At 43.9% G+C, this 119,568-nt stretch overlaps 8 protein-coding genes across 16 annotated transcripts in view; 6 read left to right on the forward strand and 2 right to left on the reverse strand.

Moving 5' to 3' along the window:
- LOC106588110 (regulatory-associated protein of mTOR) overlaps positions 1 to 16,708 on the forward strand; it is a 218,903-nt gene extending 202,195 nt beyond the window's left edge. For 3 of the 7 annotated variants that reach the window (XM_014176787.2, XM_014176801.2, XM_014176823.2), the window contains 8 exons: positions 378 to 503; positions 3,511 to 3,561; positions 9,437 to 9,543; positions 10,995 to 11,122; positions 13,040 to 13,126; positions 13,354 to 13,470; positions 13,749 to 13,878; positions 14,159 to 16,708. In XM_014176787.2, the coding sequence (XP_014032262.1) occupies positions 378 to 503; positions 3,511 to 3,561; positions 9,437 to 9,543; positions 10,995 to 11,122; positions 13,040 to 13,126; positions 13,354 to 13,470; positions 13,749 to 13,878; positions 14,159 to 14,227 (815 nt within the window). In that variant the 3' untranslated portion in view covers positions 14,228 to 16,708. The remainder of the gene's footprint in view (positions 1 to 377; positions 504 to 3,510; positions 3,562 to 9,436; positions 9,544 to 10,994; positions 11,123 to 13,039; positions 13,127 to 13,353; positions 13,471 to 13,748; positions 13,879 to 14,158) is intronic. The other 4 variants (XM_014176794.2, XM_014176806.2, XM_014176814.2 and 1 more) reach the window with 2 other exon arrangements.
- Positions 16,709 to 18,538: 1,830 nt separating this feature from the next.
- On the forward strand, positions 18,539 to 35,468 carry pecam1b (platelet and endothelial cell adhesion molecule 1b). The gene is made up of 17 exons (XM_014176777.2): positions 18,539 to 18,872; positions 18,997 to 19,020; positions 20,351 to 20,638; positions 20,847 to 21,004; positions 21,161 to 21,281; positions 21,577 to 21,849; positions 22,245 to 22,526; positions 23,084 to 23,365; positions 23,511 to 23,786; positions 24,677 to 24,778; positions 24,881 to 24,911; positions 25,353 to 25,435; positions 28,175 to 28,225; positions 28,358 to 28,450; positions 33,240 to 33,296; positions 34,087 to 34,112; positions 35,142 to 35,468. The coding sequence occupies exons 1-17, from the start codon at positions 18,797 to 18,799 to the stop codon at positions 35,247 to 35,249; spliced, it is 2,331 nt and encodes a 776-aa protein (XP_014032252.1). The 5' UTR covers positions 18,539 to 18,796; the 3' UTR covers positions 35,250 to 35,468.
- A 14,220-nt stretch (positions 35,469 to 49,688) lies between these two features.
- Positions 49,689 to 64,873, forward strand: p4hb (prolyl 4-hydroxylase, beta polypeptide). The gene is made up of 11 exons (XM_014176765.2): positions 49,689 to 50,014; positions 52,301 to 52,507; positions 54,354 to 54,487; positions 54,809 to 54,946; positions 56,801 to 56,905; positions 57,177 to 57,302; positions 57,570 to 57,770; positions 58,398 to 58,518; positions 59,391 to 59,572; positions 61,291 to 61,407; positions 63,241 to 64,873. Exons 1-11 carry the CDS (start codon positions 49,876 to 49,878, stop codon positions 63,307 to 63,309), a joined length of 1,539 nt encoding a protein of 512 aa, XP_014032240.1. The 5' UTR covers positions 49,689 to 49,875; the 3' UTR covers positions 63,310 to 64,873.
- A 268-nt stretch (positions 64,874 to 65,141) lies between these two features.
- LOC106588094 (protein phosphatase 1 regulatory subunit 27) lies at positions 65,142 to 68,052 on the forward strand. Its single transcript, XM_014176769.2, has 3 exons — positions 65,142 to 66,147; positions 66,437 to 66,587; positions 67,088 to 68,052. The coding sequence occupies exons 1-3, from the start codon at positions 65,916 to 65,918 to the stop codon at positions 67,215 to 67,217; spliced, it is 513 nt and encodes a 170-aa protein (XP_014032244.1). The 5' UTR covers positions 65,142 to 65,915; the 3' UTR covers positions 67,218 to 68,052.
- A 2,845-nt stretch (positions 68,053 to 70,897) lies between these two features.
- LOC106588092 (anaphase-promoting complex subunit 11) lies at positions 70,898 to 73,536 on the reverse strand. 2 transcript variants are annotated; one of them, XM_014176764.2, is made up of 3 exons: positions 73,256 to 73,536; positions 73,039 to 73,158; positions 70,898 to 71,252 (listed from the first exon to the last, which is right to left on the reverse strand). In XM_014176764.2, the coding sequence occupies exons 2-3, from the start codon at positions 73,145 to 73,147 to the stop codon at positions 71,107 to 71,109; spliced, it is 255 nt and encodes an 84-aa protein (XP_014032239.1). In that variant the 5' UTR covers positions 73,148 to 73,158; positions 73,256 to 73,536; the 3' UTR covers positions 70,898 to 71,106. The 2 variants fall into 2 exon arrangements, with proteins under 2 accessions (XP_014032239.1, XP_014032238.1); XM_014176763.2 differs by having other exon boundaries at positions 73,039 to 73,384.
- Positions 73,470 to 76,287, forward strand: LOC106588091 (THO complex subunit 4). Its single transcript, XM_014176762.2, has 6 exons — positions 73,470 to 73,759; positions 74,955 to 75,116; positions 75,228 to 75,375; positions 75,496 to 75,565; positions 75,668 to 75,863; positions 75,964 to 76,287. Exons 1-6 carry the CDS (start codon positions 73,526 to 73,528, stop codon positions 75,976 to 75,978), a joined length of 825 nt encoding a protein of 274 aa, XP_014032237.1. The 5' UTR covers positions 73,470 to 73,525; the 3' UTR covers positions 75,979 to 76,287.
- Positions 76,288 to 77,220: 933 nt separating this feature from the next.
- Positions 77,221 to 103,722, forward strand: LOC106588090 (rho GDP-dissociation inhibitor 1). The gene is made up of 6 exons (XM_014176761.2): positions 77,221 to 77,364; positions 94,203 to 94,394; positions 97,637 to 97,720; positions 98,542 to 98,618; positions 99,580 to 99,643; positions 100,847 to 103,722. Exons 1-6 carry the CDS (start codon positions 77,268 to 77,270, stop codon positions 101,044 to 101,046), a joined length of 714 nt encoding a protein of 237 aa, XP_014032236.1. The 5' UTR covers positions 77,221 to 77,267; the 3' UTR covers positions 101,047 to 103,722.
- A 3,269-nt stretch (positions 103,723 to 106,991) lies between these two features.
- pp12c (phosphatase 1 regulatory subunit 12C) lies at positions 106,992 to 118,230 on the reverse strand. Of its 2 annotated transcripts, none has more exons than XM_014173647.2 (20): positions 117,846 to 118,230; positions 117,108 to 117,282; positions 116,867 to 116,997; positions 116,462 to 116,580; positions 116,014 to 116,173; positions 115,660 to 115,804; positions 115,218 to 115,292; positions 114,818 to 114,897; positions 113,892 to 114,001; positions 113,646 to 113,710; positions 113,263 to 113,393; positions 112,094 to 112,181; positions 111,850 to 111,967; positions 110,314 to 110,423; positions 109,846 to 109,910; positions 109,717 to 109,756; positions 109,347 to 109,451; positions 108,861 to 108,911; positions 108,621 to 108,671; positions 106,992 to 108,110 (listed from the first exon to the last, which is right to left on the reverse strand). In XM_014173647.2, the coding sequence occupies exons 1-20, from the start codon at positions 118,067 to 118,069 to the stop codon at positions 108,024 to 108,026; spliced, it is 2,130 nt and encodes a 709-aa protein (XP_014029122.1). In that variant the 5' UTR covers positions 118,070 to 118,230; the 3' UTR covers positions 106,992 to 108,023.
- Between the last annotated feature and the right edge of the window lie 1,338 nt (positions 118,231 to 119,568).

A 119,568-nucleotide genomic window follows, 5' to 3' on the forward strand; every position in this document is an offset into this window, starting at 1 on the left:
CAAAAGTAGTGCACGATCTAGGGAATAGGGTGCCATTTGGAATACAGCCGTAGACTGTGCTTCTGTTGTGTTCTTTCGGCACTCTTAGGTCACGTACGCGCTCGAGGCCATAGTGGTTAATGCAAATCCATGTGCACATGCTTCGTCTCTCATGGGCACAAAGGGAGGAAGTGTTTGTGCAAGTGTAAATATGGAAGTTGTTAGCGACTTCTAACCTTGTATGATAATATCGAACATGTTTTTTTTTCTCTTTACTTTTCCTTCTCTGTCACCCCCTTTCCTTTCTCCAAACATCCTCTCTCTCTCTTGCTCTCTCTCTCTTTCTCTCGCTCTCTTTTTTTTCTATTTTTCTCTCTCTCTCCCCCCTCCTCCTCTAGATGACGGGGCGTTGCGTATCTGGAAGAACTTTGCGGACCAGCGGAACCCCGAGATGGTGACGGCGTGGCAGGGCCTGTCCGACATGCTCCCCACCACCCGAGGTCAGCCCTCCTCCAGCGCCCACAGTAAAGACCACGCTATTTACCCCCCCTAGACCCTCAGTGTACCTCCACATCGACCTCAGTTTTTCCCCCCCGTCCCACCACCACCGCCACACAATACAACCTTTACCCCCATTCCCATCCACCCCACTGCCCCAAACCCTCAATCCACCTAGTCCTCGTGTCCACAATCATTCAACTCAGAATTCAGACCCGCATCTCCCCACATCCCCTTTCCACTAATTCTCCAGCCCCCTCATATTTCCCACTCTACATCTGCCAATCGCTTGTCTATGTTCCTCTCTGTATTTCTCTGACATGTTGCCATTCAGAGAATTCTAGGCTATGCTTATGGATGGCAGGTGCGGGAAATTGGCTACTTCATTCTGCATTCATTCATTCATTCATTCATTCATTCATTCATTCATTCATTCGTCAGGGACAATGTGCAATGTTTCATACAAATATTTTTGAATTTATCTTGATGCAGATCACCAGTTTTGGTGCAGTATAGGCTTGAGTTCGAATTGCGTCAAATCAAAACAACGTTTATTGGTCACGTACACAGTTTAGCAGATGTTGCTGTGAAATGCTTATGTTACTTGCTCCTAACGATGCAGTAAAATGTAAAGCAATAAAGACACGTCGGTATGAATCTAATTAACAACCCAAAAAGCGCTGTAACAGGAATCCAAATGCAATCTATACATATGTTCACCGGATGAATTTCCTCTTGATATACTAAGAATGCTATGTACTGCAGTAGATATATTAAGAGTTGAGCTATGTCAGGAATCCAGTATATGAATAAGTATGCGGTGAGTATAAACAGTGTAACTAAAATGTACGGTAGTAGAAGAAGTGTGTGAGTACATACAGGTCAAGGATGAGCTGTTGTATGACATTCAATACATAGCTGAATCACATTCAATTATTATCTGCGGTGGGTGTGTAGGAGGAGGGCAGGCGAGCGCGCTAGCTGGTAGGACGTTAGCTCTGACAGCTCTGTGTTGAATCATAGAATGAGACACACTCTGGGGCAGCAGGGTAGCGTAGTGGTTAGAGCGTTGGACTAGTAACCGAAAGGTTGCAAGATCAAATCCCCGAGCTGACATGGTGAAAATCTGTCGTTCTGCCCCTGAACAAGGCAGTTAACCCACTGTTCCTAGGCCGTCATTGAAAATAAGAATTTGTTCTTAACTGACTTACCTAGTTAAAGGTAAAATAATTTACTTTATTATATTCTAATGAGTATGTGTGTTCTGTGTGTCCCCCTTAACAAAGATGAGCAGCGTCCCTGCTGAGAGGCGACACACTTAACTAGCGTCACAGGGAGAGCTGTCAGGTATTCCGCAATCAGGATTTAGCAGGGTAACCACCACTTCACCTTGGAGGTAGAGAGCGGTAGGGAGGGTCTGCACAGCTCAATCTTGCGTTGATACAGCTAGCGCCGTTCAAATGAACAGATGCCATGGTGAGATCGTTGGCACCGAGTTGTAACCGCTTCAGAAGCACAAACGCACCCATTCCAAATCTCCCCCATCTCCATAACACAGGCTCTCCCCTCCATCCAGTAACTTGTCGGGTGCTATTCCTCGTCATTTTGCCACCTTTCATTGAGATCTTCTAACTCTGGTTTGCTACTTTCCTGCTACGTTGACTTTGGTTTGTTTTATGTTTCATCTTCCTCTAGCAGAACAAGGCTGCTCGCTCCCCCACAATGTAATAGTTGTATTGGTGTTAATTGTCACTATGCTATATGCAGTTAGTCCTGTTGTATTGCAGTACACCCACGGACACACACACACACACACACACACACACACGAGTTAAAGAAGGTTATTTAAGCCTTGACACAATTGAGACATGGGTTGTGCATGCGTGCCATTTAGAGGGTGAATAATGGGCAAGACAAAAGATTTAAGTACCTTTGAACGGGGTATGGTAGAAGGTGCTAGGTGCACCGGTTTGAGTGTGTCAAGAACTGCAACGCTGCTGGGTTTTTCACGCTCAACTGTTTCCCGTGTGTCTCAAGAAGGGTCCACCACCCAAAGGACATCAAGCCAACTTGACACAACTGTGGGAAGAATTGGAGTCAACATGGGCCAGCATCCCTGTGGAATGCTTTCGACACCTTGTAGAGTCCATGCCCCGACGAATTCAGTCGGTTCTGAGGGCAAAAGGGAGGGAAACTCAATACTATGAAGCTGTTCTTAATGTTTTGTACACTCAGTGTACATACATACACACTCATTCACACTCACATACTTGAACACCAACCACACGTGCACTCAACAAGGTGCACACACACACACACACACACACACACACACACACACACACACACACACACACACACACACACACACATCGTCTTCCCTGTGGTACAGGGGATTTAGACCCCTCTGCCCGCCAGGCTTTTAGATGAGATATAGGGTGCATCCCAAATGGCACCCTATTCCCTATATAGTGCACTACTTTTGGCCAAGGCCGTAGGGTGCATATATGATTTAAGATGGAGTGTAGCTATCTGCAGCCTGTTTTAAATGCACAGCCAGTAGTTGAGTAGTGGAATATCTCTCTGTTGTTGATCCAGGCGTGTCAGCGGTATTCATTTGGAAGATGTCATGCTACCGTGGCCTTGTTCTTCCGCTGCTCATTGTCTGTCTGTCTCTGTCTGTCTGTCTGTCTGTCTGTCTGTCTGTCTGTCTGTCTGTCTGTCTGTCTGTCTGTCTGTCTGTCTGTCTGTCTGTCTGTCTGTCTGTCTGTCTGTCTGTCTGTCTGTCTGTCTGTCTGTCTGTCTGTCTGTCTGTCTGTCTGTCTGTCTGTCTGTCTGTCTGTCTGTCTTGCACAAACTAATACACAGAGAGAGTGTGTGTGCGAGGCTGCATGTATGCGTCAGAGTGAGTGAGTGTGTGTGGGTGTCCTTGCTAACGGTGTGACGTGCTGGGGCTGATGTGCTTCTGACTCTCCTTCCCCCCTCCCCGGCGCCTCCCCATCTCCCTCCTCCTTTCTGCTCCTCCCCTTGCAGGTCTGGCCAGGCGGGTCTCCATCTACCTTGACAGGAGTAAGGGACAGGGAGGTGAGTGCTGCCGTCGTCTTTCCCTCTCGCCTGACTCAGTGTGCTGCACAAACTCCAGCAGTCTGCCCCTGCACTACTACTTCCTCCTGTTACCTGACCCGTCCATCCCTCCATTCGACGATCCTTCCTCACCCCCACTCCCCCAGGCCTCCCTTTCTTCAGTATCCCTCTCTCCACTGGGCAAAGCTGGTATCGTGTATTCCTACCAGTGGTCATGTACAAAACAAAACATGAAGGGTGACAAACTCTGTCCAGACAACTGTCTAGTTTGAACTGTAATCTTTCACACACAGATATAGCGTGATTGTCATTTTAGTTTTCAGGAAGTGTTTACATTGTTTTACCCTTATGAATAAATGATCATAAAAACAGTTTGTGTAGACGTAGTTAGAGCAATGCTTCAACTCCAGCGTGAACGCCCCGTTTCTGGTTCTATCGGCCCAGTATCGTTGCAGGGTTGGAATTACAGGAGATCCAGTGGGAGTAGTGTACTAATCAGGGAACCCCCATTAGTCTTACAACTGTCAACACGACACCCCCATATGGGTTATAAACATATTATTTTTAGGGCATCCTCAATCATCTAATTAGAGGATAATGTGTATAATTAGAGGCCTGCTGGTAATGTGGGATGTTGATAGTAGAACTAATGGACCTCCTTCCTCTAACCCTGAGGCCAGTACCCATGATTAGTTCCCTCCACAGCCAAGCAAGGGGCCTTAAAACTGTCTTCATCCAGACTTGGGTTTTCCCCCTGCAGCTGAATTGGCATGCGAAGTGTGTTGGAGAGAAGACTATAGAGATTGGGAAGGAGGGTAGAGAGATGGATGGGATAGGGAGAGAAAGTGAGGGGTTGACCCGAGAGAGGAGGAAAGTGAGAGAGGGGGAGAGAGCGATGGGTGAGAGAGGGAGAGCCTGCCTGCCTGTTTGGGTGCTGTTTATTTTCTGTTGTGGAGCAGCGCCGTCTCCCTCTCAGCCCTCATTACACCCTATGGAGTTATCATTAGTGTTTGTTTAGCATTCCGGAGAGGGAGACCCACATCGACTTCCCGTCCACACAGACAGAGCGCAGACCTAATTAAGTTCTCATGCAGATGTCGTTTATAACATCTTGCGCTCTCCCCCCTCTCTCATTCTCTCTCTCCTCATTCTACTGCAGCAGCTTGAGGAAGTTTTTCATTTCTTTTCTTTTTTTCTGACGAGACTGGGGAAGTTTGAGTGAAAGTAGGGCAGTCCTACTCCACATACACTGGATGGCTGGAGGCTTGTTAAAAAGGCCTCTGGGAGGTAGTGGCTGGGAGATGCAGGACTAAAAGAGGATAAGTACACAGAGTGGAACAGAGGGGGGCGGACAGACAGACAGACAAAGAGAGGGGCTAGGAGAGGAACAGACGGAGGGACAAACAGAAACTAAAACAGAGACTGAATATGAGAGAAGGCTCAGATGTCTCAGCGACTCTGGACCCAACCCAAATAACCGTGCCAAAGTTTTTAGTAATCACTGATCTAACACTCAGACTCCCTTAGCCTGTAATACAGGTTAAATACACGCACCTCTCCACTCTGGGGCTTTTCTCTCTCGTCAGCTCACAGGTTAACTAGCCTAACGCCAAAAGCGTCATAAATTACCGGTGTCAGTGTCCATCAAATCAACCCCATCCATGGTGACGGCCTCATCGTTAGTTACAGGCTTGTGCAGCGTAGTCCTAGTTAATTCCATCACCTGGGTCCTGGAGGACACTTTCAAAGCAAACACGATTAAGGGAATGAAAGAGAGAGAGGAGGGAAGTGTGAAGTCGGCGCGCAGTCTTTAATAACCTGCGGCGTGTGAGAGCCAGTCCATCAACAGGTGATTAATGGTGTGGAAAGAGAATGCAGAGGCAGTGTTAGTCCCCTAGAGAGAAAGGACAAGTGATGGAAATATAACGTGACACTGAGGGATATATAAGGAGAGCTATAGAGAGAAGGGGATTAGGGAAGAGAGCCAGGGGCAGAGGTGAGTAGTGGAATGGGGCCATCGTAGCCACTGGAGACCGCTAACGCTAGCTTATGCAAACGCTAGCTATAGGGCTAACCTCAGCTAGCACATATACGCACCAGCAACACCCACGCACAGGCAGCCCCGAATATCCATTCAATTATACATTATGCTAATGCTAACTAAATCATTAGCCGCTTTTGTAGTCGTTAAGGAGAACAATTGGCCTCCAGTTGGGAGGGAATATCAGATGGAGGGAGAGACAATCCAAAGTTAAATCTAGAATTGGTTTCCTATTTCGCAACAAAGCATCCTTCACTCATGCTGCCAAACATACCCTCGTTAAAACTGACCATCTTACCGATCCTCGACTTTGGCGATGTCATTTACAAAATAGCCTCCAACACTCTACTCAACAAATTGGATGCAGTCTATCACAATGCCATCCGTTTTGTCACCAAAGCCCCATATACTACCCACCACTGCGACCTGTATGCTCTCGTTGGCTGGCCCTCGCTTCATATTCGTCGCCAAACACATTGGCTCCAGGTCATCTACAAGACCCTGCTAGGTAAAGTCCCGCCTTATCTCTGCTCACTGGTCACCATAGCAGCACCCACCTGTAGCACGCGCTCCAGCAGGTATATCACTCTGGTCACCCCCAAAGGCAATTCCTCCTTCGGCCGCCTCTCATCCAATTCTCTGCTGCCAATGACTGGAACGAACTACAAAAATCTCAAAAACTGGAAACACTTATCTCCCTCACTAGCTTTAAGCACCAGCTGTCAGAGCAGCTCACAGATCACTGCACCTGTACATAGCCCATCTATCAATAGCCCAAACAACTACCTCTTCCCCTACTGTATTTATTTATTTATTTATTTTGCTCATTTGCACCCCAGTATTTCTACTTTGCACACTCATCTACTGTCAAATCTACCATTAGTGTTTTAATTGCTATATTGTATTTACTTCGCCACCATGTCCTATTTATTGCCTTTACCTCCCTTATCTCACCTCATTTGCTCACATTGTATATAGACTTATTTTTATTATTGACTGTATGTTTGTTTTACTCCATGTGTAACTCAGTGTTATGTGTCGAACTGCTTTGCTTTATCTTGGCCAGGTCGCAATTGTAAATGAGAACTTGTTCTCAACTTGCCTACCTGGTTAAATAAAGGTGAAATAAAATAAAAGAGGGATAGTGTGAGAATGAGGGAGAGAGGTAGAGTATATATTCGAGGAGGTATTCCCCTGTGTATAAGAAGAACCCTGAGAATCCGATTGGGATGAGGCAGCAATGCCTTAGGCTGCACTCCCTCATCCACTCCCTCAGTCCCACATCTCCATACATAATGTCGCTATTGATTTCTGTGTGGACTTCTCAAATCCCTGCCTCACTGGTTAGGCTGCCATAGGGAACTGGATTGATTCTCTCATTTTAGGGAAGTTGACTAGTAGCATATAGAGTCTGTGTATGAACTCAATGCGTTGACCCTGATGTGACCTAAAGCAAGGGAAATCTTTCAACGCCTGAGAAATGTTTTTGAGTTGAGTTGGTTACGGTTGAACTGTATGGAGGGAGTGAAGAAAAAAAGAGAGGTGATGGAGTGAGTGGAGGAAAACCTGAGGTGGTGGTGGAGTGGGAGTATAAAAAAAGATGGATGGAAAGAGAGAAAGCAAGCGAGATGGGGTGGACCGTTTTGTTCTCTTCTTCTCCTGGCATTGGGTTCAGTCAGTGTGTTGACTTGTAAGCAGGGGTTGGAACCGGTTCAGAGAACAAAACCAAAAACTGGAAAGAATTAAGTTTTTTTGAGGAACGGAAACAGAACCGGGAATGAAAGTGATCTCTATTGTTCAGGGACATAACTATTATTTTAAAAGCATGGGAACCGGTTATTAACGTTCTCTTTTTTTGTCCCTCAAAAAGCGCCATCAAAGCCACTGTTCAAAGCACTCACTCTGTCACACAGACACTTCTCCTTCCAGTGTCTGCCTGCCAGCTAGTTTTCTAGGTTAGGTTGTGAGGCCGGTTGGATGTACTGCAAAATTCTCTGAAATTACGCTTGGAAGTGGCTTATGGTAGCGGAATTAACATTAAATTCTCTGGAAACAGCTCTGGTGGACATTCCTGCAATCAGCATGCCAATTGCACGCTCCCTCAAAACTTGACACATTTGTGTGACAAAACTGCACATTTTAAAGTGGCCTTTTATTGTCCCCAGGACAAGGTTCGCCGGTGTAATGATCATGGTGTTTAATCAGCTTCTTGATATGCCACACCTGTCAGGTAGATGGATGGATTATCTTGGCAAAGGAGAAATGCTCATTAACAGGGAGGTAAATCAATTTGTGCACAAAATTTGAGAGAAATAAGCTTTTTGTGCATATGGAAAATGAATGGGATCGTTTATTTCAGCTCATGAAACATGGGACCAACACTACATGTTGAGTTTATATTTTTATTCAGTGTATATATAAACTGGTACTTCTGGTTCGAACCGGTTCAGAACTTTATTATGCTGGTCAGAACATTGGAATGGAGCTAAAAAAAAGATTGTGCTTCTGTTCAGAACAAGATTATTGGAAATGTTTGGGGTTTCCAACCCTTGCTTGTATTCATTGACTTTAGTACTATCTGCCTGGAATAGGAAGAATAAGCAAGGTTAGGGTTTCTCTGCTGTACTCTCTCCCTCTCTCCTCATCAACCAGAGATGGGAATTTCTCACTAACACAGAGCTCCGGACTTCAAAGGAATGCCTCCTCTTTTCCCTCAGTCTCTGAATGGGGCCAGTCTTTCTGTGTGTGTGCTTGTGTGTGCACGTGTGTGGTGTTCTTGTGTGTGTGTGTGCGCGCACACGTGTGTTTAACGGGGGAATCACAGAAGTTTGTGTGTGTGAGGGTCCCAGCTCTGTGGGTGGCTGAGTACACTCTGTGAAGTGTTCCCCCACGCGTCTGCATGTGAGCCTGAGCTAGCTAACAGCCCGCGTAGCTGTGACGCCAGAGCTAGCCACACCGGGGCTTTGAAACAGACTGATAGAACAGGGTTGGTATTGTTGATGATGGGGAAGAGGAAGGAGATCATGATATGTAGGAGGAGGAAAAGTAGGAAGAGAAGCTGTGTGCGATTCACTTAGAGAAAGTGTGTGTGTTTACAGTGTGTTGCAAAGCCCATAGCCGCTTTGAGTTATCCCCTGTTCCTCTCCACACCTGTCTATCACACAGCACAGGTCTCGCTCTGCCAGTCTTTGCCTGTTTGTCAAGGTTAGGCTACGCCCCCGGCCCTCTGCCGGGTGTCACACACTCAGTAGCAGCATATGGAGGTGCTGAGGGCTCCTCTCGTTCTCCTCTCTCTCTCTCTGGGTGTGAGAACCTGTCACTGCTGCCTGCCAGTAGTAACATCTGGTGGAGGAGTTGGTCTTTACTTATTAGATTTTTTTTGACCCCCTTTATTTCCCCCTACCCAATTTCCATCTCGTCTCATCACTGCAACTCCCCAACGGGCTCGGGAGGCGAAGGTGGAGTCACGTATCCTCCGAAACCTGACCCACCAAACCGCACTTCTTAACACCCGCCTGCTTGACCCGAAAGCCAGCCGCACCAGTGTGTCGGAGGAAACACCGTTCACCTGATGACCGAGGTCAGCCTGCAGGCGCCCGGCCCGCCACAAAGAGACAGAGTGCGATGAGCCAAGTAAAGTTTCCTGTTTACATCCGCCAGTCTGAGTGTGTCTGAGAACTCTTGGCAGATGCCATCAGAACCCGTGCTCAGCTGGTAGATCATGCGTCAAACTCCCAGGCATTGACAGCTGGGTCGTTGTCATTGGTTTCCGCCTTTGTGTGCTCCCTTGTATCTTTCTGTCTGTGTGTGTTACTAACCAGCGTCCTCTCTTAGGTGCAGGCATGGTGGTGGACTGGGAGCAGGAGACGGGGCTGCTGATGACGTCTGGAGACGTGAGGGTCATCAGGATCTGGGACACGGAGAGGGAGATGAAGGTCCAGGTAAAGAGAAACACAGGGATCATAACTAACCTGTTTATCAATGACAATGTTTTGAAATGTCACAGTTGCCTATTGCACATCCATGATTTCTCAGGTGACGAATCTCAAATCCAATAGGTCCATTGGGAGCGTTATGACAATCTGGAACTGTGGATACTTCCCCCTGCTTTCTTACATTTCGGTTTACAGTGGCTTCGGAAAGTATTCACACCCTTAGAATCTTTCCACATTTTGTTGTGTTACAGCCTGAATTTAAAATGGATTACATTTAGATTTTGTGTCACTGGCCTGTGAGTGATTTCACAAAGTGGAATTATGTTTTTAGAATGTTTTACATATGTATAAATAATGAAAAGTTGAAATGTCTTGAGTAATTATTTAACCCCGTTGTTATGGCAAGCCTAAATCCGCTCAGGAGGAAAAATGTGCTTAACAAATCACATAATAAGTTGCATGGACTCTGTGCGCAATGATAGTGTTTTACATGATTTTTGAATGACTACCTTATCTCTGTACCCCACAAATATAATTATCAGTCTAGCAGTGAATTTCAAACACAGATTCATCCACAACGACCAGGGAAGTTTTCCAATGCCTCGCAAAGAAGGGCACCTATTGGTAGATGGGTAAAAAAAAAAACGAAGCCAACCTTGAATATCCATTTGAGTATGGTGAAATGATTTATTACAGTTTGGATGGTGTATCAATACACCCAGTCATTACAAAGATACAGCCTTTCTTCCTAACGCAGTTGCTGGAGAGGAAGGAAACCGCTCAGGGATTTCACCATGAGGTCAATGGGGACTTTAAAACAGTTAGAGTTTAATGGCTGTGACAGGAGAAAACTGAGGATGGATCTACAACACTGTAGTTCCTCCACAATACTAACCTAAGTGACAGAGTGGAAAGAAGGAAGCCTGTACAGAATAATGGGTGAGGAAAAAAATCAATTTAATCCATTTTGAATTCAGGCTGTAACATAACAAAATGTGATATAATTCCAGGGGTATGAATACTTTCTGAAGGCACTGTATGCATCCTGGTATTCAGCACCTGGCTCAACATTATCGGTTGTATTTCCATTCAACCTGTTAACCCTTTATTTGACAGACAGTAGTATGGGAAGTATGCGAGCCCTACCCTGTCTCTGGCCGTATTGACGGCAGAACCCAGACGACATTCTCCATCAGTCAGCTGTAGACGTGATTGATCGAGTTGTTAGCCGGTTACTCAAAGTTTAATGAGCGCCGTGACAACCACAACGTTTGTTATGTCACGGCAACGACTATGTAATTATTATTATTATAATTTTTTTTAAATATTTTTTTTTTAACATTGCTTGAACTAATTGTGTGTGTGTGTGTGTGTGTGTGTGTGTGTGTGTGTGTGTGTGTGTGTGTGTGTGTGTGTGTGTGTGTGTGTGTGTGTGTGTGTGTGTGTGTCTCTACCAGGACATCCCAACGGGGGCAGACAGCTGTGTGACTAGTCTATCATGTGACTCACAGCGGTCCCTCATCGCAGCGGGGCTGGGCGACGGCTCGGTCCGCCTCTATGACAGGAGGATGGGCGCCAACGAGTGGTGAGTGGTCGCGCGCGCACACACACACACACGCTTGTGCGCTCACACTAACACAGACACAAACTTTTAATGCTTCCTCCACACCTTGACCTTCATAAGGCTTCAACAATGAGAATCATCCCTGCACGCACATGTTCCTCATCACATTATTCTGTCTAAAATGTGACTGGAGGTAAACGTGAATGGGCTTCTAATCTTCCTAATTCATTACTAATCATAGGGTTGCTTATTCCCAGTAGCACAAAGAGAAGCTGTGTGTCTTAATGTTTTATGAAGCGCTCATTAGCATCGGATATATTTTATGCAGGAGTGCTTTTTTTAATTCCCTTAGTTATCAGACACACTAAAATCGTATGAGCAAAGCAAAATAGGTAAAGTTGTTAATTTTTTTCTTAGTCATCTCATATACACTTACTGGACAATTTTAGGTACATCGATATAGTACCGTGTCGGACTCCACTTTGCCTCCAAAATAACCTAAATTCTTCGGGGCATTCTCCAAGGTGTCGGAAACGCTCCACACGCAGATTGAGTTGTGCATTCCGAGATGTCGTTCTGCACGTCACTGCTGTACTGCGGCGTTATTTGTCTTTGCGGTCCGCCTGTTAGCTTGTCATTCTCCTTCGACCCTTCTCATCAACGAGCTGTTTTCGCCCACAGGACAGCAGCGGATTGGATGTTTTTTGTTTGTCGCACCATTGTCGATAAACCCTAGACACTGTCGTGTGTGCAAAACCCCGGAGGGTGGCCGTTCTGAGATACTGAATCCGGCGCGCCTGGCACCATGATCATACCACGCTCAAAGTTGCTTAGGTCACTCGTTTTGCCCATTCGAACTTTCAACCGAACAGTAACTGAATGTCTCGATGTCTGCCTGCTTTATATAGCAAGCCAAGGCCACGTGACTGACTGTCTGTAGGAGCGATCCATTTTCGTGAACGGGGTGGTGTACCTAATAAACTGGCTGTTTATTTTATGACTCATATCACTGTACATCATTTCATTGATGAGTTGTTCATAAAGTGAGTTTTGCTGTATTCTCACCTGTGGGGCTCCCAGCTCTCCTGCCACATCCCCCCACAGCCAAACATTATTTTAGTTCCCCCCCCAAAAAAGAAAACAGGGCAATTAAGCCATAGTGTCCCATAAATCTTGAACTAATGTTAATTTAAGTGCTTCCCCTCAGGCACTGAGACTGTAGCACCTGTTCCCTATGTGCTGTCCTTTAAAACCAGTAGGGGGCTAAGCAAACACGCGCATTGCATACACATTCAGGCACACACACACAATCATGCACACTCTTACACAGAGTTTGTTACTATTTTCGCCAAGGGAACAGGGATAGGCTTTGGTCCTCACTTTGGAGTTCTGTTTGCTTCTTACTGCTGGCCCAGGGTCAGATTTTGTTTTCTACTTCTCAAAGCTAGGATTTGGGGTTAGGTCATCTAGAGCATAGATCTGTGCTTAGGGGCAACTTTCCTCCTCAATCTTCAATCACAGTGCCTCAGTCACTCAAGGATACTGTTACCATGGAGATGGACTGTCCAATAGTGCTTATACCCATGTACTTAGGGCGACACCCAATGGCCATATACACACACTACAGCCTTGCTTACTGTTTGGGGTCTTAGGCTGGGTTTCTGTATAGTACTTTGTGACATCTGATGTAAAAAGGGCTTCATAAATATATTTGATTGATTGATAACATAGACTCCGTTCAACATCACGACACTGCTTTAAATTCTCAAACACCGGTTACTTTTACACTGTGTGGCGTCTTGCATGTTGATAACTGCGTGGGAGTCCATCCACCCACGCTGCATACTTTTCACATCTCCCTCTGTCTCTCCCGTGAACAGCAACATGGTTGTAGGTGGACTAAAGTTGATGAAGCTTTTCCTCTCTGTCTCCCCGCAGTCGTGTGATGACGTACCGGGAACACTCGTCCTGGGTGGTCAAGGCCCACCTGCAGAAGCAGACGGACGGCAAAATCATTAGTGTCAGGTAGTGCTTGTTGATGAGTGATTTGAACGGTTGATTGATTGATTGGATTATTTCTGTGACGGTCAGGTGTCCAGATATGGTGGTACTACTATTCTTGACTCTCTCACGCGCTCTAGTTCTCTCGCCGTCTGTGGCCCGGTCCAAGACCAGCGGCCTACTTCCTGTAGATCTAAATGGATGTGATGACATTTCATGTTCTGTTTGGACTCCTTCATCCTCCTCCCCAGTGTCGATGGAGACGTGCGGTTCTTCGAGCTGCGGTCGCCGGACTCTGTGAACGTGCTGCAGACGGTGAAGGGGTTAACGGCGCTGGACATCCATCCGCAGGCCAACCTGTTCGCCTGGTGAGTTCACAGGTTTACGGCACGCTGCAGGAAGGGCCTTTATAATTGGTCTAAACCATAGAGTTCGATAGAGGACTGTAGGTGGATGTAACCCGTTTTAGCCCTCTATCAAACTCTTTGGTCTAAACTCACTTTGAGGAATTAAATGTGGTCAATACTATATCAACGGGTGAAAGGTGGGGGACGGTCTGAGGATTTCAACGTTTTCTACATTTGGTATAGCAGCTATGAAACTAATTTCTTCCCTTCATTCTCTCGTTCTCTCCATCCTCTCCCAGTGGATCGATGAACCAGTTCATAGCAGTGTACAACTCCAACGGTGACGTGATCAGCAACATCAAGTATTATGACGGTTTCATGGGCCAAAGGATCGGGGCTATCAGCTGTTTGGCCTTCCATCCCTACTGGGTACTATGGCATTCTTACTCTCTTCATTCATAGTCTGAATCCCAACTAGATAACGTAACATGGGAACTACGATTTGGGTGAATAATACATTAAAGTGAATAAGTTGGAATTGCGTGGGTTCAAGGAGTTATCCCTATGTCTCTTAAAATATACTCTGCAAAACCTACTAAACTGTACATGTCGTTTCATCACACCTAATTACACAAAATGATTTGGAAATGAATGTTTTTACACCTGTCTTTATGAGTCTGTTATATTCTTTCTCTTTATCTCCCAACAGCCCCACCTTGCGGTGGGCAGCAACGACTACTACATGTCCATCTACTCAGCGGAGAAGAGGCTCAGATAACCCCCCCCCCCCCCCTCGAACTTTACCTTTGACCCCTGACCTCTCTCCCCTCTGAGCCAGGATGTAAATGACTTCTAATGTACATATGCAATTGTTACCACCCCTGAATGTCCTATAGTGATGGCTGCTGACAAACTCGTGTTATGATGTTGACTTATATTATTATTCTTGATCGTTTTATTCAAATTCTTTATTATGAAACTGTTGATTGTAGACTTGGCAGTGCTGAGGAGCGTGTATATTTAATTGCGTGTATACAGAGATGAATAATAGGTCTATTTTAAAGGTTCCAGCCTTGGCTGGGGGAGACGGGCGGTGTCGCTACCTGAATGAACTCGGAATGACCTCTACATTTACCTTTCTATGACCTCTATGCATTGGGGTCAAGAGGTTATCGAGAGATGGACAATTCCCTCTCTCACACACGACTCTGGACCTGAAGGCATGGCTCACGGACACCCGCACGACCCTTATTGAAGCCCCAAACACCATGCCCTTCCCCCCTGCTGTAGCTAGTAGACTTGCTCTCACTGTTCGCTCACAAGATGGTGGACTACGGGGCGCATCTGGTGTGTGAGAAAGTGAAATGTAAAACAGAGCACAGATGAGGCCAAACTTGGCCCACAGCCTTGGACTCTAACCGATACCCATACAGATGTCCACTACCATGCTATACTGTAGGGCTAACCAGACCTCCTTGCATCCATGCGCCCTCACCCAATTGTGCTAAACTCACCAACCTTTGCCATTCATCTCCGTTGTCCTATGCCCACAGGCTTACCCCATGTCCTTAATGCAATGGGTGACTACTGCTCAGCTCTAATCCCAAGACTGATGCTACCTGTCTTCCCTACCTGCAAAGCAATAATGAATTAGCTTGGAGCTCTCTACAGCCTCCAAGCTTCTGCTGCTCCAGCCCCCCCCCCCACACACACACTCATCAGCTGAACCATACCTGCCTGAGGAGCCCCAGCACTGGGAGACATGGAGCAGTTTGCTGGGGTCCTAAAGTATCAGTTCCAGAGTTCTGGCTGAGGCCCGCTTGGCCCATGCCCATCCCCAGTCTTTCCTACAGACCCCAGCCAGAAGCACTCTGAGGCTGGACAAGAAGAAACACAGTGCCCACTGCATCCCCGGGGGTGGGGTTCTGCTGCTACTTTTCTGCATCCTCGCACACAGGCTTATGAGGACTGTATGAACTGTGTATGGACTGTCCCCAGAATCACACACACCAGCCCTAGGCAGCCCTTTCCCCTGTGTGCCAACTACCAACCTCCACCCTGCTATCCGCTAACACTTTTTAGAGAAAAGTCTGGCAATTTTTTTCTATCTTTGTTTTTTTTATTTTGTTTATATAATCTTGATTTTATTTGCTAGCCGTGTTTGGTTTCTTTAGCAGAAAGGGAGTTTCAAGAATATTGGGATAGAAAAGTTGTGTTCGAAAAACAGGAGTGACTTCAGAACTTACTTTGTGTAATACAGTGCACTGGTAAATACACAGTAATGCTCCATAGCACTTCTTCAGTTCAGTGTCCTTGTTGTCAAAAGCCACAGCTCTCCTGTCAACCTCCAACGCTAGCTCAGGTACCTCATGAGCCACGATATACCACATAATACCACGACGTCTCTGCATGGCAGACTCACAGAGGTCTGACTGCCACAAGGTCTGGTGTTACTCTTGATGTGACGAACTAAGATGGTCAAAATCAGTTCAGTGAGTCCTGAGGTGCCTTTTTTTTAACAAGGGTTACCCCTCTGGTCAACACTCGCTCCAAGTGCGGTATCGCCATTAATGTGCCTCTATTAGGGGTCACTTTTTTGGTTTGCTCTGTATTACCTTCCTGTTTTTCTTTGAAAAATAATTTCTTTTTGCCCACTTTTGTAATTTTATATTTTTTAATTTGCTGGTGTTTGTTTGCCTTGGACCTCAGTGGGATGGAGAGATGGGAGAGGACTGTTTCTCCCCCTTTCACAGACACTCTTGCCCACACGGTGTCTCTCCTCATACAGTACTCCCCCATGGACGCTACCCTCACCTTTTTGCCTCTAAAGTCCTCAGCTTGGCTATCACTCTAGAAAGGAATGGACAATAATGCTTTGCCTGTGGACTGAACCGGTCACGGTAACCGGTAACACATGCCATGCATTCAGTATAAGCAGCTGCACTCACTGTCATAACTAAGCCCCACTTTGCTCAGTAGCTCCCCCTCTAGGGTACGGAGGAGGTACTGCAGCCTTCACTGCTATCACTGACACCTACAGCAAAACCCCACCACGCTGTCTGTCAGCCATGCTCAGAATCACATCTCTAGTTATCCTGCTTTGAGTTTTAACATTTTAGATATGGAAACAAAATAAACTTTGAAGATGTAGAAGGAGAAATGAAAGCAATCAGGTGTTTCTCTATGACGGTAGACTGCTTTGCTGACTGGTTTATAAGACAGGAGATGAAGTCAGTAAAATAAACCAAATACACAACAACACTTGTTTTCCTGGTGATTTTTTTATTTATTTTCTGGTTTGTGTTGTCATGTTTGTGTTCATGCTCTCATTGTGAAGTTCTACATGTATTGTGTAAAACAAATGTGTCTGCTATTGCGTCACAATATTCATGTCGTCATTACCATATCGGTTGATCTGGAATGCTTCATTTAAATAAATATAACACTTTATCAGGCATATTATCCTTCTTACCAGACCGCTTCAAAAACATCCCCTGAGGAGTGTCTGTGTGATGTGAAAATCAGTCCTGATATCAATTTCATTGCAAAGAGATGATTCAAAGCTTTTTCATTGACTTAATTAAGCCTGGGATTTAAGGTGCTGCTTGCTACATTTTGTTTTAGGTTTTCATTCTGAAACCTTGTATTTTTTTCTTTGAATCCTTGTATTTCATGAATATTCTGGATAAAATCAGATCCAGGGCTGTATTCAATCCGAATCGCGGAAGTTCAGCGTTACAGTGTGATTGAAATTATATGGCAGTGTTTCTACTTTAGCGGACACTGCGTTCACCATAAATGCTGCATATCTCGGCTCAATGGGAAATTACCTTTTACATTTCTATTGTGCAATCTGTAACACTTCAGCGAGACAGATTGAATAGAGGTCTTAACTTTGTTAACTGTTTCTCTGTTTGCCGTGACATTGGTTTGTCTATGGCTAAAGGTCAAGAAAGCCTCAGTATAAAGATAGACCGTTTCATTGATAACAACCAATGATACTTGCCAACTAGCAGTCCAGTCCCTTATCGGAGTTTAGACATGGAATAGAATCCTACTCGTCTGGAAGCACAGATAAGTGTGCCTTAGCTCCTACCCTGGCTCCAGTTAAGATAAGTCCAGTCTCTCACTGTCTTGTGCAATTGGATCTCAGGCAAAAAAAATTAAGTGAATTTAAAAGTAATCCAAGAAGAAATCTAGTTTTTCAAAAGTATCTGTAATCTGATTACAATATTTTTGCTGGTGGTGTAACAGGTTAGTTTGTTTTGTAATCAGATTAAATGTAAGTGATTACATGTAATCAGTTAGTCCCCAACCCTGCTTAAGGGGGTATAAAGAGGTTGCTGGTTCTTGAGCGAATAAATACATGGACACCTTTCTGTTTTCTCACTGACATTCAAGTCAGCATTGAAAAGAGTTTGAGTCTGACTACAAGTCAGAGACCACTATGATGACACCAAATGCGTTTGATGTATCCTTTTTGTCTTCTAATGCCTCTTAAGGGGAAATGAATCCAATGTAATCAGATTACATTACTGAGTTAGAGTAGTCCAAAAGTTAAGTTGCTTTTTACAATTTTGGACAGGTAACTCGTAACATAACAGATTACATTTAGAAAGTAACTTACCCTGCTCTTAAGAAATTTACATTTTTGTCATTTAGCAGATGCTCTTAACCAGAGTGACTTAGTAGTGAGTGCATACATTTTCATATTTCTAATTTTTTATTTCATATTGGTACAAAGGTAAGAGTGGTATATCATAGTAAAACGGTTTTATTTTGTTCTAATAAGTTCATCCAATAAGGTATATGTCCGGCGGTAGGTAGCTCAGTAGTAGTTAAAACAAACAAAATTGTAACTAGGAGCTTAAGTTAACACTAGTTTGACCGCTTTGAAGGGCATGCTGTGATTTACGACGGTGTAAACCCTCAAGAAACAGGGTCTCCTGAGCACAGAAGCAAGGGTGCCCCTCTCCATGTTGCCCCATAGTACCTGCAGAGGCCCAGACACTGGGGGGGGGCAAAGGTTAGCTCCTGCTTACTGCACCCTAAGCATGCTGAACAGTGTCTATGACTACGCACACGGCCCAGAAAGAGAACATTCCAAAACAGCAAAACGCCAGCAGCTCACATCCTGAGGAAACAACAGTCACTTCCTGCCAAATTAAGCCAAGTCGAGGGCTCTGCTCGCTGTGATAACCAGCGGCCAGGCGTCCCACTCTGTGGCCGAGGTAGAGCACCTCCCCTGTCCTCTCCCTCCTCCCCTCTCACCACTGCCCCCCAGTCAGTCCTCAGCCTCCTAACCTCCAGTCACTCCAGTCGCATCAGCCCAGGACAGCCACCACCAATGTGGGAGCCTCAGCAGCCCTCAGTCAGGATGGTCACCCGACTACTACTGCTAACCTCCGTACTCTTCTCCACCTGTAAGGAAGCTTGATAATAATCTACCTCTGGGAGGGTTTTGGGTTGGGTGGGGAAATAAGGAAGTATGGATTTTCTTTACATTGATGTACTGTTTTTTTTTTCCCCCCCTCCTGTTCCGTCCAGGCCAGGTGGCGGAATCACACGCATGTAAGTATTAAAGTGTTCTTGAGGAGATTCTTAAAACAGGATAGTCAAGAGTGCAGTGAATGCAGATTTTAAAACAGGGGAACTCTTGAGTGTGTTTCAGATTTTTCTTTTGGAGTGGTATGTATTCAGCTATTGTTTTGTTTCTCCTTCCAGTGAAAATGTGTGTATTCGTAGATAGTGTGCTTTGGGACTGGACGTTCTTGCTTATCTACTGCTTTCTAACGCTATGGACCTGTTTTACTAAGACATATCTTATACTGAGAGGTGACTGATATACCCTAATCGTAGTATTAACACAGGTAAAACTCTATTGACACACTGGAAATACCATAACTGGGGATCCTATGAGAATGGTGCCTGGATCTTGTCTTATCAGTGTTTTCACTCTTTTAGAGTCCGAGGTTGTGGAAGGCTTTGGGAACTCACTTGTTAGCAGTGTCACACGCCTCCTCCTGTTAGGATAAGGGAAAAAGCCAAGCACTGGGCAGAGAAATTAGTTCAGCTAGCCAATGGTAGAGATGGACGCCTTATCCTGACCATGCCGAGATTAGCAATTCTGTGCTTGGAATAGCAGAATACCTCTATTCTAAGCAGGAAAGTTGACTCATTGGCTTTGCCAAGACTAGTCAGTGGTCACACAGCCTTTCCATGGGGTTCCGCTATGGCTCGTGCCCTGGTTGGCACTGCCCACTACCCTCTGCCCTCCTATCAGTGGTTTTCCCCTCGGTCGCGCCGGGCCCTGCTGAGTGACATTGGGTGGGGACGGCGGTGTCTAAAATAAAGATGGGTCCCCTGAGAGGGTGTCTGTTTGCCTGTTTGTTTAACAAAATGCCTTTCCTTCCTCTGGTTGGTGGGGGCCTGTTTACTGGGACGTCCCCCTCGGGACAGGAGCCACCCGGACTGTGGGTCTCAACCTGACAGACTGTCTGCACTAGACCCCACTGGGAGGCCCCTTATCTAGAGAAGCACTCTGTGGAGGACAAATGTGGGAAAACAGTTCGCTATCAGCATGCGCTGAATTAAAAGACTTCTTGTGGTGTTTTTGTTGAGGGTCTGTGTTTATGTCCAATTCATTGGTGTGGGTGATTTCATCTCCTGAGTATCTTGGAGCTGGAAGAGTGCTATATAGCTAGTCATGTGATTTATTGCACTGTTCTCTGACTATGGAGATGTATTTCTTTGCCTTAGTGAACAGATTCATGCCACTACAAGGTTGTGAATTCACTAAATAATGTGCTTTGGTACAAGATCACACAGGCTTGTTTTCTAGGACTTTTGTTACACAGAACATTTGATCAGTCAGAGCATTGACCTTGAGTTCTTTCTCCAGTGTTCACAGGTGTCACCCTGACTCTCGAGCCCAGCAACGCCGTCTCCCAGGGTACCAACGTGACGGTACGCTGCCAGGCCTTGGTCAGCAGCGCTGGGTTCCTGAACAGTAAATACACCATCTACAAGGACAACACCGAGGTGCACACGGAGAGCATCACCACCGCCGCAGACAACCTAATCTACTCTCTGCGCATGGCCAGAGTGGCCAACACTGGGAAGTACAAATGCAAGGTGAACATAAATGACAAGGAGCTAAGCAGCAAGTCTGAGAAACTGACTGTGACAGGTTAGTACTCTGTCAACTCCTCTCTGTTGTGGACTGAAAACGCTTGCAAGTTTAGCATTTTACTGCACTGTTTTACACCTGCCGCATGTGACAATAAAAATACTTTGTATCCTGCATGAATGTAGTCTCTTGTAACTCTGTGTCTATGGCATGTGATTTTTGTCTGTGTGTGTCCTGCGTGCTTTGACTCATACTCGTGTCCATCCAGGCCTGCAGACGCCAGTCCTCAGCGTCAACAAGCATGTGTTCAGCGAGGGAGAGGAGGTGACCGTTTGGTGTAAGGCCCCTGAGGAGTCCGGCACTATCGTCTTCTACTTCTACGATGATTCCAAAGAACTCTATGAGGAGAGGGTCAACGCCAACCATGTGTGTTAATATTGAGTGTGCTTGCTTAGTTGTTTTTTTTACCCCTTTTATACAACTTATTTCACAAACATCAATACTTCAAGTAGCAAGCACACACGTTTACTTTAGGAAATGTCCTTTTCTAGTTAACATTGTTGTATTATTATGACCAACCAGGTAGAGACGAGGCTGCGATTCAACGCTGGAGACCACAGGCTGCACTGTGACTACAGGGTCATACTGCTGCCAGACTCGGTCCCGTCCAATGCCAGCAACAATGTGGTGGTCACTGTAAAAGGTGAGTGGAACCCAAAAACAGAACATGGCGGTGAACATCTCGAGCTGGTTTCCAAGACACAGGTTAGACCTAGTCTTGGACTGAAACACACATTCTGTGGAGATTCTCAGTTGAAGAGATTCTCAGTTGAAATATCTTTTTAGTCAAGGACCCTAATGTTATTCTCAATCTGTTATTCTCAATTCATCTCTAATCATTTTAAACATGTCCGAAACTTAATAGAATGTGTCTGTGGAAAAATCTCCTTGTTTCAACCTTCAGCTTCCAGACCAATTTTCCTTGTTTTGTTCTCCAGGGCTGTTCATCACACCTATAATCTCTGTCCGACCACACGGATCAATGATCATCGAAGGGGACAATCTGGACATCTCCTGCAGTGTCAGTGGTAACCTCCAGAACAGCTCTGGGCTCAAAGTCTACCTGACCAAGGGATCGAATCTGCTGAGTACTGGTCAAAGTAAAGCCAACCACAGCATTAGAGCCCTGGCCAACCACTCTGGGGTGTTTCAGTGCACTTTGGAGATGGGAAATGTAATCAAGCAAGCGACGGAAAACGTGATGATTACAGGTGAGTGAATGGATTTACAAGGAATCTGAAATGTAGAATGTGATGTTAGCTGTTGAAAAAAGCTGATCAAAAAAAGCTTTTATCTGTTCTATCAGTTTATAACCAAGTCGCATCTAGGGTTGAACATTTCTGGTGAATTTTCCTTAAATTCCTAGGTTTTCCAGAAATCCTGGTTGGAAGACTCCTGGAATCAGGAGCGAATAAACAGGAAATCCAGAATCCTCTAACCAGGATTTTTGAAAAACCTGGGCAACCCTATTCACAGCTATAACTTTTTTTTTATCAACCTATGACGCTTATCAATGTTCATCACAACATTTCTCGTGAATGTTCTTACATGTACTCTGCCTCCAAGAGTGTTGAGTAATCAATGGGTTTTTTTATCCATCCAACAGAACTGTTTTCCCAGCCAGTTCTGACCATGTATCCGACAGAGGTCTTTGAAAGGGAGAAAATCACGTTAACCTGCAAGAGTACCAACTACTCCTCTGACAGAATCAGCGCTTCGGATGTGAAATACTCCATTTACAAGGACAATTACACACTAACGCCGGGCAGCTTCAATGGGATATATGTTGTCCCCGTGGCGGTACGGAACTCGAGTGGGATTTATTCATGTAAAGCAGATGCCAGGATGATCTCCAAGTACAGTGCAGAGCTGCCTGTCCAAGCAAAAGGTACTACTACAACCCATAAGGCTTTTATGTGTGACCCAAAGTAAGTCAATCTAACTTGTCTTTGGTCGGTCCCTGGATGGGAGACCAGATGCTGCTGGAAGTGGTGTTGGAAGGCCAGTAGGAAGCACCCTTTCCTCTGGTCTAAAAAAAATATATCTCAATGCCCCAGGGCACTGCCCTGTGTAGGCTGCCATCTTTTGGATGTGGGATGTTAAACGGGTGTCCTGACTCTCTGAGGTCATTAAAGATCCCATGGCACTTATCATAAGAGTAGGGGTGTTAACCCTGGTGTCCTGGCTAAATTCCCAATCTGGCCCTCATACCATCATGGACACCTAATCATCCCCAGGATATACTGATAACATGTATGGATGCAGTATATGTCACAACAATATGATATTAAAAGGGAACTCCAATCAGATACAACCTTTGAGTCGAAGTTTAGTCATGCGTGTAGCAGCTCAGTGATGTTGGTGATGTCATTGGAAGGTAACCGCTCCACATTAACAGTCCATTTTGTAATTTCCGTCACTTTCCTTGTTCTATTCATTCCCCAGTTCCTGTCAGTAAACCGGAGATAACAGCCATTAGCAGAGTGATCGTGGGAAAGCCCTTCAAGGTGAGATGTCACTCAGACCGAGGCAGCCTACCCATCGAGTACACCTTGTGGAAGAAGTATTCTAAGGTTAACTCGACTACCGTGCAGCAGCCACACCATCAGGCCATCTTCCCTATCACCATCCAGCACTACAGCGACACGCAGGACTATAAATGCGAGGCGCGGAACAACCCCAAAATCGACGTGGTGGTCAGCAACAAACTCAACACCACAGTCACAGGTGAGCCTGTTGAAGTGTGGAATGGTATACAACATGATGCACGTCCACGATTGGATTGTAGCATCATTGGACCCTTATTATTTAATCATCAGAAATACCTTGAAGTGTCGTTGCACCACCTAACACTATTCACTCCCTCTCCCAGTGCCTCTGTCCAATCCAGGACTCAGCGTCGTCCCAGACCTGTTGGAGGTCACAGAGGGAAATGAGATGTACCTGATCTGTGGGGTGGAAGGTTCCCCGCCCGTCACCTTTAAGTGGTACCGACGTGGGAACGTCCAGCCGCTGTTCACCACCACCTCAACCCAATCCAGCGCGTCCCACCAGATCAAGCAAGTGGGGAACGAGCACAGTGGCACCTACTACTGCGAGGCTATCAACTACGCTAACACGGTCCAGAGTCAGCCAGTCACCGTAGATGGTGAGAGTTATGCGCACACACACACACACACACACACACACACACACATCTCTCTGAGAAGATAGACGCGCGTAAGCACGCACCCATGTACAGTGATGTGCAAGGCCCTGCTGTACTTATCACAATAGGTTGAGAGACAGACAAACACCACACTCCACCATAGAGACACACATTTATTTACTGCTCTTACTGGATGCACCAGTCTAGATTCATTTGCGTTCACAGTACCAGCTCTTTGGACCAGCAGCGACAGTTTTGCTCTTCTCACAACACTGTTCAGGGGCTGCTTCAGAGACAGCTGACAAGTTTACTTCCATCTGATCTGATCCCTCCATCCCAGTGCCTGCCAGCAAGGTTCTGACCCCACTATTAACGAACCCCAACGAGCTCCTCTGCTGTGGCTGTTGATGATCATGAGCCACGCTAAATACCCCGCCGCTAAGCTAACCTTAGCTAGCCACTCTGCCGTCTATGTCCTGTGGTGTGGTTAGCGCCGACGGCTAACGCCAGAGCACAGTCAATCCGGATGCTAGTGGCGACGCGCTAGGCTCCCATGAGCACTCATTAGCCAGAGCAATTAGACCCGGCCTGCTACAGTGGCAAGGCAGAGGATGGGGAGGGGAGGAGAAATGAAGGGAACACTTAAGTTCAGACCCCAAGAGGAGGAAGCAGATGACTCTGAACTTTAAGATTGACTTTTTCTCTCTCTTTCAACCATCCTTCTCTGTCCCCTCCACTCTGTCCTCATCGCCACCCACCCTAACTTTCTTTTAACCTTTACCCTTTTCCTCTCACAAACACCCTGCCTACCTCCCCCCTCTCCCTGCATCTCTCTCCTACCTCTCCCACTCTTGCTCCCTTCCTCTCTGTCCCTCTCTCTCTCTCTACAGTGAAGATGGCAATGTGGAAGAAAGGTTTGATCGTGGCCTGCTGTCTGCTAGTGGTGGCTGTCCTAGTCCTCGCCTGCGTGCTGCGCTACAATTCCAAGAGAGGTAGAGAGACCTACAGTCCCCCAGCAACACAGGCCTTTGCTGGTGTCTGACTATGTATGAACAGCCTCTTCTCTCTCTCATCCCCTTCTCTTTATTGCATAGGTAAAAGAGAGAACGCAGCTGAACTGTCAGTGTGAGTTGGCTTGCCTATTTCCTAAGTCGTTTTCTGTGATAGTGGCTATCTAGGATGATAGCATTAGCTGGCGCCAATGGTTTTTGGTCAGTGCTTAGCACCATGCTGCCACGTACGGCACGGCCAATGGGCCTTAAAGGGATAGTTCACTCTAAAATGAAAAGTTTGTCAGATGTTTTCAGATCTTGAAAGTGGTCTATTGACAAGATGCATTCATGTCCCGTGGTATCTGTTATGGAGATCCGGCCATATGCCTCAATCCCAAATAAATGTGAACGATAAGCACCATTTCATTTTAGGTGTGATCTGAAAACATTTAACAACCTTTGATTTCATAATGAATTAACTGTCCCTTTTAATAAGCTTTAAGGGTCCTAGAATTATGAAATGATCTCTTGTTGTGTCACTGCCAACGTTGACTTTATGTTCACCATTTCTCAGAAAGCCTTCGAGCCCTAAATCAGATGACTCTCTAACAGTGAGTCTTACCCACAGCACTATGGAGGTTTATAACCCGCCCGAAGGTAGCCCGTTTTCCTACTCTCTCCTGTGTGTTTCCGTCTTGACCTATCGTCATGCTTCGGACCATAACCGACATTCAACTGCCCACGTCCATCTCACCCCCCCATTTGTGTGTTCCATTTCATGCTAGCCGTTAGCATGCTAGCTGCTTGTAGCATGTTGGTGTCAGAAGTTGTCACCCTAACGTCAGTCTATACCATGACACCCATACTGTGTGCATGTAAGGGTCTCTGAGGGGACCTTGGGTGACTTCTTAACTCTCTGCATCTCCTCTCCTCGTATTTTCCTGTTAGAGGAACAAAAATGCATCGTCTTACCGCCCAGCTGTAGACATCCTGTGCAAGAATGCATGAGAGAGGACATGGCAGAGAACTTGCTGTGTGTGTGTTTAGACAGGAAAAGTAGCTTAGTTCCTTATACAAATCGATGCAGGTCTTAACAATTTATGTTTTACTTCAGCAAACATGCCTCATTAGATTCTGCAGTGGTTTGCAGGATGTAGCTAGCTACAGGGCAGCTGTGTTCAGTAGTGATTGTGTCAGGTGTTGAGTGTTTGTTGAGAGTGGCCATATCATCTTATTACAGACGCAGCGCCACCCTTTGACGGCATGGAGGGGAGAGCGACCAATGGGACGCGAGATAGTGTGGCATCACTTCCTGCTGGCATCAGCAACAGGAGCAGCTACAGTCTCCCAGCAACAGTGTAGAGAAACCCCACAGAGGGAGGGACTTTATTGGTTTGAAGCAAAAAATAACAAACATTTTGCACCACTTGGTTGAATAAAGGGATATATGGGATGAAAACGAAGGATAACAACAATTGGAACAATGGCTCAAACAAACAAAATCCCCACAGACATTTTAGAGAGGGAAGAATGACCAAAAATGTCTTCCTTTGAGAAAATATGACTTATTTGTTATGTGTTGTAGATGTAATATCAGAGGGTACAGGTGTAGTGGACACAAGATGGCTGACACCAAGGGGCTTGTTGCCAACATCAGTCCCAGTGACAGACAGTTGAACTGGCCCTATTGCTCCCTCTCCTCTCCTGCTGCTGTCTGGAAGAGCTGTACTTTCCTGCCATTATCAACATACAGTCTTTGTCCTGTGTTCTCACCTCACTGTGTCTGTCTGCCTGTCTGACTGCATGTCTATCGAATGATGGAACTAGCCCATTTGTCTAATAGTCTGTCCAAAAACAATGTGCGCATGTCTAAATGCATAGAACTGATGCTGTGTATATATAGTACACTAGACAATCATCAATAGAAATGTGTGTATATATTTTTGGTTTGGTTAATTGATTGATTTTGAAGAAGCACTTCTAGAATAAAACATTTTTTTTTTAGCAATGTGTCAGTACCGTGCATTTTGTTTTCAGAGATATACCATGAGCTACCAATGAATGTCTATAATGTGTAGCTACACTGAGTATACCAAATATTACCACCTGCTCTTTCCATGACATAGACTGACTAGGTGAATCATGGTGAAAGCTGTGATCCACTTCAAATCAGTGTAGATGAAGGGTTAAAGAAGGATGCCTAAGTCTTGAGACAATGGAGACATGGGTTGTGCATGCGTGCCATTCAGAGGGTGAATAATGGGCAAGACAAAAGATTGAAGCGCCTTTGAACGGGGTATGGTAGTAGGTGCCAAGTGCACCGGTTTGAGTCAAGAACTGCAGCGCTGCTGGGTTTATCACGCTCAACAGTTTCCTGTGTATATCAAGAATGTTCCACCTTCCCGAAGGACATCCAACCAACTTGACACAACTGTGGGAAGTATTGGAGTCAACATGGGCCGCACATCCCTGTGGAACGCATTCGACACCTTGTAGAGTTAATGCCCGGATGAATTGAGGCGGTTCTGAGGGCAAAAGGGGGGAATGCAACTCAATATTAGGAAGCTGTTCTTAACGTTTTGTGCACTCAGCCACTTAGCCAGTAGGCCATATTTGGTGCTTTATCAAACATCTTAATATGTTGGCTAAAGTACTTTAAGACGCAACAGCCTTAAAGGAGTTTACTAGCTAAGGCTGCCTTGAAGGAATACTGAAACAATAGCGTCTGTGTGGAATTTCCTATGTTGGCACCAACCATTTATAAAACGGTGTTTGTTAAATAGTGGACTTGGGGGCAGACTGTTTGTTTCAGGCCAGTGGAGTTTGAATGCAGGCAGCAGGTGGAGGAAATGAATCTCTTCGGCCCACTCTGAGGTTCAATAGAATCTGCGATTGCATTAACGAATGGGAAGTTGTAATGGGCTGTTGTTTTTGCAGGGAGCTATTGTGTTCCTGTTGTTTACCAAACAGTAGCCAGTGTGCGTAAGGTACCGGAACAGCTCTGTGGAAATCAAAATGGAGGCCTGATATCCACTCCTCGTTTGTCACAGAATGTTCTCTTGCGGTGTTCTAATCGCTCAGCAGCCTGTTAAAGGCTCCAATCAATTCTAGAAAACATTTGTGGGGAATTCTAATTCATTCAAGCGTTGGAATAATATTCAACTTGTGAAGCAATAGACATAACTGTCTACTAAATGTTTTACCTCGCCTCAGAACTTTCCGGTTGGCGGTTTTAATTTAATAGCACCCTAAGTCTCAATTTCCTGTTACACCTAACAGTCATTTTACTTCGCTGGGCAGTAACTTCACTGGGAATCTTGTATCATTAGATCTCCTAGCTTGTGTCAGGGAGCATTGCTTTATGTCTGTGTGTATCTATGTGTTTGTGTCTTGTAGTTGGAGTGGATGCTGCTGTAAGTGTCTGGAGCGAGAGGCCGGTAGACCCAGGTGAGACCAACAGAGTACCTGGGTTATAACCTAAGTTGCATATAGAGTTCAAGCTGTGTTGTCTAAAGTCTGCCTCTGTCTTCTTGGGTTGTTTTGTGTGCTGGAATTTATTTGTGTCTTGTCCTGGTGCAGGCAGTGACGGGGAGAGCAGTGCAGCGTCTAATAATGAGCCTGATGTGGAGTACACTGAAGTGGTACACCGTCAACCTGTGGACCCTGCCAGAGGTGACCACATACACTCTCTCTCAAACACTCACACACACCAGTTTTTCCACTCCGGCTACCTCTCCCCCTTATTCCCTTTATCTTGCTCTCCTTTTCTACAACAGCTCTCCCTCTCATAGCTCTTTCTCTACCTCTTCCCGCTCTCATTCTGTCCCTTTACTCATATCGAATCATCACAAGAGGGCTTGCTTTGCCGTCATTATTTCAGCTTATAGGACTCAGCGCCACTTCCTGTGGGGGTGGGGGGCTAATTGGCCACAATTAAGTCATCTCCACAGTAACCTGTGTGATAACCATGGTGACCAGGCTTCCAGAAACATCTTCTGGTGAATAAACAGGAAGGGCTGAACTAATTGCCAGGCTACTCTCTATGGTACCAACCCCCCCCCGATTAGTATACTCTGTTGGCCCCCATGGGTTTGTGATGGCAGTTGGTTGGGCTTATCCTTAAGCAGGGGCGCGATTTTGGTTTTAGAAGTGGGGGGGACATAATATTTATTTTATTATTATCCAGTTGGATAAACACTCCAAACAGCCTACCCGACTGCTCGGAGGCGTCCACATGGCCCTAAAGCACACCGTTGCCTCATTTTGTATCACATACCAATAATGCAATTTCAGAATGTGGATGGGGTCATGCCCCCATCCCCCGTCCCCAGTGAAAGTTGCGCCCATTACATTTACATTTACGTCATTTAGCAGACGCTCTTATCCAGAGCGACTTACAAATTGGTGCATTCACCTTATGATATCCAGTGGAACAACCACTTTACAATAGTACATCTATATATTTTGGGGGGGAGGGTGGGGGGGGGGGTTAAAAGTATTACTTAATCCTATCCCAGGTATTCCTTAAAGAGGTGGGGTTTCAGGTGTCTCCAGAAGGTGGTGATTGACTCCGCTGTCCTGACGTCGTGAGGGAGCTTGTTCCACCATTGGGGTGCCAGAGCAGCAAACAGATTTGACTGGGCTGAGCGGGAACTGTGCTTCCGCAGAGGTAGGGAGGCGAGCAGGCCAGAGGCGGATGAACGCAGTCGCCCTTGTTTGGGTGTAGTGCCTGATCAGAGCCTGAAGGTACGGAGGTGCCGTTCCCCTCACAGCTCCGTAGGCAAGCACCATGGTCTTGTAGCAGATGCGAGCTTCAACTGGAAGCCAGTGGAGTGTGCGGAGAAGCGGGGTGACGTGAGAAAACTTGGGAAGGTTGAACACCAGACGGGCTGCGGCGTTCTGGATGAGTTGTAGGGGTTTAATGGCACAGACAGGGAGCCCCGCCAACAGGGAGTTGCAGTAATCCAGACGGGAGATGACAAGTGCCTGGATTAGGACCTGCGCCACTTCCTGTGTGAGGCAGGGTCGTACTCTGCGTACTCTGCATGAACCTACAGGATCGGGTCACCGCCTTGATGTTAGCGGAGAACGACAGGGTGTTGTCCAGGGTCATACCAAGGCTCTTAGCACTCTGGGAGGAGGACACAATGGAGTTGTCAACCGTGATGGCGAGATCATGGAATGGGCAGTCCTTCCCTGGGAGGAAGAGCAGCTCCGTCTTGCCGAGGTTCAGCTTGAGGTGGTGATCCGTCATCCACACTGATATGTCTGCGATTCGCCACCTGGTTATCAGAAGGAGGAAAGGAGAAGATTAATTGTGTGTCGTCTGCGTAGCAATGATAGGAGAGACCATGTGAGGATATGACAGAGCCAAGTGACTTGGTGTATAGCGAGAATAGGAGAGGGCCTAGAACTGAGCCCTGGGGGACACCAGTGGTGAGAGCACGTGGTGCGGAGACGGATTCTCGCCATGCCACCTGGTAGGAGCGACCTGTCAGGTAGGACGCAATCCAAGAGTGAGCCGCGCCGGAGATGCCCAACTCGGAGAGGGTGGAGAGGAGGATCTGATGGTTCACAGTATCAAAGGCAGCAGATGGGTCTAGAAGGATGAGAGCAGAGGAGAGAGAGTTAGCTTTAGCAGTGCGGAGAGCCTCCGTGACACAGAGAAGAGCAGTCTCAGTTGATTAACCAGTCTTGAAACATGACTGATTTGGATCAAAAAGGTCATTCTGAGAGAGATAGCAAGAGAGCTGGCCAAGGACGGCGCGCTCAAGAGTTTTGGAGAGAAAAGAAAGAAGGGATACTGGTCTGTAGTTGTTGACATCGGAGGGATCGAGTGTAGGTTTTTTAAGAAGGGGTGCAACTCTCGCTCTCTTGAAGACGGAAGGGATGTAGCCAGCGGTCAAGGATGAGTTGATGAGCGAGGTGAGGTAAGGGAGAAGGTCTCCGGAGATGGTCTGGAGAAGAGAGGAGGGGATAGGGTCAAGCGGGCAGGTTGTTGGGCAGCCGGCCGTCACAAGTTGCAAGATTTCATCTGGAGAGAGAGGGGAGAAAGAGGTCAAAGCATAGGGTAGGGCAATGTGAGCAGGACCAGCGGTGTCGTTTGACATAACAAACGAGGATCGGATGTCGTCAACCTTCTTTTCAAAATGGTTGACAAAGTCATCCGCGGGGGGGGGGGGGGAGGATTCAGGAGGGAGGAGCGGGTGGCAAAGAGCTTCCTAGGGTTAGAGGCAGATGCTTGGAATTTAGAGTGGTAGAAAGTGGCTTTAGCAGCAGAAACAGAGGAAGAAAATGTGGAGAGGAGGGAGTGAAAAGATGTCAGGTCCGCAGGGAGGCTAGTTTTCCTGCCCGGAGCCCTGTTCTGTGAGCTCGCAATGAGTCGTCAAGCCACGGAGCAGGAGGGGAGGACCAAGCCGGCCGGGAGCATAGGGGACATAGAGAGTCAAAGGATGCAGAAAGGGAGGAGAGGAGGGTTAAGGAGGCAGAATCAGGAGATTGGTTGGAGAAGGATTGAGCAGAGGGAAGAGATGATAGGATGGAAGAGGAGAGAGTAGCAGGAGAGAGAGAGCGAAGGTTGCGACGGCGCAATACCATCTGAGTAGGGGCAGAGTGAGTAGTGTTGGAGGAGAGCGAGAGGGAAAAGGATACAAGGTAGTGGTCGGAGACTTGGAGGGGAGTTGCAGTGAGATTAGTAGAAGAACAGCATGTAGTAAAGATGAGGTCAAGCGTATTGCTTGTGAGTAGGGGGGGAAGGTGAGAGGGTGAGGTCAAAAGAGGAGAGGAGTGGAAAGAAGGAGGCAGACAGAAATGAGTCAAAGGTAGACGTAGGGAGGTTAAAGTCACCCAGAATTGTGAGGGGTGAGCCATCCTCAGGAAAGGAACTTACCAAGGCGTCAAGCTCATTGATGAACTCTCCAAGGGAACCTGGAGGGCGATAAATGATAAGGATGTTAAGCTTGAATGGGCTAGTGACTGTGACAGCATGGAATTCATAGGAGGAGATAGACAGATGGGTCAGGGGAGAAAGAGAGAATGTCCACTTGGGAGAGATGAGGATTCCAGTGCCACCACCCCGCTGACCAGATGCTCTCGGGGTATGCGAGAACGCGTGGTCAGACGAGGAGAGAGCAGTAGGAGTAGCAGTGTTTTCTGTGGTAATCCATGTTTCCGTCAGCGCCAAGAAGTCGAGGGACTGGAGGGTAGCATAGGCTGAGATGAACTCTGCCTTGTTGGCCGCAGACCGGCAGTTCCAGAGGCTGCCGGAGACCTGGAATTCCACGTGGGTCGTGCGCGCTGGGACCACCAGGTTAGAGTGGCAGCGGCCATGCGGTGTGAAGCGTTTGTGTGGCCTGTGCAGAGAGGAGAGACAGGGATAGACAGACACGTCGTTGACAGGCTACAGGAGAGGCTACGCTAATGCAAAAGAGATTGGAATGAAAACTAACTAAACAACTGGGGAAGTGAGAGAGCAGGGCCTCCCTCACTAACCATTCACTGAAACACTCAAATATAACTTTCCAACTTCCACTTTAGAAATTATAATTGATGTAAACTACAGTGGTTCAATGTTTCCAGGAATAGGCTCAAACTTAGTTTATTCAGCTAGATAACTTGGTACAGTATTCTTCCGTGTAACCCACCCAGTGCACCGTGTCCTATGACGCCGTAGCTAACTAGCATGCTAGCATCCAATAACACACGGTTAGCACCAATACTTGGTTACAACAAACTACCAATGGATCATTCGTGTCCGTGTCCAGTTCCTTTCATAACGCAGAAGTAATTAAACGTTGGCTAGCTAACACAAAGTCAGTCCTGCTAGCTGCACAAGTGGACTACACGACTCGAAAGTTCAGAAAGTTAAGCTTACGTTGCAAAAATCTTATTGACTAAAAATGATACAGTACTGCTAGCTGCTAGAGTTGGCTAGCTAGCAGTGGCTACGTTTACCTTTATCTTTTGTCTTTGATACAGAGACAACTATGTAGCTAGCTAACATTACACTAATCAAATCGTTCCGTTGTAATTTATTTAGTTTCTACAGTACTACTAGTTGGTAAAGTTGGCTAGCTAGCAGTGGCTGTGGTGTTGACGCCGTTTGGAAAACGGCGCGAACGAATGAATACAGCTGGCTAGCTAACCTTGTTAGTTTCTCAAAGCTACACCTACACCTTTAGCTACACCTTTATCCTTGATGCAAAGACAACTATGTAGACAACTATGTAGCTAGCTAGCTAACATTACACTAATCAAATCGTTCCGTTATAATGTAATGAAATGTACAATGATGTGCCAATAGATGGAGCATCTGCTAAGAGACGAGAACGAGTAAACGTACAACGGTTGTAATGCAGTGATATGTGATGATGATTCTTTAATGTGTGTGTGCCCATGATCAATGTTTAAGTGGTACAATTGTGAAACATTGTTACATTATGTTTGTTTCTATCTTTTGCAGTTCCCCTGAGAAAAGGCACAGAAACGGTGTACAGTGAAGTCCAGAACTCCCCAACAGGTGAGTGCATCACACTGTAAATGTGGATTACATTTATAAAGTGCTTTGAACTAGGTCTCAAAACACTTGACATTTCATGGGGGTAACTCACCTCATCCACCAGCAGTGAGTAAAAGGAGGTGGAAGGTGAGATGTTCATTACTGTATCCAGAACTGCTGGAACAGCCAGGTCTGTATGAAGGTGACCATTTCCTCTTGCTGCTAGCAGGAAGTTCCTGTTTTTAGAACGCGATCCAAGTTGAATTTGTCAGTGAAGCAGTCCATGTGGAAATGTACCTTTATCAACCCAAATTGAACATAAAACACATAACATACCTTTTGTTTGTAACTTTCTCATCTCAGGTGAATTGGTGGGTGTTAAGGATAAGGGTGGGTGTTTAGGAAGAGGGCAGGGACTGCGCTTGTTGCCTTTTTGGCATAGTTATACCCCTGCTGTGATAAAACAATGGGCTCTGCTTCAAGGGAACCAATGAGTCAGCAACTTGGCCTGGTCGTCATAACTGTCAATTGAGTCATCATGATGAATACATTCAGAGAATGATTATTATTCAATGCCCTCAGAATGTTGTCTAATGAAATAGGGAAAGGGAGGGTGATATGCACATCCTGAACTTGAGAATACTGGTGCTGGGCTAAGAAATGGTACTCATAAAGGAATGAGAGGCCCTCTAACACACATTACTTTATGAAATGAAAGAGTACACACAGAGACACAGGTTATACACTATGTCATCTCTGTAATGGACTAGAGGTTGTCCTTCTTCCCTGATCCTGTGTCTTGTGTTCCCAGGTGCACCTGGTGACCATTATGACTATGTAAGTACAGCTTGAGTCTCAGTGTCTTACGTTTTACTGTCTGACTGTGAAAACAAACGCACACGGGTAACACACTCCGTAACCACAACTGACCTTTCCTCCAGCCCACAGAAAGGGTGAGGAGTGACAGAATCAAGGCCACAGGGCGCACCTTCTCCTCCTTCCCTCTCTCCCTCTCTCCCTCCCTCTCCCAACCAGCCCCAGTCACTCTGGGCTGAGGCTCATGGGTAGTAGTAATTTCACTGTGCAGGAGAGAGAAGCTGCGGTCATAGTTTCCAGGCAAGAACAAAGGGATTTTGGGCTGGGGCTTCCTTCCCTATCGCCCAGTGAGATCAGCAGCCAAAGGCCCAGTCAAATTATACCTCCATGCACAGCTCAACCTCAACCACCACACTGTCCTCCTCTGGCTACTCACCAAGACACATCAGTGATTTACAGACGGCCCATTATAGTCCACACTGTTTGCCCTTACTTGGAGCTGAGGGACTAAGGCCGGGTTATCTGTTTTGAAGGGGAATTTGACATAATGAGTCAGGATATGACATGATGGTCTACACTTAAGACAGTTAATTCACTCCTTGATGGAAAAGGAGGAGCAGCCAAGATTGTGATGAGGTGGTTTTTAGTGATAAAGGAATTTCATTGCGTGTTTTTGAGTGTGTGCAGCTACCCCTGGAGAAATATTGTTTCGTATTCTGTGAAGCCTTGGTGAAATACAGTGTAGTATTCTGTGAAGCCTTGGTGAAATACAGTGTAGTATTCTGTGAAGCCTTGGTGAATTACAGTGTAGTATTCTGTGAGGACCACTTTCAACAGTTGATGGATTTTTCGCCTGCCTTGAGAGAATCAGATTGTGTTCCAATGTGATGGTATGGAGTTGAGCTGTAACAGTTTTGATTTGGGTTGCGTTACGGTGTGGACTTTTGTGTGTGATGGTGTTGACTTTCATTGCGACAGTGTTTAACATAGTTGACACTGTTGAGCAGTGCAGTGTGTCAATATTCAGTGGGATCTCTGTTGTCTCAGCAGGGTTCAGTGGAGTACGCCGATCTCAACGGTGACCAACCGGAGGTCAACCAGGCCCTGCTGGAGGTCAATCACCAGGACCACCATGACCTCCCAGTGCCTGTGGAGTAAAGATTACCTCTGATCCCTCGTACTAGGACCACAAACTAAATTATCCCCACCTCTGCCCCCGACCGTAACCACAGTCCTTATTTCAATATTGTTCTTGTATTCTGTACATTTTCCCAATAAGGAAAAGTGTTGACTCATGTAAGCTGTAGGTATTTTGCATAATTTTATAGACAAATAAAATCACAAATCCAAATTAGGACTTACTGTATAGTTCTGTCATACCTTGTAGACTCTTATCTTTGTTTACCTTTTCATCACGTCTCATGACCATAGAGGGTGCTCCAGGGTTCAGTTAGCCTGGCCCCTCCCTACAACACAGTTCCCTTTGATCTCCGAAATGGACAGCGTGACCGTTCCGCTCTGTCATGATGGCTAAAAAAAATCCCCCTTTCAGACTTCCGTTGCAGGGCAGTGTGAGTGGACTGATAACCTCCCTACTGTCACTAGACTGGGTCCACACCCAAACCAGGGCACCCTCCAGTAGGGCCATGCCTGAATCACACTATGGAAATAACTATGGAAAAAAAGAGAGGACCTGCCCGTCTCCAGCTGCTCAGCCTGATGGTATATGGTGTCTGTGATGTCACATCCTGCCAGGCTGTGTCGAAAGTTGGCGGGAGAAAAGTGTCAGGCTTGAAGTAATTCAGGCATGCAGTATTGTACATAGTTTTAAATGACCTTCTTACTGCAGTTACTGTTTTTGTAAGATCACACACAAAATGATCCAAGTGAAGTCAAGGTAATGTTAAAACATTTTAAACATCTATCTTTCTAAACTTTGAGTATCGTATATTAAGTTATTACGGTGAGTTAAGCAATACGTTATATTAATAGACAATGGTTACAATCGTCCTGTAAATTACAACGCCATTGTAAAAATATCTTGTGTAGTGGTCTATCATTATTGTAATATTCCGTTTGGCCAGTAGAGAGCAGCATCCTCTTAAAAATACAGTGACGTTTGTACAAGAATGTTTCTGCTGCCTTATACTTCACACAGACATTCGCTGTGGGGAGTTATTGGTGTGTGGATTCCTCCATCTTGTGACTAAAAGGCGTATGTGTCAGATAGTTTCTAATCATAAGAGCGATAAGGGCCCATATCTCCAATTCTCAACTTAGTAGTGCTGATCTAGGGTGTCCATAATGTTATTCATTATGATTAAAAAAAGGAAAACTGATCCTAGGTCAGCCAGCACTCCTACTCTGTTACGCATTTTAAATACAGTCCCTGATTCCGTTTTTGTTTATTTTGGAGACGAGAATCCTATTCCTATCATATAAAAAGGCTTAAAGTAACCCTAAAAGGTACAAAATAAAAATAGTTTGGTGGTTTTTGTGAAACTATAATACATGTAGGCCTATGTCATCTTAAACTCAGAGCACCTGCAGAGTAACTCTGTCTTAGAAACAGAAACACCATTTTCACACCTTAAAAACACGTTCATACAACTGTGACGTCTTTGTAGCCCTCCCACTGAGTGTTGCTTCCTCGAGTAGGGTGCATAATGTCTTTCCTGCATTGTTTACGAACATGTCAGCTAACACCGAGACACACTCGTAATCATCTCTCGTAGTCTTGACAACGGGACCTACATCAATTATCTATCTAAATTGTCATTTCCTCTCTTTGATAACCTCAAGGCCATTGGGAAACTGCAATGGCAGCATTGGCATGGCAACCACAAATTAAACCCTCTTCGTTCTAAGGTCCGTTTACATAATGTCCCCAGTTCTCTCTCTCTCTGTCATCGTGGTCAGAAGCTTTTTAAAGACTAATTAAAGGACATTACCAGAATGGCCGTAACATCGCTTGAGTGCTTCGATAGTTGGCCTGTGTTAATGGAATCATGATGCTGCGATTTTTGGATGAATACATTAGGTTAATTTGTGCGCACCATTTTTCACATCTAGAATGGGAAGTAGAATAATATGTTTTGCTGGATCAGACAAGATGAGAGTAACTGTTATGTAGCCAAATATCATTGTTTTATAGCTCAAACATATAGCATCATTGGCCTAATGAAATGGCAGGGGACAGTGTAACTGAGAACAGTTACAGTGCTCAAACACCCTTCTATTTGCGTATCATTTGCATATTGACTTACAGATCAAATAAAACAATAGGTTAACATCCTGCCACCCTTCACACCAAATGCTATTGTTTCTGCCCTGCAGGCACTGTGAGTGTTGCTAATACTGCCGTGTGGTAAATGGGCGTGGAGAGAAACCTGTATATTTGTTTTGTCTATCTGTCATTACAGAGTAGCCTACTTAGTACTTACAGTGGGTTTGCATTAGTGGAAGTAGATTGGACTGACTGTGAAAACAGGGCGGGAAAAGAATGAACTCCAATGACTGTAGTTGAGATGATGTGGACAAACCAAGTGTGAGCAGAGCAACTGTCAAATCAGTTTGTCAGCCAGTCGTGTGACAGATTACATGACTGTGAGAAGAGCCGGCGCCCTTTAATGCGATGTTAGTCATGACACCTACTAGTGTTTGCACATAAGCAGAAAAGGTGTGAATTTGTGTTGTCGGTCTTTGTTTGAAAGGAGAACACATCTATGTAAACAGCATTATGGTGCCAAACATTTAAGAATTCTATTATCTGAAATGAAGCAAGGGAATGCAATTAATCGGCCTATCGTGCGCTGTAACTAATAGACAGGTGTGAATTACCTCTTAGATCCATGCACGTTATTTCTTTGAAAAGTCGATGAAAAGTAAGTATTGTCATCTGGGTTCAAAATAAAATTGTGGGCAATAGCAATGAATACAAGAACTAAACCTTGGCTGAAACCTGTCTCAAAGAAGTGTCCTGTCTTCCCTTGCCCATAGGGCAGTTCAAGAATACCAGTTTGTCAGTGGTATGCTGGCAGTTAGATTGTTTGCACGTCCTTATCTGGTCTATTTGCATTTATTCAGCTCAACTGTTAAAATGGACTTTGTGTAAGCTTTATTTGCCCTAAGCCATCTTTATTAAATATATACTGAAAATGCACAGTTTATGACTGACTCGGTTGTAGAGTATCTATGTCAACATTTTTTTCAGGATTGACCAATACTGTGACTAGCTTTCAGTGCATTCAAGGACAATACATAGCCAATGGCTGCAGAGTTTTTGTTAGTAATCACCAGCACACTGTTACAATCATGCCTTAAAGATCACAAGACAATCCTTGTCTATTGGGAAATAGCCATGACAACTGGTTATTCAACTTATTCAGTGCAGCGTCAGCATAGTGATAACCCTGAACTGGAAGAAATAATTATGATGTGTGCTGATGGCCTCTAGTTCCTGTAACCTGACCATCGCAGACTTTGTACTTCCTGAACACGTCACACAACACTTATTCATACCAGGTTGTTATTATGGCCAGCAATGTTGTAATTAATTAAATTCAACACTGTCAGTTTAGGGAATGAATATAAGTCAATTTCGTGAATTGAAAATAATAATGAACAATTTTCTAATTCATTCATGGGGTTTCCATTCAGTAATGCTGTAATTTGATGTTATACAGTAAAATCAGGTAATAAATAATATAGTATTATATTGTTTACATTTACGGTTAACTAGCATAAAACATTTTACGCAATATTTGATACTGTCATTGTAAACATATTTCTTAGATTTCAAGTCAAAGTTTATTTGTTGTCTATACAGATTTGCAGATGGTATAGCAGGTGCAGTGAAGTGCTTGTGTTTGTAGCTCCAACAGTGCAGTAATACCTAGCAATAAAGCAAAACAATACAAATAATCCCCCCAAAAATTATTTTTGGGGAAATTAAGAAACGAACAATGTCAGAGACCAGAATATAAATATACAATGTATATATAATGGTGTGTATAGACAATGTGGACAGTATATGAATAGAAAACTGACCTTGGAATTGACCCTGCATAGCTTCTTTCTTGTGTTCTTAATTCCTATTTTGTGTTTTTGTTCTACCTTATGTTATCTTTAGTGCTACATTATATTGATTACTACATTGCTGGGTTTGGAGCTTGCAAGAAAGGCATTTCACTGTGCTTGTGCATGTGACATTCAAACTTGAAACTTGAAAAGGTGTGTACAGCAGTAGTAATAAAGGTTGTGTGTTCCGAGATGTGTGTCCCTCGTCCATAGTAGTCTATGAGAAATGAAATGTTTTATTTAACTTATTTTTATTTTAGGGCGGCAGGTAGCCTAGTGGTTAGAGCGTTGGGCCAGTAACCGAAAGGTTGCTAGATCGAATCCCCGAGCTGACAAGGTAAAAGTCTGTCGTTCGGCCCCTGAACAAGGCAGTTAACCCACTGTTCCTAGGCCGTCATTGTAAATAATAAGAAGGAAAAAAACTTTATCAATATTTCCTGTGATAGGTCAGATGTATCTACAGTCATGTGTGGTGTGTTCCTTGACCTCTCTTATCAAAGAGACCTTTTATTTATTTTTAATTCCTCACCTTTGATTTTCTACAGACACTACTCTACACTGAGCCTTTTTATAAAATGATTTCTGAGGTTGCAGAACACGTTGGGAGGGATCTTAGACCTTTCCTTCATACAGAATCTTTCTCGATCCTTGATATCCTTTGTCTGCATGTATGGACCGCCCTCTTCAATTCAAACCACAGGAGACTGAGATGGCCATTGCAAAATATAGAATTTCTGGTAAATTGACCATATATTAGATGTGTGCTTGGGGTTATTGTCTTGCTAGAAGACCCACTTGCGGCCAGGTTTCAGGGGCCAGGAGCTGATCTATGCTACTATGCCCATAGTAGCGTTGGCAAAGACGTCACCTCGTGCCTGCTCACCAATGGTCATCAAGAACAGGGGAGAACAGAATTAGGTAGGTTTAGAATGACCTGTTCAAACTTCAACAGAGTATATGTTTGTGTGTCAGATATCACCTATCCTAACTGCCATTGGTAATAGAACATTGACTGTATGTGTTCACAGAAACATGTATGGAGCCAGAACATGGAGACTTGCAAGATGATGTGATGAAGTCCAGACTGACAGACGGGCTTGATACTAATGTCTCTGAATGGAGAGAGACCTGGCACTCGGCATACACATTTTACTAGACAAAACTTTTACTTGTATTGTCTTTTTTATAATAGAATGGAATGGGGAAGAAGCAACCCTGTTATTTTGCATCAGGATCAGGGAATTACTGATTATAGGGGACACACCACACAGGAAGGTATGACCTCTCTGATATGTTTGCGAAAGTAGCCCCATTACCACCAGACAAAATGCCGATAGGCACGTTATCTGTATTGGCTGGGAATGACAATGAAAGGTAAAAGCTACACATTGTTATATTAGCAGAACACCGCTTCTATGGTATTATGTAAAGCAGGTGTCAAACTCATTCCATGGAGGGCTGAGTGTCTGCGGGTTTTCCCTCCTCCCTTGTACTTGATTGATGAATTAAGGTCGCTAATTAGTAAGAAACTCCCCTCACCTGGTTGTCTAAGTCTTAACTGAAAGGAAAAAACTAAAACCCGCAGACACTGCCCTCCATGGAATGAGTTTGACACCCCTGATGTAAAAGGTTTATTTTACCTGTTACTATCTTTTAAAGTTATCAAAACACTTAGTTTAGAGTATCTACATAAATTCCGCAATTGCTTTCTTCTCATATTACTCTAAGCTACTGACCTATTCAAAGCCTCTTCCGGCATCTCATCATACATCTGTATTTTAGGAGGGGGAGGGAAATGGCAGAAAAATGACAAACGCGACAGAAGCGTTTTGCCACAGTAGGGGAATCACTGCAATGAAAAAACACTTCTAGGTTCGAACGCAAAGCAAACAAACTAACATATACATTAGATCAATTTTTCATTTGGAAGAGTCAGCTTTTTAAACCAACATGGCTCAGTTTAAATTGTTTTTACATTGTAGTAAAACAAAATCTCATTTGATATGCATTTTGATATAAAATTACTACATTACAACTGTAATTAGTTATTGAATTCAACCCGCAGGAGGTTTGTTTGTTGTGAGTGAGTGGGGGAAGAACCTCTGCGGCGCAAGGTTCTGACAGATGGGTGTGTCTTGGTGGTACCAAAGACACACCCATGAAACACGCACATCAAACCACACCCACAAGCCAACTCGTTTGGCTTCTGTCATGGCCAGGGATGTTGCCGGAAAATGTATTCTGATCAATTATAAACAAATTATATTTAATTACCACAAATATTCCATGAAAACGGTAGAATGACAAACTAAATACATATGTAGGCTATAGCAGCCTCTAGGTAGGTAAATAGTGGTTTCTTCCTTGTCTTCTCTCTGGTGTTGGCGCGAATGATGAATAACTCTAGGCGTGTGTGCAGAGGTCCTTCGGTCGGAAGCTTGACCACTTTGAGCCGGCCAAATCCAACGTAATAAGAACAGCCACAAACATAAAAATATACCAGGAGTTGCTAGAATGACTGTCCTCAAAACAGTTTGTTATGGACTTAGGGCACACGTACGATGCACTTTAACCCTACTGTCAGAGTGCTACAGAAACAAACTGATACACTGCATGAACCTTATCACACCAACAAGATCTAGGATCCAAACCCACCGAGTGTCCCTGGCTGTGTGACAGCCGGCCGTGACCGGGAGACCTATGAGGCGGCGCACAATTGGCCCAGCGTCGTCCAGGTTAGGGGAGGGTTTGGCCGGCCAGCTTCCTTTTCCAATCGCACTCTAGCGACTACTTGGGGTGGGCCGGGTGCCTGCAAGCTGACCTCAGTCGCCAGCTGGATGGTGTTTCCTCCGACACAATAGTGCGGCTGGTGTGCCAAGAAGCAGTGCGGCTTGGCAGGGTTGTGTTTCGGAGGACGCATTGGCTCTCGGATGGCTCTCTCCCAAGTCCATAGGGGAGTTGCAGTGATGGGACAAGACTGTAACTACCAATTGGATATCATGAAAAAGAGGTAAAAGTACAACTACAAAAATATAATAAAATACAATCACTGTGTGTCTTCCTTGATCATAAAATTCCATGGACCCATAGCCGCGGGAAGTAGTTTGGGGGTGCTGTGTCATCACTGCAGACGGCTATATCAGTCCGCTAATACAGGAATATTGAAGGCCCAGTGCACAACTGTTGTGAGAAAAAATATGTATATATCATATATAGATTTTTTTCAGGGGGTGCTGCAGCACCCCTGCTTCCCGCAGCTATGCATGACTCTTGCCAGTGGAACCCAGAACAATACGTGACCACTTGGTTAGGGTGTTGTCCTTTCAGCACTGCAATTTGAAGGGCGCGTAAATCGCTTAAAATAACCCTCATCAAGATCTGTGTCTGTTGCCTACTCCTAATAGTCTACTCATCACTTATTATTATTATTATTATTAGAAATAGAAGATTCTCGCTTCTCACAATGGTGCTCATTTAGTGAAGTTAGATCAAAGCTGAATCAATGTCTCGGAAGATCACACAATGATTAAGTATTTGACATAACAGAACTGAATATAATAGCATATACTGTTACATAGTAGGCCTATAATATGTTACACCAAAAACAACACAGTCATTTCTTATCTGAAGCTGAATTGTCACATTTTTCCTCATGGCCAAAACTCAACAGCGCACGCTACTATACAGGATAAATGCTTTGATTGAAACACAATAGGCCTACAGGAAACGCTTATAGTTCAACACTATCTGCTTAAATTTGCTGATAAAACAGTAAATCAAATGCACATTCCCATGAAACTGATTGAGATCAAATGATTGGTATGCAGTTTGGACATTTCACCGGTAAAACGGGAAGAATTATCCTTCATGATTGACAGTGATGATGGCCTGTTTTACAGTAGGTAACTTGAACCTCACCGGACTTGAACCTCATTGAAAACCTGTGGTTTGAATTTAAGCACAGATTAAGGATATCAGGGATATGGAAAAATGAATGGAGGAATGGCCTACGGGTGTTTTTACACTTGGTCCCTTTCAGCCAATTTTTGTGTACTCTGTGTGGTTTGCATCATTTTTTGTACAGCGTAAACACACCAACATAACTCGGAGCCCCTGAAGCGAACCGTTCTGGTTCTGGTTAGGGCAATGTCAACACAAAGCTCTCTAGGATTGCTTGTCATTATTCGCGCACCACACACTAGACTACTGCAGCACCGTTTCCCCTGCCATAAACCCAGGTTCGCCGAAACAACGTGTGCTGTTTTGGGATGTTGAGTAGCGATTGTTAAGGATGCGCAGAAATGTCAAAATATGTGTAGAGGTTTTAGTTCAGATTATTTGTTTGAAATGTGTGATCTTTAGGCTGAGATCTTCATTGGCTCTTTATTCGATGGTGGGGTTTCAAAAGTGTGAGAAGATGACAATGTATTTGGTGAGAATCACAACAGGGTACAAAATGTCTCTTAAAGGGAGAGTAGCCTACATTGGGTTTATTCTGTTACCGATAATATTTACTTTAATACTATCTTCTGATTACAATTATTTCTCTTATCTTTTAACAAAATGCTTTTAATTAGTTTTAAGTAGGGATATCTAGCTGTCCCATAACACGTTCTGATGGAATGGCTTGTCCTGCACTTTGTAAAAACCCAGAGTGCATTGAGTGAATGTTGGAAAAAGATCTTGGTTCCTTTCTAAAGGTAGAAATGTGAATGCAAAGAGGACTCTGGCCACAAAATAGGTGAACTGGCAAAAGTGTTGAGACCTCATTCAAAGGACGGGCAGTGTGAATACAAAGACATTTGTTGTTTAGCTTTTTTTACCCTAGAGTTCACTTTAAAGAGGACTGAGATCAATTATTTTTAAAAGCACTATGTATGTGAAAACACTCTTCTCTCCCAACGTCTTCAACAATCTCAAACATTTTAGAAAAAGGCTGTGTCGTTATCCTCACAAGGGGAGGGTGCTGGAGTATTGAAAACAGATGGGTCAATAACTTTGACACTTTGACTTGTAAAACAAAATCTTTCTCAGACCAACTGTTAGTATAAAATATAATTTCCCCAATATTTTTAGCATACATATACCATATACCATATATTTGCCAATTTATTAGGTACACCACCCTGTTCACGAAAATGGATCCTTCCTACAGACATGCCTTGATGCCTGTTTTATATATCAAGCTATTGTTACTGTTCAATTGAACATTAGAATGGACAAAACAAGTGACCTAAGTGAATTTGATCGTCGGTGCCAGGTGCACCGGTTCCAGTATCTCAGAAACGGCTGCCCTCCTGTGCTTTTCTCGCACGACAGTGTCTAGGGTTACCCGAGAATGGATGTTTTTTTGGTTTGTGGCACCAGTCATTGGCAGTCCTCTGGGCGAAAACAGTTTGTTGATGAGAGAGGTCGTAGGAGAATGGCAAGGGTCGAGTAAGCTAACAGGCGGGCCACAAACAGACAAATAACAGTGCAGTACAACAGTGGTGTGGCATCTCAGAACGCACAACTCGTCGATCCTTGTCACGGATGGGCTATTTCAGCAGACGACCACACCGGGTTCCACTCCTATCAGCTGAAAACAAGTTGGAAGCGGCTCCAGTGGGCACGCGATCACCAACACTGGACAATTGAGGAGTGGAAAAACATTGACTGGAACATGACAGTGCGTTCAGTTTACTTGAGTGTTCTGCAGTCCCCAGACCTTAACCCAATACAGCGTCTTTGGGATGAGATGGAACGGGCTGTTCGCAGAATGAATGTTCCGCTGTCCAATCTGCAGCAACTGCGTGATGCCATCGTGTCAGAATGGACCAACATCCCTGTGGAACGTTTCCGACACCTTGTAGAATCCCCTGAATAATTCAGGCTGTTCTAGTGGCAAAGGGGGGGTCAGACCCAGTACTAGATGTGTATACCTAATAAACAGGTGACTGTTAAATATGTACAATATTGGAAAGGGTAAGGGGATACCTAGTCAGTTGTACAACTGAATGCATTCAACTGAAATGCGTCTTCTGCATTTAACCCAACCCCTCTGAATCAGAGTATTTTCAGTGTTCGATTTCAAAACCATCTGGACATAAAGCCATAGAAAAGTAGATCTGTATGTGAATTAGTAACCAAAGCAGTAATCTGAAAAATATTTTTAATAGGACCAAGGGCAGAAATATATATTTTTAAAGTGTACCATTGATAAGAAAGGTCAAGGAACCCACCGCACTTGTCTGTAGACCTGCAGCTCATATGGATAGGAAGGTACTGAAAATTTGACATCACAGGAAATATTCATGTAAAATCGGTTAGATTAAAGATTGCAATTCTAATGGGTGTACAATGAAGTAGGGAGGTCAGTGACCTAACATCAAAGGGTTGGATGTATATGTCATTTGAATTGGAAGCTATTGAAAATTAAATCTTTACATGAATTAATAACCACAGCTGTAATATGATAAATATTTGTCTAAAATCAAAGGGCAGGAACTTTGAAAAAATAAAAGGTGCCAAAGAACTCACCACACTTGTCTGTAGACCTATAGCTCATATGGACAGTGAGCTATTGAAATTTAGACCTATCACAAGACATATCAATGTAAATTCATTTTAAAATCGAATTGTTGTGGGGGGGAAACTAAGTTGGTTTAAGATCTCTCGATCGTTTGAGACAATTAAGTGTAACTGGAAACACCAGGATTGGCTGATTGCAGTTTTAAGACGGCCCCTTACTAAAAACAAGTCTCTCACCGTTGCCGCCTGCTATAGACCACCCTCTGCCCCCAGCTGTGCTCTGGACACTATATGTGAACTGATTGCCCCCCATCTATCTTCAGAGCTCGTGCTGCTAGGTGACCTAAACTGGGACATGCTTAACACCCCAGCCATCCTACAATCTAAGCTTGATGCCCTCAATCTCACACAAATGATCAATGAACCTACCAGGTACCACCCCAAAGCCGTAAACACGGGCACCCTCATAGATATCATCCTAACCAACTTGCCCTCTAAATACACCTCTGCTGTTTTCAACCAAGATCTCAGCGATCACTGCCTCATTGCCTGCATCCGTAATGGGTCAGCGGTCAAACGACCTCCACTCATCACTGTCAAACGCTCCCTGAAACACTTCAGCGAGCAGGCCTTTCTAATCGACCTGGCCCGGGTATCCTGGAAGGATATTGACCTTATCTCGTCAGTAGAGGATGCCTGGTTATTTTTTTTTAAATGCCTTCCTCACCATCTTAAATAAGCATGCCCAATTCAAGAAATGTAGAACCAGGAACAGATATAGCCCTTGGTTCTCTCCAGACCTAACTGCCCTTAACCAACACAAAAACATCCTGTGGCGTTCTGCATTAGCATCGAACAGCCCCCGTGATATGCAACTTTTCAGGGAAGTTAGAAACCAATATACACAGGCAGTTAGAAAAGCCAAGGCTAGCTTTTTCAAGCAGAAATTTGCTTCCTGCAACACAAACTCAAAAAAGTTCTGGGACATTGTAAAGTCCATGGCGAATAAGAGCAGCTCCTCCCAGCTGCCCACTGCACTGAGGATAGGAAACTCTGTTACCACCGATAAATCCATTACAATTGAGAATTTCAATAAGCATTTTTCTACGGCTGGCCCTGCTTTCCACCTGGCTAACCCTACCCCGGTCAACAGCACTGCACCCCCCACTGCAACTCGCCCAAGCCTTCCCCATTTCTCCCTCTCCCAAATCCAGTCAGCTGGTGTTCTGAAAGAGCTGCAAAATCTGGACCCCTACAAATCAGCTGGGCTAGACAACCTGGACCCTTTCTTTCTAAAATTATCTGCCGAAATTGTTGCAACCCCTATTACTAGCTTGTTCAACCTCTCGTGTCGTATGAGATTCCCAAAGATTGGAAAGCAGCTGCGGTCATCCCCCTCTTCAAAGGGGGGGGACACTCATGACCCAAACTGCTACAGACCTATATCTATCCTACCCTGTCTTTCTAAGGTCTTCGAGAAGCCAAGTCAACAAACAGATTACCGACCATTTCGAATCCCACCGCACCTTCTCCTCTATGCAATCTGGTTTCAGAGCTGGTCATGGGTGCACCCCAGCCACGCTCAAGGTCCTAAACGTTATCTTAACCGCCATCGATAAGAAACAATACTGTTCAGCCGTATTCATTGACCTGGCCAAGGCTTTCGACTCTGTCAATCACCACATCCTCATCGGCAGACTCAATAGCCTTGGTTTCTCAAATGATTGCCTCGCCTGGTTCACCAACTACTTCTCTGATAGAGTTCAGTGTGTCAAATCGGAGGGCCTGTTGTCCGGACCTCTGGCAGTCTCTATGGGGGTGCCACAAGGTTTAATTCTTGGGCCGACTCTCTTCTCTGTATACATCAATGATGTCGCTCTTGCTGCTGGTGAGTCTCTGATCCACCTTTATGCAGACGACACCATTCTGTATACTTCTGGCCCTTCTTTGGACACTGTGTTAACAACCCTCCAGACGAGCTTCAATGCCATACAACTCTCCTTCTGTGGCCTCCAACTGCTCTTAAATACAAGTAAAACTAAATGCATGCTCTTCAACCGATCGCTGCCTGCACCTGCCCGCCCATCCAGCATCCCTACTCTGGACGGTTCTGACTTAGAATATGTGGACAACTACAAATACCTAGGTGTCTGGTTAGACTGTAAACTCTCCTTCCAGACTCACATCAAGCATCTCCAATCCAAAGTTAAATCTAGAATTGGCTTCCTATTTCGCAAAAAATCATCCTTTACTCATGCTGCCAAACATACCCTTGTAAAACTGACCATCCTACCGATCCTCAACATCGGCGATGTCATTTACAAAATAGCCTCCAATACTCTACTCAATAAATTGGATGCAGTCTATCACAGTGCCATCCGTTTTGTCACCAAAGCCCCATATACTACCAACCACTGCGACCTGTACGTTCTCGTTGGCTGGCCCTCGCTTCATACTCGTCGCCAAACCCACTGGCTCCAGGTCATCTACAAGACCCTGCTAGGTAAAGTTCCCCCTTATCTCAGCTCGCTGGTCACCATAGCAGCACCCACCTGTAGCACGCGCTCCAGCAGGTATATCTCTCTGGTCACCCCCAACGCCAATTCCTCCTTCGGCCGCCTCTCCTTCCAGTTCTCTGCTGCCAATGACTGGAACGAACTACAAAAATCTCTAAAAATGGAAACACTTATCTCCCTCACTAGCTTTAAGCACCAGCTGTCAGAGCAGCTCACAGATTACTGCACCTGTACATAGCCCATCTATAATTTAGCCCAAACAACTACCACTTCCCCTACTGTATTTATTTATTTTGCTCCTTTGCACCCCATTATTTCTATTTCTACTTTGCACTTTCACTGCAAATCTACCATTCTAGTGTTTTACTTGCTATATTGTATTTACTTTGCCACCATGGCCTTTCTTTTGCCCTTACCTCCCTTATCTCACCTCATTTGCTCACATTGTATATATACAATTTTTCTACTGTATTATTGACTGTGTTTGTTTTACTCCATGTGTAACTCTGTGTTGTTGTATGTGTTTAACTGCTTTGCTTTATCTTGGCCAGGTCGCAATTGTAAATGAGAACTTGTTCTCAACTTGCCTACCTGGTTAAATAAAGGTGAAATAAATAAAACATAAATAAAAAAAGGCGCTGCATGGTTAACCTGACATCTGCATTGGTGTGCAGCATTTAAGGGGATACAACCTCTGTAGAGTTCAGGGCATTCATAAAGCCAATTTATGCTTGATCTGAAAAATCTAGTCGGAGGCTCCATATGGAGGGCGAGACGCAATTTGGAGCCTCCAGAGGCATGCAGACGCCAAATTGAGCTACAAATTTCGCCTCCCAAATGTTTTAACAATGCCAAGGAATCCATATAGCTCTGCAATGACATGATTGGTTGACTGTAGATGGGGGCGGGAGGTCCTGTATAAAGACAAACTCCCTTCCTTGACTACTTCCTTCACAACAGCTCCATGCTGCTCTGCAAAGCGCAAGAAGTATGAATGTCCTGACTTTTGCAGAGGCCATATCACCGTAAATGCTGCACGTCCAATGCAGAAGTCAGATTGACCATGTAGCGCCTTTAATATTGCCCCATTGAAGGAAAAAAAGTATGTTCCTCGCTCTCTATCTTGATTTGATTATATATATTACCCTAATCATCCTAGGACCTTATGTCGAAGAGGTATTGACGCGCAAACTCCGATTATCAAACCATGCAAACTGAAAACAAATGTACTGCAGTCTTTAATAATCTGCCATCTCCCTGCATATTATACTGTTACATCACCTTTCCTGCATAAAACCTAAGCCTTCATTCTAAGGAATGTTAGTTATTTGTGTCAACAATTCTCAAATATAAGCAAGAATGCGACTGGAAAGAATTTCAATCGATTTCAATATACATCCAATGACAAAGTGGATTCACTTCCAGGTACCTTCAGCTGTGGTCCAGTCACAATTCAACACGAGCAGCTTTCAAGCTGATAAATGCGCCTGCGCACTACGGCTGACCCTTCTGGTTCCTGCACGTAATGCCACGACGTTAGTAGCGGTAGACACAAAAATACAAGCTTCAGTTCTAACTGTAAGAAGATAAAATACATACATACACCACTTTCAGTCGGTAGCTCATTCACTTGTAGCTTCGAACACATTTTCTGTTAGAAACAACAGTTGACAGCAACTATGTTTAAGTTTTTCCTACTCTGCACACTGGCGGTGGCAAGCCGGGCTGATATCGGCGAAGAAGATGATGTTCTGGTGCTGAAGAAAAGTAATTTCGAGGAGGCTTTGAAAGCTCACCCAAACATCCTAGTTGAATTCTGTAAGTATTCTTGATCATATAAAGGCTTAGAGAACCTAACTTGTTAAATTGCCTGCTAATTTGTTCACGCAGCTGTACTAGCATGCTAGCTAACTGCGTTCGCTTGCCACTGTGTTATCAGCTTCACTTCAGCTAACGCAAAGGTATGTGGAATGGCATACCAACGTCAACTAGCTGGCCTTCTTGATAGCTAACAAGAGTACCTAACGTTTACTTAGCTACCATGGTTTTGCTTGGCGAACGTTAGTTATTCAAATTGGTCGCTAACTACCTAACGTTAGGCCTGTCATACGTTAACTGTTGATTACACACACTGTTGGCCATTGTATTGCAAGTAGTAACGTATATATTTTTAAGGACTCTAAGCCAATGTCCTTCCCAGCTACCTTGCTAACTGTAACGTTAACTAGGTAGCTAGTTACTGCAACACATTTGGATGAGCCTTGCTAGTACAGAACTTTGTTGCATTTATCTAACTAACTAGTATACCTGGCACACAGTCAACTTGAGTATTCAGTGCATCCCTATCTAGCCGTCTCAGGACTGATAAGTAAACAACTAAATGACAATCACGTTCGTCTGTGACCACTTGTTGGTGCAAGTACCTGTTTCTTTACCAGCCTTGGTGGCTTCATGGATCTAGAAGTTGATGAACGTGACCAACTTATTCTTGTTTGTTTAACTTACAAGGGATGGCTTGTGCTTCTGTGTAGTCTCGAAACAATACTGAATGCACGATTTAGAATACTCTAGCTATGTGCAACAGTGCTGGCAAAGCATCTGTTGAGTGATGATAACATTATTCAGTCGTGTGAATACATCAGGCAGACTCCATTAGTTGCAAGAGTGACGTCTGGTTTTGATTCATTCACCACTTGAGTTTCGATTGCTAGATAGTTTCCTGGTCATGCACACTTTCTACCCACTAGCGGTTCTTGGGGGGGGGACCCCCTTGTGGTCCCCCTAAATGTGGAGTATGAAAATTTTTACATGACAAATTTTTACTATCCTCCTTTTTTTACATCCTTTATTAGACAGTGGCAACGCAGAACATGGTCTTATGCCTGCTAATGCCTGCAATGCAGTGAAGAAAACGATATGACAACAATAACGTCTAATGTAACTGGCCCCTCTAACAGTACAACTGGCCCCAGCTTGGCCCCCCCCAGTTGAAATGGTCTAGAACCGCCACTGTTTCTACCCCGGTTTCAGTTAGGAGCTGTTTTGATGTAAGTTTACTGAAATTCACATAAGTTGCTGCTGTGGTTTTGCAACACATTTGTTAAATGCTTATTAACTTGTGAACTTGGTGGTTTCCACTTTATCTTGATTGCAGTGGGTTTCTTTTATAAATAGTTTTGATGTAACCAGCAGGCCAGTCCTGCTACAGCTGTCAAGCTCTGAGGTATTCTGTACTTTTATCTGACAAACCTGCAGACCAATTGGAGAACTCCACGACTCTGACATTCCAATGAGTGAAGAGGGGGAGGGCTAAATACCTTTTGCTCACAGACAGGAGGGACCTGGAATGTTGAATGAGATGCTAGGTTGACGTGTACTTCAAAGTTGAATCATCTGTTCAACTTTTGTTTAACTCTCCTGGCTGATGGAACTTGGGGGGGGGGTCTCCACTGAAGCTAAGAAACATTGCAATGAAAACACACCAACTCATTTTTATAGAAGTTTTGAAAGAATGATAAATATAATATTTAGTTTAAAAGGAATTCCTGTAGGACTCATAAAATGAGGAAATATCCTTTGGACTTTGAACTTACAACCAAGCTTAATAGACTTTGTCAAGCTCATGGTGATATCTTGACATCTTAAGGCACATTAATCACACAAAGACAATCAATAGGTTACGTTTGTTCAAACTTCAATGGGCTTTTTCAGTGTTCATGCATTCATAAGCTTTGCAAGCCATTCTATGTCCTCTATGAATCAGATTAGAAATCCACATCTTTTCTCAGGCAACATTTTCACTATCTTAGTTATAGCCCAAGACTACTCTTTTCAGTGATCTCATTGAAAACTAGCTTGCCAGAGGAGATTTTTTCCCACACCCTCTAAAGAGCCAACTGTAAGTATAAAAAAAAAATCCCAGTTAACTGTTTATTTAGTAATTAGAAATCATCCCTTCGGCCCAAACGTAGCAACACTCGCATGTTAATGTAGTATATCAACAGTCACTACAGTATTTGCATCTACTTCACCCGTCAGTGAAAATCTCTCGGCTCTGAAGCTGTGTGGTCAAATTTTATTTATACGATTTCCTTCTTGTTCTAGATGCCCCGTGGTGCGGCCACTGCAAGGCCCTGGTCCCGGAGTATGCCAAAGCTGCCAGCATGCTGAAGGCAGAGGGCTCAGAGATCCGCCTGGCCAAGGTGGACGCCACAGAGGAGGCAGACCTGGCCCAGGAGTACGGTGTCCGGGGGTACCCTACCATCAAGTTCTTCAAGGGGGGAGACAAGGAGTCGCCCAAAGAGTACTCTGGTGAGTAGTGGAGGGATGTATGTTACAGCTAGGGCTGGCACAGCTATCGTATAACCGTCAATAACTGTGAACTAAAGAAAGGACTGATCAGAATCGTCATACCCCGTTAATTTCAGGAGAAGGGGATTCAACTTTATATTTAAGTAGATGTAGTTTACCCAATAGCAGTTCATTTTTACATGAAGTGGGTAAAGTTTGATAATTTTATGAGCAGGATGAGAGGCTTTATTTCCAGAAGTTCCAAGTGGTCAAAACCTGTTGTTTTTCAGACTGGGTAGCGTGGGGGGGTTACCGAAGCTGTTTTCATTAGGTATGTTCTAACTCATTTTCCTATCATGTGTTGGTCTATAAGCTACATTTATTACAAAAATGTATATTATGACAGCCGTGTCTTTGCATGACAATTAATCGTTACAACATATACTGTGCTTGACATGATCGTGGACCTGGTCTATAGGCAGAACTGGGCTATTTCTGTGTACTTGGTTAGCCGTTAGAAATGTATCCCAGTTTTTCACTTTCTTAAGTCAATTGGACAAGGCGCTACCCTGAATTTCTTCAGATATTGAAATAACCAATTATATAAAATAAGATTGTCAACTGGCAAATTATTCTATTGTGAATTATTGTGCTGATCTCAATGACTAAATCTAGAACAACCTAATTACTCAATGCCTAAGTACCTCAGGGACTGGGACAACTATTACCAACAAAAGTGATAAGCTGTCTCGTGTAGTGCAGTAGTCCGGTTATGACCATCAGTCATAGATTCTGTGTATGATCAGATAATTATTTTCAGATGGATGTCTCACACTAAGTAATGCCTTTTCTTATGCTGGTAATGTGACTCCTATCAGCCAAGTGTGTGTTAGCCAATGGCCCGTTCACTCTGCCCAATATAACTGTGACTGAATGAAGGGGCCCCTCCCTCCTCCACACATTCTATCCATGCTCTCTCTCCCTCCCATCCCCCCTAGTCGGGCAATGTGCAGTTCCTCATGTTTGCTCACTGTGACTGGCTGTGTGTTTTTTTTTTAAGCGGGGGTGTGTGGGACAGCCCTAACTTCCAGCACTCGCTCTCTCTGGGCTAAAAGCGGTGGACTCATAAGGCCGCAGGCAGCAGTATCCCTTCTCCAGCTGTGTCTGTCTGTCTGGCCTGGCTACAGCGTCGCTCAGTGGTGTTGCTCTGCTGTTGCGTCATTGGCTCTTTTTGTAATAACATGCAGGTTAATCATGAGTCAGTCCACTTAGTTGGGACACGTTGGTTCTTAGAGAGCTTAAGTCTTCTCTGTTGGGGCAAACGGATCACAGAGGAATTTAGCTACTTTTTTCTTTAGTCTGCCAGTAACAAGGCTGGTGTGACCAAATAAGATAAGAAATACTTTATTAAATGAGAGGTCTTTCACTGTCCTTTGTCCCCCATAACGACTATTCAAATAGAATAATGGCAGCAATACTTGTAGCTGTGTTTACTCAAGTCCACCACAGTCGTGGCAGAATAAATTTGCTTTTCCGCCTGTTCACCCTGAAGCATTGTTTGATCTGTCTGTGGTGGCCCGTACCATTAGTCTCTATTCAGCCAGCCCTGGTCATGTGACCTGGGCCCTGTTCCAATACTTCAAAATGCGTCCTTGCGTCCGCCCTTGCCATTATCTCTGATCTGTACATGATTAGAAAACATGAAGGCAGGCTTGCTTTTCTGTTGTATTGTTTCCTATGGCCAACCTTGTCTGCTCAGTGAATACATTACAGTAGAACAAAAAAAGGAAGTAGGGAATCAGTCTCATACATTATCGTTTGAACACGGCCAGAGTGACTTAACAGAACTGTTGTTCCCTTCCTGCAGCTGGCAGACAGGCTGATGACATCGTCAACTGGCTGAAGAAGCGCACTGGACCAGCTGCCACCACCCTGGGGGAGGTCGCTCAGGCAGAGTCCATGATCGCCGAAAACGAGGTAGCAGTCATCGGCTTCTTCAAGGTGAGCCGATGACCTCTGACCTACTACTCAGACCTAGCTGCGCAAGGTCACTGATGCTACAAAGCCTATCTGTAGTGATTCTTTGCAGGAAAGTTTAGTGCCTACTAAGCCCCATTTCCCACTAGACAGCTAGTTTGACACTTTCAGTACTGATCAATAGTTTTGGCAAATTTTCTATAGAAATACGTGCAAATCATTCTCTCAGTTCAAATGAATTATCAAGGCATAGATGGGCATGTTTTGATCGTTAATTTCCTACATTATTGAGTCCTATGGTTCATGTATGATGGCATCTAAGCTAAGCGTCATTCTGTCCTGCAGGATGCCGAGTCTGAGGGAGCCAAGGCTTTCCTGAAGGCTGCGGAGGCCGTTGATGACGTTCCATTCGGAATCACCTCCAACGACGCCGTCTTCTCCAAGTTCGAGGTGTCCAAGGATGGAGTCGTCCTCTTCAAGAAGGTACGGAGCGAGTACTTTGATTCAGTATGATTTAATCACCCCAAGTGTTTTAATCTTTAAAAATTCCTACCCTGATCATGGTGTAACCCCTTCTTTCCATCGGACTCTGTAGACTGTTTACTGCCTGGAAGCTATATCTTAGCAGTGAATGTCTTAGCGTTTTTGCACTCATTTGCTATCTAGCTGTGAATATTGTCAGGTTTTACCAGTTATTTGTATTTAACTGGATTATAAATACATTATGAATGACCTGGTCATCAGATTTGTTATATCATGAGTGTAACCCATACATCAATCTGGACAACTTAAAGCAGGGTAGCTGCAGACAGGTTTGATTCTTTTGGGGGTGTCAGCTAGGTAACCCCACAACCCCATAGCTACAGCAGTATCCGGTCTTGGCCTGCTAATATTATCCTGTAGACCTGCTCTGGGAATGTGTCTGACTCTCATTCTGCTTGTGTTTGTGCTCAATGCTGCCTTCTGCCTTTCAGACGATGAGATCATCAAGCTAGACATGGCTAGATCACTGACTGGTTAGTGGCAGCCACTGTGTTAAGTCGTAGGATTTCCATGCTAGTCTCATTGGCTGGTGTCTGGGAATGAAGAACAAGTACAGCGAAGCTCTTTACAGTTCAAAAGGGGCAAGCTATCTTCTTTGATATAGCCCTCCTGAGATTCTACCTTCATACTCAAGTCTCTACTCTGTCCGAGGAATTTTCTCATTTGAACCATCATTTCCCCGGTAATAGCAAGATGAGGGATTCCTCTTCATTCAGGCCAACTGGTCATTAAATTTGGCTCTGACATGTAATGGTCTTACCCTTTCCCCTCACTCAAATGACAATGATTCTTAAAATGACCAGATGTGTTAATTGGATATCCATATCTCAAGGCCAAGCCACATCTTGTCAGCTTAGAGTAAACTGATCTGGGCTGAACTGGGTCACAGTCCACATGGACATTTCATGATATGTTATGTGACATGTTATGGCCACATTCCTGCCTTTCCATAGATATCAGATGTTATGTCAAATGCAGTCTTCCGTCCACCTGTTAAGTCAGACACTGGTCGACATGGAAAGAAGCCAGCTGCCAGTGGGGATTTGTGTTGAGTAGTTGTAAACATGGTCTGAAAGTCTTCGACTATGAGGCATAGGGCTGAATATCAAACTTCAGAAATACTGCACTGATATTTATGGGAGAAAATGTGGGTTAGATCTCAAGTTAGGATTTGGCTCCTATTCAGCACAAGTATGATTCCATCTGACATTTAAAAACAGATGCCAACCCATAAGCCTTTAAATTTTCATCGCTGGACCAGACTTGTCAGTCAACCTGTTTCTCTCTCAATCTGCTTTGAATTTTAAATCATTGCCCTTTAGTGGTCAGGGAGGGCACAGCTCAACGGCAGACCTTTACATGTCTCGATTCAATCGATTTCTGCCTGTCATTTTAAAGGCATAACTCTCCATCTCTAATGAGACATAGATGGGATTCCTCCATCTTATCGCCCGGTAAGCCCCCCACTCATCAGTCATGATACTACCCCACTATTGTCTGCTTACTGTGTGTGTGATCCAACCCTGACACACACTCCTGTGGTCTCCCAACTTTCCCTTTGTGTACCAGTAAGGGCTGCTGTTCTTAACACTCCTTAAAACCCCATTTAGCCTAACGTTGATTTTCTTCAGCTGGGTTTACCAAAGGGATTTAAATGAGCTTGTTTGATACATCTATGTTTGGGTTGTGGGGAGTTCACAGGCAGAATATAATAAAACCGGACTAAAGTGGGAAGTTGGTGGCGTATTAACGGGTTTGGCTACCAACTGTTTCCATCGGTTTTGTCCTCTACAGTTCGATGAGGGTCGTAACACCTTTGACGGAGAGCTGAGCAAGGCTGACCTGCTGGCCTTCATCAAGGCCAACCAGTTGCCCCTGGTCATCGAGTTCACTGAGCAGGTAATGGCTGTTCTTTATACTGCTGATACTCAGATGTGCTGTCTCAAATATACACACACAGAAAATACACCTTATTCCAGATTAACTTTCTCCTCTGTTGTCACACTAAGCTACAAAATCGATCGACGTCCTCATCCCCACCAAGGACCTATGACTGCTATCACGAGGCCCTTCAGTGCCGTTACCACAACTTTAATACAAGCGTTTATATCCTGAGCTTTGTTCCCCGCGTATGACTTTCGAGCTTCATAACGTTGTGTTTTCTCCGCAGACCGCCCCCAAGATCTTCGGAGGAGAAATCAAGTCTCACATCCTCATGTTCGTGCCCAAGGCTGCTTCCGACTTCAACGACAAAATGGCCGAGTTCAAGAAAGCATCAGAGGGATTCAAGGGCAAGGTGGGTGGACCAGACTGAACAGAGTCAGTGACGACCTTCATTCATTGTACCCAATCTTCAGTAAAGGCTTGTTTTTCCTCATCTATTTGTTATGAATAAGGCAGAGTTATTTTCCATCCAGCGTCTTGAAAGTAATTTACTGCATGTGTGGTACTGCGCCTCGGTATGTACCACTGAGACTGTGCTGGAGTGTACGTCGCATACCTACCTAGACTAAAAGCCAGATACTTGAGCCTCGTATTTCATCCTCTTCCTCTCCTCCCCCAGATCCTGTTCATCTTCATCGACAGCGAGGTGGATGACAACCAGCGCATCCTGGAGTTCTTTGGGCTGAAGAAGGAGGAGTGTCCTGCCATCCGCCTCATCACCCTGGAGGACGAGATGACCAAGTACAGGCCCGAGAGCGAGGCCATCACCGCCGACAACATCATCGCCTTCTGCACACTCTTCACCGAGGGAAAACTCAAGGTGTGTTGGCCTAATAATGTCTGCAGACAATCCAAGTGTACATGCTCCGTGTGTGGTGATGTTAAAACATAGTGTTACTCAGATTACAGGGTTAAGCTGTTACTGGGGTTTCTAGGACATTGGGGTGCCCCTGACTGCTAAGTTCTGTACAGTAGGCCACAGCCCAGCCTAGACGTTGAGAACAGCCGTGCCCTACTCTAGACATTGATGAACCAGTCTATTACTGTTATGGCACTGCAGTGCAGTCATCATGCCTTGATGGCTGGGCGTCAATGGCAGTGGATTGAAAGTGCAGATGTAGGCTAACATGCTGTGCCAGAAAGTGTGACAAATTTAAATTCTTATGTCATAAGGTTTAATGTAATGTGGGCCTGCATCACGAACGTGAACTTACTTATTTATTTTAGTGATGTGATGTGCACTGTGCAGGTTTTGCATCATTCCCATTCTATAGGCGATTGCCTCATGACTTAGGAATCATGTTTCTCTAACATTCAGCAGAGAAACAACCCATAATTCAAGTGTTGCTTAGTTTGGAACTAACATAATTCCGCTCGTTCTTGGTTTTGCAAAAGTCATGTAATCCATCGTAAATCTCTCCTCCTCGTCTGTGTCGCCCCCCCACAGCCCCACCTCATGAGCCAGGACATCCCTGAAGACTGGGACAAGAACCCCGTCAGAGTCCTGGTCGGCAAGAACTTTGAGGAGGTCGTCTTCGACCCCAAAAAGAACGTCTTCGTTGAGTTTTGTAAGTACTACCCCCCCTCTCGTCAATACCATATGTAAGCCCCAGGTGGTCGACAGGCTCACTTTTCAGGGGTCGATGGCCCTGATATATTTTGAGGTGCTCTCTTTGATTACACGTCCACGTGGAGGGAGGACGGGAGGTGGGAAGCTATCCTGAGTCTGAAACCGGAGTCTTTCTCCTAGCCCTGGCGATGCACCTTTTCTCTAAGCCCCAGCAGATGTACAAGAGACAGGGACCGAAGATCATTCCATCAGCCCTCCACACAAATCGATGCGTAACCCAAGATTGAGTAAGGAAACATTGGGATAAATTTAGTCGCAGGAGGAGTTTTTTTTATAGCTCACGAAGACTAAACTTGCCTCCAATGTTGTGGTGAGCCAGAGTGAGGAGTGTTCTATCCCTGGGCTTTGTGTCGCTTACGGTCACTGACTGACTGACGGGGGGGGGGGGGAGAGTCAGATTCTCGTACGGCTGTGGAGGGTATTTCCTAGCCGGTTGAAGTGTCCCAGTGTTTGGGTTGCCGGGAGACACAGCTGTCGTAAACCTAACTGCCAGCCTCAGAAACTACAGCCCACAGGCTTGAATTAATGGGCTGCTGGCAAGCCGTTCTCCTATTCCAGTCACTTCCCGTTGTATAAATGATCCTATACAGCTGTGCATTGTTTTCCATGCATGCATATCTGTGCATCAGTGAGTAGTTGTATCCATGCTGATACATTGTTATGATACTACTTCTATGGATACAAATGGAAGGCAAAGTAACATCATGCAATACAATAACCAGCCTAAGCATTCAGGTGATGATCAATGAGCTTGAATGGGACAGGAATATGCTCTTATCCCTGATTGTTCCTCTGCTCTCCCCACTGCAGATGCACCCTGGTGCGGCCACTGCAAACAGCTTGACCCCATCTGGACCAAACTGGGAGAGAAGTACCAGGACAGCGCCGATATCGTCGTGGCCAAGATGGACTCCACAGCCAACGAGATCGAGACAGTCAAAGTACACAGCTTCCCCACGCTCAAGTTCTTCCCCGCAGGCGATGAGCACAAGGTCAGTCTACTGAAACGATGTGGAATGTCTGCCAGTGTTAGCAGCCATTTGTAACTGTTGGCAGTTGACTCCCAAATGTATCATTACAACGTTTTCATTGACGTGGTCTTCGGCTGGACAGTTCCTCTGTCCCACACTAAGGGATAGAGATTGAGTTGAGACGGAGGGGCTCTGCTGTATAACCAAATGTGCTGAAGCTATTGCGTCACTATTCAAGTCGTCCATACAACCCCATTTTGGAATGGCCAAGGTCTACAGGTCTCATTCCACTTTTGGGATAACATGACAACATATCTTTTTAATTGGCTCATTTCCCCAACATAGCCAGTGATAAATTGCCCGGCATTTGAGCACGGGTCTCATTTTTGAAAACCAAGCCCTTGCAAGAGGTAATTAATCCCCTCGTCAGTTAGTAGCACCACCCATTCTGGGCTTTGGCTCTTTCGGTGAACACCTGAGAAACATGGCTTTTGGCTACCCATCCACCCACCCACACCCATCCATCCACACTACTGAAATATCATTTTTCATCTCACAGCATTACAGGTGTGTGTGCGGTTATTATGATCAGGTTAAGTAGCTCCCACACTCAATAGGAGGGTTGATTTTCGTGGTGCCAGCCACGCATGCAGAAACCCAAGCCTGAGTGACCCGGCCATTGTGGTGGTGTTTACGACTTCTACCAAACCCAACCCCTCTCTTTATGGCTGCCCGATAATGCTCTCTCCCTCTTGGGATCCTCTTGAGACCCTCACCCCAGCTCTTAAAGAGCAGGTTGTCATTTATTGTCATGAGTCTTGTCTTAGAGGCAGAGCTGAGCATTTCCCCTTAGATAGGCCAGCTGCAATGTCAAAATTGGCTATATTAAAACAATTTTTTATTTTTTAAGGTTAAGCAATAGGTTTAGTTAAGGTTAGGGTTAAGATTTTACCACTCCAGAACAAGATTCAAGACGAAATGCGAACCTGCTCTTAAAGACCACGCTGGCCCTCAATCCCCCCATAGGCATGCCAGCCACCCTACTGAACTATAGCACATAGCAGTCAACTGCAGAAAGCTTCCTGGAAGAGATTGGGAGCTGCGTGTTGGGATTCTCCTCGCAAAGAGCCCTGGGGTTAACCCCTGAGCCATTCCTCCTTGTGACAGAGCCAGAGATGGCTAGGGAAGGAGGCAGCTGCACGAGTAGCCCCAGGCTCCGCTTCTGTCTGTTGGCTCGCTATGCTCTGTATTAACTGACTGGCTGAGACCATGTGGGTCTGGACGCAGAGTTCTGTGACTGTCCTCAAGACCCATCTCAAGGGCAGTCCTATAATAACTGGTTCTATAAACGAGAAGGGCTATAAAAACACATTTGGCCTTCTCTCATCAATTAATAGTTGTATATCTCCTCTTGACTGCTCATTGGCACAGATCTGAAGATGGCTAGAGGCCTCAAAGGTTATTGGCTCCAGATTCAAATTAGTACGTGTTGTTGCGGGACCCCACAGGCTGATTTTAATCATTAGACATTTGGATAAGATTTCACTAGTTCTTTGACAAATGGACCACTAGTTTTATTGCTACAATTTTGCCAAATTTGATAGTTGCTGGTGCATGCAAAACAGTCAGTCTTGCTTGGTTACAGCATTTTTTTTCCCTTGTGGAAAAGCAAAGGAAAATGATCCATTTGTATTTAAATCCCTGTAGAAATTTGATGCATGTGACTTTCTTCCATGCAGGTGGTCGACTACAATGGTGAGAGGACACTGGAGGGCTTCACCAAGTTCCTTGAGAGTGGAGGCAAGGATGGCGGCGCACCGGCTGGAGAGGAAGGGGAGGAGGATGAGGGGATTGATGTAAGTACACACTTGGGATTGGTATGAAAACCGGGTTGTCTTCATCCTCAAGCAGACACTATAATTATGCTTGCGAGACAGATTGCATTAAACCGCAAGGCATTGCTATGACGTCAAACCGGAATCGTGCAAACCGTTTCAAAGCCCAATCGTTTTACTTGCAGTTTTGATCTTTTTCACAATTACTTATTTTTTACACGGTCATATGCTGAGTAAACTCTGATTTGTTTACTCAAGGCCGCTTTCAAACGGTCAAAAAAATGATGCGTTTGAATTACAGCCAACCCTTATCCAGTAAGAGCAATGCATTAGTGGACAGGGCAGGAGAATACAGCGATGTTGGACAAGGTTTAACTTTTGGTGCAACGCATCCTGATCAATTGAGTTTTCCCCAGAAACTGGCCCAAGAGTTTTGCATGTGCAAGCAAGGTCTCTTATCATACAAGGTGCCTTTTGGGGGGATATTCAGTATCCTGTAGGTCACCCAGAATAGACCCACAGGACCACCTCTCCTGAAGATTTGGGTAACTTGTAACCCTAGAATTGGGGTCACATGCCTACGTACCTTTTTTTTAACTCGATTTAAAAGTGAACGCAACCTATCCTCCCTGCAAGTAAAGCCTGCTCTTTCCCTTAGGACAATGCAGAAACAATTGTAATGGCCATTTACATGGTGTTATTTGTCAGTGTTGAAGTCTGGTTTCTTTCCCCATCTCACTTCACTGACTCAACCACTTTCCAATCCAACCTGGAGAAAACTGGGTCTTGTAGAGATGATGTTTTTATTTTCACCTTTATTTAACCAGGTAGGCAAGTTGAGAACAAGTTCTCATTTACAATTAAAAAAATGTAGGTCAAGCTGACTAAGACTTCCATGAGCTCCGTCTTCAAGCACAGCAGGCAGTCAGACAGACGTGCTCATTACATGACCCGTTAAGGCAGAGACAGTCGTTAGTCCAGCAGCCCATGTCTGTCATCAATGAAGGAGATGACAAACCTTACCCACTGAAAATCCTGACCCGAGTTTGTAATAACTTCTCTGACTAATATAATTTACAGCAGGATATTCCCAGGTGTATGAAATAATGCACGAAACAGAGTAAGACGTTTTGAGAAATTGAATCATGTTCCTTATGTCGTCATCCAAGACTTCTTGCACAAGGGAATGATGGGATTTTTCTCTCCCCATTTCGAAGCCAAATGGCAAGAACTGGTAATCTCTCTAATGCTTCTAAAACATTTTTTTTTTTTAATGTTTTAAAGCCTGGTGTCTTTTTTGAAATGCGGCTGGGGTTTCGCTTCTTCCCTGGCACCTAGCTGGATACTAAGACCAGGGCCTGCATCCAAAACCCACTGGAGATCCAGCTCAAACTAGTTGAAGGCCCTCATCCCACTACCACACCCCCTTCTCAGAAGTCTAATTGCAGACCATGCCCCGACTGCGGTCGCTAATGCCCACTGCAGCTGTCGCAGCTGTTTACCAGGCTCTCCCTTGGGACCAGGCCTCCTGTCCGAACGTGCAAGTCAACATCCCCAACCCCACCACGTGTCTAGTCGTTAGGTTGTTTTCATATGTACATGTTTCACCATAGATTAACATATGTTTTGCCAGGGCACGTTTTTCCAACAACCGTTCAAGCTTGTCATGTTGCCCGTTTTTGAAATTGAGCATATGTGGTTGTTTCAGGGGAGACACAAAATGAGCTGCGTCGTATCCTCCCACCACGTCTTCATTTTTGCTTCCAAGCTTTCTACTCCTAACAACTCCAGACAGAGAGCAGCTTCCTCCAGGCAGGTGTTAAAGACCCTCTCCTCCTCTCTCCCTCCTCCCAGGATATGGAAGACCTGGATGAACAGGACAGTGATTCCGACGGCGACGGTGGCGACCACGACGAGTTATAAGACCCGGCGAAGGAGAGAGGAGAGACGAACCCCCACCCCTTATACCAACCACCATCACTTCCACCCCTGTTCTGTGAACACTAATACTTCTCCTTTAACTGCTTCTCAGTCAGTCTGTCAGCAGATGTGGCAGGACCCTCGGCCAGCCCCCCTCCTGAAGCCACCTCGACAGCCTCTGTCTCCCTCCCGCTGGACCAGATGGACTCGTCTGTCCCCTTGTCATGGGAACTCAACAGAGCTGAACGGCACCTCCTGGTCTTAACGGCTTTTTACATTACCAACGTTCCTCATCAATCAAACGATGGAGTTGTATTGCCTTGTATATTTCAACCAAAATGTTAAAAACGGCATTAAGATACTGTGCTTGACATATCCAGTTCGATCCATAAATTGGGTTATGTACCTGTCATTTTTCCCCAAAATTACTTTCCCCCTAGTCTGCCGCAGTGTGAGTGGTGCATTAGTTTTGTGGTGTAGCCGGTTTTTAGGTTTGGGGGGGGCTGCTCATGTTCTTGTTCCTCTGCTAGTCTTTCTGAGGGCCGGAAGTGTTATATGGTGGGATTATGGACTCTCTCAGGGGACTTGGGGCCATCCTATTGTCTTTTTGTAAAGAGTAACAAAATAAAGAAGCAACGTGTTCCATGTAGCAATATATGCATCTGTAGCTGAGACCAATCTTGAGGGTCACTGTATTTCTCTCTCTCCATTCCCTCTAAGTCTACAAATCATGTTTTTCAGTTCAGTTTCCCTCATTTCAGCATGGCTACTGACTTATTTCTTTTTTTAAAGAAGAAAGATACACTTTGGAAATAGCTTGTTTTATTTAATTGTATTTTCATTCAATATATTTTTTTTAAATAATCTGTGTACCAGTAATTCCCAGGTAAAGTTTAAGCTGGGGTAGAGTTGGCCCTCTGACTCTGTTAGACCTGGGATTAGTGGGGAGGCCTAGGACGGCTTCTGTTTGTCACTGTGTTCATAGCCTGGACCCAGATCTGTTTGTGCTGTCTTGCCAACTCCTATGGTCTTGACCAGACGGCACAAATAGATCTGAGACCAGGCTACTGTGTTTATGCCGTCAGATTCCACATGGTTACTGAAGGAGCAGAGGTGGTCACTTAAAAGGAATTGTGTTTTGGGACTCTGAGAGCGGTCTCTGTCCTGGTTATCTTTGGGGAGGGGGGGGGAACAGTGCAACAGCCCTACCCCACCGTACCTGTACTGCCCCCATCCCTCTGGCTTCGGCTCTACCTGACACTCTTGTCCCCATGGAGGTGTTTGTGTGCCTGGTTTTTGTGTGCGTGTGCGGTGATGTGTGTGTGCGTAAGCGTGCTTGTGATCGGGTCTTTATTTTATTTTTTTGCGTCCAGGTGCAATGTTGTGAATGTTTTTGATGTTTGGCTGGGATGGGAGGGTTGTAGGGCAGACCGGGATGAGGGTTGTGACGTTCAACAGCAGCTGTTCAAGGGGGAAATGACTTAGAAACAAACGCATTCCATCACATTGAATTTGATGTGGAAAAGTGAAAACTGGTGGCCAAATAAATAAAAATATGAAAAAATTACTGTTGGCATTTATTCTTGCACTTTTCAGCACAGCTTTGTTTCAATATATCAATGTGGCGTTTTAAAGGAAGACTATCAGATCTGGATTTCCTACCGTGATAACATATGTATGCCAGTAAATAGTACTGATGCTACAGGTAAGGCCACTGTGCTTCTAGCTCCCACAAACATTTTGCTACAACTGCAATAACTTGTATGTAACCAATAAAAATGTATTTGAAATAGGCTGGAACTTGAACAATGTTTCTAATGGTTAAAACATGGACTTCTGTCCGTAACTATGATTCAATTAAGAAAAAGTGCCAATTTTTAAGTCCTGCTTACTGGATTAAGTCTCTTGCAGTAAATTTCCCACAACAACCCCTATCTGTAACGTTAGAGGTATGTGTAGAATATGACTGATTCATTTGCCTATTTCTAAATCAAATGCCTTATCAAGGTTATTTTCAAAAGCCCAGTCATGACACTTGACCCGCTCTTGGCCCGATGCCTAGCATTGGCTTCTATGTCCTATTTACCGGACTGTTCTCCCCCTTCTGTGGTGCGTGACCAGTGGCTGTCATGCATCTTGAATGGTGAGCATCTGGGAGCTGGAGGGGGCAAGTTCAAAAGCAGGGGGGGAAGAGTGGGTCTCATAGGCTGTGGGTGAAAACAGAAGATGTGGTTATTGCTACGGTCATGGCTGGCGATATGAGCTGCGTCCAGTGCTTGTGACAGGATGGTTGAAGAGACCCACCTCCTAGGGTCACTCATCCAGTTCTAGAACTTGACCTGTCAGGTGACAGAACCTAAAATAGCCCTGCAGAGAGTATATAGAGGTCTATACGCAGGCCTTGGATTCCAGAACAGGACTTGCCCCACTGTCTGAAACATACAGGACACTGCACCACGAGAGCCATTGACAAAAGAAAGGCTTTTTTGAAGGACGTATCTTAATTCAATTTCACTGCCTTTTAGGTTTATCATTTTACTACTGAAAAAGGCATGAAGATTTTCTTCTGAAGTTTGTATCTTTGAACAAGACTGAAAACTTTCTTAAGGATGAAGTACTACCAGGATCCGGGCTGCCAGTCCATAGGCATCAAGGCTTATGGCCCCAAAGAGTCCAGCAGCTCTTCTTGCGCCCACTCTTCTCCACAGATCAAACCAGTCCGCAGTGTCCACTTCCCCAACGACATCGTATTCCAGGACTATGTCCGGCAGGGCGAGCTGGACAGGATCGGACTCTTCATCAGGAAGAGGAGGGTCAGCCTGGAAACCATCTACCACTCTGGTGAGTCACCATGAAATCTGAACAAAATGGAAACCATTTTAATCCATTCAAGAGCTTGAAGCATCAGAAGTATCTTCATGCTCTGGTTAGATTTAAACTGGGTTTAACAGTTCCAAAGATTTGATCATCTGTAATCCCTCCAGTATTGGTGCAATGACTTGTCTCTGTAGCACGCGCAGTAATGGAATAATGCCTCAGTATAAACTGTTCATTGAGTGTTCCTTCAATGTCCCTACAATTAACCTGTACTGATGCTATTTGCCATCCATTCCCATTGACTGCTCTGCAGGTATGGCAGCGATCCATGAGGCTGTCCTCTCTGGGAACCTGGAGTGTGTGAAGCTGCTGGTGAAGCACGGAGCAGACATCCACCAGAGAGACGAGGATGGCTGGACACCTCTCCACATGGCCTGCAGTGACGGATTCCCTGACATTGCCAAGTGAGTCAACGCTCCTAGCATACCCACAACATCTACAGTCACTAGCTTTCATTTTTTATCCACACACATTAAGCGAGGTCAGGGGTCTCGCACAAGTGGGACTTCAGCCGATGTACTATTAACATAAACTTGAAGCCTTGAATGCTCTGACTAACTCTGTATTTATGCTGCTGGCCATACCATGTCATTGCAGCATCCCTGCAGTTCAGGAATTCAATGCACTACAGGATAGGTGAAGATTCAGATTTTTACGTCACTAGGATACAGCTCACACCGCCGGTTTACAGTGTCAAGTGTTTACAAGCAAGACAAACCGTTAACACGCATTGGCTGAATTTTGAGTAGCCCTCATACGCCAACAGCAGTATGCTACACTGAGGATCCGCCACTTTCCTCTAACCCTCTGAAGAATCTCACGTTTAACTATGTCAGTGCGGCACATACCATTTGGATACTTTCTTTACTGACTGAATGCTTTTTCCCCCTGCTTCTCCCACTAGGTACCTGCTTTGTATTGGCGCCGACCCTCAGGCGGAAAACGAGTGTGGGGAGACACCTGCCGATCTCATCGACCCAGAGTGCACGGGGGTTCGGGAGCTGCAGGGGCTGCTTGGGGTGGAGGACGACTGAGCTCTCCTCCTCATCTAACCTTAAAACTTCACTGAATCTTCAGTCTCCTTCCTCGCCCAGGCCTCCCGGTTGCCCCTCGACAATGGAATTAAATGGACAGATCGGTAGAACATTGTCATTCTGTGCCCTCCCTCCCTTGTAGAGGTCCTGGAGACATATATCTGGTCTGGTGGGAGGAAGGCGGCCAGCCAACAGTAGATGGTTGCCTTTGAGAGTGAACTGAACTGTTGCTGGAAAGGGGCTCCTCTCAGGCAATCTCAGCAGGCATCGCTTTGTAATGCTGTTTGCAGGTGCAGAAGTTAGTTTGAGCTTTTGTACTTTTTTCATACAGGGTGAACACAGCACTGAAATGAAATAGATAGCAGTCTGGTAATGAGCTTTTCGGAGTACTTTGTATAGTTGATGTGCGAAAGCTTTTTTGGAAGTTGTGAAACATGGATCTGTCGTTGTCCTCTGACTCATAGGGCCATTCTGAAATGGGGCCTACTGCCCACAGCAGTAAACCAATGTGATAGGTCAACTCTACCTACTGACAGCATTTATAGTTCAAGATTTGTCATTTACATCATACAACTTTTACATTAGAAAAACAAAGACCCTGCATATATACCACATGAATATGTACCCTGCATTTACTGTATGTACTATAAAATGTACCACATTGTTGTTAGTCTAACACTTTACATCTATACATTTGCAAACAGCACTGGAATGGCTAATTGTGTGTTTACAATTGCTTTTACAATGATTTATAACTGAAACCGTGTGCAATCAATTGTGGTTACACCGCTTTGTAAATAATTGCCTTTTTATACATTTTTTCATACAAAAACAACTTAGTGATCTATTTGTCTTTATCAACTACTGGTATAAGAAATTGACATAACTGTTTGAAGGGAAAGAAAAGGTATTCTTTTGACTAATTTCAAACTACAGTAACCAATCTTGGTTCCAATTAACCTTGGTGGACTGAGAAGCACTTCTAACATTGAAGCAAGGAACAGTTCCCGGTAGGCCGGCTCCGGCCGGGGATCAAGTTAATGATTGTTAATTGGACCAGCTCTCTGCAGGAGGTGATTACCCATGCCTCTGCACAATGAGTACTGTACAGTATTGGCTGAGGTGCTGGTTTCTGATGAATTTAGAGAGACAAGTAGAATTTGGGAAAGGGCGGGTGAGGAAATCTAAAGCCAAGTCAGGGTTGTGCTTTAGCTACAAGAAAATACCCCATCGGTATTAAGAGTGGAAGTTTCCCGTACACCACATATCTAGCATCAAACTATCATACACCTAACGTATTAGTGGACTGTATGTACAGTGAGGGAAAAAAGTATTTGATCCCCTGCTGATTTTGTACGTTTGCCCACTGACAAAGAAATTATCAGTCTATAATTTTAGTGGTAGGTTTATTTGAACAGTGAGAGACAGAATAACAACAAGAAAAATGCATGTCAAAAATTTTATAAATTGATTTGCATTTTAATGAGGGAAATAAGTATTTGACCCCTCTGCAAAACATGACTAGGTACTTGGTGGCAAAACCCTTGTTGGCAATCAGAGGTCAGACGTTTCTTGTAGTTGGCCACCAGATTTGCACACATCTCAGGAGGGATTTTGTCCCACTCCTCTTTGCAGATCTTCTCCAAGTCATTAAGGTTTTCAAGGCTGACGTTTAGCAAGTTGAACCTTCAGCTCCCTCCACAGATTTTCTATGGGATTAAGGTCTAGAGACTGGCTAGGCCACTCCAGGACCTTAATGTGCTTCTTCTTGAGCCACTCCTTTGTTGCCTTGGCCGTGTGTTTTGGGTCATTGTCATGCTGGAATACCCATCCACGACCCATTTTCAATGCCCTGGCTGAGGGAAGGAGGTTCTCACCCAAGATTTGACGGTACATGACCCCGTCCATCGTCCCTTTGATGGGGTGAAGATGTCCTGTCCCCTTAGCAGAAAAACACCCCCAAAGCATAATGTTTCCACCTCCATGTTTGACGGTGGGGATGGTGTTCTTCGGGTCATAGGCAGCATTCCTCTTCCTCCAAACACGGCGAGTTGAGTTGATGCCAAAGAGCCCCATTTTGGTCTCATCTGACCACAACACTTTCACCCAGTTGTCCTCTGAATCATTCAGATGTTCATTGGCAAACTTCAGACGGGCATGTATATGTGCTTTCTTGAGCAGGGGGACCTTGCGGGCGCTGCAGGATTTCAGTCCTTCACGGCGTAGTGTGTTACCAATTGTTTTCTTGGTGACTCTGGTCCCAGCTGCCTTGAGATCATTGACAAGATTCTCCCGTGTAGTTCTGGGCTGATTCCTCACCGTTCTCATGATCATTGCAACTCCACGAGGTGAGATCTTGCATGGAGCCCCAGGCCGAGGGAGATTGACAGTTCTTTTGTGTTTCTTCCATTTGCGAATAATCGCACCAACTGTTGTCACCTTCTCACCAAGCTGCTTGGCGATGGTCTGGTAGCCCATTCCAGCCTTGTGTAGGTCTACAATCTTGTCCCTGACATCCTTGGAGAGCTCTTTGGTCTTGGCCATGGTGGAGAGTTTGGAATCTGATTGATTGATTGCTTCTGTGGACAGGTGTCTTTTATACAGGTAACAAACTGAGATTAGGAGCACTCCCTTTAAGAGTGTGCTCCTAATCTCAGCTCGTTACCTGTATAAAAGACACCTGGGAGCCAGAAATCTTTCTGATTGAGAGGGTGTCAAATACTTATTTCCCTCATTAAAATGCAAATCAATTTATAACATTTTTGACAACGCGTTTTTCTGGATTTTGTTGTTGTTATTCTGTCTCTCACTGTTCAAATAAACCTAGCATTAAAATTATAGACTGATCATTTCTTTGTCAGTGGGTAAACGTACAAAATCAGCAGGGGATCAAATACTTTTTTCCCTCACTGTAGCTCATCCTGTAGAGTGGTTTGAGAGAAGTTGCTATGTACTTCAGGTGGGGCTCTACTTTTGGTTTGTTCTGCGTTGTCCTGACTGTCAAACAATAGGGCATATACACAGTGAACAAAACATTAGAAACACCTTACTAATATTGAGTTGCAACCCCTTTTGCCCTCAGAAATGCCTAAAGTTGTCAGGCATGGACTCTACAAGGTGTCAAGTGTTCCACAGGGATGCTGGCCTACGTAGACTCCAATGCTTCCCACAGTCGTGTCAAGTTGGCTAGATGTCCTTTGGGTGGTGGACCATTTTTGATACACACGGGAAACTGTTAAGCATGAAAAACTCAGCAGCGTTGCAGTTCTTGACACACAAACCAGTGCGCCTGGCACCTACTACCCCATTCAAAAGCAGTTACATTTTTTGTCTTGCCCATTCACCCTCTGAATGGCACATACACACAATCCATGTCTCATTTGTCTCAAGGCTTAAGAATCCTTTAACCGGTCTCCTCCCCTTCATCTACACTGATTGAAGTGGATTTAACAAGTGACATCAGTAAGGGATCATAGCTGTCACCTGGTCAGTCTGTCATGGAAAGAGATGTTCCTAATGTTTTGTACACAGTGTAAATCTCAGGGACTATCGATACCAATTCAATGAATTTGCATTGATGAATCATTGGTCAGCTTGTTAGAGAATTACTCTCATACAATGTAAATAACTTTGAGTTTGAGAAAACTGCTATATAAAATAAATATCGGTACAGTTGTAGGTCAAGATTAAATCCTAATCACATATTTATTCACATTTGTTATTCACACACCCCTCCACATAATACAAACAATGACAGCCTCAGAGAAAAACAAAGTAGCTGGAAATGTACAACAAAAAACAGAAGCATATTTATTCCAAAACACTAGAATCCTCTGATTGTGACGTCTCAGTCTTTGAAAGGCATTCAAGTGATGTTCTCCGGATGAGCTCATTCTTTGAACTTCCACTCCTGCCGACACATGGGGCACTGCTGCTGGACCTGCTGGGAGTTGAGCCATTTGAGGATGCAGTGCATGTGGAAGCAGTGGGAGCACTGGCCCCAGACCAATGGGCAGTCATCTCCAGGAACCTTACCTGGAAAGTAGACATAATGTTGCTGAAAAGTCTTCCCTCAATAGAGGATAAGTGTCCATACAGTCACAATGTTGAACACGTCATGATATCAAAAAGGACAATTTATGCATAACCGTCAAGATATGAATGCATCGATAGACATACAGTGCATTCAGAAAGTATTCAGACCCCTTGACCTTTTCCACATTTTGTTACATTACAGCCTTATTCTAAAATGTATTATTTTGATTTTTTTCCCTTCACCAATCTACACACAATACCCCTTAACGACAAAGCAAAAACAGGTTATACATTTTTTCTAATTTATATATTTTTTTTAACGAAATATCACACCAACATAACTATTCAGACCCTTTACTCAGTACTTTGTTGAAGCACCTTTGGCGGCGATTACAGCCCTGAGTCTTCTTGGGTATGATGCTACAAGCTTGGCACACCTGTATTTGGGGAGTTTCTCCCATTCTTCTCTGCAGATCCTCTCAAGTTCTGTCAGGTTGGATGGGGAGGTATCGCTGCACAGCTATTTTCAGGTCTCTAGAGATGTTCGATCGGGTTCAAGGCCGGGTTCTGGCTGGGCCACTCAAGGACATTCAGAGACTTGTCCCGAAGCCACTCCTGCGTTACCTTGGCTGTGTGCTTAGTATTGTTGTCCTGTTGGAAGGTGAACCTTCACCCCAGTCTGAGGTCCTGAGCACTCTGGAGCAGGTTTTCATCAAGGATCTCTCTGTACTTTGCTACGTTCATCTTTGCCTCAATCCTGACTAGTCTTCCAGTGCCTGCCGCTGAAAAACATCCCCATAGTATGATGCTGCCAGCACCATGCTTCACCGTAGTGTTGGTGCCAGGTTTCCTCCAGATGTGACGATTGGCATTCAAGCTATAGAGTTCAATCTTGGTTTCATCATACCAGAGAATCTTGTTCCCCATGGTCAGAGTCCTTTAGGTGCCTTTGGGCAAACTCCAAGCGAGCTGTCATGTGCCTTTTACTGAGGAGTGGCTCCCGTCTGGCCACTCTACCATAAAGGCCTGATTGGTGGAATGTTGCAGAAGGTTGTCCATCTGGAAGGTTCTCCTATTGCCACAGAATAACTCTAGAGCTCTGTCAGAGTGACCATCGGGTTCTTGGTCACCTCCTTGACCAAGGCCCTTTTCTCCCGATTGCTCATTGCTCAGTTTGGCTGGGTGGCCAGCTCTAGGAAGAGTCTTGGTGGTTCCAAACTTCTTCCATTTAAGAATGATGGAGGCCACTTTGTTCTTGGGGACCTTCAATGCTGCAGAAATGTTTTGGTACCCTTTCCCTGATCTGTGCCTCGACACAATCCTGTCTCAGACCTCTACGGACAATTCCTTCGACCTCATGGTTTGGTTTTTGCTCTGACATGCACTGTCAACTGTGGGACCTTATATAGACAGGTGTGTGCCTTTCCAAATCATGTCCATTCAATTGAATTTATGGACACCAGAGCTCAATTTCGAGTCTCATAGCAAAGGGTCTGAATACTTATGTAAATAAGGTATTTCTGTTTTTTTATACCTGTTTTCACTTTGTCAATATGGGGTATTGTGTGTAGATTACTGAGGATTTTTTACATGTTTTTATCCATTTTAGAATAAGGCTGTAAAGAAACAATGTGGAAAAAGTCATGGGGACTGGAAACTTTCTGAATGCACTGCTTCTAAGAAGCATATTGAGTTTGTGCATACATTCATTTCAGGGAGTTAGTAACATATTGATGAGACGTCGAATAACTCAGGTGTTAGTAAGCAGCTTTATATAGAAACTCACAGTCTGGGCAGCAGCCATTAAAAGACATTCTGCAGATCCCACAGTTCTCATCATTGGCCATCCACAGCCAGGATGCCACGCCGTTCCACTGCTTGATTTTAACCTTCATCTCCCGTGAACCTGATGGGCACACGTTGTATGAATGTTCAAATATTGTCAAAAATAAATATATGGTGGTCTCTTTTGACTATACACTGTCCCCCAACCAGAAAGGTACCTTTATGATTGCAATGCTGGCTAGAGGCACAATACAACAGCAGAGAGGACGTTGGTCGTGAAAGACGCGCTAAATCGAACGGAAATGGTAGTACGCCTGCATTTACGTCACTTCCTACAATTATTTGTTAAGCCCACTCACGTCACTCAAACTAGAGCTATTCGCCATTGATTAGCACGGAGGAAAGCGGCTACATTTTGCTGGCAAAAACGTAATTATTAAAGTTAATTTTCCAATTATTTGGTGATCTCTAACACGACAAGTGCCACCATGGCTGATAAGATGGATATGTCTTTGGATGACATTATTCAACAAAGTAAGAAAGGTGGAGGTGGCCGCGGAAATCGAGGAGGCCGCAGCCGAGGATCATCGGGTCGGGGTGGGAGTGGAGGCCGACCCGGTGGAGCTGTCTCTGGAGGCCGGACAGGCGGATCCGGGCCCATGAGGAGTCGACAGAACTTCAGCGGAGACAGAAGCGACAGCAGACCCACGCCATACAGCAGGGTAGGAACACGGAGGATCACAGAAAAAGGAGGAATGGCAGAGGCGACGACGACGAATGTTAAATAATTTAGCTGAGCTTGTTAAATGTGCTGCGACACGTACGAGGTAGTAAGCAAAGTTGCTGATGGATGTGGAATTATCATCGGGAAGTGCGCTATAGGGCACAACCCAAAGAAGAAACCACTGTTCAGAAACGTTTATTCATTTGAAAATGACCTACAAAGTCGTGTTTGTGGGCCTATGGTCTACATTACATTTCCCCGCTTCAGGTTAAACAGTTGCTAGCCAGCACTATTGAATGTTACTCGCCATGTCCTAAGTTTCTGGGAGGGAACGTTAACTAGGTAGGTAACGTAAACGTGTTCGCACTCGTTTTACCACTTCAAAACGGAGCTGATCCGCCAAGCTAGCTAGCTAACACTTGTTTGTGTAGTTTAAATGCGACCTGGCCCAGATATTCATCTTTGGTCTGCAAGACTTTGGTTTTTTTTTCGTAGTCCACAACTTCTTGATCCTATTTGTCGACTGGCGCATTGCTGGCTATAAATTAAGTTCCAGATTTGTCAAATTATCAAGAATTGGACTGTTTACGCAACGAAGCTAACAAAATGGCGACACTCAAAATGGATGTTCTGTCAACTGGGTCACCATTCCTGTGCCACATTGAGTTTTTTTTCTTCTTTGTTTCATATTTTGACCCAGACTGCAAAGCACAACACCCCAAGGAACTTTATGGAACTTTCCATGGTCGGTTAAGGGAAATGACTTTCACACGTTTTGAAGGAAGGATTTTTCTTTGGATGGACTTTCTTCACTTGGAGTTGAAGCAGAATCTGGATGCTGTCCTTGCCATCGAGATCAAGTCAGTTTTTTTTTTGTTGCCTACACTGCCATTCTAATTACCTACACCACCTTCAAACCACCTGTAGGGCAGGAGCCATTTTGAGTTGGACGTCCTGCCATCCATCCTACTAGCTTAGTTTTGGTTCTTATTTGTTTAATTGTTTTTATTAAGTAATATGTATACTGTTACACTGACCATGAATCCACCATAGACCAATGTGTCTAAATGGTAGTGATGAAGCAAGATTCCCCTGCCTGCCTAAGCAACTGACTCAAATGTGCTCAGTCTGATCAGCAGGAGCAGGGGAACCAGAAGTCAGCAGCTGCATTTTTTTTCATTCTACTTTTACAGCCCAGAGAGCTTCCGGACAAATGGCAACACGACATGTTCGAAGGTGGCTTTGTCGGTAATGCTGGCGGTGGTGGGGGAGCAGGCGGCGGCGGTGGTGTAGAGACTGGCGGCAAGCTCCTTGTCTCAAACCTTGACTTCGGTGTCTCTGACGCTGATATCCAGGTAATTTCTACAGTCAATTGATACAAAGATGTCCGGCCTTTTCGCTGAACCGTTTTGACATTAAACATGAATTCTACCTGCCATGTTTCTTATTGTGTTTGTTTTTTTCAGGAGTTATTTGCGGAATTTGGTACATTGAAAAAAGCGGCTGTGCACTATGACAGGTCTGGCCGCAGCCAGGGAACCGCTGACGTCCACTTTGAGAGGAGGGCTGATGCACTCAAAGCCATGAAACAGTACAACAACGTACCACTCGATGGTGAGCTTTAATTTGAGTTAGTTGATTGATATTATTTTGACGCCAGTTCGTCATAAAATGTGGTCATTGATTAACTCTCCTGAACAACGATGCCTAATCTTGTTTTCCCTTTGCTCACAGGCCGCGCCATGAGCATTCAGCACGTCACGTCACAAATCAGAGACGATAACCAGAGACGACCTTCACAGAGGTATGTGATTATATAAGCTTTCTTTTATCTTGTCATGTATGATTTATTTTTTATTCTAGTGAATCCCAGTAGCTCATTGATTGTCTTTGAATCTGTTTGCAGTTCAAACGGAGGCGGTGGTGGATTCAACAGAGACAGAATTGGACGCCCCAATTTCTCAGAAAGGCGGGGAGGCGGAGACAGGCGGGGAGGCAGAGGCTCCAGGGGCAGGGGTAGAGGCGGACGTGCTGGTGGAGGCAAACCGCAGCAGTTATCTGCTGAAGAGCTGGATGCCCAGTTGGATGCTTACAATGCCAAGGTAAATGCATGAAAGTGAAGTATTTATATTCCTATAATGTAAGGGGCTTGATCTTTGTAGTTAGAATATGGTCCTAATTTCAACTTGTTTTTAATTGCAGATGGAGACCAGTTAGAATTCCCAGAAGCGCTCATTTGAATCCCTCACCTCATCCCTACCCATCTTCATCCTCTGTCGGATCTGAAGCTTGTTGTTGACTTGGACCTGAGACATGGACCAGATCTTTTACACTTACTGTTCTTCGGCATCATTTTAATGTGTGGATGGATCTTGCTTTTCTCCCTTTTTAATATTATGAACACTTTTTGTACCATTTTATTTTTGGGATGATTGTAGGTTTGAGGGGGAGTTTTTTTGTTGCCCTTTGCCTCCCCTTCCACTTGTGCATAGTTGTAATAAACCTACAAAACAAACTGTTCCAGTGCATCTGCCTCTTGTTGAAGTTCTGTACGACACTAAGGGCTGGTTTCCCACACATTAAGTTTAGTCATGGGCCAAAGCAGTTTTGTGTAGATTCTCCATAAAGCCTACTCCAGGACTAATGTTAGCTCTGTGTCCAGGAAACCAGCCCTACAAGCCTGAAAGGCACTATATGGTCAATATGGTGTCTGTGTTGGCCATGCATGCAGCATTTATGGTGATATTGCCTCTGCAGAAGTCAGGGCATACGTACTAGTGCTTTGTGGCGCGGCGCAGTTAAGTGAGTTTGTTTATACAGGCCCTCAACCACTCATCCAATCATGTCAATGAGCTATATGGAGCCTTCCTCATTGTTACAAAATTTAAGCTGCATGGTTATGTGGTATGGAGCTCAATTGGGCCTCTGTTTGCCTCTGGAGCCTCCAATTACATCACACCATCCATATGGTGCCTCTGACCACATTTTCACATCAAGCATTAATTGGGTCTTAGCCCTCTGGGTGTGGGGATGATTGAACTTCCAATGGTAGTTCACTGTGCTGCAACTATATCAAATGCTTGTAAAAAGCTAAAGCAATTTTATAACATGCACAACACTATTCTTGTGAGATTGTCAACCCCAATTAATGTGTAATGTTAATACCTTTTCGTATTAGTTTTGTGGTTACTACAATGTTAGAAATGTAATAAATGTTCAATCTCACATCACTGACTTGTTTGATATTAGTTGAAATGGTCAAAGAACTAGACGGACCAGTTGATTAGTCTTCGGTTCGCAATGACGGATGGGGGACCTAATAAGTTGACCTAAAAAAAAATCTAGTTTTAACATTTGAAACTATTCAAATGAGTGTTAAATACACTTCCGCTACTTGTTGAAGACTTCAAATTAGCCCCACCTAAAATCTCTTTAGGGCGCGCGGCAACGGCGCGCCACCTGCATAGAGCGTGAGCGCCGCGGCATAGTTCCCGGAAACGAGTTGTATGGGGCGGCGCCGTTCCTTGTTCGCCATACTTGCACAGGGAAGAGCAACAGAAGCACTTATTCTACAAGCGCCTGGGAGAAAACAGCAGGAAAACGGTAAAGACCTGCTTTCACAACATATACAATAGTTAACGATCAAGCACAGGACGGTTCATTATGTTTTAGACTTACTTTCTATCTGGTGTCATTTCCTCCAAACTTTGCTAACTAGCAATTTGCTGAGTTGTGCTAGCATGCCAACCACGGTAACGTTAGCCTGCTAACGTATCTAACGTTACATACTTCACACCCTGGCTGCAGCAGTGCCCATATGTAGCTGCGAAACATTAAGTAAACGTTGGTCTACTGTTAATATTTTGTTCTGCTGCAGTGGGACTTATGTAAAAGCGCGGAACATTTGTAACATAGTTTGGTTTAATTGGGTGGCAGGTAGCTAGAGTCCAACACCCATGTTGCTAATTAGCCAGCTAGCAATCCTCGTGCAGCTTGATGACTTGCGGCAGTGTCTAGCCGTTCAGAGACTAGTTAGCCAGTGGTGTTAACACACTAGCTAGCTATTTTGCTGTCTTTGACGTTTGGTTACTTTGTCGCCTGAAACAGTGCCAAATTCGACGATTAGGTAGCCTTTGTTCTTAGGTAGTTTAACACATTATGTTTAGGTTATTTTTTTTTTAGCTATTCGTTTGGATTCTCCAAAGTCAGCATCTGTACCTGTCAGTAACTACATTAACCGGTCAGTTTTTCTTTGCAGCAAGCTAACGCTACAACTCAAGCTATCTAGCGACCTACAGACAACAAAAGAATGGAAATGAGACTTCTTTGTTAGGTGTTTCTCTTCCAGGAAGTAACTCAAGTTCATAAAGCAATGTTGATAAGAGAACAAATGTATTGACGTACTATATTGATCTGTAGTGCACACTGCATACCCAGTTCCATTGCAACGCAAATTATACTTTTACAGCTGGTGGCTGTGTAGAGTATTGTCAGTGATTGCACAGGAGAAAGAGACTGTTTTGCACCTGTGCAGAGTACAACCCATTTTGTTCAAAAGGTTGAATAAACAATTTGTCATTATTTCAACTGTAATTAATTTCATCCATTGATGTTTACGGAAGCAAATTCTAGTTGGTGAATGTGAGAAAGGAAATTCATTAGTGTAGTTACACTTGTTTCCTGTCAACCAGAATTTTAAGTACCACATCCTGTCTGCTAGAATGAATTGGCATCTTCCTCTGACTGGGTGGGTGTAGTGGACCCTTAAGACTAGAAGCCAGGATGACATTGATTGAGCCCTATACGATGGAACATCACGGCTCATTAAATAGAGCATCCATAAAGTTAGCATTGGAAATTGCTTTAAATTGTCATTATTTGTCAATGAATAATCAATCCGTGACAAACAATCTCTCGTATATACTCAGGCGCTTGCAGATGGTTATGTTTCTGTTCTGAACTTCCCATGCGCTTGCCAGCTGAGTTAAAATCAGGTCGACAAACCCCTGGCCCCTAGCCCCTAGCTCCCAGACAAAGTTGAGGATGACATTTGCCTAAGAGCAGGGAATAGGAAGGGAGATTTTACTCTTAAGTGACACTGCAAGTTTAGTGCAAATCATTACATAACATTAGCTCTGAAACACCCCCACCTTTGGTTTATATAAGTTTAAGCTTATATAATCTGACACACATTTGTCAACCCAAACAGTTGAGTTATTTGGTTAATTATGTGGTATAGAGGTCTTCATGGGTCCAACCAAATACCAGACCAGGGTGGGTCTGGGGCCAAAGTGCAAACTTTTTCCTCGGATCTGGGCCGGGCCCTATTTGATTGTCATCAGGTCTTGGGTCTATGTAACTACAGCTGATAGACCCGCATGGACCCCACCACGGCTCTGCATAGCATATTTGTTTTACACTAATAGAAGGGTTAAACAACATATAAAGCAAGACATGTTCATTAAGTAGAAGAGCAACTTGGCTGATATTTATATTGCTTTTACATGGGTCTAGACCTGGTCCCATTAGGTTGGTCGTCGGGTCCATTCGGGTCCGCGTCTTTCCTTGGGTCTGTTCTTGCAAGATGGAGATGGGTTGACCACCGATGTGTGTGTGTGTAAAAGCAGTCGGTGTGAGTCTGCAACCTGGTCTTAGAACGTTTCGTATTATTCTTTACGCAAATCGAAGACAGTAGATTTCGTATGGTATGTATTAATTTGTGGATGCCCATCATCCATTATGTATGATTTGTTACGGACCAATTTGTTGTGGCTACCGTTAGCTACATGGCTAATGTAGCTATACTGGGGATTAACCTGTTGGGGCTAGGGGGCAGTATTTGCACGGCCGGATAAAAAACGTACCCGATTTAATCTGGTTACTACTCCTGCCCAGTAACTAGAATATGCATATAATTATTGGCTTTGGATAGAAAACACCCTAAACTTTCTAAAACTGTTTGAATGGTGTCTGTGAGTATAACAGAACTCATTTGGCAGGCCAAAACCTGAGAAGATTCCTTACAGGAAGTGGCCTGTTTGACCATTTCTTGCCCTCCTTGATCATCTCTAACAAATACAGGGGATCTCTGGCATGACGTGACACTTCCTACGGCTCCCATGGGCTCTCAGAAGGCGGGAAAAACGATGTAATTCCATCCCCAGGCTGAAACGCATTAGCGCGTTTGGCAAGTGCTCTATCAGAGGGCCATTAGACTGAGGCTCGTGCATGAGGGGATAGCATGCTTTTACTTTCACTCTCTTTGTAATAAAAAACGATTTCCCGGTTGGAATATTATCGCTTTTTTTACGAGAAAAATGGCATAAAAATTGATTTTAAACAGCGGTTGACATGCTTCGAAGTACGGTAATGGAATATTTAGGAAAAAAAATGCCACGAAATGTGCTGTGCTCGTAACCCTTCTTTACCCTTTCGGATAGTGTCTTGAACGCACAAACAAAACGCCGCTATTTGGATATAACAATGGATTATTTGGGACCAAACCAACATTTGTTATTGAAGTAGAAGTCCTGGGAGTGCATTCTGACGAAGAACAGCAAAGGTAATAACATTTTTCTTATAGTAAATCTGACTTTGGTGAGTGCTAAACTTGCTGGGTGTCTAAATAGCTAGCCCTGTGATGCCGGGCTATCTACTGAGAATATTGCAAAATGTGCTTTCACCGAAAAGCTATTTTAAAATCGTACATATCGAGTGCATAGAGGAGTTCTGTATCTATAATTCTTAAAATAATTGTTATGCTTTTTGTGAACGTTTATCGTGAGTAATTTAGTAAATTCACCGGCAGTGTTCGTTGGGAATGCTAGTCACATGCTAATGTAAAAAGCTGGTTTTTGATATATGAACTTGATTGAACAAAACATGCATGTATTGTATAACATAATGTCCTAGGGTTGTCATCTGATGAAGATCATCAAAGGTTAGTGCTGCATTTAGCTGTGGTTTGGGTTTATGTGACATTATATGCTAGCTTGAAAAATGGGTGTCTGATTATTTCTGGCTGGGTACTCTGCTGACATAATCTAATGTTTTGCTTTCGTTGTAAAGCCTTTTTGAAATCGGACAGTGTGGTTAGATTAACGAGAGTCTTGTCTTTAAAATTGTGTAAAATAGTCATATGTTTGAAAAATGTAAGTTTTTGCATTTTTGAGGTTTTTGAATAACGCGCCACGGGATTACACTGGCTGTTACGTAGGTGGGACGCTTGCGAGGTTAAGGTTAGGAGTTTGGTTAGCCGGCATCTTAACTAGCTAACAAGTAGTAAGTAGTTGCTAATTAGCTCAAATGCTACCTTTGAGTTGCTAGATATTTGCGTTATACACCCACCCGACCAACCACCCACCTTTCGTTTTTGCCTTAAGTAACATTCTGTCTTACGTAACCATATCCTACTAATTTCAGTGTCCCCTACATTTACTATGCTACGTCAAGTCTGAGACCAGGCTGGAGTCTAAGCAGGCCCCTGGCTGCCCTGTGCTCAGGCATGTTTATCACTGCAGTCAAATCCATGTTCCACTGTCTGCAGGGTGAGCTCTCTTCTTCTGTGGCATTCCACCCAGCCTGCAAGTTCTGCTAGTTCAGGCAGGTCAGGAGGCTGGATGTATGTTAGCGGAGTCACTATTATTCCAGTCACGAGCAAGTCACAAGGTCCGAGTCTCAAGTCGAGTCCAAAGTAGAACGGGTCGAGTCTCGTGTCAAGTTCAAGGCGTGTATTCTAAGGGCAAGTCAAGTCACGTGTTTTTTCAAGTCAAGTAATAAAAATAATCTATACATGCAATGACTTGTTCAACTACAATTCTTTGTCTGTTTATTGAGGCTACCATACAGCCCGTTTCATTATTTTGTCTCCAACACATTTTGATTATGTAATTGTAAAATAGGGACCTTGTAGCAGTCTTAAACAACAGTCTCAACGTCAACAGTGGGGAGGCGACTCCGAGATGCTGGCCTTCTAGGCCGAGTTGCAAAGAAAAAGTCATATCTCAGACTGGCCAATAAAAAGAAAAGATTAAGAGGGCAAAATAACAGACACTGGACAGAGGAACTCTGCCTTGAAGGCCAGCGTCCCAGAGTCGCCTCTTCACTGTTGATGTTGAGACTTTTTTTGCAGGTAAATAAGCTTCCAGTTGAGAACTTGTGAGTCGTTTGTTTCTCAAACTAGACACACTAATGTACTTGTCCTCTTGCTCAGTTGTTCACCGGGGCCTCCCATTCCTTTTTCTATTGTGGTTAGAGCCAGTTTGTGCTGTTCTGTGAAGGGAGTGGTACACAATGTTGTACGAGATCTTCAGTGTCTTGGCAATTTCTCGCATGGGATAGCCTTCATTTCTCAGAACAAGAATAGACTGACGCGTTTCAGAAGAAAGTTCTTTGTTTTTGGCCATTTTGAGCCTGTAATCGAACCCACAAATACTGATGCTCCAGATACTCAACTAGTCTAAAGGAGGCCAGTTTTATTGCTTCTTTAATCAGAACAAGAGTTTTCAGCTGTGCTAACATAATTGCAAAAGGGTTTTCTAATGATCAATTAGCCTTTTAAAATGAGTAACTTGGACTAGCTATGTGCCATTGGAACACAGGAGTGATGGTTGCTGATAATGGGCCTATGTAGATATTCCATTATAAATTAGCTGTTTCTAGCTACAATAGTCTAGCTACACTGTATTTCTGATCGATTTAATGTTATTTTAATGTTAAGTAATTTTTTCTTTCAAAAACAAGGACATTTCTAAGTGACCCCAAACTTTTCAACGGTGGTGTATGTTAATAGCAGTGACGCTATTACTGTGTAACTCCGGTAGGGCAACATCTGAAAAATGGCGCACTTGGTGGTGTGTACCGGTGGTCGACCAGTCGGTGTAAGCCAACATCACCGACGACAGAGAACGCTTGATTGTCAAGGGCACTTGGTTCTATTTGTGACGCAGTGCAAGTCCCGCCTCTCCTATCTCCTCATTGGTTTTAAGAGCATATACCCACGTGAGTGATTGAAAGATGAACTTAGGTCCACATTCCAGTCCAGTTGGTGGTATTTTTATTTTTTAACCATTTAACTAGGCAAGTCAGTTAAGAACAAATTCTTATTTACAATGACTTCCTCGGAAACAGTGGGTTAGTCTGGGTAGCCATTTTGATTAACTGTTAAGTAATCTTATGGCTTGGGGGTAGAAGCTCTTAACCTTACGGTCGGATGCCGAGCAGTTGCCATACCAGGCAGTGATGCAACCAGTCAGGATGCTCTCGATGGTGCAGCTGTGAACTTTTTGAGGATCTGAGGACCCATGCCAAATCTTTTCAGTCTCCTGAGGGGGAATAGGTCGTGCCCTCTTCACGACCATCTTTGGTGTGTTTGGACCATGATAGTTTGATGTGGACACCAAGGAACTTAAAGCTTTCGACCTGCTCCACTACAGCCCCTTACTGTTATAGTGCCTTGTGTGCTATGCAGGTAATACCTTAAATTCCGTGATGAGAGGATGGTATGACGATATGAACATCTGTATACCACCGAAAGCCTAGTGGATTTACCAAATATACACGGGCAATAGCACAAAATAAATAGTGCCGGTTAAGCCTCATACAGGGGCTATCTGAACGGACACAATTAGAGGGCAAGACTTCACAACCACCCCTTGAGAAACCAAATTTAATCTAACAGGAGCTCAAACGGGTACATAAGCACTTTGCCCCTCCCAGGACCATGCAATTGGCAATTACAGCCAATAAACTGGTTCTACAATGTAAAAGGCAATTTCCACATACATTGTTAGATTCGTCTTAATCAGACTTAATGATTATATTTTATAACATTATTGCTCCATGTATGAATGGCTAGCTTAATGTTACCACGTAGCCTATTTCTATGCACACTAAGGCACACGGTTATATTAAGCACAACCAGAAGGACATAGATATAGGACACGGACTTACGGAAGTCCGACATAACCTGGGAAATATTGACCAGGGGATAAACCATACATTTAATTAAACAAACAGAACTTCAACAGCAAACATTTTGAGAGAACAAAGCGCTCTCCACTGGCAGGAGTTTGGCGAGCGCAAGTGAATAGACGAGCCTATTCTGCGTCTTCGCCACAGTAATACATTTTTAAATTCCAAATGCAAGCCTTTATGATCTATTTAATGCTATTTTGACTAGAGGTCGACCGATTATGATTTTAACGCCGATACCGATTAATTGGCCGATTTCTTCTTTTTTTCTCTCTTTTTTTTGTTGTAATAATGACAATTACAACAATACTGAATGAACACTTATTTTAACTTAATATAATACATCAATAAAATCAATTTAGCCTTAAAATAAATAATGAAACATGTTCAATTTGGTTTAAATAATGCAAAACAAAGTGTTGGAGAAGAAAGTAAAAGTGCAATATGTGCCATGTAAGAAAGCTAATGTTTAAGTGCCTTGCTCAAAACATGGGAACATATGAAAGCTAGTGGTTCCTTTTAACATGAGTCTTCAATATTCCCAGGTAAGAAGTTTTAGGTTGTAGTTATTATAGGAATTATAGGACTATTTCTCTCTATATGATTTGTATTTCATATACCTTTGACTATTGGATGTTCTTATAAGCACTTTAGTATTGCCAGTGTAACAGTATAGCTTCCGTCCCTCTCCTCGCTCCTACCTGGGCTCGAACCAGGAACACATTGACAACAGCCACCCTCGAAGCAGCGTTACCCATGCAGAGGAAGGGAAACAACTACTCCAAGTCTCAGAGCGAGTGACGTTTGAAACGCTATTAGCGTGCACCCGGCTAACTAGCTAGCCATTTCACATCGGTTACACCAGCCTAATCTTGGGAGTTGACAGGCTTGAAGGGGTGGGTATAATTTGTGTAACGTTCAACAGGAATCTGTTCCAAAAAATGTAAAGTAAAAGGTTGCCAACCAACAACGCATACAAACCTAGCTAACTAGCTGCCGAATAGGCATCAACTCACCACGTAGCTTATTCTTAATGTTTGTCCATAGGCAAACAGACATGTGAGGACGGACATTTTTCGGAATAAATGTCATGAGTGAAAAATGCAATGAAATAGACCACTCCCTACCTGGTATCTTATTCTGCCGCTATACAACTTTGTATGCGTTGTTTTTTTGGAAACCTTGTTATTTACGAAGTTTTTGGAATAGATTCCTGTTGGAACGTTCCACAAATTATACCCACCCAGGTTGAAGTCATAAACAGAGCAATGCTTGAAGCACAGCGAAGGGCTGTTTGAATGAATGCTTACGAGCATGCTGCTGCCTACCACCGCTCAGTCAGACTGCTCTATCAAATCATAGACTTAATTATAATATAATAAACACACAGAAATACGAGCCTTAGGTCATTAATATGGTCGAATCCAGAAACAAAAGTTTTTCTTTCAGTGACATACGGAACAGTTCCGTATTTTATCTAACGGGTGGCTAAGTCTAAATATTCCTGTTAGGCATTGATGTTTATGGTTGGGTACATTGGTGCAACGGCAGTACTTTTTTCCCAAATGCGCTTGTTAAATCAACACCCGTTTGTCGAAGTAGGCTGTGATTCAATGAAAATTAACAGGCACCGCATCGATTAGATGCAACGCAGGACACGTTAGATAAACTAGTAATATCATCAACCATGTGTAGTTAACTAGTGATTATGTTAAGATTGATAGTTTTTTATAAGTCTAATGCTAGCTAGCAACTTACCTTTGCTTCTTGCTGCCCTCGCTTAACAGGTAGTCAGCCTGTTAATCCTTGTGGAGTGCAATGTAAGGCAGGTGGTTAGAGCGTTGGACTGGTAACCGAAGGTTGCAAAAACGAATCCCCCCCCTGAACAAGGCAGTTAACCCCCGTTTATAGGCCGTCATTGTAAATAAGAATGTGTTCTTAATCTGACTTGCCTAGTTAAATAAAGGTGGGGGGAAAAAATGAATCGTTTCTAGTCATCTCTCCTCCTTCCAGGCCTTTTCTTCTCTGGACTTAATATTGTGATGGGCAACTTTCATAAATTAGGTGCATTACTGCCACCGACCTCATTCGTCTTTCAGTCACCCACATGGGTATAACTAAAAGAGATGACACGTGGGTACCTGTTTCTATAAACCAATGAGGAGATGGGAGAGACAGGACTTGCAGTGCGATCTGCGTCAGAAATAGAACTGATTTCTATTTTAGCCCTTGGCAACGCAGACCCTCGTTGGCATGCACGAGCAGTGTGGGTGCAATAATTGAATAATATAGATTTCTAAATGTATTTTGCAAAGCGAGTGGTGTCGTCAGCCTGATAGCAACATATTGCCGATTTGCTGGAATGCTATAGGATCAGGTGCAGCCCAAACGTCAAGTTGTAGGGAGGACACCATAAATATGCAGCTCCAAATATTGCTTGGTGATCAATAATATTAACTGTTTACTTCGCAAGCTCACCACCAAACAATTACTAGATTAGGCTTACTGCTCGTTTGGTATGTCAAAATTAGAGGTCGACCGATTAATCGGAATGGCCGATTAATTAGGGCCGATTTCAAGTTTTCATAACAATCAGTAATTTTGGCCACCGATTTGCCTATTTTTTAATTCTTATTTTTTTTAAGATGTTTTTTTTTTTAAATTATTTTTTATACACACACACACCTTTATTTAACCAGGTAGGCTAGTTGAGAATAAGTTCTCATTTGCAACTGCGACCTGGCCAAGATAAAGCAAAGCAGTTCGACACATTCAACAACACGGAGTTACACATGGAATAAACAAACATACAATCAATAATACAGTAGAAAAAGTCTATATACAGCATGTGCAAATGAGGTAGGATAAGGGAGGTAAGGCAATAAATAGGCCATGGTGGCAAAGTAATTACAATATAGCAATTAAACACTGGAATGGTAGATGTGCAGAAGATGAATGTGCAAGTAGAGATACTGGGGTGCAAAGGAACAAGATAAATTAATAAATACGTATGGGGATGAGGTAGTTTGATAGGCCATTTACAGATGGGCTATGTACAGGTGCAGTGATCTGTGAGCTGTGCTGACAGCTGGTGCTTAAAGCTAGTGAGGGAGATATGAGTCTCCAGCTTCAGTGATATATACCTGCTGAAGACCGTGCTACGGGTGGTTGCTGCTATGGTGACCAGTGAGCTAAGGCGGAGCTTTACCTAGCAGAGACTTGTAGATGACCTGGAGCCATTGGGTTTGGCGATGAGTATGAAGCGAGGGCCAGCCAAGGAGAGCATACAGGTCGCAGTGGTGGGTAGTATATGGGGCTTTGGTGACAAAACGGATGGCACTGTGATAGACTACATCCAATTTGCTGAGTAGTGTTGGAGGCTATTTTGTAAATGACATAGCCGAAGTCGAGGATCGGTAGGATTGTCAGTTTTACAAGGGTATGTTTGGCAGCATGAGTGAAGGATGCTTTGTTGCGAAATAGGAAGCTGATTCTAGATTTAATTTTGGATTGGAGATGTTTAATGTGAGTCTGGAAGCATTGTTTACAGTCTAACCAGAAACCTAGCTATTTGTAGTTGTACACATATTCTAAGTCAGAACCGTCCAGAGTAGTGATGCTAGTCGGGCGGGTGCGGGCAGCGATCGGTTGAAAAGCATGCATTTAGTTTTACTTGCATTTAAGAGCAGTTGGAGGCCCCGGAAGGAGAGTTGTATGCCATTGAAGCTCGTCTGGAGGTTAGTTAACACAGTGTCCAAAGAAGGGCCAGAGGTATACAGAATGGTGTCGTCTGCGTAGAGGTGGATCAGAGAATCACCAGCAGCAAGAGCGACGACATTGATGTATACAGAGAAAAGAGTCTGCCCGAGAATTGAACCCTGTGGCACCCCCATACAGACTGCCAGAGGTCCGGACACCAGGCCCTCTGAGTTGACACACTGAACTCGATCAGAGAAGTAGTTGGTGAACCAGGCGAGGCAATCATTTGAGAAACCAAGGCTGTTGAGTCTGCCAATAAGAATGTGGTGATTGACAGAGTCGAAAGCATTGGACAGCTCTGTGAATACGGCTGCATAGTAATGTCTCTTATTGATGGTGGTTATGATATCGTTTAGGACCTTGAGCGTGGCTGAGGTGCACCTATGACCAGCTCTGAAATCAGATTGCATAGCGGAGAAGGTACTGTGGGATTTGAAATGGTCTGTTATCTGTTTAATTTGGCTTTTGAAGACCTTAGAAAGGCAGGGTAGGATGGATATAAGTCTGTAGCAGTTTGGGTCTGGAGTGTCTCCTCCTTTGAAGATGACCGCGGCAGCTTTCCAATCTATGGGAATCTCAGACGATACGAAAGAGGTTGAACAGGCTAGTAATAGGAGTTGCAAGAATTTCGGCAGATCATTTTAGAGAGGGTCCAGATCGTCTAGCCCGGCTGATTTGTAGGGGTCCAGATTTTGCAGCTCTTTCAGAGTATCATCTATCTGGATTTGGGTGATGGAGAGGCTTGGGAGAGTTGCTGTGGGGGATGGAGGGCTGTTGATCGGGGTAGGGGTATCCAGGTGGAAAGCATGGCCAGCCGTAGAAAAATGATTATTGAAATTCTCAATTATAGTGGATTTATCGGTGGTGACAGTTTCCTAGCCTCAGTGCAGTGGGCAGCTGTGAGGAGGTGCTCTTATTCTCCATGGACTTTACAGTGTCCCAGAACTTTTTTGAGTTTGTTCTACAGGATGCACATTTCTGCTTGAAAAAGCTAGCCTTAGCTTTCCTTACTGCCTTTGTATTTGTTCCTAACTTCCCTGAAAAGTTGCATATCACGGTGGCTATTTGATGCTAATGCAGAACGACACAGGATGTTTTTGTGCTGGTCAAGGGCATTCAGGTCTGGAGAGAACCAAGGGCTATATCTGTTCCTGGTTCAACATTTTTTGAACGGGGCATGCTTATTTAAGTTGGTGAGGAAGGCACTTTTAAAGAATAACCGGGCATCCTCTACTGACTGGGTGAGGTAAATATCCTTCGATGATACCCGGGCCAGATTGATTAGAAAGGCCTGCTTGCTGAAGTGTTTTCGGGAGTGTTTGACAGTGATGACGGCTGGTCGTTTGACCGCAGACCCATTACAGATGCAGGCAATGAGGCAGTGATCGCAGAGATCTTGGTTGAAAACAGCAGAGGTGTATTTGGAGGGCAAGTTGGTTAGGATGATATCTGAGGGTGTCCGTGTTTACGGATTTGGGGTTGTACCTGGTGGGTTCATTGATCATTTGTGTGAGATTGAGGGCATCAAGCTTAGATTGTCGGATGGCTGGGGTGTTAAGCATGTCCCAGTTTAGGTCACCTAGCAGCACAAGCTGGGGCACAGCTGGGGGCAGAGGGTGGTCTGTAGCAGGCGGCAACGGTGAAAGACTTGTTTCTGGAAAGGTGGATTTTTTTAAAAAGTAGAAGCTTGAATTGTTTGGGTACAGACCTGGATAGTAAGACAGAACTCTGCAGGCTATCTCTGCAGTAGATTGCAACACTGTCCCCTTTGGCAGTTCTATCTTGTCGGAAAATGTTATAGTTAGGGATGGAAATTTCGGGGTTTTTGGTGGTCTTCCTATGCCAGGATTCAGACACGGCTGGGACATCCGGGTTGGCAGAGTGTGCTAAAGCAGTGAATAAAACAAACTTAGGGAGGAGGCCTCTAATGTTAACGTGCATGAAACCAAGGCTTTTACGGTTACATAAGTCAACAAATGAGAGCACCTGGGGAGTAGAAGTGGAGATGGGCACCGCAGGGCCAGGATTAACCTCTACATTGCCAGAGGAGGAGTAGTTGACTGCTATATGTGTGGATTAATTGGTGGAGTAGAGGACCTTGTGCATTTCAGTTAAAATAACATCTCAATTTTTATATCCCAGGACAAATTAGCTAGCAACAGCAAGCTATCGAAATAGGACAAATTAGCTAGCAATTGCAAGCTAGCTAGCAAAATTGCTTTTCGATCTGTTCCCAAATTAATGTAATTGGTTCAGAGTTTGTTTTGATATTTTAACCTGCGTGTCGTATCGTGTTTGGTGTGGGGGGATAAAATAAATGTATGCACGATGGCGCACGTGCACAGTTTGGGTTCCGTGTATCTCACCCGATCTGTGTTGATTGACAATTTGCAGTTCCGTTCAAAGGGCCAAGTGTGCGTTTTACTCGCCAATATGTGGCTACTGTCTCTGGCTGCGTGGAGAGTAATCCATGGTGCTTCTGTCCCACAAAATGAGTAACCAAGTGTTACAAAACCTGGCCATGTAATTTCAAATCATCAGTCTCAAGTCTTGAGGCTCCAAGTCAAGTCTCAAGTTATTTTATTTTCTATACAAGTGGACTTGAGTCAGACTCGACTACTCTCTATGTTAGTGTTAACACCCCTCTAGCCAAAGGGGATACCCATTCTCCCAACTTTTAATGAGATGTTTTGTGTACATTTGTTTCCAAGGCAAACTAGCCTTTTGTGAAATAGGCTACAGTTAACGTGTTACGAACTCTGCCAGTAACATCACATATTATTGTTATAGATGCGTGGAAGGGCTTCTTTTTTATTATTACCAAATTAGAATGCATTCGTCCAATTAGTTGGAGTGTTTGCTGTCAAGGTTCCAAGCTGCCTTCAAGATAAGATGACACGCATTTCATATTAGGCCTGAATCATAATTGCGGACTCAGGCGGTTTGCCTCGCCGTTGTTTAAACACCGGCCTATTAGCCTCTTCTAACGGCTTATTGTTTGTCTCTTGTATATGGGCCGTGTAAGGTACTGACTAAGCGTTAGGTCTATGATGGAACTACTACGCTGTCACACTGATGGTGGGCTTCCTTAACTCTTGAGACCAGCTCACATAAACACATTAGAAACATCTCTATATTCAGCACAAGGTTTCCGTTTGGAATGTGTGGTGCCGGACGTTTGACAGGCAGCATTTATTTACTGGACCCATATGCATCGGGAGCGTAACCTAATTAGGGCGTCCACCCACAGTACTCAGGTAGACACAAATCCCGTTTAGGTTATGGTAATTCATTTGAACAGAAAATGCAAATCGAGAATGCAACGATGTTACCTAATTCCGATGCCCACAAATACTTTTTCTCAGTCAATAAGACGAGTAACGAATAGCAAAATCACTAGCCTATTTTAATTTACTATCCCCATGTAAAAGTTGACCTATTGTTCAGCTTGTCGAGAAAGAAACAGCCTATTCCAAACTGACTCTGGGACAGTTGTGGGACGATAGATCCCAAATTCATACAACCAGTAGGCCTAGGCTACATAAAACGAACGTTAAACAGCTGTGAGTCTGATGCAACCGATAAGAACATTTATCCCTAAAATGTTGATCAACTATTATTTCTTCATATTTATAAGCGCAGCAATGTGCAGAAGACAGTAGGCTACGTGTGAATGTTCGTTCCATAATGCAATTAGCGGGGAAACATCGTTGTCATAAGCAAGCAGTTACATGTGACAGATGAAATTTAGAGGGGAGAACGAATATGCAACAACTAGCATGGGTACTGGACAATGAAAGAAAGTTGATATAAAATAATTGCCTTTATGGATATGGTCTGATTTTGGCTAGGCTACTTTGAAGCAAGGTAAGATATATAGTAAAATGTTCAGGATTCCAAAAATGAAGTATATGTTTTCAAAAGGCATACTGCCTCCAGCTCATTGCAAAGTGGTGAGTGACACCCTGATGAAGCCTGCCTTCTATTGCTTATGCATTTGCTGTTTGAGATGCTGTATCAGCAGCTCTCACGCTGTCTTACAGATTTTCCCCTTAAAGGCTCTGTAGCTGTATGCTGTGCGAGTGTGATAAATGAGATACATAACCAATATACACACACGGAAATTTAATTTCACGAAATTAATCAAATGAACCTATAGACCGTTAAGCATGACCAGTCAAATGTATTTAAATCGACTGGTATTTCCGTCAATTAATAGGATAAAAAGCATTATTTCGCAATGGGATTTTCTTCTTCTGGATAATTGGCCAGTGCCAATAGTATTTATTGGTCTTTCTAAAAAAGCTTTTGTTCCTATATCTTTGTTACCGTGTAGATTGGCTTTAGTGAGGGATTAGTTTCCTAATACATGTACTAGTGCTAAGAACCTTGGCGTGATCCTGGACAACACCCTGTCGTTCTCCACTAACATCAAGGCGGTGACCCGATCCTGTAGGTTCATGCTCTACAACATTCGCAGAGTACGACCCTGCCTCACACAGGAAGCGGCGCAGGTCCTAATCCAGGCACTTGTCATCTCCTGTCTGGATTACTGCAACTCGCTGTTGGCTGGGCTCCCTGCCTGTGCCATTAAACCCCTACAACTCATCCAGAACGCCGCAGCCCGTCTGGTGTTCAACCTTCCCAAGTTCTCTCAAGTCACCCCGCTCCTCCGCTCTCTCCACTGGCTTCCAGTTGAAGCTCGCATCCGCTACAAGACCATGGTGATTGCCTACGGAGCTGTGAAGGGAACGGCACCTCCATACCTTCAGGCTCTGATCAGGCCCTACACCCAAACAAGGGCACTGCGTTCATCCACCTCTGGCCTGCTGGCCCCCCTACCTCTGCGGAAGCACAGTTCCCGCTCAGCCCAGTCAAAACTGTTCGCTGCTCTGGCACCCCAATGGTGGAACAAGCTCCCTCACGACGCCAGGACAGCGGAGTCAATCACCACCTTCCAGAGACACCTGAAACCCCACCTCTTTAAGGAATACCTAGGATAGGATAAAGTAATCCTTCTAACCCCCCCCCTTAAAAGATTTAGATGCACTATTGTAAAGTGGTTGTTCCACTGGATATCATAAGGTGAATGCACCATTTTGTAAGTCGCTCTGGATAAGAGCGTCTGCTAAATGACTTAAATGTAAATACTATACACTGTACGCCATAAAAAAACAAACTGCGTCATTCATTCTCCCCGCTCCATTTTCCTCCAAATCAAAGTCCCACCAGGCTGCTAGTCTTATTTTATTTGTATTTTTTAATAGTCTTACACTCTTTGGTTAACAAGGATCCAGATGTGCTTTTAACTCTTAATAAGACTAAAAGGCAACATTTAAATACTTTCACTCCCCCAAGCTCCAGCGAAGAATGATAGATCACCAAAATCAAGTGGAAAATAACTTTCAGTGAATGCTTTTCTTTTTTTCTTTTCCATTCCTCTGCAGTAGCAGACACAGAGGATTCATGATAAGGCTATTGTGGGAGAGAAAGCCTTATTGGGATTGTTGGACGCTTCTTGGCATAAACACAGCTCTTCCTGCTTTTGTGAGTCCCTCCAGTTGTCATGACTCAAGTGTATTGAGGAGAGGCCCCTCATTCCAATTATAACCCCTGGATGATCCATCTGGAATAGATTTTTTTTTTGGCCATCTTGTTTGTTGTGAATGTCATTAGGCTTGCTGTCAAATGGTTTTAGTTGTTGGTAAGATGGCATCAAATGATGTCAGCATGAGTTCAAAGGACAGAGATGGGCAGGTTGAATTTTGAGTCATTTTTGAGAAAAGCAATTTCAAGAACAGTTTCATAAATTAAGCCTGGAAGTCAGCCCAGATCCAAACATAAGTTTTGTCATGACAACGACCTTAGGTGTTTGCCATTACAGATCTGGGGCAAACAGGCAACAACATCTAAGGACCATGGTCGTTGAATGTGTTGATCTAAAGAATGTAGCCTGCATGTGGTCTATTTTAGGAGCATGTAATTTCTGTATGTCAACATCGTTTTGACCGAAGCTTGACCACATCTGTCAGTGTAGTTGAACTTACTTGATAAATAATGAAAGGAAGACATCACTGTAACGTATGACAGTCAGTGTAAGTAGATTAGTGTGAGCTTGTTTTGAAAAGTCAGGCTAATAGGCCCCTGGAGACCAATGGTTGTGAGAGACTGACTGTGTTTGATCTGTTTTTAGAACAACCCCTCTGGTGGTTCTCCCAATGCTAAGGAACACACCTCTGCTCCTCTGACCTCAATCTTGTGTGTGTTAGGGGCCCATGTCATGTGACTTTTCACACATGACCTCATTTGATGGAGATGGTCTCCCACTAGCTTGACGCTGTTTCAGTGTGCCTAGATTTTTCACATTAGATCCAGGATTAAGTCATCAGTAGTGACTTAATTATTTTGTGATGTAAAGAACGAAAGAAAAGTTTCTGCACCTTTTTTGGTTCTTCTGATCAGGGAACTTTTCTGCATTTTAGTTCCTTGTTTGTTGCCTTGTGTGATGTCATAGCAGCATTTCATAGTAATTGATGAGATGCTGTCATCCTTTAATTTGAGCAGAATATACTACATCCTCTGAGAAGAAGCCACATGGGAGGAGTAGTGATTAGTGGAACTATTTATTTGCCAATAATATTGGTTGTAAACATTCCTCCTCTCTTCTTCCTCTTCCCCGCCCTCTCTGTCACTTCTCTTTCTCTCCACAGACATGGCTGAGGACGATTTGACTCCGGAGCAGCTAGCAGCCATCGCTGCGGAGAACGACGTAGGCGAGACAGTCAACTACAAGCCCCCAGCCCAGAAGACCCTGCAGGAGATCCAGGAGCTGGACCAGGACGACGAGAGCCTCCGGAAGTATAAGGAGGTTCTGCTAGGAGCTGGCGCTGCAGCTGTCGCTGGTGAGTGTGTGTGTTTGTCATTTCTCTCTCAATATGTGTGTGTTTGTATGCGTGTCTGCCTGGCGCCTGCTTAGTATCTTTACATGTCATATCCAAGATGGCGTAGCAGTCGGACGTGTGTCTTGTCCTGTCCCGTGTAAATATAGTTTTCCTCGTTTTTTTTCCTCTCGTGTATATATTTCATATATATATTTTAATCTCACTTTCCAACGATGGACTGAATATACTCTCCTGCAACCCGCCTCACGCAATGTGGTACGGATCTGCTATTTTTATACTTTAGAATCGGAACCCCCATCAGAAGTTAGCCAGCTAACTAGCTACTAGTCAGTTAGCCACTGCTAGCGGTCTTCACCGTTAACTCGGACACCAGCCAGCCTCAGCTCGGTCAATACCTGCCAGTCTGCACAGCACACTATCAACCCAGAGAGAATCAAACTGCTTTTTCTCTTCTACATCTTCTAATTCCTACCGCAAACTCTGAACCTTTACACAGGATCATCGCAGCTAGCTAGCTGCAATCCGAGTGGCTACTCCTGGCTAATGTCTCTGTACCAAAGCAAGCACCAGTTAACCTTGAGCTAGCCTCGAACTAGGCCCATCTCCCGGCTAGCCAAAGAGGTCCACCAGCTAATTCTTGAGCTACAATACCTCTTTTTCCATATGGCCTGGACCCATTACTGCTGACACGGAGTCCTGCCGATCCATCACGACTGGTCTGCCGACGTATTCGTCCGAGGTGGTTTCAACAGGCTATTCCGTTGCGACGTCGCTGAAGGCCCAGCTGCTAGCCCCGGCCCGCTAGCTGTCTGAATCGCCGTGTCTCCAGCTTGCCTACTGAAGTAGCGACTACTGAACGGCTCCCTGCCGCACCTATTGCTACTCATTGGACCCTATGATTACTCGGCTACACATGCCTCTCCCTAATGTCTATATGCCTTGTCTATTGCTGTTTTGGTTAGTGATTGTCTTATTTCACTATAGAGCCTCCAGCCCTGCTCAATATGCCTTAGCTAGCCCTTTTGTCCCACCCCCCCACGCATGCGGTGACTTCACCTGGCTTAACTGATGCCTCCTATAGACAAAAGCTCTCATCACTCAATGCCTAGGTTTACCTCCAATGTACTCACATCCTACCATACCGTTGTCAGTACATTATGCCTTGAATCTATTCTTCCACGCCCAGAAATCTGCTCCTTTTACTCTCTGTTCCAAACACACTAGAGGACCAGTTCTTATAGCCTTTAGCCGTACCCTTAGCTTACTCCTCCTCTGTTCCTCTGGTGATGTAGAGGTTAACCCAGGCCCTGCAGCCCCCAGCACCGCTCCTATTCCCCAGACGCGCTCATTTGTTGACTTCTGTAACCGTAAAAGCCTTGGTTTCATGCATGTTAACATCAGTTTGTTTTATTCACTGCTTTAGCACACTCGGTCAACCTGGATGTCCTAGCCGTGTCTGAATCCTGGCTTAGGAACGCTACCAAAAATCCAGAAATTTACATCCCCAACTACAACATTTTCCGACAAGCTAGAACTGCCAAACGGGGCGAAGTTAGCCTGCAGAGTTCTGTCATACTATCCAGGTCGGTGCCCAAACAATTTGCGCTTCTACTTTTAAAAATCCACCTTTCCAGAAACAAGTCTCTCACTGTTGTGGCTTGTTATAGACCCCCCTCAGACCCCAGCTGTGCCCTGGACACCATGTGTGGACGGTTCTGACTTAGAATATGTGTACAACTACAAATACCTAGATGTCTGGTTAGACTGTAACTCTCCTTCCAGACTCACATTAAGCATCTCCAATCCAAAATTAAATCTAGAATCGGCTTCCTATTTCGCAACAAAGCCTCCTTCACTCATGCTGCCAAACATACCCTCGTAAAACTGACTATCCTACCGATCCTTGACTTTGGCGATGTCATTTACAAAATAGCCTCCAACATTCTACTCAGCAAACTGGATGCAGTCTGTCACAGTGCCATCCGTTTTGTCACCAAAGTCCCATATACTACCCACCATTGCGACCTGTATGCTCGCGTTGGCTGGCCCTCGCTACATTCGTCGCCAAACCCACTGGATTCAGGTAATCTATAAGCTAGGTAAAGCCCCGCCTTATCTCAGGCCAACATAGCAACACCCACCCGTAGCACGCGCTCCAGCAGGTATATTTCTCTGTTCATCTCCAAAGCCAACACCTCCTTTCGTCGCCTTTCCTTCCAGTTCTCTGCTGCCAATGACTGGAACGAATTGCAAAATTCACTGAAGCTGGAGACTTATATCTCCCTCTCTAACTTTAAGCATCAGCTGTCAGAGCAGCTTACTGATCACTGTACCTGTATACAGCCTATCTGTAAATATCCCTCCCAACTACCTCATCCCCATATTGTTATTTATCTTTTTGCACCTCAGTATCTCTACTTGCACATCATTTGCACATCTATCTGCACATCGTGTTAATACTAAATTGTAATTATTTTGCATCTATGGCCTATTTATTGCCTTACCTCCCTAATCTTCTACATTTGCACACACTGTACATCGATTTTTCTATTGTGTTAATAACTGTACGTTTGTTTGTTTAACTCTGTTGTTTTTGTAGTCACACTGCTTTGCTTTATCTTGGCCAGGTCGCAGTTGTAAATTCTAACTTTTTCTCAACTGACCTACCTGGTTATATAAAGGTGAAATGTAAAAAAATAAATAACACTGTTTAGCTCTGGGAGAAGGCTATAGCTAGTACCCAGGGACTGTTTGTATCTCAAAATAAACAAATGTTTGTGTAATGTTGGGGCCCTTCCAACTAATGGATAGCTGTCCTGATTTGAGCTCTCATCTGGGGCAGACCGTTGGACAGCTGGTTCTTACTGATAGTATACATGCAGTCCTCGTTCCTAAATGTTGCCTCTAAGAAGTATTGGTCTGTACAATCGATTAAAAGTTGTAATGTTTAAATGGAGGCCTAGGTAAGGGCAATAACTTCACAGATTTCAATTTGGTTGTCATTTAGACACAAATGCATAATTATGTAAAAATACATTTAAGTAATGTCTGTGCTTAATGTTAGAATATAAAATACGTTTGATGTATTTTCACACCAAATGACCTATAAAGGTTAAAGGTCTGAAACCAAACATTACATATCAGCAAACCTATGGTTAAGTAAGTAGGGTGTAATTGTGTCCAGGTTGCTGTGGGTCAGTTACATGATCCATATGAATGTTCTTTGTCTGGTCTTGTTGCAGATCCCAGTGTTCCCAACGTCCAGGTGACACGGTTGACACTGATGTGTGAGACTGCCCCGAACCCACTGACCCTTGACCTGCAAGGTGAGCTGTAGTACTTTGTTTACTGTAATCCCCAGAAATGGACATCTTATCGCATGAGCATCTCAAAACATGGGGGAAATGGTTCCGAGTGTGTAACTGGCCTTGACAAACTGATCTGTTACACCGTGTTCTAAGAAAAGACCTGCTACTGTCACGTGACTCTTGAGGTGAGCAAGAGACCTTGTGCTGCTGAACAGAATGACCTGAGTCACCCTGAACGAGGCAGGCCAGTGCCAGTACAAATGTGTGCATCACACTCGCCTATGTACTTGTAGTGACGACTGGCAGTCATAAACTAACACAGAAAAAGGGTTCCTGGGGAACAGTATAACACAGCCACACTTGTCAGAAGCAACATGCTGGAAACGGTGAATGAATAGGAATAAATTAGGTGTCTTTTGAACATTTCAAAGCCTTACCTCATGGTCTTTCCATGTACAGCACGTATTGCAAATTCTGGGTTAAAAACTGGTTCGAACCATTCATCGTGGAGGGAATAAAGAGAATACTGTATTGCTTCCCCAGTCTGTTCCACTGCTAGATGTTGAGGTAGAGTGCTGCAGCACTGCTAGAAGACAGTATTAAAACCCCTGATTAAGTGTGCTAATGAGGCAGTGCCACTGCTGGGCTGAGATAATGACCCCTGCTGAGGTGTCAGAGCTGCCTAGGACTCTACGTGGCTGTTAGACACCCTGCTCTCACACTCCACACTGGGGCCCTGTGGACGGCAGTCCCCTGCTGCATGCCCTAGTTAGTGGGTGTGTGTGTGTGAGAGAGTTGGAGAAACCTTATTGTTTTTTCCGTCATTGTCTTTCTAACAGGAGATCTGGAGGCCTTTAAGAAGCAGTCCTTTATCCTGAAGGAGGGAGTGGAGTACAGAATAAAGATCAGCTTCAAAGTGAGAGCACAGTTCAGATCTTTTGCAGTGGTCCTTGCTGACATTTAAATGTACATGTAACTGCCAAAATAAAGGAAACCCCAACATAAAGTGTCTTAATAGGGTGTTGGGCCACCATGAGTCAGAACAGCTTCAATGCACCATGGCACAGATTCTACAAGTGTCTGGAACTCTATTGGAGGGATGCGGCACCATTCTTCCATAAGAAATTCCATAATTTGGTGTTTTGTTGATGAAAAACGCTGTCTCAGGCGCCGTGCCAAAATCTCACATAAGTGTTCAATTAGTTTGAGATCTGGTGACTGAGACAGCCATGGCATATGTTTTACATTGTTTTTATACTCATCAAACCATTCAGTGACCACTCGTGGCCTGTGGATGGGGGTATTGCCATCCTATAGGGGCATAGCCATGGTTGCCAAAATAATGGCCCGCCCAGCATTTTTATGCATGATGGGATGTTAATTTCTTAATAAACCCAGGAGCCACACCTGTGTGGAAGCACCTGCTTTTAATATACTTTGTACCCCTCATTCACACAAGTGTTTCCATTATTTTGACAGTTACCTGTACAATTGAACTACATTGATTCTCTTGTTATATTTCAGGTCAATTGAATTGAGTCAATGTAGTTCAATTTACGTGAATGAAAGCTGTTTGTATAAAGACCCCATCGGTTAAATGCAGATTACACATTTCAGTTGAATGCATTCAGTTGTACAACTGACTAGGTATCCCCTTTTCCCTTTCCCTAAAAAGGTGGTGGCAACACTTTTCTTTCCCCCCCACTAGAAATCAAACACTCAGATTGTGCCATTAGTGAACTTGGCTTACCGGTAGGTATTGTATTTTTCAGATTTCATGGTTCACTAGGTCTTTTAAATGGCCTATTTCTGTCAGATGAGCTTGCGATAAGCTAGATTGATTTTCCATGCCGCTAACGATGCCTCTGTCTCTGCAGGTGAACAAGGAGATTGTCTCGGGACTCAAGTATGTCCAGCAGACCCACAGGAAAGGAGTGAGAAGTGAGTGCTTGCTGCTTCCTATCCCTCGTTTGTTCCTTCCTCCCATAGTAAATGTGGGAAATTGTGCCCTAGACTGAAGCGAATGTTGACATCAACGTTGAAGTTTCCCACTACCATCAGTTTCTACAGATTGCCCTGTTAAGGGAATGTACTAGGTGATACATTGTCATGGTTTCCAAATGTTGGTCCTAACAGAATTGAAGAGATAAGTGGCATGATGTTACATCAACACGGTTGCTTTAGACAGTAAGGGAGGCATTTTAAATTAATTAGTTCAATGAAGCGCTGTAAACACTTAAGGCCTGTAGAGACTACCATTGTTTAATGTTGACAGACAGCCCCAGCCCACACACTGCCTTCCCTTTTAAATCTGCCAAGAGAAACAGAAAAACAGACTCAACAATGTCAATAGGGATATTATTGAGAAATTGTTTTGAGGCATTCATCTCACATTTTACTGAGCATAAGAGAAAGGCAGTGGCAGGGCATGAAATGTTTGTTTGAAACTGGATACAAGTCGAGGCACAAAACAGCCTGTTGTGTCAATTGCTTTATTAGTGAGTCGTGTTTGAGGCTTATTGAGAAATCGATAGATCAAAATAAATTGGAGCAGGCCTCCTGAGTGGCGCAGCGGTCTACGGCACTGCTACCCGGGTTCAATCCCAGTGTCTTCCGGGTTAGGGAAGGGTTTGACCAAGCGAGATTTCCTTGTCCCGTTGCGCTCTAGCGACTCCTTGCTGGGGGCCGGGTGCCTGCAAGCTGACTTCAGTCCCCAGCTGGACGGTGTTCCCTCCGGCACATTGGTGCGGCTGGCTTCTGGATTAAGCGAACTGTGTGTCAAGAAGCAGTGCGGCTTGGCGGGGTCGTGTTTCGGAGGACTCATGGCTCTCGACGTTCGCCTCTCCCGAGTCCGTAGGGGAGTTGCAGCGATGGGCCAAGGCTGTAACTACCAATTGAATATCACGAAATTGGGGAGAGAAAGGGGTAAAAGTACAACAAATTATATAAATTGGAGTAAAACAATTATCAGTTGTTTTTCATTAGTCCTGTTTATTGATAACTTTCTTCCCAGAGAGCAAGTATTTTCTCCAAGTAGTTACTCCTTATTTCATTCCTTTTTCTGTTTATTGCCTAATGAACACCACCCTGTATTTCTTGTCCTCCCTGGTGATTCAAACAGCCCTTTTCTCTCGGTCTCTGTAGTTGACAAGTCGGACTACATGGTGGGGAGCTATGGGCCAAGGCCGAACGAGTACGACTTCCTGACCCCGCTGGAGGAGGCTCCTAAAGGCATGCTGGCCCGCGGCACCTACAACATCAAGTCCAAGTTCACCGACGACGATAAGCACGACCACCTTTCCTGGGAGTGGAACCTCAACATCAAGAAAGACTGGAAAGACTAAGAAAGAGGCCTTCAAAACCAAACCCCACAACCATGTCCCCATTTCTCCATGAGTTTATTTTCTTCTACTTCATTCCATCCTCATGTCTTCAACTTCATTCCGACCCTTCCCATCCCTCTCTCGTTTCTCGCCATTTATCCGTCTGCATTAGTAGCAGCAGCAGAAGCAACGCCCCCCTCTGTCCGTCCATCCCCCCTCTGCTTTCATTGGTTGCATAAAATCCACCATCATTGATTCATTGCCCTCAACCTACCATCCATGCAACCTTAAAGGCCCAGTGCAGTCAAAAATGTGATTTACCTGTGTTTTATATATATCCACACTGAGGTTGGAATAATATTGTGAAAATTATGATAATGCTCTTTCAGTGTTGGAGCTGTTTGAAAAGACTGCCTTGGTGGGATGGAGTTTTGGCCCCCCTGGTGACATCACCAGTCGGTAAATTAGTTAATAGACCAATAAAGAATAGTTCCAAACCTCTCTGCCAATAACAGCTAGTTTTCCCTTCCCCACTGAGGCCACTCCCAGACAGTCCTAACCAAATTCTTGCTTGAGAAGATGCTCTTTTCTAAGAAGCTATTTTTTTTATTTTTTTGAACCATTGTTTTCAATTAAAATCACAGTAAGGTACTCAATTGTTACCCAGAAATGATTTGATATATAAAAAACAGCTGCATTGGACCTTTAAGTCTCCCATAGCTGTACTGTGCAGGATCTATCCTCCAACCCCTCCTGGTTTGTCCTGCTTGAAGTGATTAAACCCCCTTTTGCTCCCTAAATGGTCTTCCTGTCAGTAAGAAGTACATGTGGAAAAGCAAGTGTACAATCAACTTTTCATTTAGCCTTTTTTTATATATAATTGTATGAATAATAGTATACTGTGGCTTTGTTCATGTCACTGTTGATATTAATCAGCTTTTATGGTCATTCCTTCCCCGACATCTTTTTCTGCCCCTTTTTAGCATTCCTTTGCTTGCCTCCTTGCTAGTTTTTTTTTTTAGGGTTTTTTAATATTTTACCAAGACCTGCCTTGTTAAAGATATTCTCCTGAACTTTTGTATTCTTTTTTGCCAGTAGTTCTGAAAGTAGCATCCACGACCCAAAAGTGGTCTCTGAAAATTGCATGTGTCACAAATGTGCAGATATGTGCACCACGACATTGCTCTCGCTCTACTGTGTGTGTGTCTTGCTAGCTGTCACTCAAATGGTGAGGGGCTGAAACTCAAATTACTAAGGGGCTTGCCCAAGTGGGGCTTAATGTAGGGAAAAAAGTTCTGGAGCATGTCTTTTAAACGTACAGTGAATTAATGAGCTGCTTTACTTCTGCTTCTCCTACCCCCCTTAAATGTTTAAACCTTTCCTCTTACATGGGGATTGGGGCCAAGGTAACCTAATGTAGCAGGTGTATAAAAAATAATTACGCCTGAAACTAGATCCCCTACATAAGGGGTATTCAACTCTTACCCTACGAGGTCCGCATCCTGCTGGTTTTCTGTTGTATGTGGAGGAGGAGTTAAAGTGGCGTGTCGCCTTGTTAACGTCCAAAAGCAGAAGTCCATTTCCCCTGAAAACAGGAACATCCAGTTCTTGGGGACTTGGCAGAGGCTAGGGCGAAGGAAGTGAAAGATGTGACATTTGGGGGGGGGGGCTGCCTTATACAGAAAGATCAAAAGAATCAGTTTCTCTCACCAATAATCAGTTTACTACTCTTCCGCAGATATCATGGTAGATGATGAGATGGTGCATGCCTTGGGCTGTATATTGTGTATTTCATGTGGTGCTTGCCATCAGGTAGACTCACTCAAGGGCATATTGTACTATCAACTGTTCACCATCTTTATCTCTATGCTTGTTGAGATTCTCACTGTCGTGTTTACACACATGCTGCTCCCGGCCTGTTTTGTCTAAACTCAACCTCCACTAGTAAACATGGTAGTTAGAATGAGAATAGAATACACCACCTAGAATTTACCCATGTGTTTTTTTTTCTTGCCCACCCCAGCAAGCCACTTCATCATTATTGTTAACACTCTTGTGTTCCTTAGCCATGAGGCCTTATTGTCGACTTTGGTCGCGTGAAAAAGAAAGACACAATTATTTTCTTTGTTTGCCTTAATGTACATCAATCCCCAGTCAAATTTCCCTCCTCCCCACCTCTCACATTTTGTTACGACCCTTAGAGCCTGCTGTCGGAGGTCAAAGGTGATGACAAGTACCAGAGAAGGCACAGGAGTGGAGAATGACTCACCGTCTGCTGCTGGAGACATTGACGGTGTTTCAGTTCTCATTAGGAACAGGAGCTGGTAGGGTTAAGATGTACACCTCCACAGTCAGGCCACAGCCTTTGCCCAATGACATATTGACGAAGAGAGGCGTTGATGGAAGAACGGTCAAGTTTGAACAGAGTAGGATGTGCTAGCAGAAAATGCGTGATACTGTTTGAGTATGTTAAGAGGGAGGGATTTTGGATCAGAAAGTGGAATTGACATGTACTGTACCCTAAGCATATGGATGTAAAAGTGTTTCAGATATTGTGAATGATCTTATGCTTTTCCATACATTCCTTCACACATTGTACAGTTTCAATGATGATGCTGGCATGCTGGTGGGGGTTGTATAAATATTTGATCATTTGTGATTGCTCTTCTTGGACAATAAAGATCTTGCTCAACTTGGCCTGTTGTGTACAGACTGTCTCTGGTTTTCAAAGTTGATTTGTGGGTAAAATAAGTAAAACCATTATTTCCAGTCTTGATCTATTCAGCAATCACATTTTACAACTTCTCAAGATTTCTACTAGTCACATATTTAGGCTAGTGGCCAATCTTAACAGGCTTAAGTTTTTGAGATAACCCTACCCAAGGTATAACAAAGCACAACCAACAATCTTATTGCAAAAGTGGTTAAATTGATAGATATGGTGACACACACCCTTAACTCTACTGGTGGGGGAGTGGGCCACCTAAGCTCATGTAACCCAAAATTGCAAGCTCTGATATTGCTAAAATGTGGTATACAAATAATCAATCGTCTGCTCTTCATAGACAAATCAAGAGCATTAGGATATCTTAAAGCATGTAGAAAATGGACCTGTAAGCACACAGATACAGTAAGGCGACATGTCAACCATGAACATTTATGATGAACAAACTTCACTTTTTGGTAGCTGTTTGTCATTCAGTTCTGTATGGTCCAGTCTGACAAAAATGTATAGTGTGGCCAGACACTGAAGGAACCTCTGTGAATTTTATATGTTTAGCTGCTACTCTTGCAATTACGTTAGAGGGTCCCCCTAGATTTGACTCCAAATCCAATATGGCTACAACGTTACCATTAAATTATGGTTTTATTACAAGTATTAAATTATACATTTTTGATTTTTGTACTGTACTTATGACCTGTACTGAAGACTTTCTATGTACTTCAACAATGTTTGGAATCCAATATGCCCACCATGTACACTCAAACACCTTTGGTTATATAAAAATAAAAAAAGGCAGCAGACTGCTTGTCATGTCAACACCAAGTATTCCAAGTTACGAGCCTCTTTGAGGATCAATGAGGCATCTGAGAGGCTCCAACTAAAGGAAAGATAATCCTGCACTCTAACAACCTCTCAAGCTCTACAACTTTCCCCCACTGTGGTATAACTTGCTCCTCCAGGATTGGGCTCTTAAGTCACTTCTTTACACACCCAGTGCCAGGTTTTTTTTAGTAATGAATTTAGGCTACAAGATAGATAGGCTGTTTATAATAGGTGAATTACCCTATGTGAATGCAGCCATACACACAGCTCGCTTACCAAAAGAATGCTAACTAAATGCTGAAAGTAGTCACCTAGTTATTCATACATGCAAACAAAAATAGGCCCCAATTCTGACCCAAGTTAAGTGTGTGGAAATGGAACATAAGCTTATGAACACAATATGCAACAATTTTAATATAAGGAAATCAGTCAATTGAAATAAATGCAATAGGCGCTAATCTATGGATTTCACATGACTTGGTCACAGATACCATAAAAAGAAAGGTAGGTACGTTGATCAGAAAACCAGTCAGTATCAGTATCTGGTGTGACCACACATCTACTTCACATAGAGTTGATCAGGCTTGATTGATTGTAGCATGTGGAATGTTGTCCCACGCCTCTTCAATGGCTTTGTGAAGTTGCTGGATATTGGCAGGAACTGGCACACACTGTCGTATACGTCAATCCAGAGCACCCCAAACATGCTCAATGGGTGACATGTCTGGTGAGTATGCAGGCCATGGAAGAACTGGGACATTTTCCGCTTCCAGGAATTGTGTACAGATCCTTGCGACATGGGGCTGTGCATTATCATGCTGAAACATGAGGTGATGGTGGTGGATGAATGGCACGACAATGGGCCTCAGGCTCTCGTCACGGTATCTCTGTGCATTCAAATTCCCATCAATAAAATGCAATTGTTTTCTCTGTTCGTAGCTTATGCATGCCTATTCCATAACTCCACCACCACCATGGGGCACTCTGTTCACAACGTTGACATCAGCAAACCGCTCGTCCAGACAACGCCCTACACGCTGTCTGCCATTTGCCCAGTGCATTTGAAACCAGGATTCATCCATGAAGAGTATACTTCTCTAGCGTGAGGCCATCGAAGCTGAGCATTTGCCCCCTGAAGTCGGTTACGAAGCTGAACTGCAGTCCTGTCAAGACCCTGGTGAGGACGAGCACGCAGATGAGCTTCCCTGAGAGTTTCTGACAGTTTTTAAAGAAATTCTGACAATTTGTGCAGTATCACGGTATACCATCATACTTCAAGGCTAAAACCATAGTACATTTCCATGGTATAAGTGAAAGTACCATAGTAGTACCATGATATAAATGAAAGGTATTATAATATTATAATAAACTTTATTTGTTATTATTTATTTCAAATGATCACACTAACAGTTACTTTAGTTAAGAACTTAGATTTGGTAACACATTCAAGCAATTTCTTTTAATAAAAGTCAGCTCTATATGCTTAATTCCATGTGAAGCCATATAGTGGATATGTCGATCTAGTGCAGCACTCTCCGACCTTGTTCCTAGAGAGCTACCCGCCTGTAGGTTTTCCCCAGTTGTAACTAACCTGATTGAGCTTATCAACTAGCTAATTATTAGAATCAGGTACGCTAGATTAGTGTTGGAGTGAAACCCTACAGGACAGTAGCTCTCCAGGAGCAGGGTTGGAGAGCCTTGATCTAGTGGATATGTTGCCTATTGTAAAATGATACACTTACAAGTGGAAACTCAGAACTCAGATGATTGTGATGTAATTATTAATGTATCTTGGTCTTGACGTAATTATTAATGTATCTTGGTCTTGACTTTTTCTTTTTACCTACTAAGATTCATCTTGAAACATCCAGTGCAGTCAAAAACATTTTCCTGTGTTATATTTCCACACTATGAGGTTGTAATAAAACTGTGAAATTGAAAAAATGATAATGCCCTTTTAGTGTAAGAGCTGTTTGAAAAGACAGCCTAACATTTCAGCCTGTTTTGGTGGGATAGAGTTTTGGCCTGCCTGGTGACATCACCAGGTGGTTAAATGAGTTAATAGACCAATAAGAGAGTTCTAAACCTTTAGTTTTCAGTTGCCCCCTCCCCACTCAGATCACTCCCAGACAACCCTAGCAAAATTCTTGCTTGATTATCACTCTTAGATAAGCTGTTTCTTTTTAACCATTTTAATTGAAAACAATCACACTAAGGTACTTTATTGTTACCCAAAAATGATTTGATATTGAGATAAAAACAGCTGCATTGGACCTTTAATGAAAAGCACAATATAAATAAAATGAGCATTGACTTCCTTATGCAGTGCTTCCCTAATGTCTCCATTAGGTAAGGTGTTGATCATGAGTTTTATTCTCTTCGCCTCACAGGAACTGTGGGGGGGGACAAGATGGCGAGCTTAATTTACCATACTGTATTTTATTTTTGACGTTGTGTAAATATTAATTACAAATATATATAGAAAGGCACATTGTCAAAATACAATTTGGCATGCATTTAAAAAAAACGCAGTAAACATTCAAAAGACTTGACCCATGTTGCAGTCTACTAACTAACAGGTCTCCGTCACAGTATGAGCACCCAGCATCTCCGTCCTTTTCTAAATAAAAGAGACCATTACTACGTCACTGGATGAGGAGAGGGCCCCTGTACATAAATATACACATAAATATACATTCAAAAAAATGTAACATGCACATACAGTTTGGTCCAACTTTAACAGTAGTCAGCTCAAGTACAGTATTGACCCAGACTCGTCCTGAGAGAGACAAACCAATCACTTCACCTTTCCCCCAAACAACATGCCAAACAAGCCGTAAATGGGGGTTCGTGTTTTTGGCACATTTTTGTGGAATATGCATGTCAAAACCTAATAACAACCTTCTCCGCCTCTCCTCAGAACTGAAGCACCTGACGTTGGCATCGCGCCCCCCCCAGTCCTGTTTAGGTGTCTAGTGGTATGTACTCTGAAGTAAAATCATGTTGTTATCATAAGCGTGCACTTTGCATGGTTATTAAAATATATCTTAAAAACACATGTATCCTTAAAACAAGGTAATGCAGAAGCGAAGCACAAAATATTTAGGGTCAAAAAAACAAAACAAAAAAAACAATTTAATCAGCTTTAAGAATTTGAACAGGAACACCGTACAGTACCCTGTGAATCCATAGGAGGTGCAGTTCAGCTTGCTATACAGTAGATCGAGTAACGAGTAAAGCCAAACCAAAGGCGAATAATAACCCTGCAAAAACTATTCTTTCCAGTTATAAATCCAAAAATGTCATTGAACAAATACATTGTTGGTCTTCTATCAGAGCAGAACGCAGTTTTTTATGCTAGGTTTTGTTCCCGGTATGTGCCTTGTGAGTTGGGCAAGAGACAGGAACCTTTAACACTTTTCTCCGTATATAGAGGTTTGGGAGAGGAGGCTCATTTGGAAAGTTTGCTGATGACACGGATGAGAGCGGCATTCTCGTCCTTTAGCCTCTGGTTGTCTGCTCGGAGATCCACCAGAACCTGGAAATACACGATAACAAGGGAAGGGAGACAAACAACATCAGGGCAAATAGTTTTTTCTTCTTCTTTATCATCATGATCAGTTGATGGAAATCTATTGGTTATTGTATTTTACAGATAATGCAATGTAGAACGGTACAGAATAAAACCATATTCTCAGAACACATTTTTTGTTTGTTTTTTAACAGTGTTTGGGGTAGATTGTCATTAGTGTTTGTGTAATTTCGATTTGGTTTGAGTACTTTTACGTGGTTAATGTTTTTGATAGTTTATTTTTTGGGGTAGTATGTGGTTAGTATGTTGGGTTTTTTGAGGTTGTTTTGAATTGTTGAATACTTTGGGGTAGCTTATGGTTAGTGTTTTGGGTAGTTTGTAGTAGTTGTTTTGGGTAGTTAGTAGGATCCCTAAGCACATAATCAATGCTAATAATTATGCAGATGAATTCAAGTCTGAACAGACAAAATAAGAGTTAAATAGGCTAGCCCCGGTGACTGAACAATTCCCTTATACCTTCAGCTCATCCTCCAGTTCCACTGCTTTTCTCTGGAGTGCTCTCTTCTCCTGCGAATAAAACAGATACTGAATTTATAACTCACTCCCACATAGGTATGCAGCCTTTATGGCTAATGACATTAGGTTATATTCCATTTGACCTCAATTGATCCAATAAATAAATAATTTCCTGAATTGGGAAGCTAAAAGTGAAATGGACCCTAAACATGAATACAGACAGTTTAAGAGGGGACTCACAAATCTCTCCAGTTCCAGCAGGGCCGGCCTCTCTGTGTTGCTCTCTTGACTCTGCAATGGAGACACAGACACATCAGGGCCAGTGATTGACATGCACAGCTCAACACAGAAGCTGAGCGGTATAATGCTGACACATTCTGTGTGCTATAATCTGGAATCCATCTGTGTTCCTACAATACTGTGTATTGTTTGTCTTACACAACGTCACTTCCCTTCACACTGTCAGAGTCAGATACAGAACACGCCTCCCTGACAAGACTGACAGTGTCCCAATACTCTTCGTCTCCCTCCTTTCCACTGCTACGTGGGTCTAATATATTGAAATGGAATACCTGATAATCATATCCAGACTTATCTGTAGTTCCCTATGTGTAGTTATGAGCGAGAGAAGACAAGGAAAAAAAGAGAGTCATGGCATATGGCTTTGCTATACACCATGGATCTTGAACCATAGCCATCAACATCCAGACAGGATCATATCCTCACCTGTCGGAGTCTCTCCAGCTCCACTTTGCTCTGGCTGAGCAGCAGCGCCGTCTCCTCCAGCTTGTCTTTGAGCAGGCCGTTCTCTTGGAGCACCGACCTGTACAGCTGGGGGGGTTGGGGGGGGGGAGACACCAAACAGGGATTCGGTCAAATGCAGAGGACAACAGCCTGGATATAGCCTAGCCACTGCAGTTCTAAATAGATTCAGTTTAAAGTGGTTTAAACTCCTATTTCCCAGCTAGTCAGCTGCATCCATTCATTCCCCTCAGAGCATGTTTTTTTCTCACTTATTAAAACATTAGCTACCATCTTTCAAGTGCCTGAAGAACGTGTGTATTTAAATCATTGGGAGTTGTCGACAATACCATACCATTTTGTAGTCTGGTGAAGAATCTCCCAACTGAGGCTCACTGCAAATATGGAGTACATGATTTACTCAATATAAAAAAAGAGGTTTAGTAATTCAGTATACTGTAGTATAGAAATTAAAAGCACTTACCTGGGTGAACTATGATGGTGGTTCTCATCCTGTTGGGCTTCATCCATTGCATCCAAATGTTCATTCTTATAAAAATATAAATAAATAAATAAACAAATAAATAAATACATACACACACAGTGTATAATGAACATTGTCCGGCCTACATTATAAAGCAGTCAAAATACAGAAATATAGCAATTACACAACTGAAAAAGAGGGAAAAAAAGAACATTTCAGTTCGGGTATGGGGTTCCTGTTCTGAGTATGAGGTTACGAAATACTGTGTCATTTCCTCTTTGACTTTGTAGGACATAACATTTATTTTGTACTTGTGGCATGATGGATGTGGACAAGAAAGAGTTGATAGTCAAATTAAAGTTCAATCAGTTTATACAAAGAGGAAATGGTCAAACGATTAGAAAAAACAGACTTCAAAAGCTCTCGCACGAATCCTATGAATATGTATGAAGGGGTTCCTCCGCTTACCCCTAGCTGAACCACTCCGGTGGAGCGTCTCTCTCTCCTTCCCTTCCGTCGGTCCCTCACTCCGAGCCGCGTCTCTCCCTCAGACCCGACCTCCTTCACTGGGTCAGTGTCTACAATACAATAGGAACAGAATGACATTGCTAGATCACAAAGGCATTCAACAGCACGGCTCGAAACTAACTTTTTCCACCGGTGGAACTGGCGCTACCAACTTTTTCAGTTGACGGCACCAGCACGTGATATGGTCGCACCAATTTTTTGCCGCTGCGTGCCGATAATGACCTGACCTGTGTCTCATAATGTGCCTGCATTCCATACAGAACCGGGCTAATAATGATTAGCCGTCTATAACATTTGCACGCCCTTGCAGTGTTTGACATTCAGATGAATTTGCCAGTGGCACACTGGTCCAATGCCAACTGAAAGTTACTGGCTTGAATGAAAAGAATGCTGGCCAAGGAAAGCAGAGGATGTGTGCGTCAATTCAAATGTTATGTTTAATTTGCAGGCTGCATAAGTAGCCTACAGCAGGGCTCTCCAACCCTGTTCCTGGAGAGCTTCTGTCCTGTAGGTTTTCACACCAACACTAATCTAGAGCACATGATTCTAATAATTAGCTGGTTGATAAGTTGAAAAATCAGGAAAATTACAAATGGGGTTGAAATGAAAACGTCCTGGAACAGGGTCTGAGAGCTCTGGCCTATAATGATCTACCCCCTATAAAAAAATCATCTTTGAGCAATCTCAAAAAGGGTGTTCTTGCTAGCGATTGCAGGGCCCTATAAAATATGTTTTAGTTTTTCACATGCAAAAATCACCTTTTTTTGGCTCAAATTTGATGTTCTCAGAACACAACAATGCTTAAACCACATTGGGAAAACACTCGAGATCTGGGAACATTTATTTATTTAAATTGGAGGGTGTAGTTGCCCTTCAATTCAATTGTGCGCACAGAAAGAGATCCTTGTGTTTGGCTAGCGGTGTTTTTGTACTGTACAATGTAGGCTACATGTGATGGCACAGTTTGATAAACAAATACCCTGCAATTGTCAAATCATCAAGATATCATTCAGCCGGGTATTTATTGGCAAGGTTTTTTTGGGAAAGCCTTTAGAAATGTGCGCATGACTCAATTTTGCGTTGCAAAGATTAAAGCAAGACTTTGGACCGAACTTTATGAATACCTGCTCTGCATACCCATTGTTGCACACCTTTATAATAAAATTTAAAAAGCTGAAAATTGTGAACCAAAAAGTAACATGCCCAGGAGAAAAATATATAAAAATCACTGGCACCCTAGCATCCAATTTAAAATGTGTGTTGCACTGCCAAGTCAAACGGTCGCAAATACGAGTTTTGGTTGATATTTTGAGCCTTTAACAGACACTAAGGCAAGGCATGCATCTGATATTGCCGACTTGATGTTTTCATGACACTAAAATACTTTTAAAACTAGGATTCATAATCCTGTCTTCCTGAATGGCATTACTATTAATAAATGAAAACAGCTCATTTTCCCACCACAGTCCCACTCACCTCTCTCAGCAGGAGTAATGGTGACTGTAGGGCTGACATGCAGAATGTTGCTAGGTGGTGGATCAGCCGGTTTGGCTACGCTCTTCTCTGCCTCCTTCAAGTCAGTGAGCGTCACACCCTGTCACAGGAAACGAGCAAAAATCATGTTTATTATTTATGCTGAAAAATGGTCAGTTATGGTGACAAGATCCATTTTAAGTCCTCTGTAAGAGACGTAAAAGAGATGGTTTATTGTGGCCAGTACCTGTGTGGAGCGGCGAGACTGGCGCATGAGGCGTGATCGTGCTTTCCTCTGAGACTCAGACTCCTCATCTCTTACTGGGGCCTGGAACCTGAGGGGCAAACATCCACACAGCTCCATTAGAACCCTTAGATTCACAATGCTCCAAAAAAATAACCCATCCACACAGCTCCATTAGAACCCTTAGATTCAGAGCCGTAACCAGGGTTGGAGTTTCAGTGAAAGCGGGGAAATATGAGAAATGATTCATACTGACACGTAGCATCAGCGACAGTTCAGTTGTAAAGAGTTGATGATTTTATGCAATTCATCATTACATGGATACCCATTTTCGCAAATTACATAGCGTTTTGGGGCATTACGTTGCGAGGCATTATGAGGCATTAACTAATCAAGCGCCGCACAAACGCACATCAATGGAGCACACAGATGATCGTATTATCACAGTCACATGAATTATTAGCACATTACTTACAATTCTGTATTAACATCAGTGATGTAGTGTTAAAAGAGGTGGGTAATGGGTAAACTATAAACTCCAGTGGGATATCAAGACTAACAAGAGCGTTGGGTCAGTAACCGAAAGGTCGCTGGTTTGAAGAACACATCCACACAGCTCCATTAGAACCCTTAGATTCAGAATGCTCCATAAGAACCCATCCACACAGCTCCATTAGAAGATGTATATTCAGAATGCTCCATAAGAACCCATCCACACAGCTCCATTAGAAGATGTATATTCAGAATGCTCCATAAGAACCCATCCACACAGCTCCATTAGAAGATGTATATTCAGAATGCTCCATAAGAACTCATCCACACAGCTCCATTAGAAGATGTATATTCAGAATGCTCCATAAGAACCCATCCACACAGCTCCATTAGAAGATGTATATTCATTATGCTCCATAAGAACACATCCATACAGCTCCATAAAAGCACATCCACTTAATTTACAGCAGAAGAGACACACTCCTCTACTAAAACCCATTGACAGTGCTTTAACAACTGCCTGTGTTGAGCGTCCTTCATTCATTAGCTCTCATCATCCCTTGCTTTTTATGTGCCACACCCTGCCTCCTGCTACACCAACTATTCACTTATCTTTCCTGTAGTTGTGCCAGGCCACTAAGCTTTAAATGTGTGTTTACTGTGTGTCGTGTGGCTCTTACTTCCGTCGGTCTGGGTTGGTGTTGTTGGGACTATCAGCCACGGGGTCTTTCCTCTGGGGGGTGGGCTGGACCCGGGCTGTACGACTGGCTCTGTCCTGGTCCCGCTCCTCCACATCCTTCTCCTCTGGAATCTGCTGGACCACAGGCAAGACAGGACCACATTAATACAGGGAAATAATAACACTCCTCTTGACACTAATCGATTCATTGTTGCTAGTCTGATGATTCACATTTGTCTTGACGTTCAAATGGAAAGGACATTTTGTGAACATCAACAGCGAAGATAGGAAATAAGGAATAACTAAGTGTGTAAAGCACGACAGACCCAGGTAGACTACACAACATCGACAGTACAGCTTAAGATACATTGAGACATGTCTTACCTTCTCAGCAGGGTTGACGGTGGAGGTGGCACTCTCTGTGTCTGGACTGGATAGAGTGGAGCTTTCTAAGACAGACAGACAGACAGGAGGTGTACTCTGATCAGTGGGTATTCATGACTGGGTACTCATAATTGCCATACCACTTGACCAGAGCATTTTAAAATGTGAACATGTACTTCAATAAGTCTTCATTCTTCATGAAAGCAGATATGTGTGTGTGTGTGTGAGACCAGCCATATTATATACCAGGGCTGCTCTCTTTCTCCTCGCTGAGCTCCAGCCCTTCAGACCGCCTCTCTTTAGACTGGTCTGGCACGTTCATCTTTTCCTTACTGCTCATCCTGCACACCGAGGTCCTGAAACACACACACAGAGATGATTATAATCAGCATTTCACAGAAATAGGCTGCATTCTGATTCTTTACCCTTCTCCCAAAGTGTGCTCTCGTTCACTCCCCTCCGTGCATTGAAAAGCTTTGGATTGGTCCATACATGGGAGGAGATAATGATCGGAATGTAGCCATGAAATTCATTGGAGGAACGCATCCAGTTCTGACACTGTCCAACACAATCCCTGCTATTATCTACAAGGAAGATGCCTTTTTCATAGTCAGCCATCTTTGTAAAATAACATTAGTCAATGAAGAACTACCCAATTCAATCTCAACGAAATTTCTTATGAGGACAAAACCATCTTTCTGCATGAAAATAATACATATATATTTGATACTTGAGGCCAAGCCCACCACATTTACTCCAACTACAGTCTAACTGTAAATTTAATACTACAGATCAGAAGAGGAAAATAAACTATAGAAAATAAGATGCCGTAATAATAAGCCATATACTGACCTCCGTTGTTTGTAATGAGATGCAGTAGTAATAAGGCATATCCGTTGTTTGTAATGAGATACAGTAGTAATAAGCCATATCCGTTGTTTGTAATGAGATGCAGTAGTAATAAGGCATATCCGTTGTTTGTAATGAGATGCAGTAGTAATAAGGCATATCCGTTGTTTGTAATGAGATGCAGTAGTAATAAGGCATATCCGTTGTTTGTAATGAGATGCAGTAGTAAGAAGGCATATCTGTTGTTTGTAATGAGATGCAGTAGTAATAAGGCATATCCGTTGTTTGTAATGAGATGCAGTAGTAATAAGGCATATACTGACCTCCGTCGTTTGTTATCAGCTTTTGCAGCAGTAGAGCCCGCAGGGTTCTGTCTATCCATGATGGACTGCTCATTACGCCACTGTGAAGGGACACTCGGTCATCAGTGACAGAAATATGACCACTATCATTAGATAACACACATAATAATAACAATATTGCAAGGCAAATATAGTAGCAAGAGTCATGACAGCATCACTCATCAGTAAGAGAAACATAGGAAGACTGCCTTTCGCAGAACAGCCCAATATTACATGGCAAATATGGCAACAAGTCAAATGATACTATTCGGAAAAGATGTGAAATCTACAATTAATATTTCACAATCAGGCAGTTTTGTATTGGCCATCTAGGGAAATATTTCGCACACATGAACAGTGACAAAAAAAAGGGAAGTCTCACGTTGGCTTGTTTCTGTGACAGCTCCTCCAGCAGTGACACAACACTCTCATCAGCGACATCAAACGGAGTCTGACCCTGCAGGGTTGATGTTACAAAATGAAAATAGAGCACAAAGGAAGCAGCAAGACAGTACGTGGCATCACACTTCCTACCACATGACGAAGCTATATTAGCCTATCATTTCAAAAAGTAGTAACAAATATTAGAGACCTGGTATACAAGCAGTCGGCAATATTTCGAGGGATATTGAGTAATGTCTTGAGGAGGGCGGGCTCATTGGAATTGGCTGGAATAGAATAAATGGAACGGTATCAAACGCATCAAACATATGGAAACCACACTTGACTCCGTTCCATAAATTCCATTCCAGTCATTACAATAAGCCTGTCCTCCTACAGCTCCTCCGGTATACATGTGTATGGCTCTAGTCTGTCTGTCTCACCCCATTGCTGCAGACCTCCATGTCGCAGAGCTGTTCAGCCAGTATCTTGCAGGCATCTCCCTGCCCCCAGTGTGACGCTGCGTGGAGAGGCGTCCAGCCATCACAGTCCATCTCTGACACGTCCAGACCACACTGGCATAGCAGTCTGAACCCCAACAACACAGAGTGATTTAGCACAGAGAGCAAAGCAGAAAGCCTATGCAATTGAGTTCATTCATTTTGTCTGTTTGTTTTTTAACAATGCCCTGTTTCTCCATAAACTCAAGAGTTATTGAGCTTGTCAGAGTGGCTGTGAGGGAGAGACAAGAAAAATAGGTTTATTGAGAGAATAGGGACACGGTCATGGACACTCACTTGATGGCTTCCAGGTAGCCCTTGGCTGCAGCCACATGCAGGGGAGTGGCCCCAGTTTTGGGGTGCCGTAATTCTGAGGGAGGCCCCTCTGTCAGCCAGGCTCTGGCGTCTTTCATGATCTGCTCCTCCTCCACCCGCTTAGCTGCCTCCACGTCCACACCTGAGACGGGAATGAAATGTATAATCAAAAACTCAACAAGAACGTGTAAAAAGTGGTAGTCAAGAAGCTTCTTCCTCTCTCAACTCCATTGAAATAGGGAGAGCCTTATTCTTGTTGAGCTCGATACGGAACGTTGACAGCATCACAAGCCAAAAATTCGTTAAGAGTGTGCCCTGACTTCCCTTCCTTCTCAGTACCTAAGTAAGTCTTTATAAATCAGACACCACAACACTTATCACCCTGAATCTCTCCTTTGTTTCCTCCCCGTGTTGGTAGCACCGTACTCACCTTGTCTCACTGTGTATTGGTGCAGGAGCGACTCAGTGGCCTCGTCTTCAGCTATGTCTAGGGGGACATCACCATCACAGTTCACAGCAGTGAGAGACGCACCCTGCTGCAAAAGGAAACTGAGATATAGAAAGAGAGTTTGAAACCAGCCACAACTGAGAAACAGGCCACATAATCAAGAGTAAACAAAAAGCAGTTGACCAGCTTTACAGGCCCTGCTGTACCAGACAACAATACAGCATTGTTGAATGGAGAAACAATGGCACAGAAAGGCTTAGGGTACAAAATCAGGTTAACTCAATTGCAACGACTGCCCAACACTATAACACAGGAATGTAGAAAGCTTTCATAGGTAGCCCCTATTCTATTGCCTGATGTTGAAGTGATATACTGTACTGTACATACTCAGTGATCTCCAGGTTCCCACAGGTGGCTGCCACATGCAGCGGAGTCCAGCCCTCACTGTCCACCTGGTTTATGTTGGCACCCTGAGCCAGGAGAAAGACCATCACCTCCATGCTCCCATCTATACAAGCCTACAGTGAATGAGGAGAGAGGGTGATGATATTCATTGCTCCAGTATGACTATAGGTTGTAGAGTCAATACACAGACACTACATTCTACTAATTTACCACAAGTCCTTACCTGATGAAGAGCTGTGATTCCGTCAGCATTGGCACAATTCACAACCTCTCCCCGATAGTCTCCATTCTTGCCTTCTGTCTCTTTTGCATCTTTCAGCATCTCTTGGGCCTCATCTGTGTCACCACTGGCACAAGCTGCCAGGAACTCTGCAGCAGTATCAAACCGCACTCGCCTCCTACAGTAGAGGTCATCATTTAGTGACATTACTCAGGATATTAAAGTGGATATTTTACCAGCACTCCATGGCAGCTATTCAAACCTCATTATTTACATACATGAAAGGCTGATCATATTCCCCTCCTCCAAATAGTCCATGTTAAACCCAGTGGTTGTCAACAACAGTGGTGGACTGTAGTTAACTAGATATGTAGTTAGCTAACTTAACTAGTCAGCCAGCAACATAGTTAACTGCCTGATAACTTTCCAAAAATGACTAGCCAGCCAATGTGGGTGTGTTAGCTACATATCCTGTCGAATATTGTAGAGAACTGTTCTAAATCTACTAACGTTACTAGATAGTAGACAAGCACATATGTATGCATGTGCCATTGTTGTGATCGCAGACATAGATAGTTAGCGAGATAAACATTCAAGTATCAGCAAAGCTAGCTAGCAAGTGCCTAGCCCACGCACAGCATTCCTGAATAGCATCCGGTATAGTATTAGTACAAGCTAGCTAGCGATAACCTAGCTAGCTGGCTAGTTAGTTAGTAATGCATCAATCTGACAATACAGTACCTTCGTTTGAGTAGAAGACTATTGGCTTCCCCGGTGGTCGATCCGCTTCCCCCCACATCCTGAGAACGGTCATTTGAAACGGCGTTGTTTACGGCCTCCGAGCAGCCTGCATCCTCGACATCGCCCCGCCACCTTCGCCTGGGCACAGCCGGTTCTCTGTCGGTGCTAGAACCGGACCAGCGCTTCAATTGTTCTTGCCGTTTATCCTTTGCTGTGTCCCCCATTATTATCCGACGAGGACTTTATTCAATAAAATATATATTCGATAGAAAAGACACACCCTCCATGTGTATAGTTTCACTTCCTTATTCAAAGCACTGGGTGTGAAGCCAAAGATGGTGCATAAATGAAGATGTTCCACTCAGGCCGTTAACCATTGAAAAAAAATGTCACAGTTCCGGTCTACTTAAGGAGTAGGTTAGCTGACAACGAAAACGATGCGTACGCTTCAATGGGGGCAGAAGTCAGTGTGTTGTTGTGATTCTGGTTGGCCAGATAGCAACAGTGAGAAGAAGCTGCCATCTGGGGCATCGTAGGTGGCTCGTTTCAGCTAGTTTAATCTTCTTCTTGATACAATGTCTTGTGTTGAGGTGTTTTGACTGATGCAATGCGTATGCTAATGTGTACTAAAATGTGGACTGAAATGTACTATTGAACAATGTAACTATGTATTTGAGAGACAAGTGCTCATTGTGCAAATGTATTTATGTTTTCAATAAACATTGGAGACAAAATATAGTTTACATGTTGTCAACAATCTAAGCCAACCCTGTCTGTTTTGCCCAATAGTCCGCCACAGTGGACGGGTCATAATACCCATAAAACCTAGCGGTAAAACATGGAAATGGTTTCATACATTTTTCCCATCATGAATTTTGCAAACACTTTAAAATAGTGTGTGTGTTTGGTGTAGGCGTACCTTGCTGTGACGTTTTGATAACCCTTTATCTCTAGGTGAGTTTTATCAATATATTTGCCTCAATATACTCTCACAAATTCAAAAGGCTAATTCACAACAGAGAAGACCTCAGCAAGCACAATCAGAGACCTGTGCCCAATCCATGATGAATACATGTGCTGTATTTAAATTAATTTAATAAAGTGTTGAACTTCTTCCATCCTCTTTCTCTGTCTTAGTTAGCCACTGACTACGCTTTATCTAGCTAGTAAGCAGAGCAGTAGATCAGAACATATTCTTGTATTACTTTGCCTAGATAATTATTTGTACAGTATCTCGACTTTGATGTCTATTTCAGACCTTATAGCATTTTTCAAGGATAAGCATAAGAGCATTAAAAGGGGAGAAAACCCCTATAAGTCTGGCCATGTGTAGAACTACAGCCAGCCAGAGTGAAGGGCAACTTACCGGTTTGGTCAGTGCCAAGAGGGATACAGTTTATCCTGTGTCGGTGAGTTAATTAAGTTTGAGCATCTTAGCAATACAATATGTTTTATACTGCTGTCAACATTCCACACGGAAAGAGCTACTTAATCAATTATACAGTGCATTTGGAAAGTATTCAGACCCCTTGACTTTTTCCACATTTTGTTACATTACAGCTGTATTCTAATAATGATTAAATTAATGTTTTTCCTCATCAATCAACACACAATACCCCATAATGACAAAGCGAAAACAGGTTTCTAGAAATTTGTGCACTTTTTAAAAAACTAACAGAAATACCTTATTTACATAAGTATTCAGACCCTTTGCCAAGAGACT

Source organism: Salmo salar, chromosome ssa02 (assembly GCF_905237065.1).
Source record: "Salmo salar chromosome ssa02, Ssal_v3.1, whole genome shotgun sequence".
Lineage (NCBI taxonomy): Eukaryota > Metazoa > Chordata > Actinopteri > Salmoniformes > Salmonidae > Salmo > Salmo salar.

What these genes read in the sequence shown, in the direction of transcription:
- pecam1b (XM_014176777.2), top strand. Translation starts at nt 18,797, where the DNA reads ATGTGGGAGCCTCAGCAGCCCTCAGTCAGGATGGTCACCCGACTACTA. An exon ending in TGTGGTGGTCACTGTAAAAG is followed by an intron (nt 21,282 to 21,576) that starts GTGAGTGGAACC and finishes TTTGTTCTCCAG; the next exon opens with GGCTGTTCATCACACCTATA. An exon ending in AACGCAGCTGAACTGTCAGT is followed by an intron (nt 24,912 to 25,352) that starts GTGAGTTGGCTT and finishes ACCATTTCTCAG; the next exon opens with AAAGCCTTCGAGCCCTAAAT.
- p4hb (XM_014176765.2), top strand. Translation starts at nt 49,876, where the DNA reads ATGTTTAAGTTTTTCCTACTCTGCACACTGGCGGTGGCAAGCCGGGCT. An exon ending in GTCGCCCAAAGAGTACTCTG is followed by an intron (nt 52,508 to 54,353) that starts GTGAGTAGTGGA and finishes CCCTTCCTGCAG; the next exon opens with CTGGCAGACAGGCTGATGAC. An exon ending in CAGTCATCGGCTTCTTCAAG is followed by an intron (nt 54,488 to 54,808) that starts GTGAGCCGATGA and finishes TCTGTCCTGCAG; the next exon opens with GATGCCGAGTCTGAGGGAGC.
- LOC106588094 (XM_014176769.2), top strand. Translation starts at nt 65,916, where the DNA reads ATGAAGTACTACCAGGATCCGGGCTGCCAGTCCATAGGCATCAAGGCT. An exon ending in GGAAACCATCTACCACTCTG is followed by an intron (nt 66,148 to 66,436) that starts GTGAGTCACCAT and finishes ACTGCTCTGCAG; the next exon opens with GTATGGCAGCGATCCATGAG. An exon ending in GGATTCCCTGACATTGCCAA is followed by an intron (nt 66,588 to 67,087) that starts GTGAGTCAACGC and finishes TTCTCCCACTAG; the next exon opens with GTACCTGCTTTGTATTGGCG.
- LOC106588092 (XM_014176764.2), bottom strand. Translation starts at nt 73,147, where the DNA reads ATGAAGGTTAAAATCAAGCAGTGGAACGGCGTGGCATCCTGGCTGTGG. An exon ending in TAATGGCTGCTGCCCAGACT is followed by an intron (nt 71,253 to 73,038) that starts GTGAGTTTCTAT and finishes TCTACTTTCCAG; the next exon opens with GTAAGGTTCCTGGAGATGAC.
- LOC106588091 (XM_014176762.2), top strand. Translation starts at nt 73,526, where the DNA reads ATGGCTGATAAGATGGATATGTCTTTGGATGACATTATTCAACAAAGT. An exon ending in GACCCACGCCATACAGCAGG is followed by an intron (nt 73,760 to 74,954) that starts GTAGGAACACGG and finishes CTACTTTTACAG; the next exon opens with CCCAGAGAGCTTCCGGACAA. An exon ending in CAGAGACGACCTTCACAGAG is followed by an intron (nt 75,566 to 75,667) that starts GTATGTGATTAT and finishes ATCTGTTTGCAG; the next exon opens with TTCAAACGGAGGCGGTGGTG.
- LOC106588090 (XM_014176761.2), top strand. Translation starts at nt 77,268, where the DNA reads ATGGGGCGGCGCCGTTCCTTGTTCGCCATACTTGCACAGGGAAGAGCA. An exon ending in TGGCGCTGCAGCTGTCGCTG is followed by an intron (nt 94,395 to 97,636) that starts GTGAGTGTGTGT and finishes GTCTTGTTGCAG; the next exon opens with ATCCCAGTGTTCCCAACGTC. An exon ending in ACTGACCCTTGACCTGCAAG is followed by an intron (nt 97,721 to 98,541) that starts GTGAGCTGTAGT and finishes TCTTTCTAACAG; the next exon opens with GAGATCTGGAGGCCTTTAAG.
- pp12c (XM_014173647.2), bottom strand. Translation starts at nt 118,069, where the DNA reads ATGGGGGACACAGCAAAGGATAAACGGCAAGAACAATTGAAGCGCTGG. An exon ending in CTTCACCAGACTACAAAATG is followed by an intron (nt 109,452 to 109,716) that starts GTATGGTATTGT and finishes CAACCCCCCCAG; the next exon opens with CTGTACAGGTCGGTGCTCCA. An exon ending in AGCTGGAGAGACTCCGACAG is followed by an intron (nt 108,912 to 109,346) that starts GTGAGGATATGA and finishes TCTCCATTGCAG; the next exon opens with AGTCAAGAGAGCAACACAGA.